Source organism: Aedes aegypti, chromosome 2, assembly GCF_002204515.2.
Source record: "Aedes aegypti strain LVP_AGWG chromosome 2, AaegL5.0 Primary Assembly, whole genome shotgun sequence".
In the NCBI taxonomy this organism is placed as follows: Eukaryota; Metazoa; Arthropoda; class Insecta; order Diptera; family Culicidae; genus Aedes; species Aedes aegypti.
The window spans coordinates 18,395,180-18,539,358 of NC_035108.1; the positions used below are offsets into that span (position 1 = coordinate 18,395,180).

Below are 144,179 nucleotides of genomic sequence, written 5' to 3' on the forward strand. Positions count from 1 at the left end.
GTATTGAGAGTTGTTCTCTCTCGACAATCAAATCTATGCTCAGTCTATGTTGGACAGTGAGCCAGCCGCGTGTAGAAAGTGAGAACGACGACACATATCCATGGGTGGAAAGCGCTTGCTGAGTTGATTGAATACTATAGGTTCCTCATGAATGGGGTGGTTGAAGTTACTTGAAAAAGAGATAATAAGAGTAAAATGAAAAAGAGAATAAAAGAGAACAAACATGACCACTGAGAGAGAGAAAAAGAGATTATACGCGAGGGTCGGTGTGTAATAAGCGACAAGCGCCTATTTTTCCAGCTTTTTGTATAGCAGTAAACATAACGGTCCCAAGCGCCAAGCTGCTCGCAAGTGCTCGGCTTATTTTGAGTCCGCATTGAAGTAACCATAGATTGCCAAGTCAACGTAGTTTTCTCCGGGGAAACTTTCTCGCCGTTTGTTCCGCTGCTTTGTGTGGAGCTTGAAGGGGCACTCTGGTTGCCTATGTCCATCGTTTGAGTCGAAGAATCGTAGACTAGCCGGTCGGTGATAGAGCCTCTCGAGTTCGCTCTCGCGTGTTCTCATTTTTTTCTGATCGGAGTGTTATTTTTTGTATGCTTGTGCTTCTTGGAGTTCAAGTCCAAGATCTGTGCGCGCGGATCGGTGGTTCAGCAGCCAGTGACCAACTTGTGGAGCATCCAGCCAGTCCGGTGCGGAATTCGTTGAACTTTCTCGGTCCTCTCACGAGCTTCACCGTGTTTCCAGGAGCATACCAGGAGGAACAGGGCCTGTGTGGGGTGGCCAATATCGCGCACTGTGTTCCCGTTGTTCGGGGAATTGAAATTGTAATTGATTTTATCTGCCTGCCTCGGAATATCTGGGTTTGAAGTCTACGCGTTAGAAGTTACAAGTGGCGGCGATCTGATTTTTCGTTGGATTTGGGTGGAATATTTGTGCGCTGGTTATTGTGTGTGACCTCGATACTTTTTGCCGCTGCGCATTGCCGTGATTGTAACTTTCTTTTTTTGAGTGCAATATCAATATCCAAGAGTGCTGTGGATTGGTGAAGGGAGTTGCTATTTCGATTTTGTACAGAAGATGTGACGTTTTTTTTAACTGGAAAATCCTAGTTTCTTTTGGTCTTTATCTGTTTCATTACTCTTAGTTTTTCTCTTATCAAATTCAAGTGTACATAAAATTGCAGCGACACTATTCTGATACGACACTTCATGGAATGTTTATACAGGGGTTCTGTTATCAGCATTTGTGTCGGAGAGTGTTGGTGAAAGATAAAAATACAGGCTCGCAATTATCAGCTACCGTTGTTCTGGAAGAAGAAGGCCTTCGATTTGCAAAAGTAGAGTGTGCTTGGCCAAGAAAACGATGAGGTGTTCGGTTTCGTTATCGGGTTGTTGAAAATTTTTACGGATCGAGTGCTAGTGCATTAAATTTTACCGTTTTCTTCGGTGGGAATAAGAAACGCAAAAGGAAGGAGAACAAATCCGGCCGAAAATATCTGTAGAGAGAATTCCAATTAGTGGTTTGTGCTTCAGTTTGTGTGTGTGTGTGGGGTGCATTAGGAAGTAGACCAACTAATCCCGATCTCTTGGGATCAATTAGCGCATCTCTCTATCCGATCATTCTCCGATTCCTCTCTCGCTGGAATCGTCGATCCTGATTCCTTCGATTTCTGATTGTCTGACCAGGCGCGTGTGCGACGCATCCAAACCCAAATGCCTTTGTTCAACAAGAAGAGTGCAAAAATCTCTAACCCATCCCCTCCCATGACGAAAGATCCCCACCACCATCTTTTCTACGAGAATAACAACGGCTTTAACGGCAAGAATCTGGCAGGGAGCACAATGCCCACGGCACCGCACATCGATGACCTTAACGGGAGCCACGAGGCCAACGTGACCAAGCCACAGCTCGTGTTCAACTGCCAGCTGGCCCACGGCAGTCCAACGGGCTTCATCACCGGGTTTGCCAGCGTCAAGGAGCTGTACCAGAAGATCGCCGAATGCTACGACTTTGCGATGGATGAGGTAAGTGGACAATTATTGTTATCTCGGTAGGGGAAACTGGGGAGGCTTGATCCCCTTTGCTAAATGCGGCTGTAACTCTGTAAGAAAATCAAATTTTGATGAAAAATGTTAGGTATTAGAAATTTTGTTTTTCCTTGATCTGACAAAATGTATAAGGCATAGTTGACTAATACAGGGTGTCGACTACCTGGAAAAACCTGGAAAGTCAGGGAATGTCAGGGAATTCGATTTTTGACTTGGAAAGTCAGGGAAAGTCAGGGAATTTCACTACAAGTCAGGGAAAAATATTCATTACTACAACATCAAACAAGTTGATTGAAAAGATGCTTTTATGCATATGAGAGTGAGCGGTACTTTACTAACTATATTTATTCTTAGAATCCAAAATTTTCTGAAATGAAAAGCATCAACAGTGCTCTCTGAACAATTTCTTCAAAGTTGGCGTAGCTTGCTTTATTAATTATTAATTTGCTTATGTATTATTAATTTAGTTCCAAAGTTTGCTAGATCAAATCATTGTCTTTTCTTCAAAATCTCGAAGAAAAAATGGAATCCACTTCATCAAATCATGTCAATCTTTACAAGTTTGCCCAAAATATCCAAGTTAAACTAATAAAACGAAATATAGAAAACAACCAATGAAGATTCTCGTATTTAGGTGAAGATGAAAACCGTATCTCAAAATTTCAAGAGCAGAAATCTGCAAAACAATTTCTGGATGTTTTATCATATCGTTTCTGGAAACAATGAAGATAATACCGCAAAGTTCTCCAATATTGATTTGTCCATTTTGCTATCTATTTCAATTTCAATTATCCAGGGTTTTATGAAAATATTGTGAATTCCAAGCGTTATTTTAGTATTTTATTCAGGAGTTACTTACAGATATGTCCAGTTTGTTTTTAGTTCTGAGAATATACAGGAAATTCTCCAAAAATGATGAAGATCATTATCTAAGATATCTTTGTGAATCCATAAAATCCCTGGAAGCAGAACTTTCAGGAATTTAATTTGAAGGAATCTGCTCGATAATCCTTTGATAGTTTATGTCCGTTCTCGGGTCGCGTTCTATGAGTGTATATGAAGTTCTTACGTTAGCACAAACCCCCGAAAAAAATACTTGGAAAATACTCATTGAATACTCATTCTTAGTGTAGTTAAATCGAGGATTGTTGCAGGCACGACATATTAAAACGAACATCTGATAACTTATTATTAGCGCGTTATTCAATTCCAGAATTTATTTCGTTAAAAAATATTTAGATAAATTTCTGGGAAAAACGGTTGCTTGAATTAAAAAAATCACATCAGAATTCTAAAAATTAATCAACTAATTACCTGTAAAGAATCATGGTGAAAAATTTTAAGAAAAAATGAATACATTTTGAAAAAAGTGTCTATGTGATCCCTAAACATTTTTTTGAAAGTATTTCTGTAATATTCCTATGGATTCTAAATTAATGTTTAGGAAAAAAACATGACTGAAATAAATTCTTCAATAGTTTCCTGTAGGTGAAATCCGGTGAACAATTTCTTCAAAGAGAAGAAACTTCCTTCCATTAGAAAATTCCAGCAAGAAAATTTTCTTTTCTTCAAAGAAAATACGCGACGGAATTCACCTACTGGAGGTGTAATTATAAAATTCTTAAACTAGTTAAAAATCTTTGGTCTAACGTACGAGTTCTTAAAACATAATTCTTTGTGATATTAAAGCCATTGGATAAAACATTTGAGGTGGTTCTGGGAGATATATTAGAGGAGTTTCTGGAGAAAGAAGTATTGGAGTAATACTTGGAAAAATACATTTAAGAATTTCTATTGGAATTTCTGAGAATTTTTTGTTAAATTCCTTGATAACTTTTTCAAAGAAAGTTCTTTGACAATGGCTGTAATTTTACCTGAAAAAGAAGTAGTTCAATTTCAGGAAGAAAGTTCTTCCATTAAAAAAGCATAGTAATAATTTTAATAGTGACGTCTTATGTATGAACAATGGTATATTCAGCTTGAGGAAGGTGTCCAAAATTGTCCTTTATGCCTGAAACTTGTGAAATTATATCTGAGGTAGTTCAATATCCGAATACATCGTTTCCTACAATTTTAAAAGTAACTTTTGCGCTTGAAGATTTCAATATAATCAGTAGATGACTCAGAATTTACTTAGCTTCTACTCAGCTTTTACCGCTTTCTTAATACGAATTATCAAATTTGAAATGTACATACCCAAGTGCTCAATTTTATCATATCAACTTGAATAAAATTATATATAATCTTGAATAAAATTATATATAATATATAATAAAATTATATATAAACTGCAAATAATCTACACGTTCGATCCATATTCTTTTCAAAGTGGATCTATCGTGTCAAATTGCAAGGTGAAATAACGTGTAAACGATAGCAAAGGCTTTTACATACAATTTCAACGTGTTCTATAATTGTGATATCAATCACTAGTACAACTAGTTTGCCTAACATGACAAGGGCTTACATTTGCCATCCAAGCGTGACATGTTATTTTTTAGGAAGCCAGGCGCCCTTAATGAGTGCCTGGAATCAGCAAATGAAGAAATCGCTAATAATTTCTACAGCAAACTTTTCGAGAATTTGTAAATTGACGTGTTTTACTTTTGAATTCGAATTGCTGATAGCGACTGGTTTTACACCATCGATTGTTGTGTTTTACAATGAGTGAAAATTTACGTGAGAAACACATTGATCGAGCTTGTAGAATGTTTTCAGTGTAGTTAAAACTATTGCTCAGTTTATTCATACGACCTAAAACATAAACTCTATCAAACAAACAAATCAACATGGTCTAGAATTTTTCTGGAAAACGACTGGAAGGTCAGGGAAAGTCAGGGAATTTTATTTTCAAAATTGGGTCGACACCCTGTAATACAATTTAGATTCAAATTCAATTTTATTCCATGGCTTATCGTATGAAGCTTTTGAAAATGTTTGGTGATACTTGATCCCCTTTTGAATGCATGTACTGAAGAGTGCTTTCACTTGTTAGAACCGTTGCTTCATGGTCGGATTTGCGGAAGCCAAGGAAGCATTTTTCCCTCACTAAAAGTTAGCCAAGGCAGTCACAAGAAAAGACTTGCGCATATTAAAAAAAATCTTTCATAAGCATAGAATTGAAAAAAGTCGATTTAAAGTATTATTCGATCTCTTTTCATAAATGGACATATCTTGAACACAACTGAATGATCAAATGTGTTTAATTGAGCATAATTTCTACCCACACTCATGAATGACCAGCCCATGGCAATATGCCAAATGGTCTTATCATCATTGAACAAGTACAATTTCTTCTTCTGCATTGCTTTATGGCTCCATCAATTCTCTATTTGATTAGGTAAATCATTTGTTGCAATATATTTTTCGCTCCACACCATTCATTTGATTCAAGATCAAATTCTAAGTGTCCTCCCAAAATTTGAGCTCATTTTGACGAAAAGTCTCAGTTTTCGTCCAAATGAGCTCAAATTTTGGGAGGACACTCAAAAATTTATCTTGAATTAATTGAATGGTGTGGAGCAAAAACTCTAACATCTGTATTCGCTGAAGTCATCAAGGATGAGGAGTTTCAAGCTGAGGCTTCAGATTATACACAACAGTGTATGGCTTTGTATCTTCATCTCTCTTTCGCTCTTTTATAAAATTTAAACAAGGTCAGTAAATTCAAAATTCCATACACACTCAAAACAGTGCAGTATCTCATGTCAATACAAGCTGCTTACATAACATTTCTACTATTTGAGGTAATTTATTAATTTAAAAAAAACAACTAAACCCAATGTTTCCAATAATTTAGGAGACTATAATTTATATAATGGTGGAAACGAGTTCAGTCAATAAAGTACGTTATACTATTGTTGAATGTAATATTTTAAAGAAACCAGACTTAATTTGGATTACCCATGTTTTATTTTTATTTTGCTTTTCCGTTTCCGCTATATGCGACTGTAGAAGCTTTGTCTTGTCAATAAATGAAAGTCGAACAGAACACAACTGTTCTTTCTGTGCGCGAGAAATTATTCCGAATTTGCGATAAGAAAAATACAGTCCACTGATCGATATGGCCTACAACTATAATGGGCTGGTCATATGAACTGTATGTAGAATACTTAATTTAAAACGTCTAATAAATATTTCTTGTTTAGGATGTGTCGAGTTGAAATTAGTCAAGATTAGTATGGCTTAGTTATTTTCCATATTTGAGAATAGGTCAAAAATACAAACATCGACTTAATTCAATTCTTTGCTTATGAAAGATTTTTTAGTATCCCGCACTAATTTTTGACCATTGGGGCTAACTTTTAGTGAAAATCGTAGGCTCACTAATTGAGCCAAACAGCTGATATCATTATGGCTAGATCTGGTCATACATAAAAAACCAAAAGTCAGTTTTAGCGTACTCTGTACATCTTTTTACACAAATGCTTTTAAATTTCCAGCATTGTTGAAATATATTTATTGCAATTTTTTTCAAGTTCAATAACCGTGAATTCGATAAATTTTAGTTGCATGTAAAAAGAGTGACTAATAATCGTGACAAGGTGACCTATAATATTGTAGACAGAGTACTTAAATTTATTTCAACTTGGGGAAAACCACTAGGCACAAGAATTCTGTGCCAATTTTTGGATTTTCATACAAAATAGGCCTGAATCGTATAAATGGGTCGAAAAATGGTGCTCTAAATTTGCGGAGGGTGATTTGAGTTTGACATTTATGCCTACCGATTTTATAGTTAGGTTTTAGTAGGACTTCTTCTTCTTCTTTCTGGCGTTACATCCCCACTGGGACAGAGCCTGCTTCTCAGCTTAGTGTTCGTATGAGCACTTCCACAGTTATTAACTGAGAGCTTACTATGCCAATAACCATTTTTGCATGCGTAATATCGTGTGGCAGGTACGAAGATACTCTATGCCCTGGGAAGTCGAGAAAATTTCCAACCCGAAAAGATCCTCGACTGGTGGGATTCGAACCCACGACCCTCAGCTTGGTCTTGCTGAATAGCTGCGCGTTTACCGCTACGGCTATCTGGGCCCCTTTAGTAGGACATTCTCTTTGATTGTTGATTGTAAATGTCAAATATGTACACAGGATTTGTTTTGCAGCTGTTTTTGTTTTGTTTTTTATGTTGAAATATTTACCTATTTTTTTAAATTTATTTCTATTCATTTTAGACTAGAGGAAAGCATTGACCTTATTATTGGAGATAAAAAAAATCGAGAGAATACAATTTTGTACATCGTTTTTGGCTCGAATACTCTAACTAACATGATCCACAAGCATCACAAAACCTGACTCGGCCGTTATGTTAACATTCTGTAAACTTCATGGAATAAGGGGATATATTAGAATATACATGAGAATTTTTAACCGTATAGTGGTCTGAGATGTTCGAGTAATGATCGTCCATTTATGGGGGACAGTTTTTCTACCTATTGGATGCAGAAAACATTACATTAAAAGTAAAAGGTGTGATAAAAAAATGTTAAACTTCTTTCTTATTTAAGTAACTGCTCAGGCCTTGATTTGGGCTGTTCTTTAAGCGAGAATATCCCCGAACTCCATAAATTCATTTCATGGTCGTCCAAGGCGTGTCTTGTAGAAAAATCTCAAACAAAATCATAAGTATTTGTCCCTGGAACAATTCGTTTGGCACCCAATTCGTTGAAAAGTTCGTAACACTCATTCACGTAAGTCCTCAAAATAACCCATCGAGTATTAGCAGGCACCGGTCCCTTCGATGTAATCATGAAGCCGAAAATGGTAAAAATGGTATTAAAACAGTTTAAGCCTAGAAAATCCGTAATAAAATCTTCAGATTCTTGTTACTTAAATAAATAAGAGATCAATTTTTTGACGTTCTTTTGTATCATTATAAAAAAATCAACATTTAGGGGTCTATTTTATAAGTTGAGTCGATCAAAATGACTCGACTGGAGTCTCTGTCGACCGAAAAAATCGCTCGACTCAGCTCTGTCACTCGAGTTTTTCGACAGTTGTCACTCTATGTGACTGGATTACTATGGCAATCGACGGGTGACATCTGAAATATGCATGCTTGCTTTGATCGACAATGAATACAGACGAGTCACATGAATCTGCTCGATTTACAAAATAGGCCCCTTAGATTTAGTTTAGATTAAACCTTAAAAATTTCATAGTGTAGACCTGAGAAAGACTCGCGAAGAGGAAAAATATCAACGTCATATGCAGCCCAGATTTCGCTGCCACGAAATATCAAATGCAGCCCGTCGTTTTTATGGCTGAAAAAGTGAAAAGTATTGTATTCAAAATAAACTTTTATTAAAATCCTCAGTCAGCGGAGCAGTTTTTCCAAAGATGGTGATAAATCTAATTACAATTGTTATTTCTGATGTCTGCTACATTTGCAGGCAACAACTGATGAACTGAAAAACACATTGAACAACTGATTGGCATGTTTGGAGATATCCAGTTTTTTTTTTTGCAGTTCTTACATTATCCATTAAAATTGAGCCAAAACCCAAAGTTTCGAAATTTTCCATGCTCCTGAACTATTTTTAAAACACGTTTAAGATTTGTAAAGTACCTTTGAACCCTCTTTGGAAAATGTTACTACGTGAGCTGCCATAAGGGACCGTCCATTAATGACGTAACATATATTTACAATTTTATGAACCCCCTCCCCCCTTCGTAACCTATTTTCCCATACCTAATACATGGTTCATCACAACATCGTAGACTACCCCTTTCCTCCTAAATTGCTACGTCATTTATGGATGGTCCCTCATGTAAATTGCAATGTAATTGTATCTCTAGATTGAAATCTTTATTAATCACCAATGGTCCCGGCAAACTTCGTCTTGCCATCAAGTAGGCGGTTATAAAACATCATGGCATCCCCCTTACAAAATGACACATTGTTTTGTCCCTTGTTGAGTGGAACTGTGAAAAACTTACGTCAATCCGTTCATCTGTTCTCCAGTCATTTCGTGACATACACACCCCACTCCATTTTTATTTAAGTATATAGATTTATAACATCAAAATCAAGATATAAAAAACTGTAACTTTTTCATCGCTTAACAGTTCAATTTAAGACAAAATAATATCCTCCATGTCCCTTGCAGATGCTCAAAATTTCATGGTACATAAGCTGCCCATAACTGCATATTTGTAACATTCGACAAAAGTGAGCATTGAGTAAATGGAACATCAAGTGTGCATTTTATGGCAGTATGGGAAGAAACTAAAATTTCTAAAAACTACCACGAACTCAAAAGATTTCAATAAGTTGATCCAAAGTACCGTTTTGATTCATATTACGGACACTTAAGGCCTTAGTGAAGTATAATTCAGCGTAGAGCATACAAAATAAATCATTATGTATGATTTCTCAGCGTTAACGAGCGTCGCCCTTAACTTTTGAATTGTGGGTAAAGAATACGCTTCCGCAACCTCAATAAATTTAAATAAATCGGAATGTGTGGCCTTTTCATAATTCTTGTTCCGGACGCTTCCTCACTTTGCCTCATATTCCGGACACTTTGATTCGAATTCCGGACAGCTTACGGAAATCATTAATACAAAAGTCAAACCATCAGTTGAAGTCGTCAAGCCGCTAAAGAGAGGTCTAAGGCAGTTGGACATTATGAGTTTGTATAGATTTCTATGGAAAAAGCTTACTAAAACGAGCCTCGAAAGTGAGAACTTTTGAAGAGCAAAAATTGAAACATTTCGTGTGAAATGTTTCCCATACAAAGTAGAGTGTCCGGAATTTGAAGCTGTCCGTAATATGATTCAAAACGGTATACATCATTTAATGACTCTCCACGGTATTAACTCGAAATTGTCAAAAATGTCGAATGTGACTGATATGCAGTTATGGACAGTAAGGTAATAGAGCAAAATCTAGAATGCCGTGAAAAGTGTACTGCGATCTGTCAAACTTGGGATGGGCCAAGCATTTAAATTTATTATTTTTTCAACATTTGTTGCAGTCAGAATAGAATCGATTATTAACGTATATTAATTGTAAATAGTCACTCTACGAGAAGAAAACACATTGATAGATTTGATTACTGAGAAAAAGGCATTGAAGATGTGGTGAACAACATTCACATCGATTTTTTCAAAACCACTCCATTTTTATTTAAGTCACACTTAGTTGTTTTTGTACAATTTGTATGGAATGAAAAATTGTTGAAAAACTTTAATTTGATTTTCTCAAAACTTGGTTTTTATCACTTACACCCCTTTGCTTCTTACTACTTCAGAGTGCTTCGTGAAGCCCAAGCGGGACAGTTCGGTTTTGCGTCGTCCGATTGATTTTGCTGACGGATTCGCGCGTGTTTTCGTCGCCGGAGATTTTTTTTTTTTCACCTGTTTTGGAGCGTCTTGCTGGGTACGTATTTGGGAAGGCCCAAGCAAGACGGTTTATTTTCGGGACGCCAAGAAGTTTTGCTGTCAGTGTCAGTTTTGTGTTCAGTCGAGAATGGATTACCAACTGGTGAGTTCGTTTCATGCTTATGATAACACATATTTTCTTGAAAGCGTAACTTTTATGTAATATTAAAACAAACTTTGTATGGTTCGTCACTATATGTGTCGGCATTATGCTTTTTTCTTATACAATTTGAATATACATATATTTTTCTCTTTTTGACATTATTAAAAATTATTTATTAAAAAAATCTTTTGAATTGTTCGACATTGTGAATGTTGACGTATTTTCTAAAACTTCTACCATATCGAGACAAAATGCACAGTAATACTCATATGTAATTTTCAAACAAACTATGTATGGTTCGTCACTACAAGTGTCGGCATTATTCCTGTTTCATATAAGTTAAAATATAAACATGTAATTTTCAGTTTTCGTCATTAATAAAAACGTCTTTTGAATTGTTCGACATTATAGATGTTGACGTATTTTTCCAAAAACTTCTCGAGACAAAAATACAAAACTAGCTTTAAATACAAGTCGTATTCTTCCCCCTTGTCCATGGATCGCATCACCGACCAGAAGTGACTCCCAGATCTTTTCCTCCCTCACTAATAAACACCCTTCCCGTGGTGATTGTGGAGATGCAGAGGTATTCTCGGTCTCTAGAAGCAACAATCATTACACCCTAACATTCCTTCCCCATCCCAACAGACTGTAAGGACTTGGCCGGCGCCGTTATTGATCAATAATATTAGATCTGCTAAAATTGCACTTCGAGAGTAAGCGGAAACTCCCATCCCTTATTCATTTGGATCGTAGTGCAATTCTTACCAGTTCCGATCAATCACAGAGTAGCAACCATTGACATGTACAGTCAGTCTATGCTATGCTATGCTATGCTATGCTTACACCCCTTTGCTTCTTACTACTTCAATTTGATCATTGGCCCTCTAGAATTATTACGCAAGAACTGTTTGTATAACACATTCTGCTTGGGTTCCGGAAAGTGAACTGAACTGTGAAAATTTTATCTAGGATTCCGTCAAATTCTATGAGAAAACAATCAGTCAGAATGATACAAGAGATTATGTTAAAATTGATGGGTGTGTAGGATACAGTACTGGATAGAACGAAGTACGCATTGGTCGTTTTTCATACAAAATGGTTAAGTTTCAAGGTCTGGATCTTGGGTTCTAGTGGTCCGATTGTTCTGAGAATTTCACCATAATTCAGAATGACATGTGTTTCATGCAACTGAAAATTCACAATATATGTTGTTCTCCGGGAACTGGAACCAAATTAGCCAGGACTTCTCTTAAGTTTTTGGACACTGCATTGAAAAAAACGAACGCCTCAACTCAACCGTTTATCCAAAGGTACGAGCAGACGACCAGTCTGGAATAAAACTGTTTTACATTCCGAGAGAATAGGCAGGGATCAAGTCTACCCAGTTTCCCCTACTGATGAGTGTGTTGGAAACTTTTTTTTCTGCTTCTTCTGCTGTATACTGTGCTACAAAATTATCTTATCGTGATGAATGGGTACCTAACAATCACTGTTGTTCAAGATGCCTAATTGTACTATTGGGATTTCTCCTAATACCTTTTATTGTTGTAATTGTACGGTTTCATTCAACTGGAGTACTTTGCCAGTCATATGCTGTATTGCGAGATTATTACGAATGAATTTCGGAGATGATTGAAACTGAGTAATGCTTTGATGAATCATGATTGAAGCCATGTCATTATTTGGGAATTTTATCAGATATTATAGGAACAACTCAAATTCCAAACATGACTCATATTCCAAACACTTGCAAATTTCTTCAATCAATTGATCAATAATATAATAATAATATCCTATGTTTCTAGTCCTCGACATTTAAATATTAAAAATATTAATTCATACCATTGAAATCACCACTTTTCGGAATGAGTTATGTTAGGAATAGGAGACAAACCGATAATCTAAATCGGATCCCATCAAAATACGTAGAATATGTTAGCTAAAATGTATTAAGCACAATTTTTGTTGAGCACCTGAAGATCTATGTACTTATCTATGTACTGAACAAAGTAGTTCACAAAATTCCCAACCTACATTGTTGAAAATTGTACAACATCTTTTTTCACTCCATAAGCATACGTTCCAAATTATTTGCCTATGAACACGACAAAGATCTCGATACCCGAAGGTTCCTTCACAGCTTCACAGCAGTGTCTCATGTGGGGACCTGCATTGCCTTTGGGAGTGTAATTAACGTTGATTCATTGTAACTTTTCGATGCATGTCTTTCGGTGGGATAATGACTTCTTCGGTACCCCGTGAACAACTATGCACCACCACACCGTGCCCAATTTGCCATTTGCATGACCGAATCTGCGGCATCGAAAATTGCACTGGTGATCGAATCAGTTTTGACGAATTAAGGGTGGCAGATGTAATATACAGCTGTTGTGCATGGGAACGTAAAAAGTGTGAACATGGCTATCATTGCACATCATGTAGATAAATTAGGATCGTAATGATTTGTTTAGTCAATTAAGTAGAAAAATAACACAAAAAAAGCTATTTTCTTATTAGACATGTTGAACAATATTGACTCATCAATCCAAATGTGACCAAATTTTCTATGCCGATAGGACCATTCCTCGCGAAAATGCTTAATTTTGCTACATTCTTAACTTATACCTTAAAAATGGTTGTGCTTCTATTCACTATCTTCTATCTTCTATCTTCTATCTTCTACCTACTATTTTCTATCTAAAAAAATACTCTCCGACCCCCAGCTGAATAGTTGCGCGTTTACCGCTACAACTATCTCGGCCCATCCGATGACACGTTTGTACTTTTTTGTGATCGTTTTGTATGAAATGACCTGTATATATTTCGCTCAGTAAATAAAAATATAAATACTTCCAATTCCAACAAATATACTTTTATTATAACACAATTTAACAAAACAAACTACCTATATTCCATCGAATGAATTGATCGCTTTCCACTTGATCAATCAGCTGTAAATTGGCAATCACAGGTACCGTCCATTGAATAGGACTAACGTTGGTCTTCGTCGGAATTTCAGCACAATCTCACTAAACCAGATTGAGCTACACTTTTCTCGCTACCTCCCGAATGTCATCTATGACGCACTTGATCTGTAGTAATTTGGTTCCAAAACTGCAATCAAGCTGTTGTGTGATGTAAATCTCATTGTGGAAAAATGGGAGCAAGTCACGTTTTTCTTGCTCCTCGTGCAAGTCATTTAGGTAGAGTTTCGTAATGGACGATGGTCAATAATTTCCATGCCATGAAACAAGTGCAAATGCCGCGGGTTGACGTTTTGAGTCAATGTGTAATGGACAGCAACATTGCTGCTCGCCGCCCGTTTCCTACACGATAAATAACCGAAAATTGTGCTTCGATTGCACACGCTTACGACGGGACCAACACGAAAAAAAAAACGCACAGCTTTGCGAAACTTCGAAACAAGGTCAACGGTTTTCCATACAAAGGAAGAGCGCGGTAGCGAAAATAGAAACTATCCACCGACTAAAGTGATTGACAGAAAAGCGGTATTAGTGGTGCGAATCAATGACGCGACGAAGCTTGTGCGCTAACAAGCTTAAATTTGTGCAACTCGGAATAAAAAAACAAAGCTAGGTACGTCTGAAACTACAGAGTGACGCAGATCGACAAACTGTTGAACTCGTTCGGTTTACAATGTAAGAAACTCGGGTAAGGTTCAAGGGAACGTCTTTCGGCTGCACATGACTTTTCTCTATTATCTCGATCCTTGACCAGCAACCGTTACTGACTATTTGTCTCAATTAAATGGCACGCGAGCAGCTACAACCTTCGCCACTTACCTGTTGAGGTGTGTAGTTTAGAACAGTCGGTGTAACCTAGTTCAGATGACTGCTTTGACTGCGAGCAACACGTTCGGCTGAACTAATTAGAACGTTTGCACGTCACAACAAGCAAAAAAGTCACTTAGAGTGTGGTGAGGGTATCATACACTCCCGTGCAAAAGTTTGGGGTTACCCAAAAAAATAAAATAACAAAAGTGTTATGTCCATACCTCTGTGATTACACGTCTAATTGAAACTCTCTCATTCAAAAGGCAAGGAGTTGATCTTACTTCGCTAAAAATCGAGGTGTAATCACAAAGATATGGGCAACACACTTTTGCACGGGAGTATAGGCATGATAAATGTCCTTTTTCTTCTCTCTGACGGTACGTTCCACCTGGGTTTTATCCTGCTGCTCAGTTGACTGCTATTTTCATGTAATATATTCCATATTGAATACTTCTATTCCTGGAATTTCAAAGCAAGATCGTTTGTGGTTTTATTGATAAAATACGTCAATTTTTTTCATACAGTTAACTCTCCCTTACTCGATATTCCGTATCTCGATATCGAGTTAGAGATCCATAGTAAAAATTGGTTTTCATGGCTAACTCTATGGACCTTTGGATCGCAGTTGCACTGGTTTTGTGTTCTGTAACTCGATACCTCCCTAACTCGATGGTCCCTTCAATATCGAGTAAGGGAGAGATGACTGTATCTCTAAATCGAGTTAGAGAACCATGGACCAATGCACGAGTTCACTATTTGTCGTTTGTGCAGTGCCGTGTTATTCATGTGACCATGGAAACGAGTGAATTTGACACCGCTCAAACGTCAAATTAGTAAACTCGTGCATTGGTCCATAGTTAAATTTGGTTTTCATAGCTACCTCGATAATCTCTACTTTAGAAGCCGCTTATGGATTATTAGTTGTTAAATCAGGATAATTTGCACTACAATATTCGCTGTGAAATATAACTAGAAAGAACAGCCTTTGATTGAAAGAAGGAAAAAAACACTGATGAATGTGTTAACTCTTTGAAATAGTAGTGAATGATTAAATGTTAATTCGGCCTAACGACCCTTTCCGCCAAACGACCCCTTCGGCCTAACGGTATTCGGCCTAACGACCTGCACCTGAGCTTTTTTTCCCAAAGCACAATTGACCTTGAACATCTCCGAACACGGTCACGAATCACTATAGCTTCGATTACTCAGCAGCACGACAGTTGCGAGTAAAACAGTGCTCTGACGCTCGGGAGCATTTGGTTTTGTTTTCGTTCCAGTTTAGCAGAAATGTTCGCCGTTTTCCATCAATTGTGTGTTGCCCATAAAGGCATAACTGCCCCATATGGAAAAAGGAGGCATTGAGAAAATGGCACTCAAAGTTTTAAGCTAGTCTTCTCATACAAATATTCATAATTTACTGATACATTCCTACATACCATATTCATTGAAAACAACTGCTCAGATAACTCATATTGCTTCTATTGATCAGCGAAAAATATAAACTTGAACGCAATTCCCATTTTGCAGTTGTTATTATGGTTGAAAATTCATATAGAGACTGTTATGCCTTTATTTTTCAATTAAGTGTGTTAATTTTTATATGGATGGTAAAATATACATTGAAATATGGATATTGCGACGAAAAAAGGTGTTGGCCAGAAAATCAATATGGGACAGTTATGCTTTTATGAGCAGAGTGGACTACACCTAAAAAAATATATTCGATTTTTTTATCAAAAATTTTACATACCCTTTTTCACTGCTGAAGATTGCAATCTAAATCCAATCTAAATGGAATCTGCCCCTAGTACTTACCAAGAGGTCCGTGAAGTCATTTTTGAATAAGTGTCGTTTTCCATGATTGATGTATGAATATGACTCTTACTTCCATTGTTTTGCAGAAGAACATTATGAGTAAGATTCATATTATTTATAAAACGGTTTCATTTTATTTTTAAATAGTTTGTATTGCAACGTTTTGTATTATAACGTTTTTTTGGCTACGCGAATACTGATAAAATTCTCAAATAGGATCTTAAAACCTAAATACTTGAGCTAGCGCCAATTTTTAAATATTTTGTATTGATTTAAGGCCTAAAACATTATCTAATGATTTTTGAGTTTTTGTCACACTCCTACTGCCTATGATCACATAGTCGACGTAAGCACCAATATGACCAAACCGCATTTTTTCATTGCTATGCATTCTTATCCTAACAAAGCACTTGTTGGTCTTGCAAACAACGCTTTTTTGTCCAGAAATATTTACATTGCAAGGGAAGAACGGGTTGACATGAATACATACACCGACTAATCCGAACCAACATACGTTTCGTCTAGTGTTTGTTTGGATAGTTTAGCGTATAAACAGATTGTTATGACAGTTACCAGGTGTGTCAATTAATGAATACAACAGTTCAACAAATCAACTGTTTGGTCGCAAAATATGACGTACGACATTTTTGATAACACTACAATGAATGACAACAAATTTTCTTTCTGAAAACTACAATCAAATTTACAGATTATTTTTCACTGAACTTGTTAACAGATGGAAGAATACAGTCGAATTGCATTCCGTTGCCGCTATCTATCAGATTTGCTAATGCGGGCACCTTTATTTTCTAATTTCCTCATAACGTCATCGTTCAGGAGTATTTTTGATCTCAAAATATACAACTTACAATTAATGGAAATTGATAACAAAAACCGAGTTCACTTCCAATCGCAGGCGTTGCAGAATTCGCTCTCATTTGAGAATGAAGCACGATCAAAGCAAGCAAAGAAAAACATCCCATCTGTTGCGGTACACGATCGTCATTGTATCGCAAGGTGTAACAAGTCTGATAAATGGAAGCAGCGAGCGAGAGCCCCAACGAGAGAGCGATGATAAAATCCATTTTTCTCGCTTGTTTACCGTTGGGGATAGGTGTTTTTCTTTACTGGCACGATAAACAATCCACGAACTTCCAATAACAACAGTGTCCCCCAGGCTTGGAGCATGTTTAGAGGGGTTTTATCATGCACTACTATCCCCCCAATCTGATCAAACTTGTAGCAGTATACGATAAACAGTCTCTCATAATGTGCAGCATGTTATGATAGTTACAGAGAGCGATACGTGAGAGATTCTCTCAATTTTCTCAGGATTCAATCCCTGTAAATAGTCAGTAAGTACATATAAAAATTATGTTTCGAAAGTCAGAACTTGTAATCTCCTTATTCTGTTTCTTTATGGCACTACGTTCTAACAGGGACAAAGCCTACTTCTCATATTAAGGTTACTCGAGAACAGAACACGGTGCCCTGACAGACCGTAACTATGCAAAAAAATGTCCATCAAATCTGAGCACAGGGCTCGATTCCTGAGGTCATTCAGCACCTCTGGACCAATATAAAAAAATCCCTTGGTGAAATCTCGAAAAATCTTGATTGGAATATTTGACTAAAAATTTTAATATAATCCTTATTGAAATTTTGCAATTGCACTAAAAAAATCTACAAAAACGCTCAAAAAGTTGGCCAGACTGTTCTCTATTAGTATAAAATAGTTACCGTTGTTATAATTAGAAATTTACAACTGACTTAACTTACCGGAGTGACTGCAGTATGTTTTTTCATAGTCCAATGGTTTAAATCTAGTTTATTGTTGTTTTCTATGTCGACCGATTGAAAGATAAATCAAATAAATAAACAATTAACACAATAATAGTTAGAAGATAAGTCATGTGATTTTTTTTTATAGTCGATAAGAGCTAGTATCAACTGTTTGTTTCAAGTCTGGAATGATTTGATCGCACTGGTACGCTCACTTCAATATCAGAATGAACATACGCGGATGTTTTCTACGGGGCCGCTGACCTTCACCTGAATTATGCAACTTTTTCTTACGGCATTCGCACTAAATGACCAGCTCACTGTAGTTTGCCTATTTTATTCGCTCAAGAGTTTTCGCTCCTGTTCTCAAATAAGTGTGCTTAAAGCCAACAATAAGCGTTTATACAGAGAAAATTGACAATGATGTTTCATTTAGGCATGCTTGCATTCATTGTTGGTCTCTTCGCATTATTATTGAAAACTGAACTACTTTTCGAAACAGTTTTCACTGTTGTACGATAAAGGATTGCGAGGTTTGTATTTTAGAAGTTGTTAACGAAATAACCCAGGTAACATTGGTAGCTGAACAACGATTTATTCAGCTGTAAAGAGGATGTATAAATTGCATTTTAGCTTACTAAGCTTTTATTCAGCTATCATTGGGAATGGATCTATGAAGTCAGTTAAGCTTTTATCAAGCAATAGAGTAGAAATGTCGTTTCCCTTTGCAAGTTGCGGGTCCGTAATCCTTAAAAGAAGATATTCACTACCAGTACACGTGTTTTTACTACACGGGAAACATTATTATCATACTTCACAAGTGTTATATGGCGCTTCAACAAAATCATCGTCTGCAAAATCAAGGAGTATTTGCGACAAAACGCAACGTTGAACAGTAAAATCGGAAACTCATCTCTTTAAGTCCATGTAATTTTACGAAAAATAGGCTCTTCGTCAACAATTCTTACACTTGATTGTATTTGCCAGCTTGATCAGCTTTAAGTTTTATTTTTAAACTTTTGATATTACCTGCAACAGCTAGATTTGCGTTACTGAGTTGTACGCGACCTATAAATAAATACACAGATTGACGATGAATCCCGAAAAAATAACACGAAGTAAATGGTTGCAGGTATATAGAATGGAAGTCCTAGTGATATTGATACCTTGTGATGATGAGTACTAATTGGGGATTTGTTTGAAGTTGTTAAAGACTTTGTTAATCTTCGAACACTTGTGGCAATCATGTTTCCCGTGTAGTTATCATCCTGTTGATGCTAAGAATGTTGAACAGGATATTTTTTACGTAAAGTGCAGCAATAATCGGTGGACAACTGGGCGTAAACATCAAAAGTAGTACCAGATGTACAAAGAAGCAAATTTTATTAAGTAAAATAAATACGGCAGACTTTGGTGGACTGGTCACTTAGTGTGAAAGTCGAAAAATAAGCTGTAAACTAAAGAAATTCAGCATTGAATGTTTCACGTTTATCGAACGTACCATCAAACATACTTAAGCCACTCTGGTATGTTAAGTCAGTTGTTAATGTTACTATAACAACTACAACTATAACAACGGTAACCGTTATATACTAGTTGAGAACAGTTTTGCCAAGTTTTTTGGATGTTGTTGTAGGTTTTTGTTTTTCTGTGCTATTGCAAAATTTTAATGAGGATCATATTGAATTTTTAAGTCAAAAACTTCGAATCAAGATTTCTCAAGATTCCTTCTAAGGATTTTTTTTTAAATTGGCCCAGAGGTGCAGAATGGAATCGAGTGCTGTGCTCAGATTTGATGGACATTTTTTTGCATAATTACGGTCTGTCGGGGCACCGTGCAGAACTAATTTTTACAGATACCAACTGAGATCATTTTTTGCCAATTGACCTGTTTTTTGCATGCACGAATATACTCTATGTCCTGGAAATTCGAGAAAATTTTTATTACCAAATAATCCTTGACTGACGGGACTAGAACCCATGGCCTTCAGCCTGGTCTTGCAGAATAGCTGCGCGTTTACCGTTGCGGCATTTTGGGCTCAAGAACTTGTGATACTAAAACTAGTAATTGATGATGAAAATGAAATCAGCTCCGTAACGCCTCTTGAGCCCTTAAGAGGAAAATAACCATCATCGTTTTACAAATTTTCAAAACCAGTTTTTTTTGCTCAAAATCGAAACAATGTTCATGAAAATCTATCATTGCATTGTCCTTGCTATTTGTAATGCGATGATAGATTTTTATAAGGGTTCATTTAAATTTGAATGAAAAAACTGGTTTTAAATTTTGATGATTGCTGATGATTGGATGATGGATTCTTGAGCCTTAAACAAACAAGTAATTATGATAAGTTTCCGAAATATCGAATGGTTTGATATACTTAGATATTGCTGTTTTAAAGTATGACAAGCAAACCTTGATCAAAGGCGGTAAGACAAAACAATCAAAGGGCTCTTAGCAACCAGGATCTATATCACCGCCATCCTAGCAAAGAAAAGTTCCCTCTGACATCGCTATGCTTGTAAAATATATTTGCGTTTCAAACGCATACAGAAATACATTCCAAAACAGCTTCCGGTATTGAAATACTTTGTTAATGTATTACAAATAAACAATTTCATCGGTTACGCCTTCGAAAGGGCGTAATTTTGACTGACAATTTAAAAAAAATCTACCAGGAGATGTAGAATAATTATATAAACCATCTGGCGTTAAAAGTTTTGATGGCTGTTTTTATTTGATAATTATGGTAAATGAAGGTCAGCGGATTGTTTGTTGAGCATCATAGGTAGTCGCAGCTCCACAAAGGTGGGGAATTAGTGCTGCACTCAATATTCGGGCACCATGGTATTCGGCCGAATATTCGGTAAGATATCAAACGATTTTTGCAGAAACTATTGGGAACCACTGTCCTAACCAACGGAAGAACACAGTAATTTATCGTATTATCATGAAAATTTATTGGCTTTTTTCGGTGACCGCGATACTTATACTCAGAGTGAAAGGGAGTAACGAAAGTTATGAAATGAAAAGATGGTTATTCTACCGCGAGCGACGAGAGAAATGAAAAGAAGTTGAAATAGAAAAGAAGTATTTTTTGCCTGTCTAGTGTTGTAGTGTTGCAACATCTAGCCGTTCAAGACTAGAACGTTGGCAAATATTTGTCGTTTCCATTGTGTTGTTCACTAATATGGCCCTCTGTTAATTTTCAACTTCAACTATTCATTTCTTTCGTCGCTCGCTTGCGATTCCATCCATATCCATCTTTTCATTTCATTACTCTCGTTACTCTCTTTCACTCTGAGTATAGGTATCGTGTTCACCGAAAAAAAGCCAATAAATTTTCATATAATAAAGTCATGCGGTGATTAAACCTTATAAATGTACAAATTTATCGTGTGAATCAGTGTTTACGAAGCAGCGACTTTCTTTGAAACAATCATCCAACGGATCCCGAAGATCAGATATTCTTGAAATCAAAGTTTACGGAAACATGCGATGATATCAGAACAACTCAAAAAATATATTTTGCAGACGCTAGAGTTCTGCATCACTGCCTACTAAGAAATAAGCAGGCTTGGCAGAAACTCTTCTGCGATGCAAAAACAAAAACGACGTTTTTCTGAGGAGTAAATTGAAATCCAAATTCTCGACATAGGAACTCAAACGAAAAGAGTGAGAGTGCAAGAAAATGCGAGGATTTTTTATGGTACTCTTTCTCTCTTGCTGCTATTCTCTCCTTTACTCACACTTTGATAGAACTCTTGAGTGAAAAAACAAAACAGGCCTCGCAGAGTTGTGACGGCGCTCTTTTTTGATGGAATTTTGCTCTGTTCTGTTTTGTGAGGATATTAATGCCAAGAAGAAGAAGAAGAAGATTGCATACTAGTCCTTTGACTATTTTGTTGCTTTTTTCGAGGTCAAATGGCTCATTAGCAGCATATAGGTGCTCGTGTTAAAAAAAACAAATCACTGAAAACATGAGATGAAATTAATAAGAGTTTATTTTACAATTGCGATTTGTGGGCCTCGTGGCCGTATGTTAGTGTCGTCAGGCATTTAAGAGCATCGTATCATGGGGTGTCGGTTCGATTCTCGCTTCAGACACTGAAACTTTTCGTCAGGAATGTTTCTCAGCTGAGCCACTGGAGCATGTCTGTCCGTTGTCTAGTGTTACAGCCTGTGCAGCTAAATGGCTGAAGACGGTGTCCGTATCTTTTTCTTTTTTAATTGAGTGGTAACTTCACATGGTATATACGGTAAATGCTTCTAGAAAAAATGCTGCTAGAAAAAATAATGCTTAGTTGTCCTTAGCCTTGTAGTAACATATACGTTTGTAGCCGCAAAGCAATGCCGTAGGCGTCTGTGTTCGACTCCCAGCCGGTCCCGCATCTTTTCATTGTAGAAATTATGCAATGAAACTGCATAATTTTCATAATTAACTTCCTCGACAAACCCGTTGAAAATTGATCTACCCACATTCGATCAACATCGATCAAGTTAAGAGAATAGATAACAACGGAACACACTCATCTCTTCATCAAACCTTACACATAACTATTCTCGCATAGTAAACTCATCATGCATGGCCGCATGGACGGACGTTGCTAACAAACTTGTTCAAACAATTTTCGCATGACACGCCAAGTGCTTCGCGCAGGGGCTATTTTGGCGCTCGTCAACAGAATTACACACGCGTGCGATATTTACGCCGATCAGCAACACCAAGCAACCAACGAACCAACCGTCCAAAGCCTAGCAAGATGCACCGAGTGGAATTCTCCTCAAACTCAAGTGCAAATACCATTAACTAATGCACTTGTTTGCAGCGTTGGATGGGTATAGGCCAGGGTTTCCCAACTTTGGACATAACCAATGAGGGATTTCAGATGGGATCTTAACTGTGCTTGTTTAAGATGTGATTTGATTTTTTTTTACTAGGTCTCTGTCAGGTTTCTACAGGACTTTTGAGGAGGTTTCCTCTCAATTTGAGATGTAATTGATCTACCCGACACAATGATTTGTTTTGCATATTATTGACTTTTAAGGGTTCGTGAAATGATTGTAGAGATTCAAAAAGTTTGGAACCCACTGGGTATCGGGGCACTGCCCAACCCTCGTCCACGCATTTCAGGAGGATATTGCAAGCCTATGGAGGAAACGCAAACAATGCGGAAAATAAAGCTTATTCATTCCCTTTTTTTGGTTAATGTGTTTGGTGAACGATTTCAGCATTAACCATTTATGTGCATTTTAGCCCCCTTCCGGGTGTTCCCCGGCCTACCATTCCAAGATCAACGATGCTTCCGATGAACAAAGGTTCGACTGGTAAACCACTTTTTATGTTATTATTTGCATTTATGTTTGCCGGGGAGAGCGTAGAAAAATGCTTAGTGGATGCAACTGTGGAACAGGTATCTGAGTTTTTCGCTCCTCAATGCCTCATTCTTTGCAATGGTATGCAGTGAGAGAATCGGATGCACCTTGCCATGTCTTGAATGTGGGGTCGTTGTAGTTTGTAGGCCCGAAGAAAACAGCACTTTTATTGTTATGGTAATTATCTTGAGACGATGATTGATGACCCACCAACGGTTGGGGCCCCAAAGATGAGAATTGTGGGTTGGCCAAGAAGGCTTGGAGCCCATATGAGTTGCACTTGTTTCGAAAAGATTGATGGCTTGGAAATTTCCCATTAAGCACATTCACTTAAAACAGCACTGGAACCGCAAACGAATCCAAATCATATGAAATCCTTATCAGTCGGAAGCAGACAAGTATCGCCGTCTAGCTTTATCGCTGTTAGACACTAGTGACAATCACTCTGTCATTACATATCACCTCGTGCCGAAAGCCACTCATGTGTGACATTTTGAAAGTGCCTTTGTGCAGTGCTATTTATTATCTTGACCTATGGTGCGTAATGATACCTTGCCAAACATGACAAACCGATTCGATCAAAGGGTTTAATCAGACAACATCAATGTGTTGAACATTGTCGTAATTAACCGATCAATGTGACGCTGTTGAAGTTTTGACAAGCTGTCATATTTTATCATAATATTTGATACACGGAAACCTACACTCAACAGCTTGAAATCCAATTACAAAATTTCACAAAAACTTTAATGATACGAATCTTACAAAGAACTTTATTTATGTGCACAAATGAAAACATTTTAAATAAGAAGTTAAGAAACGTTAGTTTGCCGTTTCTTCAGAGCCTATGAAACCGTGAATAGTCAGCAATTGCGTGGAGGCCATCTTTGAATTTCCAGATGTTTCACCTTAAGATGTTCCCTTGTTAAGGCACAAGCTTTAATGCTGCTAGTTTACGAAACATTCATAAGAATGTGCAAAGCGATCGCTCTGTATCCTTAAATATACGGTAAACTTCGCTTAAATGGAGTTTTCAGTGTACTGCTTTTGTAAAATAGATAAAACAGTGCTGCAAATTACCTACAAAGAATCGGTAAGCACGCACTACGCTTAACACAACGATCAATCCTAGTACAGCTGAGAGTGAAATTTTCACTCATTGCTTCGCACGTCTGACCTGCACAACCTGTTCAAAACCACAGCGTAGTGAGTTCAATTTAAAGTGAAACTGTATTATCCGCCACTCGTTCGTGGTCAGAGCTTTAGTGTCTACCAAAAGCGGACATTCCACCGCGCGAAGCAACTTCGCAAGAGCTTCCGTACTACCGTTGATGGCGGAGGCCTCCAAAAGTCCGGCTTCCTTTTCTTGTTGTCTCGGCAATTTATTTTGCTATTTGATTGGAATCACTTATCACATACGGCTGATCTTCGTCCACTGCCTAACACTGGTGCTCATTTTGCTACCAAAGCACGCTCGTTGCATTTGTTCACTTTGGTGGCAGAGGAAAGGAAGCTTCGCGACTACCCGAGCAGAAGACAATTGCTGCAGAATACCAAACTCAGGTATTCTATACCAGATAATTTCCAATACTTACCGCTTCAAAATAGTTATTTAGGCAACAAGTTGCAAAATGATGATTTTTTCAGCACGAGTTGTACATTTATCCAACGAGGTTCGCCGAGTTGGATAAACACAACGAGTGCTGAAAAAATCGAGTTTTGCAACGAGTTGCCTACAACATTTTTTGCTATTTCGAAAAATGCCGTTTCAGCTGGATGAACTCTAAAAGCACTAACAAATATTTCAAGAGAACCCACATGGGCACACATCCATGCGTAGTATCAATTCAGTATTTTTCAATCACGTAGGCTGTGATACAGTAGTACCTACTCATGAATGTCACAAGTTTTCACGCTCCCATCGGTATCAGGTAAGACAGCAAAAAACAGTAGTTGACTACAAATCAGAATCGCCAGCCTGTGTGGGGTCGTCCATAAATCACGTGGTCATTCAGGGAGACAGGGGGACCGGCCAATGATCACGGTCCATACAAATTTTATAATTTTTGTATGGACAAATGACCACGAGGGAGTTGGGGGGGTGGCCTGGAATCCCAAAAATACTGATCAAGTGGTCAGAGGCGCGTCCACGTTCGAAACCATGGGTAGGACAAACGTTGGAAAATATTTTGTGCACATTGAAGCTAAGAAAAATTTTAACCCTATGGAATCTTAGACTGGAAATTTCAAGTTACCGTATTCAAAGGGCTCAAACGCAAAGGGGTGTAAGCGACATTTTGGTCGGTTTTGAGTTGAGGAAATTCTTCTGTTTCCAAGCGTTCTAAAGATATTTTCAAGTGACTTATCCGCTCAATAGACGAAATAATATGATTGTTAGAAAACTGGCTTGTTTTTATTTTTTTGGCTTCCATACAATTTGTATGGAATGAAAAATTTCAGTTAAAGTTCGAAGTAGATTTTCTCACAACAAAGTTTTTTTTCACTGACACCCCTTTGCTTCTAACCCCCTCATTTTCACGCCTATTGCCTGAAAAAAGAGACTTTAAAAGATTCAGAAAGAGGCTGTGAAGAGTCGTAACAGGAATCAAGAAAACAAAACGAAATCTATTAGAAGCCAGGAGTTCAGGCAGTTCCTTCTTGAAGAGTTTGATTCTTCATAGCATCAGAGCAGGCATTTCAAGATCCAAGATCTTTTTGGAATTACGTGATTTTCCCCAGGAATTTCATCTGCAATTTATTAAGATAAAATGTTAAGATGTTACTCCGAAAATTTCCTAAAGAGTTTGACTAGGGAAATTTGTTTTGGATGCCTCAAGAATTCAACCTAGATTTACCCAAAGAAAACCACAGAAACAGAATTTCTTCAGAGACTCCTCAGAATTCCTCCTGAAATTCTTTGTGATTTTTTTCAAGAAAGTCTCTATTCCTCTAAGATTTTATCCAATGATTAATCAACCTTTCTAGGGATTTCCTATAAAACTGTCTTTGAGAGTTAATATAAGATTTCAACTAGATTTCTCTAAAAATACCTTCAGCAATTCCCTCAGAGATTTCTTCTAAGGTTTCTTCAGAAATTCCTCCTTACTTATATTTTCTCCAGAAAAATGCCAATGAATTATTTTTGAAGAATAAATCCGTGAAGAACTTCTAAGGAAATTTCTGCAGTTATCTAATATAAAAATAGTGGAAGTATTAAAGTCACTATTAATCATCAATGATCTCTGAAATAACGCCTGAACTCTTGAGTAAGTTGCAGAGGATTTCCTAGATATTTTGCTAAGATAAACTTAAAAACAAAATCAATCGAATCTCGGGATAGCACTTTGCAGGATTTTCTAAAGGAATTACTCGAAAAACATTGGAAACAATCTCTATAGAAGCTTGTGTAGGAATGATCGGAGGAATTATTGGGAAAATTGGTATAGTATTAGCTGGTGTGAGGGGGCCAGATAGCCGTAGCGGTAAACGCGCAGCTATTCAGCAAGACCAAGCTGAGGGTCGTGGGTTCGAATCCCACCGGTCGAGGATCTTTTCGGGTTGGAAATTTTCTCGACTTCCCAGGGCATAGAGTATCTTCGTACCTGCCACACGATATACGCATGCAAAAATGGTCATTGGCATAGTAAGCTCTCAGTTAATAACTGTGGAAGTGCACATAAGAACACTAAGCTGAGAAGCAGGCTCTGTCCCAGTGGGGACGTAACGCCAGAAAAGAAAGAAGAAGATTAGCTGGTGTGAAAACTTAAATAAACTTTCAAAAGTTGCATGAGAATTTTTGGGAAAACTTTTTTTTAATGTTTGGAAAAACTGCAGGACTAATGGAGAAACCTAAAAGTAGATGGAGTACCGTGTACCTTTTAATTCCGCTCCTAAATGCTTATCTTTGACAGATACGCGTATTTCGACTACCACTTGCAGTCTTCTTCAGTGGCAGTTACTCGTATCCAGGAGCGGAATTAAATGGTACACGGTACTCCATCTACTTTTAGGTTTCTCTATTTGAGATTCTGCTCAGAGGATGCAAACATTCATTAAAGAGTTGCAGGATTAATATTTGGATGAAATGCTGAGGAAGTTTTTAAGTAAATAGATGTTTTTTTTTTTTCGAAGAACCCTTAAGAAATTTTGGATTTCTGTGATAAATTGTGGATGTATTCTTGAAGAAAACCAAATGAACAGAAGAAATTCTTGCAGGCTTTCTTGAAAAAAAACCCAGAGCGATTTTTTTTTCAAAAATTCGAAAATAAACCTTTGAAGATTTCCTCAATTCTGTAGAAACCTGTGGAAATCTTAGAAAGATCTCATAGAAATACAACTAGAGAACTCAGTTGAAGAGATAGTGAAAAACATATCTGGTGAAAATTCAATGATAGGAAATTGCTGGAGGTAGTCGCAAGCATATTCTGAAGAAATTCTTCTAAGCATCCTTTGTTAAATAGAATTTCTGGGAAAATTAGTAGATAAATCTCTAGAACAATTTTGAAAGAGATCCCTGTAAGAGACCTTGGAAAAATCTAAATAAAAACACTATGATAATTCCTGAAGCTATTCTTAGGGGAATCTGAGATAGAATTCATGAAGAGCCTGTTGGACCCTTTATAGTCTCTGAAATTTCTCTGAAGCATAGTTTAATTTATTTTACAAGCTTTCTGCTGATCTTATTTTTTATTATTTTTTTTGCTAAATCGTGGGTAGGACAATCCTTTGAGTGTCCTACCCAGGTGTTTTTGTGCGTAGTACATGTCCTACCTGTCCTACCCACTTCCCGCGCCACTGCAAGTGGTTAATGGACAGCCCCTGTCGGAATCAGATCGCACAACGGATCTAAAATCAGATGCAATTGTGCTTATTCTGCACGGCATGTGAGGCGAGACGAGTCGAATGAGGGACAATTGTCGACTCGCTCCTTAACATTAGTAGCCTCACATCACCCGAGGTGAGAACGACTCGTCTCGACTCACACGCCGCGCAAATAAGCACAAATGACATGAAGAGACTGGGTTGTTCGATTGATGCCTACCAAAACAGTACTGAAAAAAGCTACTTTTCAGCACCGAAAAGAGTGCTGAAAAGTAGCACTTTTCAGCACTGTTTCTTTCAGTAGGAAAAGTAGGCCGTTATGTTGACCAACTTCTCAATGAAAAGTTGATTGATTTGCAACGGAATTGCAAAAAGGTATTTAAGAGCCCTGCATGAGAAGTAAAATACATATTCAAACACCAAACTGATAATTGGATCAGGCATTGCAATACCTAAATAATACATGATGATTTTTTATATTTTTTATAAGGGAAATTTCAATAGGTAGTTCAATAATTCAAGCAGTCATCAAATTGGCCTTTTTGGACACCTACCCACCCCCTTGTAACGCTTTTTGTATGAATATTATTCAATTTTTGTATGGGCCGTAACATCGTTGGGACACCCACCCACCCCTTCTAGCGTTATGAAATTTGTGAATGGGCCCTAGCTTTCCTACACCTCAATGAGGTATTTTTTATTCTTTTGAATAATATTTTCAATACTACACTGAGGTACGGCTACCTGAAATTTTGAACAATACAGAAATATGGTATAATACCAAAATATGCTATAGACAGGTGCTAGTTATGCGTTCCTGCTCGGGCTACCTGTCCTCCACTACCGTTTGTCGTCTCGTCAGCGTGGAGCTTCAAAAAGCGCTATTTTGTAGCTGCAACTTTTCAACCAGCCACTTTCTATCAGGCCATGCAGATCTGACCGGTTTGATATTTTGTCGAGGGATGTTTTCGGAACTAGCTGCTCGTCTATCTTTCGCCTTGCTGAACACTGCAGCAGGGGTTCATGATCTTCATAGACCGAAAGCATCACAAATCAAATTATCGCATTATATGAGAACACAATGGCGCACAAAGTAATGGGCTATTGTGCTGAGATTGCACCTTCTGGACCCTGATGCAGTTTTGACAAATGTTAACAAGATGAAATAGGTTGGGTGGTGCAAGAGACGACGACGTCACTCGACCGACGAAGAAAGGCGAAACTGGTCTACTTGTTTGGTTCCGAGTTGAACGACTCCGGCGGCGATTGAAGTGGTCAATCCAGTTGCAATTTACGATGACAACCCTTCATTGGCATTTCAGCGAAAGTGATTCATTAAGGCCAGGTGAGAAATGTAGATTTGGCAGTTTTATGTAGTGGATCATTTTGTAGGTTGTTCACAATCAGCTATCGCTTCATGTGAGATGTTCCCCAGCGTTTTTCTGAGTTGTATTGAATCCGAAACTGAAACTACCTAAATTCATAATGCATTTTTCATGAATAGCTTTAAAAATTTCTCAAGGATTTTTTTTTCTTTGCTTTCTTTATAGAACTCGGACCTAGTTGATCCATCTCGCTCCCAATTTATCAAGGATTTCATGCACAAATTACTCTAAAAATCATTCTTTCAATATTTCCATGTAGATCTATTGTCAAATCATATTCATTTATTTATTATTATTTATTTATTATTCATTTATTATCATTATCTATTGTCAAAGTTCAGCCTATCTGTAGTTTTTGAACAATTAGTTTTCTCTTAACTATTTCACTAGTTTTCAAAGATTGAAATAATTTCTAGTTCGTTACAGAAAGATGCGATCAAACGGTTTGGAAACTAGCTATCTGAATATGGCTTTAGTGCATTTTTATATTGTTAATACTCAAACCACCCCCGTGAATCACGTATCGTATAAAAATGTGCATCCAAAATCACATATTCCTACGTCAAAAATCAGATTCGCACATGATGCCAAATTAAGCGTTATCAATGTCAACACAAGTTGTATATAAATCCCCAATACGAGTCTTAAATCTATAAATAAGAAATCTGTGTTGACAACGAAACATTTTGTAAATAGGGCAACGTATAATCATGTCAAGTTGTATAAACTGACAGATCATATATCAATCCAGAAAGCATCATATGAAATCGCAAAAATTGCCACCAAAACTTGGTATCTGCCTACGAAGGCCAACAAAGCAAGTATCGCTGTACATGAAACAAGCATTTATATTGGCAAATAATCCCACTTCTGATATGTAACTCTTGGCGATGCAGTGGTAAGGTGTCAGATTTATATTCCAGAGGTCCCGAGTTAGAGACTTGATGCGGACCTTTTTTCATTTTCATCCAAATTTTGTGGCATCGTATATCTGGTCGCAGAAAGTCTGAAAATGTTGTGCCAAGTGAGCATATAGCCTCCACTTTGGTAAGAATATAGCCTTATCATGCATTCTATACGATTGAATTGAATTGAATGATGTATAACAATATTTATACCGACCAAAACGTTGACTGGGACCACAAATGTCGAGACAAAATACAAGAGAACACCAATCGAGTTAATTGTGGAGCCAAAGGCAGATAGTTGCCGGCGAAGGGTTTTTGTTTACGATAATAATCAACCGAAAATTGAGGCTACTGACTCTTATTTTTTATAGCTCGTTATGTACCACTTTCAATCAGTATCGGGTAGCCAAAGGGCGAAGCGCTTTATAAAGCTCTCTTACCATACACAAGAGTCGAGTCAATCCTCATTCAGTCAGCATTTGCTCATGAGTTCAAATTCTGGACAGTATCAAAATGTATCGTTTGTTTGAAATTCAAGCTTAAAATTTAACACGTGCTCAGTACAAGCGTGGAATTAAATTAGGCGCTAACAGTCAGAAATCAGCACAGAAAAAAATTGCGCTTCGCCATTTCTCGTAGCTTATGCTACGTGCCGCATGTGGCATCAAAAGTTTCACTTTTGTTCAACGCCAATCGGTGACGACTAGGGGGAGATTGAATACCCACAGTTTGGTACAGGTGATAAATTTGGTCGAACAAAAAAGAGGCAAAGTCACTAAACCATAGAGCACGACAGCGACCTCCTCAGGCATTGCCACCAAGCTCCGAAAGCATGAACGTCATTCGCCGTTGGCTGACATGCGATGACTGACTGATTGGAGCGCAATGCCCGTCGAGGGGAACCACGCTCTGTTTCACACGAGGAAACCCGCGAATGACCTGGAGGGTAGCGGACATCGAGCCACGCTGATACGTAGCTGGTGGGCGAAAAATACCTTAAAATAAAGTGTAAATGTAGGTATCGTAAAATGGGGTAGCTTTGATAATGCGGAACCCACAACTTTAAGAATGAAATAAGATAATTTCTAAATGATAAACTGAATTTAGTACTATATCATTCAATTCAACTAGTTTGTATCCTTGGACAGATACGCGTATTACGACCGAAACTGTACGGCCATTTTCAGTATCGTGTACTAGACTCGAATACTTGAATAACATTATTTCTGTGAATACAAAGTACAAAATTAGAGAGTATTTAATAGGGGAATGAATCTTCAATTTAGAGTAGTTATTACCAACCTGTTTGAAAATGCGATTTTCTTTGAAGCTTAACTCACATCTCGTGGACACTTAAAATAGACGTCTTTGAAATCGATGCATATGATATCTTGGCGACACACCTTAAAATCATAGTTGTAATCCATCACAGATAATACGAGAATTCGACTATGATCCTATGAAGGAGTTTATTCATGGAGGAGTTAATCTAGTATTCAAATCATCCATTCAAAATGAATCGGTTTCCAATCCAACAACTAAGATCCAGTGTTTGTTTTAAAGAAGCTAGATGCAGAAATAATTAGATTTTCTTCCAAAATACTATCAAACTTACCCCATTCAACGGTACAAACATCGAACCGTAGAGTGTCCAGAGCAACTGCCACCTGCGGTGCAATGTCCGGCACTCTGTTGCTGGTCTGTAGCTACTCGGTAGATGAGGTCGCCAGCAAAACGAAAGTGCTCACCTCGCAACTCGCGAGTCATGCATGGTCATTTTTAACGTTTCGACTTTTCATCCGGTCATCGTGGTTTATGTCAAGGTTACTTCGTGTAGTGATGAGCGAATTTAACGTAAATAGGAAAGTTGGAATTTCCACTGCAGGTCTAATTCAGCTTGGAAGCTTTGTTATAGCTTTAGCTTAGCACCCGGTTTCATAAGGGGATTTGTTGTTAAAGTAAACGCAAATACGAGAGTTTGTATAGAGAAAACTTCATAACAGAGAAGAATTCTCGCATAAGTTAAGGTGACGACCATGAGCGTAGCCAGGATTTACATTTACATTCCTCATACTTGAAAAACGCGACAGTTGAATGCCTCGAAATTTACCGTACTCCGTCAAGTGACATTACTGAACTGTCCAGTAGCCTGGAACCAGAGTTGCCTAATATAAATTATATCAGCTGATAGCTGATGGTTTAAAACTATCAATATCACTTGCGAGCTATCAATATCGATTTGACAACCAACAGCAGTGATGCGACATCTCACTCTAGATCAAAATCATTGCAGAATGAGTGATCACGTGGTCATTATCCATGCAATTAATGTTTTTCAGTGACCAACACATAGTTTCAATCTATCTGCAACACTGTCGAAAATATCGTACTGATAAATTGCCATTTTATCTGCTTAATTTAAAAGCAAAAAAAAAATAGATTCTCGCTTCAGTCCACTTTTTGAATTGCTATGGGAAAACTTTCTTTTGCAAAGAAAAATCGCCAGAGGTCGCCCATTGTCCTCTAGAAAAATTCCGAACGCAGACCTCTTGCAGAAATGCTTGGAGGTATTGAGAATTCAAGTCTAGTTTACTTATACACAGCCAGTACTTGAAAGAATCCTTGAAAATGGTAGAAACGACAACTTCTACCATTTTTCTTGTCAACATTAATATTTGCAGCATATAAGCAATATAATACAAATATTAGAACGGCCAGTCCTACTGTGAAGAGTTTGGTTTTTGAGATGATTCAAGAGTCAACGGTTTTCGAACGATCCAGTTCATGAATAAATTAATCAACGAAAATTTCAATCGTACCAACCGTTTCATATTTAGAAAAAGTATGGAAGCGTTGGGAGTGACGTGACTAAGAAAGCTAGTGTCACTCCATCGATGCTGCCCTTTGGGATGGGACACAGGCATTTCTATCTTTTGCCATGGTAGATAAGCCTAGGCTTAAGCGCTATTGTTTGCTCTCTAAAATGATATCGTATGAACAACAGTATGAAACGGGGACAATCGTACCAGTTGTTTGAATTTCAATTAGTTTGCCGAGGTACCGAAAAAGACCATGTATGAATTCAGCAAATAATTGAAATAACAAAGATTAACAGTTTGAATAACAACTGTTTAGAAGAATATGGTAATGAATGGTTGAAGGATCAATCTCACCAAGTTTGTTGCAATGTCTCCATCAGCTACCGAAGACGAATATACCTGGAGGTATTGGAGAATTCTCACAGAAATAAATGTTGTCATTATTGAAGAGTTTCTTAGCAAAACCATTGGAGGAGTTCCTACTATGAATTCTCATGATCACATGATCACAAAATTCTTGTTACTCCTACAGCTATTTCTTGAGGAGTTCATATACATGTCTTTAGAGAGATCGCTGCGTGAAAACAAGCAATCCTTGAGAAATTGTTTAGCAATTAAAAAAGCCCAACATGATTTCCTTGCAGTAATTTCTGGAACATGTGGAACACAAAAAAATGCATTGAACAGTTTCCACATAATTTTTAAAGAAGAATATATGGAATAATTCATAGTAGTATGCTAATAGTACTTTATATTTGAACACTTAGAAAAATCATGGATAAAATCCTTAAACAATTGTTATTAAGATCTTAGGTGAACGACATGACAAATTTCTTGTTATTGAGATAAAAAGCTTGTTGGGATAATTATTGTAATTTGAAGAGACATTTTTAGCGAAACTCACATAGGTGTCTTTAGAGTAATTTTTGGTTATACTTGCTATAGACTCATATTACACTACTTTCCACTATGGGCCAGAAATCAAAATTTCGCGACAAAAGTCCAAAAACCTTTTTTCAATAAAATGAATTATTGAGATGAATTTCTCATTATTGAGAACATGTGTGATTGTAAACCAACTATCTAATTTGATTTATTACATTATTTCATTGCACTTTATGGGGCTCAATATTGTCTATACTGTAAAACTTGAATTTCATCCTATCCTAAGAAAATTTGGTTTGAGGGGGAAAATGGCAAGAAAAATTATTGTGATTAATTTTTTGGAAAGCAAATTAAATGCATTTTACATGTCTGGTATGAAAATAATGTTAATTTCAAATTGAAGCATTGATTTTACAATGTACCAGTAATATTCACTATATTTTTACTATTTCACCTTAAAAGTTATGGTATTCCACCGTATTCGGCTTGCAACCAGTATGAGGTGGAAGCCTAGATTTCACCCTTTCATGTGCTACCAAACGTTTTTGCATATATATGCGGATGGCCGAGATACATCGGTTTAAGTACATGCGATAATTTAGTTGATTTTTTAACCCCATATTTTTAACTTCGCTGCTGTTCGTACAATCACAAATTAAATAAGTTTGATTGGTATAAAACAACTCAAGCAGTCATAATCCACTACTTTTGAGCAAGTTTCCGTTCATGAGCTAGGTGACATCCAGAAATCTGGGTTGAGTCGGTTGAAAAATTACAAAAAATAATAATTTTGCTAATAATCTTCGAGGCCATGATTTGTATGGTATGATAAGACGGCTGAGATTGTTGTGTGTCTATGTTTTTTTGTTCAAATCGCAGTGGCTTAAATTGAATATAGACATTTAGTAGAAATTTTCTAAAAACTATCATACAAACTCTGCTGGTTATTTTTCAACCAGGATTAAAAAAATGGTATAATATTTTACAAAATTTATAAACATTAAGTAGAAACATCGAAAACTTGCCCGTTTTTAAGTTTGATGGTCCACATAGAGTGAATAGATTTGCCCTTATGGATTATAAAAGAATTAGGTAACCTCCTGTACTATCTTCACAAACTACGTTGGATTATCAGAAAAATATAGTACAAAATAATGAAAGAAAATAATAATAAAAAAGACAGCACCAAATGGCCAGGTCAATGGCCATCAACGAAGAACGTTAAAAAATCGTTTGAATCCTTTTAAATTCCTACCAGAAATATCGGCTATTTAAGCGTAATGTTGTCGGGAGAATGTTACTAGTTTAATCAGATAAACTTTTCATTTGTACATGAAACAATCATCTTATTCCGGCGAAAGGAAATGAATATTTTTAATTCTACTTAAATTATTTCAATTTAAAATCAATCAAACACGAGATCTGGACAAAAATTCACGTTTCTTATATAAGAACTTGCTGCACGTAATCATATAATTAATTTCGTAAGCTTGTGTAAACCAGATGTTCTGATGTTTTAACAAATCAAGTTAGGCCTCCATTACAGCTAAAATATTTCTGAAAATAATAATTTGAAAGTGGTTTTGATTGAAACGCTTCAAACAATTTGAATTGTAACGTTTTAAAACAGCATAGCATCTACAAATATGTAATTCATATTATATTGTTCCATTTTGGACCATGCCTATATAACTCTCTGATGATTGTATGGCTTTTCGATAGGTTATGTACAGTAACAATATTGCGTTAGAAAATTTCAATAGTAAATTAAATACAAATGTAAGGTGAAAAACCAATACATCAAATAAACAGTTGCCAATGCATTCCAAACAACTACCCAACTAACATTTAGTGCAAATGTAAACATTCTCAAGGCCCTCTTTATACGGCTTTATGCTGAGTAAAGGCACTGTACATACGAACGAAAGCTTCTATGCGATCCTTTTACCAACAAATCTGGCGAATCTACTCAGCTACTTTTAAGCTGTGTTGGCAGCTCTTATTCATACCGATCATTGCTCTATCTCGACAGTTATACGACAAGTAGCTGTGTAATATCTTCGGAAGGCGATTTCTCAACCATTTCGCAACTGTTGAATAATTATTATACAGCTTCGCTGTATTATCGATTAAATATTATTTTCAAGCTGTTTCACAGCTTCCGGAATTCATATCATAAGTATCTGAATTTAATGTTCCCAACGTTACCTGCCACCTTGGAACCGAACTCACGATCTCTGCATCCACAAGTCTCGACGCTGTCCTTATTGCCACCACAGTCTATATCGAAAGGCAAAGAAAACACACCGTTTTGTTCTACATCGAAAACGGTTCTCACAATATTTTATAATGATCGTAAAAGATGCCATAGCCGCGCTTACACCACTTGATCAGGCTGTAAAAGGGTGCGAAACGTCAAACGCAATGTTTACATCTAACAAACTGAGTAGATGCGCCACAAGTTGTTTTTCTACAGCATACTGCTGTATGCTGGCTGTATAACTATCGACAAAGCGCTTCTTAAATATGTATTGAGCAGCATAACAAATCATATTGTATAGAAGCAGCCGGATTGATGATGGCGAGTTTTATTCCACATCAATTGGTTGCTATCTTTTACGGTGTTGAGTTACAGCTTAGTGAAAGCAGCAAAAGCGATAACTGACGAAATTTATACAGCTTAGATTTGTAGCTGCAAAACGTTTGCGTTACAGCTGTATCAACGCTAATCGTTCTATTTTTGACAGCTTTCATTTTTTGCTGCGTTCGTTGCTTCAATTCAACTGTTATACAGCACAAAGCAAATAATATTGGCTTATAGCGCTAAAATTGTTAGTTGGGTAACTATGATCACATTTTTCATGCTTTTTTTACTATTCAGAGAAACTTAACAGTGTATCTTCAAAATACTTTGAAATGTTTGAAACATATCTTTGAAAATGTACTATATATTTTGTAAAATGATTTATGAGCGAATATGAAATAATAATGCCTTTATTCACATATTTTCCCAAATACTCATAATCCTTACAAATATTCTCAATTCAATTCAAAATGAATCTTAGTCATCCCAAACACGACATTTGCATGCTTCCTTACTTTTAGATTAATTTTTGTTCATTTTGGAAGTGTTTGGAATTTTGTTGCGAAATTTTGTTCTCTGGCCCATAGTGCTTTCTAGAGGAATACAATATTTAGAAGACTGTAGGGTAGGTTTACCAATTATGGATGCAATATGTCAACAGTAGTGATAAAAATCAAGTTGTAACCGCGTTTCTAAAACGCAAGCATGACTTGTTGGTGTCAATTACTAGTTTAAAGCCTTGAGAATCTGTTGATTTATACAGTTTTAGTACTTAATTGACTTTAAGCTTCTAAAAATGGATTTTAAATAGCGTTGTCTTTGTACCAATTATGGCAATAACGTTCCTAGCATTCGACATAAAAGTGTACCAATTATGGACTATCGAATATTTGCACGAAATGAACTCAAACGCCATGAAGAGCGAATGATAATGCAACGCTAATATGTAATGAAGATATCGTTCATAAAATTTTCCAAAAATTTTGGGTTAAATAGATGTTAAATCAATTTTTTGCAATGGGTTCATTGGAGAAAATTAATTTTCAAAAAAGAAGTCAAAATGTAGTGTAAATGCAAATTATGATACAAAACAGCATTAATGATCTCACATAACCTTTCCAGTGCCAATTTTTTACGAAAAAAGAGAGAAAATTCAAAAATCAAGTGTCGCTGAAAACCCCTCTCTAACATTTTTTTTTTAAATTAGCATCTTCCGCTCGCGAACGTTTTCGAACGTGTGCCATAATTGGTACTTCTACCCTATATATTTTACCTGAATTCTTAAAAAATGATGCCGAAAAACTTTTTGAAATGCTTTTATGAGCATTATTGAAAAAAAAAAAACAGGTGGAAAATGGATGCTCGAGAAATTAAAAAATGTTTCAAAAGATATTCTCAAAGAAATAGCGAGGGGTATACTTAAGAGTTGGTAGAACCCCTGAAGTTATTCATACCGAGTAGTATCGAACTTCTGGGGGTATTACTGAAAATTTATTGAAGAAAACAAAGTTACTAGAAAAATCGTGGTATTACTCAAGAAATATTTTAATGATTCTTCAAGAAAGCACTAGAAAACGTTTCTTGGAGTAGTTGCTTGTATTGGTTCTGAAGGAATACCATTAGCAATACCTGCAAGAATTTCGGAGAGAATTTCTGAAAGAGTTCTTGAGGGTTTTTCTCAAATATTCTCCTATAACTTACCAGAAATATCTTGATGAGTTGGTTGAGGTCACCTAAGCATCAATTTAGATGATAATAATCTCCTACCAATAGGTAGGAGTTCTTGGATGATTTGTTGAATTCCTGTTAAAGTGTTTGTTCTAAATTTTGTCTTTATTTTATATTTATATTATTTTTTACCATATTACATACCGAATCATGTTAATTATTTTACCACTTTTCCTTCGTTAATGGAAACAGTTTCGATTCTGAGCGTATTAAGTAAATGTGGGATTATTACGATATAAAACACTTGTTAGAACGTGGTAAGGTGTACGAGAATGAGCCAGTCTACGTTATTGTAAATTTTGGCGGAATCAACAATAATTGTAGATCTAAACAATCCACCCTCGATTTGTGCATGTATTGATGCAATGCTATGGTAATTCTGAAATGATTTATTGCATTCTTGGCATGCTAATTATAAGATGATTTATTGAGCAATTCTTCACCATTTTATCTTCAGAGTGTAGTTAATGAACAATAAAACAAATGAGTACATAAAGCAAATTCTTGATAAATATCAAGAGAAAATCTTGTAAAGTTTTTTGTTTACTCATGGAGGTATTATGCGGTGAGAACCATTGAGGAACTGTTAGTATACTTCTAATAACATTTTATCAGGAGAAGTAACACTAATAAAGACAACAAAATCTATAAAGAGATCTTTGGTGTTCTTATGACGCCAATCTGTCATGAAACTGGCTACTTTCCTGCACTCAATTAAGCAGTGTTGTAAGTTGTGTAATGAGCATACCCAATGCTAATTCATTATGCATCTATTTTGAGTTGCGCAATGAATCATTACACAATAATTTTAAAAAAGCTCCAAATCAATGGTGAATGCATACAGATGTGATTTCTGATCAGGTATCAGGTATCAGAAGGCCGGCTCCAGAGGCACGTTCCCCGCCATTTGGGGGATTTGTGACATTGTCATATTTGAGCCTATTTCATCATCTACCCGATGGGAGAGGGAAGTGAAGGGGAAGATGGGAGGAAATAGGGGGTCCCTTATGTGGTAGCTAGAGCTGGTTTATTGATTTTCAATTGAAATATTACAGGAATTTAGTTGAGTGTGCATGTTTGGTTTTAGCGTGCATGTTTGATATTAGCGTGCATGTTCTATATGAGCACTTTTTGATTTCAGTGTAACTATTGACAGCTTGAATGAGCGCGAAAACAGCTTCCAGGCTGGTCGTCGAATCGAGACTTCAGTTTAGTGAAGATTGTTGTGGACGACGGTGGTGAAAACGGCTGTTGAATTTTCAGCCGAAGTGGAGAATCGGCTGATGGCCGAAAGCAGTCGGAAAGTGTCCGGATACTACAATGGCGCAGATGGTAGGGTTATTCCAGTTGTTTGACTGGAAAGGTTTGAAATATGTGAAAAAGTTGGTGATGTATGAAAGAAACAGGAAGTTTCCCCAGTAGGCTCCCTGACGGAAGGGCAGCGGAGTAGGCTGGCGGATAAAAATAAATAATAAAAGAGAAAAAAAATCCCAGTAGGCTCACTGAGTAGGCTGGTGGATAGAAATAAACAATAGAAGAAAAAAAAATCCCCAGTAGGCTCCCTGTCGGAAGGGCAGTGGAGTAGGCTGGTGGTTGAAAAAATATGTAAGGAAAATTTCCCCAGTAGGCTCCCTGATAGGAACAGCGGAGTAGGCTGGCGGATAAGAATAAATAATAGAGAAAAATTTTCCCAGTAGGCTCCTGTCGGAAGGGCAGTGGAGTAGGCTGGTGGATGAAAAAAAATCTAAGGAAAATTTCCCCAGTAGGCTCCCTGACAAAAGACAGTCGAGTAGGCTGGCGGATGATGATGATGATGATGATGATGATTGATGAATGATGATGATGATGAGATGATGATGATGATGATGAATGATGATGATGATGATGATGATTGATGATGATGATGATGATGATATGATGATGATGATGATGATGATGATGATGATGATTGATGATGATGATGATGATGATGATGATGATGATGATGATGATGAATGAGATGATGATGATGATGATGATGATGATGATGATGATGATGATGATGAAATGATGATGATGATGATGATGATGATGATGATGATGATGATGGATGATGATGAAATGATGATGGATGATGATGATGATGATGAATGATGATGATGATGAATGATGATGATGATTGATGATGATGATGATGATGATGATGATGAAGATGATGATGATGATGATGATGATGATGAATGATGAATGATGATGATGATGATGATGATGATGATGATGATGATGATGATGATGATGATGATGATGATGATGATGATGATGATGAATGATGATGATGATGATGATGATGATGATGATGATGATGATGATGATGATGATGATGAATGATGATGAGTGAAATGATGATGATGATGATGAATGATGATGGATGATGATGATGATGATGATGATGAGATGATGAGATGATGAATGATGATGATGATGATGATGATGATGATGATGATGATGATGATGATGATGATGATGATGATGATGATGATGATGATGATGATGATGATGATGATGATGATGATGATGATGATGATGATGATGATGATGATGATGATGATGATGATGATGATGATGATGATGATGATGATGATGATGATGATGATGATGATGATGATGATGATGATGATGATGATGATGATGATGATGATGATGATGATGATGATGATGATGATGATGATGATGATGATGATGATGATGATGATGATGATGATGATGATGATGATGATGATGAGATGATGATGATGATGATGATGATGATGATGATGATGATGATGATGATGATGATGATGATGATGATGATGATGATGATGATGATGATGATGATGATGATGATGATGATGATGATGATGATGATGATGATGATGATGATGATGATGATGATGATGATGATGATGATGATGATGATGATGATGATGATGATGATGATGATGATGATGATGATGATGATGGATGATGATGATGATGATGATGATGATGATGATGATGATGATGATGATGATGATGATGATGATGATGATGATGATGATGATGATGATGATGATGATGATGATGATGATGATGATGATGATGATGATGATGATGATGATGATGATGATGATGATGATGATGATGATGATGATGATGATGATGATGATGATGATGATGATGATGATGATGATGATGATGATGATGATGATGATGATGATGATGATGATGATGATGATGATGATGATGATGATGATGATGATGATGATGATGATGATGATGATGATGATGATGATGATGATGATGATGATGATGATGATGATGATGATGATGATGATGATGATGATGATGATGATGATGATGATGATGATGATGATGATGATGATGATGATGATGATTGATGATGATGATGATGATGATGATGATGATGATGATGATGATGATGATGATGATGATGATGATGATGATGATGATGATGATGATGATGATGATGATGATGATGATGATGATGATGATGATGATGATTGAATGATGATGATGATGATGATGAATGATGATGATGATGATGATGATGATGATGATGATGATGATGATGATGATGATGATGATGATGATGATGATGATGATGATGTGATGATGATGATGATGATGATGATGATGATGATGATGATGATGATGATTGATGGATGATGATGATGATGATGATGATGATGATGATGATGATGATTGATGATGATGATGATGATGATGATGATGATGATGATGATATGATGATGATGATGATTGATGATGATGATGATGATGGATGAGATGATGATGATGATGATGGCAGGGCATGTTGCGAGTCTGCCGGACCATAACGCTGTAGTTCGCTACAAATCCACTTGAACAAGAAAACGTGGTGCGAAACGGATTGACCAGATGCAACAGGATCTGGAGAGGCAGTCACGGATCGAGTGAAGCGCTTGATTTGTCCTTTGAAGGAGGTGTCTTCAAGGTTGCCACCGGTCGTGCAATCAAAGACACTCTTTAAAAAGGATGGACTACAGCTCGGATTGAAGAGTCATTGAATACGGAAGTGAAGTCCAGTGTACTTTCGGAAGCAAAATAAAGCTTCCAGATAAATGGAATCGTTTACAAACGCATAGCCGATGCTGCCGAGTACATGGTGATGATGGATTTATTTTTCAGGATTGTCAAGTTAACAGAGTAGAAAAGAAGGCGGATGTGGTAGCTAGAGCTGGTTTATTGATTTTCAATTGAAATATTACAGGAATTTAGTTGAGTGTGCATGTTTGGTTTTAGCGTGCATGTTTGATATTAGCGTGCATGTTCTATATGAGCACTTTTTGATTTCAGTGTAACTATTGACAGCTTGAATGAGCGCGAAAACAGCTTCCAGGCTGGTCGTCGAATCGAGACTTCAGTTTAGTGAAGATTGTTGTGGACGACGGTGGTGAAAACGGCTGTTGAATTTTCAGCCGAAGTGGAGAATCGGCTGATGGCCGAAAGCAGTCGGAAAGTGTCCGGATACTACACCTTAAAAAGGGAATATTGCATAAGCGAAATGAGAGCATGTAGCTCAATACCACAATGTGTTCAAACAGCGCCCTAAAAGGGGCACTGCAAAACGCATGAGCTTAAATAGAGCCTTTAGCTCACTACCAAAACAGAATGTCCTGAAAATTCAGGTTTCTGAAATCAGTTTCACTTAATAAGTGTTTACCAAATATTCGGAATAGCAATTGCGCGAAAACTGGACAGTTACATATCAGGTAATACGAAGTTCCATAATCGGAGTTAGAACTATCATACACAAATGAGTCAGCACGCTGAGTATTTGCCATGTAGTAGTTGAGTCGGCAGTGGCCAGTCAAGGTTTTGACTAAATTTCAAGGCTTTTACAGATTTGTTAAATACTTTGCCACCTTTGGGGATGGTTCAGTGATGTACAATTTTGTTTGACGACATGACTCCAAATTATTCCAGTAGGGGAAGACGGGGTAAGAGCGCCCGCCGGGGTAAGACGGACCATCTTCAGTTTGGCATGAAAATGGCAGTTTTCTTAAAAGTTCACCATGCACTTTCCATAAACACAAGATTTTTGACATTCTAAACCATTTAGCGTGATATTTACATTAAATTTTTCATAACAAATATCAAAAACTAAGTTTCTGCTCGTCAATATTGAATTTGATCTAATTTAAACAGATGCTCACTTAAAGATTTCGGTAGGGATTTTGTTGTAAAAACATAACAAATTGCCCGTCCTTGCTTTAACAGAAATGTGAAAAATGCTTCAGTGAAGTGAAATACGAATTGTAAATATTTAGCTTTGATATAAGGCCATTGTTGTGAAAATTGCGTAAGCGGGGTAAAACCGACCACTGTTGATGGGGTAAGACCGCCACCCCTATTTATACCAAATAAAATGTCTAAACAATTTTGAAAGTTATAACTACGTTATACATTACTAATCGAGTAAAATAAAATCAATTTTGTAAGAAATACAAACCAAATACGCATATTTTTCCAAAATATGGGTGTTTCAAGGTGATGATAAGTACATATCTTTTTTTTTTAATTAATTAACCCTAAAAATAGTTCAATGTCCCCTTTAATCAATGTAGAATTCATAAAACATTATATTTCTTAGAATCACAGAGAACTGATATTTTTTTCACAAAATTGTGCACAAAAATCGAGGTGGTCGCTTTTACCCCGTGTGTGGGCGGTTTTACCCCGTCGCTAAAAATAATAGTGATAAGACATCACTTTTTCAAGCATCAAGAAATATATTATTTTTCACAAATACAATATTTCACAATATTTTTTGATCATGCCTAAGGTTTCAAAAAATGATATGCTGTGTCGAAAATGGATTTATTGTTTCTTGATTTTGACATATGAATTTAATTGCTTAGGCGGGCGGTCTTACCCCGTCTTCCCCTATTGCTTGTGCTGCGTTGCTGCCAAAGAATTTCTGAAGCTTCACATAGGACTTCGAAATTGGAATAGCTGGTTTAGGGCCAATGAAGTCATGCGATGCTCCATCACGAGCTAGCTAATCAGTAAATTCATTTCCAACGATGGAAGAATGGCCAGGTACCCATACAAGGTTACAGAGTTGACTGAATTCGGTTCCTCAATTTGAGTTCGACATGCAATAATAAGCCTCGACCTTGAGTTGGTCGAAGCAAGAGCTTTCATAACAGCCTGACTATCAGACTTTGTCAGACGTACACTTCTTTGTCAGACGTCCACTCTTCCCGAGAAGGGAATTATATGGAAAATTTGAAAAGTGAAAAGCAATTGCGAGATCACTCGGAGCAAGAACAATTGTGTCCCAATTCACCAGAAGTGGAAACATCCAAATCACTAGGATTTCCAATGGACGGAGAGAATCCATGAAATTTGGTCACAACCAATTCCCAGTTTGTGGAGTATAACAATGCAAAGTCTGCGAATTTACATTCATCATCTGGAACAGTAATCCAGGATCCAAGTAATCCAAGATGTGTACTACTTAAGTATTCGATCAGACTGGAGCTTCTCAAATTGATATCTGAGCTGCTCCAGATGATGTGATGAGTATTAGGATCACTGCCCAGAATCCGCAGAAGACCTTTTCTTAGGCAATGTACGACAATTCTTTTGAAATCATCCGTTGGGGATGGTTCGTCATGTGGTAAATACACCGAACGATAGATGTATTTCCTATTGTGGTCACCAACAGAAACATCAATGGTAGTTAAATCAGAAATGAGTGTAGCAAGGACTGCTTTATCAACGAGAACGTATGCACGCGTCATGGCACGCGAGTTCGCCATTTCAAGTTTACTGAAAGTAACAAAAACTGTGTCCACATGGTTACCAAGATATAACTGCCGTTATACGCATAATTGTCCCATGTTACTTTTTTGTGCATTTTGACTTTTTGTCATCAAACAGTTTATTTTTACGTATAGTTTTAGAAAACACTTATGAAAAATTAACTTTGTTCGGAAACTCAATGAAAAGCAAGCCAAGTCAATTTGTCCCATTGTTGAATTTCCACGCATAAATGTCCCACTACTGTATTTCTACGCATAACTGTCACACTATACAATTCGCTGCGCTAATCTTGAACAAAATATTCAGTTGTGAGTTTTGAATTAGCTGGTGTTTGTGAAAATCGTTTTGAACATCTTCTTACGGTGACTTTACATCCCATGTGGAACACAACCTGTTTTATGTGTTTGTATTATCGGGATGCATTCGTCATTCATGCGAGTCTGACGTCAAATTTGATTGAAATTTTCAATTTAATAATATTATTTCCCATCGGTTTTTCAATTTCAATTTCAGTTGAATTTTCAGGGTCAATCACAATTTTTTTCAGTTTTTTTGAACCACCGTCATCGATTAGAAATTCATCGTAATTTTGGATTCATCATGAGGAATACTGAAATAATCCCACTTGAAGAATCAGTAATTACTTTAATTTCAAGTTCATGGCTTGCGACAAATCAACTTCATAATTTAGCAAACCAAGACGAAATAAAAATAGTTCGACCATTTTTGAATGACTTGGCCATATGCTGGGTTGGTCCGAATACCGGTTCACTGGTGGAAGTAGCCATTATATTGGCGAATCTGAAACCTGGCTTGCGACATATCAATTTTCATGAATTTGCAAATTAGGTCTACAGGTGGTTCAAATGTATTTGAATGACTTGACCACATGTCGGATTGTTCTGAATTCCCGGTTTCCTGGGGGAAATGGCCTCTAAACTGTCGGTTCTGATACCTAGCTGGCAACATCAAACTTCATAAATTCACAAATCAAGGCTAAAAAAGGGTAATTCAAAGGTTCCTGGATGACTTGATAACATGCCAGGTTGTTTTGGATACCCTGTTCCCCAGAGGAAGTAGCCAAAAGTCAAAAGAAGAATAGGATGACCTGGCCACATACTGGATTATTCCGCATAGTTGGCTCTTCGGTGCAAGTTGCAAATATGTTGGTGGTTCTAAAACTTAATTTGCGATGTATCAAAAATATCATGATATGTATTGCAAACAAAGTCCAAAGAAATGTCAAATCGTGTGAAGATTTGTGTCGTGAATTTTGAGTTAAATATTTACTCGGCAGAATAACCTTGAATTCGCAGATGAGTTTCTGTCAAGCCTGCAGCTGGAAGAGTCGATTTAGGAATTTATTACATCTTATACCGGGTACCCCCGTTGGTTTGACCACATTTAATCTGAACACTTTTTAATCTGTACCTCGCTAATTTGCACATCGTTCAGGCTAAAAATTGTTCAAACGTCATTTAGCTCATGGAACGGAGTGAAGTGGCATGGAACGCTGTTGAACGAAATGCAGAATCAAAACAAAACAGTGAAAGAGGTAACCAGAAACACGTTTCCAGGGTGACTAGATGTTCAGATTAAAAATGAACCCCGATGGTTTGCATGAGGTACCGTTCAAATTAACGGGGGTGCACGGTAAACTCTCTTATTTACTCATCCACTCTTTCTTTCACTTACTCATACATTTTCTCACTATCACACATACAGAAAACTTTGCTTTTCATCCCAAATTTGGAAACCGTATGGCTCCGTATGGCACATGTCACTTGAGCCTTGATTAGGTGCCTTAACATAGTCTTGAGGATATACATCCTCTACATTCGGTACAATCTGTACGTAAGAACGGTCATCCACAGCAGTATGTTTAGCACATAATTGGTCACTACTCTCAGTGGGACTGTTATGCGTAGAAATTCACCAGAAACCCCGTATTTCTAGGCATAACAGTCCCACTTTGAATTTCGTAGCTAAATTTACTTTATTCCCATAGTACAAACTCTTGACTCTAATAAACACGCTATTCTTCATACTATTGTGAAGATTTCAATTCAATTTACCACACGCCTGGTCAATACGAGGGCTAAATGTGTTAAAATCTTTAAACGCGTTTTTCTCGATTGCATATTTTGGAACATGGGACAATTATGCGTATAACGGCAGATAAATTCTCCTACGAAAGTAAGGTTCTTGAATAAACACCACTTCGACAGTAGCATTTTGCATGGGTATGCAAAGATTAATCGCTGCTGTACATTTATGCTAAAAAAAATGATCAGAGCTACCCTAACCATAACCCAAACTAGGTAGGATTAGGCTTCTTATGAAAAAGATCAGCAGTGGAAAAAAACAGATCGTTATATCTTAAAAGTCGCCAAAGGCGAAAAGCACAGAATACACCGTGTAGAACGCATAATGCGAATTCATAAAAATGAAAATTTAAACTAAATTACAACAGTTTTATAATCTCACCCTTATTTAGCGTCAGGATTGAGACTGAAGAAGGGCAGCCGATTATCTCGGAGAAACAAGGTCACCTGCACTATTGCTCCGAGTAGCATAGGAAGGGCACAATACTGTGGAGCAAGCCCTGAAACCCCACAGGCTCCGTTTTCGGTTAGGTTTCATTTAGACTCCCTTAACCATTCATTCTTAGACACGGTAAGTTTGAAGCTGCATGAATTAGGGGTCACCTGTGAGGTGGACTTTTATCACCGGAACAGGCAGTCCGTAGTGTTAATTCTTAGCCAATTGAAACAATCGCTACCGACACTACGCGGCTATCTAGGCTGCTCGGGAAAATTTAAAAAAAATCCATTTGGATTTTTTGCTTTGAAGCAATGGTGAATGCATTCAGATGTGATTTATGATACCCTCAAATGGTCTTTTACGGAATTGCAAAAAAATTTGCACGCAACTCGTTGCAGATATCATAAGTTAAGTCGCATAAGATCACAGGTTAGTTCGGTAGAAAATGTGCACACTTGCATTGTATGCTATTATTCATCACATAATATATGCATGTATATCGCCTCTACTTTTGTACGTAGAAGGCCTTTTCGCAAAATCTTATAGGTGAAGTTTTGCACATTCAAAGTCTCCAGGTGATTTCGTTATACGTACATTTTGGTTGTCTTAGAAGCCTCGTTGAATAAATGTACGACTTGTGCTGTAAAAATCATCATTCTGCAACTTTTTTCGTAAACTACTATTGAATTTTCTTCGCATAGTAGCCAGATTGTTTCGTCGGTTTTCTTGCCCTCTCTAGCTACGTCCATAGTGAAGACAACCATCAGAGTGGTGTAATCAATTACAAAAGTGGTTACAACGGCACTCATGCTTATAAGATTAAAAGGGCGTCAGAAAGCCTTTCTGTGCCGACATCGTAACAGAAACGTGTAACAGGATTATTTTATTGTCTACCTTCCACTGAACAGACTTCAAGTAAACAAGTTTTCACATTCCACCTATTTTCCCTTGTGAATATTTCGATTGGCTTCATCACGCCTGCAAGCACAACTGTTTGAACGAGCAACAAATAAATTGTGGAAATCCTCAGTTACTGACGGTGTTGAATGTCGTTGTAAGTTAAACGATCTAAATCAAATATACACCGGTAGTACATGAGCCGTACCCGATCCGATGAAATTTCAAACCTTTTCCAACCCATTGCATATTTACATTTGGTCGGTCGGTCATGGGAAAATTGAGATCCCATGATGAAGAAAAAATACGCATGAATGGGCTGAAACTGAAATGAGCTGAGAAACGAACCCGATTGGGGCCAATCGCCTTCGGGTTTGATCACTCGTTACCGAGGAGCATTCAATTAACAGGTGTAAATTTGTGTGCCTATCGAATGGTAGGCTAATGAGCTGCGGTAGCTATGGAGCCGTAGCCATTGCGCGGATCTTGTTCGTGGATTTTAATAGAGAAATGGAGACAACGACTCTCGGTGGGTAGACGCGAACAAAATTTTTACAATCCGCGAGACAATGAATCTTTAACGGTTTATTTTGAACTATATTTTGATTAAGGTGCACATCGGATAATTCATTGTATTATTCCCTATTAGTATCATTTCAAACATTACATTTATTTCTCATTTCTATTTCTTATTTCTGTTTCAACATTGGATATTCTATGTAACTCATTAGTACTATACCAGGGAGGATGCTTCAGAACCTTGTTTAAAATTTTATTTAGAATCCTCTTTAGAACTTTATTACTGCTATTACAACAGATAGTGCTTATTGGTACAGCATACAAAATGGTTGGCCTGAAAATTTGTTCTTAAGACAAAGTTTTGATTTTCCACTAATGATTGGATAGAGACATGTTTTTTTTTATCTAGTATGAGCCTTAGTAACTTAACTTCATCTGACCAACTTATTGTAAACCCTCTCATCGTGACAACATGTCTACTTGATGGTTTCAAATATAGAGTTTTTGGTTTATGTGGGAATATTATAAGTTGAGTGGTACATGAAACAACATGACGAGACTTAAATTGCCAAATTAAGAAATATAAATCTAAAGCAAACAGAACATTACACACCTGAAATCATGATCAACTATACGGCTCCATTTCCAAAAACCAAGACCTCATTAACCAATTGCTCAAACAAACAAAAACTAACCTTCCAATGGTCAGTGCAACCATTCAGATCCCCCCAAATTTTCTCAACTATTTCGCAAGTGATGATCATTCACTACTGTCGGAGTTTGAAGTGTGCATTCGTATTGAAAACATTGCACTAGATCTGTGAGTAGTACATAAAGTAAGATCACATCGCATGCTGCCAAAGCTCAGCAGCTTTCGGCATCGGGAAATGGCTGCAGTGATGCAATTGGCCGTAAGTCATGCTTGAAGCGATCCCCCTCCTGACATGGGGGTTGTAATATTTTGGCTCATTTTTGGACGGTTGAATAACCGAACCCCGCCTGCGGCCACAAGGGAGCCCCATCAGCTCAGTAGCGACGAGAGATTGCATGTGTAGTGCATCGATTTGATTCGCATGCTGCGGCGGATGGTCGTGCAGCTTCGGTACGGTTATGCCCCGAAAAATGCGAATCTACACAGTTCGAACGAAACATGTAAATTTCTGAGACATATAATGCACATAATTGGAGCGTGGAATATAATGGATATTTACATGATATGTCATGTAAACTTCAATTATATGTCATGTAATCCAGCAGGATCCTGTGTGATTACATGACATATAACACATTTTTCCATGATTTCGGACTTAAATTTACATGACGTCATGTTTACATTCCATAAATGAAGTTTACATGACGTGTAATCTTCATTATTTTTAACTGTGCAAGTGGCTATAAAAATATCACTGCGGATCAAGTTTTCGTCTCAAGTTCCAAAGTATCGCTATTTATTAAATTAAGGTCGCTGATTTTTTTCCTTTTTTAAAATGTCATAACACGGTTTTCGAGATATTGATGATTACCAGCTTGTTGGTTGATTTTTTTTCTCTCATTTTACTACAGCAATCAGTGTATAGATACTGCAGAATACCAATCAACGAAGTTTGTAATATTTTCGACACTAAAACGGTATTTTTTCATGATTTGGAAAAGTATTTTATTCAATTTTATTCTATTTTGAAGGTATAAATCCACAAATAAAAAGGATATTTATCTCTATTTTCTTTCTCTTATACTTTTTGAGATATATACCGTTGTGAATGACTCCCATCATCACGCTATATCGCCAGCCAAGTTATCCATAAATTACTTTGTTTTTAGGAGTAGTTAAGGCCCACCCTATTCAAATCTTAATTTATATTTCGCTGCATACGTTTTTTTTACAATTAAATAATGGAATATAAACACTCGCCATTTGCTTCCAATTATTCAGATCGATAACTAACATCGTCATTATGCAATATCCACCGTTGGAAGGATTATTGTATAAGGCTAGTCATTACTTGGGCCATCGAACGCAATGCTCACCATCTGGGTTCAAATCGTAAAAAAACGTGTAATCAAAAGCTTTTAACTAAAGCCGCTCCCAACGATGATGGTTGGCTACCGAGATGCACATCAGTGTGATGATTTGTTTTAGCAACTGTACATTTATTGTAGGAGCGTGTAGCGTGTACATTTGGGAGGTGGGAAAAATCTCGATTCGTTCGCGACTATTGAATGAAGCAACAATTACGATGGAGGTGCATTCCTTCGATGCAGCTCTAGACTGCGGCTTACTGCAAAAGGTTCTCCGAACTACAAGCTCGGTCACGTGAATGATGAGCATGACTCTCTTGATATTGTTTACGAGCTATTTGGCTTTGCTATCAGCACGCCTGGAAGACATCACGTTTTTGGTGTGCAGTATTAAGTATTGTATATGTTCTAGAATCTAGATTTATAAATTTGTTCTAGAGAAAAGAACAACAGTTCGTGTGACAAGCACATTCTGTTCTGAGGTTCTGAGGTACAAAAAAATGGCCAGAATGAAAAAGAAACACGATGAATTGTAATTCGAACCTACCTTTCAAATCATGGTCTCGCTGGAAAAAATGTTGCAACGACTATTTGAGTACAGATTTATAATGTTATGAATCAAAATTGTTTGGTTCGATTCACTCGATTCAAATTTATTAATGAATAAAGATTTTCGTTGATAAAGATTTGATTCGTCGATTTCTTCTCAGTCTCACATTGTATGCAGCCGTCGTATTCTAGGCTGTCCATCACTGTCATTTTATGGTATTTTGGTCCTCTTCATCTCAAGTTTTGTTTTCGTTTGTAAATTGCGGAAACTAAGATGATTACGTAATATAGAAATTAGAAGACCCAATTTGCAGCGGAAACTCGGAAAAAGGGAAATAGCATTACTACATGATAATAATGCCCCTAGGTGAACAAATTTGATTTCATTTATTTAGTTAACATCTAAACAGATAACACTGAATCAACAATTTCACGCCACAATACTCGGTTCATGGACGTATCTCTCCATCCTCGGTTCTGTCCCACGCTCGCCAAATCGATACGCACTTGATCCGCCAACCTAGCTCGCTGCGCCTCACGCCTTCTTGTACCAACCGGATCCGAAGCGAACACCATCTATGCAGGGTTGCTGTCCGGTATTATAGCATCATGCCCTGCCCATCGTATCTTTCCAGCTTTGGCCACCTTCTGGATACTGGGATCGCCTTAGAGTTGGGCGAGCTTGTGATTCATCTTTCGCTGCCACATACCGTTTTCCTACACACCACCAAAGATCGTCCTAAGCACTCGACGTGCTTGCGTGGTCCTCCTCGAGCATCGTCCACGTTTCATGCCCGAAGAGGACTACCGGCTTTATGAGTGTTTTGTACATGGTACATTTGGTGCGGGTGTGAATATTTTTGGGCCGCAGCTTCTTGTGACGGCCATAGATGATGCGCCTCCGTATTTCGCGATTAACGTTATTGTCAGCCGTCAGCAAGGATCCAAGCAGCTATCGTAACACTGCTACCTAGGCGAGCCCTGTCGCGCTCGGCCCCACCAGCTAGCATGGAATTTGTCTTGGACGCATTCACCACCAGTCCAACCTTTGCTGCCTCGCGTTTCAGGCGGGTGTACAGGTCTGCCACCTTTTCAAATGTTCGGCCGACAATGTCCATATCATCCGCGAAGCAAACAAATTTACTGGATCTCGTAAAAATCGCTGTTTAGGCCGGCTCTCCGCATAACACCTTCTAGCGCATTATTGAACAACAGGCACAAAAGTCCAAACGAACTGGAGTGTTCGCCTGAAACCTTGCACACCTTCCATCGTCGCTCTTATCAGTCTCGTAAGCTTCCCGGGAAAGCTGTTCTCGTCCATGATTTTGCATAGCTCTACGCGGTCGATACTGTCGTATGCCGCCTTGAATTCGATGAAAAGGTGATGCGTTGGGACCTGGTATTCACGACATTGTTGGAGGATTCGCCGTACAGTAAAGATCTGGTCCGTTGTCCATCGGCCGTCAACGAAGCTGGCTTGATAACTTCCCACGAACTCGTTTACTGGGATCTGGGTCTCGAAAGTTCTCACAATCTAACTTGTTGTCTTTCTTCCACTCCTCCGGTAGCTGTTCTGTTTCCCAGATTGTGTTTATCAGCCGGTGCAGACAAATGGCCAACCTCTCCGGGCCCATCTTTATGAGTTCAAATCCGATACCATCCTTACCAGCAGCTTTATTGTTCTTGAGCTGGTGAATGGCGCCATTCAGGTGTTTGTTAAAGTGCTGCTTCCACCTTTCGATCACCTTACGCTCGTCTGTCAAAATGCTCCCATCCTTATCCCGGTTTATGGACAAAAGGTCGAAGGACAAAAGGTCGAAAGGACAAAAGGTCGAAAAATATTTGCTTGGTGGGATTTTTTTCCTTCTTTGAAAAAAGATTTTCGACCTTTTGTCCCTCCTTTTTTTTGTTCTTCGACCTTTTGCCCTTTCAACCTTTTGTCTTTCGACCTTTTGTCATAGATTCCCGAGGCGGCCGTTTGTACCGTACGTTGTTAACGACGGAGAGTTTTGGGCAACATAAACAACATAAAATTTTAATTTTCAACTCACATTATTTTACAAACCCAATATCTATGACCACTGTGAAGATGAAGAAGATTCTTCAGTTTATAGTAACAATGCTTATTAAACAAATATTCCTTACGTTTCTCGGTGGCCGTAAGGACGTGGGTTTTCAATTGGCGTAGGGGAACATGGCCAAATACATACTGATGGGCTAAAATGGCCCGACTCATTGGATCATTTCTACAATGTTTCAATTTGTATTATTTGCCAAACGATGTTCAAATATGTGTAACCAAGAGTTGCTGCTACAACCTTTGGACATAAAATCATAGATTTTCTTGTAATTTCTTGGTCAAATTCAAATTTTTTTCACCTTTTTGACTTAATCGTAAGCTTTTCCGATGATTTTAATAATGAATAGGACAAATTTTGAATAAATTCTATAAAAGACTCATTGCATAAATTCCTGTGCAATTTCTTGAAGAATCTTTGGAGACATCTCTAGAAGTCTGCTTAACACTTCAGTCGTCGTGCTGTTGTATTTTGTACAACACTGCTGAAAAAACCTCACTATTTGTTCACAACTGCATAAAGACGTTTCGCATAAGGACGTTTGGCATAATGGGAATTATATGCCTTCTTCAAAATGCTATCTGTTCTTGTAAGAAACAGCATTATGCGAAACGTACGTGTGCGAAACGTCCTTAAGCGAAACTTATTTATGCGGAATGGTTTACCTCCCCCACGGAAGGGTGGTAAGTCATAAAGGAATCAGAGTGTAAGGCCGAATAGCTGAGAGCACAACGTCGTTTGGCAGATTACCATCAGGCAGAATATGTAGTGTCTGAAAGGGCCGTTAGACCAAAAGCGTCAATAGGCTGGAAGGGGTTGTTGGGCTGAAGTAGAGAAGACAGTTATGGCAAACACTGTTGTACTGGATGCAGTTAACCTTCATTTGTTAGGACAAATAGACAATAGGGTTTTGTGATCAAAAAGTTTGTTAGCTTGAAAGGATTAATTGGCTTAGTGTCCAAAAATAATCATCTCACTTTATCATTGGTTGTTTGAATCAGAACTAATGCTGCTACAATGGAGGGGCTTAAAAGTAAAAAGCTGTAAGTAACATTTTGGTCGATTTTAAATCAAGTATACTGAAAAAGTCTACTGGTTTTAAGTAGAATTTTGAAATGATTTTTCAGTTATACTGGCTACATATCTTCGCCCTCCACTTTTTTGAAATGCGGTACTTCATTCTCCAGAAACAAGCAGTTCAGTGCTTTAGAAATAATCAGTTTTACAGCATTATTTTGTAATTTACTTTCTGCATGTTCAGCGAATGGGGGTGGGGGGGGGGTGTCGTTTCGTATAAGTACGTTTCGCAGGATATTTAGCATAATGAGAATTATATGCCTTCTTCGAAATGCTACCTGTTCTTGTATGAAACTGCTTTATGCGAAACGTCCATTATGCCAAACGTCCTTATGCTAAAAGTCTTCATGTGAAATGGGTCACCCCCATCGAATGTGTTATTGATTACCAACGCTCTGGATGATATTTTAGGCTGCTTTGTCTTTGGCTGCATTCTATCTGTGGTTCATTTTTTTTCGAGAGATGCTGTCTTAGTATGTAATTTTGCTTGTCGGGCCACCCCTTACAACATGGGAAAAAAACGATCAGATTGACAGAACAAACATCCACTCCTATCTTTCCTTGACAGATTACTGCCATTGATTGACATTGATTTTGTAGTTATGTGAATGTAAAATGGTTTTTGGTATGCTCGCCGTAATTTTAGGTAAATCTATTTGTTAATCGTTTTCGCATTGTATGAATACTGTTCTATGAAACCTTGTAAGTTTTAGTTTTGATTGCTTTTTGATACATTATTTGTTTGTGCATATGTGTGTGTTTGTGTTTTTGCCTCAATTATCTTAAGCCAGCGGAGATTTAAATGAATCAACACAAAATTTATATAATGTACAGCCGAAAAAATGCTCATCACCAGTGGTGCTAAATATATACAGTGGGATTCCGTTTTTGGCAACATAGTCGAAATTTTCAGTTGCCAAAAACGGAACCATGCCAACATCGGAACCCATTTTTTAATATCATTTTTCAACTATTGGTTTAGAAAATATCATTAGAATGTTATTACATCATCCTTATGAAGCCATATGGCATCGGGACTACGAAACGGTTTACTTCGAAGCAGATATCCGTAGGGTTGGACTATATCATGAATCTATAACCCCATAATGTTGATTGTGACAAACGTCCTACGTAGTTTTTGTCGCTTGAATGTTTTCAATGTTATTTTAGAAGTTTTATGTACACTATTTGTATGTGTGGCTAATTTAAAATCAATAATCGCATTAGTGACCTTTATCCAAAAACTGGACTTTTCCTTAAAACTGTGTGAGAATACAAAAAAAAATTAAATGTTTTACCGTATTCTTACAAAGACGTACTTACAAAACAAAGGCTCTGGGTATTACAAAACTGCATAAGTTTTTTATTTAATGAACATTAAAAATCAGTTTACTTTTAGGCTCTAACGTAAAATGACAAAATTCGATAAGATTAGAATTAATGTATGTTTCTGATAAAGCAAAGCAACTCATAAAGAATGATTGACTGCAGCCAAAAGTGCAAACATAAATAACTATATCTCATGATCCATAAATGCGACACGTAATTTTGTAGAATACACAAACAAGTCTTAATAATTTTTGTTTGGAAAGAGTTTTAATTGAACTTGATATATGTTTTAAATCTACCTTATAAAACCAACGAAAATTTACAGGATTCTGCTTTGAAACCACAACAGCCTGATAGGAATCTTTGGGGGCTCATAAGGAATCTACAGGAACACGCAACACAGGAAATCATATTTTGTACATTTCATTTTATTTATATGCACATATTTGGAAGTAATCTGGAATGTCTACGGTCAATCTCTTATTCTTCATTCGAATGCGTTTTAAGTTTCCACGATCATGAAAATTAATGCTGTAACAATAGATGAATTTGGTTTATTTTAACTTTATTCTTCTGTTTACACTACATTGCATTTTAAATATTTTTTATCAGTGTATGACTCTGAAGCTAAACATCCGCAGGATCTCACCTAGAATTCTTAGATCTCGCTCTAGATCTCGCTTTGGATTTCGTTCCGATATTGTTGAAAATTCTCAAGTGTCTGATGAAAATTCTTCTGGAAACCAATTTTTCAAAACCCACAAAATTTTGCCAGAACTACTCAAAATACCACTTGAAATCCCGCTAGGAAATCACAGGAAGCCTTAAAAGTCTTAAGAGTTTATTAAGATTCACCACCATGTCCACTAGGAATTTGCAGATTTCCTCAAGAATACGTTGAAAATATAGAGAAGTTCCCTAAAACCAAGAATCCCCTAAGGTTTCACCAGGGTACAGTTTGGAATTATTATAAGAACAGTGAGCTAACAAGGTGAGAAGATATTTATGATTGAAACTCTGTGTGAGTCATAGACTTTTTGTTGCTCTTATGTCAGTACTCGTGCTTTATTCAAACAAGCAGTTTCACATCTAAATAAAAGTGGTTTAATTAAGTGTATCACTTACTGCCAGACTCATATGCACTGGTCATTCAGTATGGATGCCTTAGAAATATGGATGTTTTCTAGTTGAGATATTGGTGGAGACTAATGGCCTCATCAAACGTTGAGAATGGATGACCACCATCACCATCCCGAAGTAAATAGGCGCGTACAAGAGCCCTTAGTAGTTAGTGTTGGGGTTTAGGGAAATATCGACTAAAATAGAGCTCTGGAATGTAGTCGGTGTGTAGTTGACTTACTATTCAAATGACCAGTGCAACAGACACAATAAATTTTACAAAAAATTACCAATTTCAATGGTTTTCAAAAATGTTGCCAAAAACGGATCTATTTTGTTGCCAAAATCGGGGGGTGCCAAAAATGGAGCATGCCAAAAACGGAGCATGCTAAAAACGGAATCCCACTGTAATTAAATGATGTTGAATCTTCGCCAACGTTTCCATCCTCATTGTCATCTTTTTTAGTTTTTTTTAAGGCTAAGTAGCCCGTCATTCGTTTTGGCAACAATGATGACTTTTCAGCTTGCATTTCAAAGTGATAAAACTAAATCTTGATAGTTTATATGGACTTGAAAAAGTATCACTGTATGCGCTAACATGCATAAAGTATGCTGATACTTTTTCAGATCTGTCAGTGCAAAACCAACTGATTTTCTTTGCTTCAAAATCGTGAGATGAATTAGCAACAATCATCAACGACGCGTACAAATTTCAATGACGGCCTACTTCGCCTTAAGTCAAGTCCTGTAAAAGATTCCATCAAGAACCGTAGGCAATGCCTTTTTTCTTGTGCGTATAGTAATTGTTATATAAGATTATATTAAATTGAAAATACAGTCAACTATCCCTTATTCGATATTCCTTGCGTTGATATCGAGTTAGGACCGAGTTGGCTACCTCGATGGTCCTTTGGATCGCGTTTGCACTGTTTGTGTTCTATAAATTTCCCTGGTTCCTTCAATATCGTGTTATTGAGAGTGCACTATACATAGATACATTCGACTGTTGAATTTACGACCAAATATGCAAATCAGTATGGACCAAATATGGAATTGTCAATCAGTAGCATACCACTTGGGTGCAACTGCCGGGTTCCGATGTTGTTTTGTGTATAGCTAATTCAAACAAAATAAAAAACTCTCGTAACCAGCGCCTTTTCATCCAACATACCCACATATGTATGTTCACTACAGCACTACGTACCCGATCGCTGGCAGGTGTTTGCCTCGTGGGGTTGAATGATACATTATCTATCTGGGGGATGCTCACTGTACCTAGCTGTGATGTATCGATACCTCACCGCTGCCATGCCGTCTTCCGCCATTGGTGATGATGATGATGATGATCGCGTTCATCGTCGTGTGATGGATTGGTTTTATGGAGGAGAGACTGCATGTAGATAAGCCAGAGGTTCTCAAACTTTTAAAGATCGTGACACATTTACCTATTTGCTGGGTATAATGCGGTGCATCAATATAAAAAAACACTGTATTTGAAGAAGCTACTTATGTATTATTACAAGATATGTTTAGTATTTTTCTTCATTACCTGTAAACGTTCAACACGGTTTTAGCCAAGAAGTATCTCAAAGCTAATAAAAATTCAACTCACCATCTTTCTTTCTTAAAAAAAATCTGGCTTAAGACAAACAAATTTGCGTCAGCAATTTGTTTTATCTCCTTACGAAATTTGAAAAATTTTAATATTTTCAAAGTAAAAATTGTTGGGCAAATTTCAAACTTACTTGTCAAGGTAACGATTGTTTTAGCAATCAGTTAAAAACTACACTCTTAAATACAGATTAAACCGCGCTACAATCAGGCTCTTCACAAATTAATGATGAATGCTTAATTCGTAAAAGTTTTCCATTGCTATGAACAGATTTTCGAACCAGTTGTAAATCAATTTTTGGCGCTCTTGGGATGCTACTTTGGGAAGCACTGAGATAAGCGAATAACTTACGCTCTAGGCTTACAATGATCGTGATGATGATGGTGATGCTGCGCCTGCATAACACTCCTATCTGCTGCCACTTGGGTACGATATTTCGCCAGTAAAGATCGGCCAAGTTGGATGGCGGATGGCAGGCACCGTTAGTTTGTCCGGATCTGCCTCTCGAGCGGTCGTTTTGTAGCCTAACCTTGCCTTGGTGGCATCGAATCGGAATCGTCGGAAAATTTGAGTTTAATTGGCCCGATGTGTATCAGGAAAATGCCAAAGTGAAGTTGGTGTGTGATCTGATGATAATTGGACAGTTTGGACATGTTGGTGAAGATGCCAATCAAATTCCGAAGTTGATTGGTTGAAGATCCCGAAGCCTGCAAGTTAAAGAGAAAATCAGAAAAAATTGGTTTAAAAATTCGTGCTTGCATCATTGCGATAGTGAGTTGAGTGTTAAACATATTTATCAAATATGACTGTACCAACTTTGCACTCGTATGTTGTGTGGGGCCTTCCTGTCATGCTGATCCATACTGAAGGTATCTGGGTTAGATTGCCGTTCGATCCAGGAACATTTCGCAATGAAAAGACCCTGAACTTCCGTTGGTATAGAGTATCATCGCAACTACCACACAATATACGAATGCGAAAATGGAAAATTTGGTGAAGAAAACTCTCAGTTTATTAGTTGGAAATACTCATAATGTAAGTTGAAATGCAAGCTCTATCCCAGTGGGGACGTAATGCCAAGATGGAGAACAAGAATACAGTGCACGTTAATAATCGATGTCCTTGAATGTCGAGAAAATGTTCAACAGGTCTTGAAAGGGTTGGCAGGATAGCCACAGACATGTTGAAATAGTGATTTATATTGAATTATTCAAAAATCAATCATTCGTCATGTAAATTTGAAAATTGACAATGGTTTTTAATACTCAATACTCTATGTGCCTCTTAAATGCCACACGCAATGATTTTAACAGTTATGACTTTGGTGATCAGGTAACATTGGAATCAGATTATCAGTTTATAAATTTTTAGTTTCGTCACTTTGTAATATTAAAGTGAAGATGCATCGAAGCCAAAGCTCGAATTTTCACGAGCACAAATCTAGAGAACCAGACAACCATAAGAGCTGAAAATTTAACTCACTGTTCACCGTCAACGAATGACCTGTGAGTTAAATTTTTAGTGCAAACGGTTGTCTGGTGCTTGTGAAAATTCGAGTTATGGCTTCGATGCATCTTCACATTAATTTAAAATTAGAACATGTTTTGCTGTGCATAAAAAAATACAACTTAAATCACATCAATGAAAAGCCTGATTAAGTACGTCAAAAGCAATGACTTAAAGGTCCATGAACATATATCCAGCGAGGCTCGCCATACCGACGCTCATTTTGTACTCCGATGTCCAAACTACTATGGAAGCGTCTTTAAAATTCGTTACGCAATGTTTGGTCATTTTTAACAATATTTATAATATTTTTTTGCATAGTGAAACTATGTATGAAAAAACCCACGTTCTCAGGTGGGATTTGAACCCAAGACTATTATATGAGAGGTTAGGAGCAATGAAGTGTAAGTGAGAAAAACGATTTTGAAGTTTTTTTTTCGACAATTTTGAATTCCATACAAATTGTACCTTTATGGCTACAGCGTAGCACCCCGCCTTAGCGGGGCGTATTGTAGATCTCCATCTTCGTCGGTCTTGGGCGATACTTCTCCAGTTGCCCCGAACGTTTAGGGTCGCCATGCCGTCTTCCACTGCGTACAGTCAGCGTATTCGTGGTCTTCCACAAATTCGCCTACCTCTACCAGGTTCCCTGCTGATTATTATTCTTCCGGCATTCACACTAAGTGACTGGCCCACTGAAGTATTTCACACGCTTAAAAATAGGTATTTGTATCTTTATATACTTGATACAACTCGTGATTCATGCGTTTGCGCCAAACACCATTTTCGAGTTTTCCATTGAGTATTTTCCGCAACACATTACGCTCGAAAACGCCGAAGGCTTTCCGGTCTGCCTCTTTTAACGTCCAGCCTTTCGTGGCCGTAGAGAGCCACTTAAAGAATTAATGTTTTATACAGGGCTAATTTTGTGTCCGATTGCAAGTTTCAGGACCTAAACTGGTTACATAATCCGTAAAGTTTATATTTGCAGCCGCTACATGTCTTTTCACTTCGTGGAAACTTCATTGTCACATGGAACAAGTTTTCCAAGGTTCAGCAACTTCAAACACATCTCCATCAAACACTACCTCAGCACCAACTCCAATAAACCTGCCTCTATATCTACCTGCAACCATGTCACTTAATACTCGCTGTTTCAAAGATACTATTTCAAAAATCATAAGGTAATAAACAAATCATTACTGTGAAGAACTAATTCATATTGTTAAGTTTTAGAATTTATCTCAAGAACTTTAATTTACTAATTTTTTAGCATCTTCTTTCAAAAATATGAATTTTATTAGAAGCAGTTCTAAAACTGCTTGAACTTTAATCAAAATTAAAAGTTTAGTTAAATTAAAATTTCTATGATTTTTAACAGTGAGTTGAGAGGCACCCTTGTTAAATATTTATGTATCTTTCAAAATTTCACCATGTTCTTCCCGCATTCTGGCGCCCTCTAAAGGCTAGCGCCCTTGGCGGGTGCCAACCTGGCCTACCACACGGTACGGCACTGCTTGTGAATGCGATTATTGTTAGTTCTTGTTGGAAGTAATGCGACAATTAGTATTCATAGTAGGCTATGATAAACTGTATATAGAAAGTAGAAATTATTATTATTATTATTATCTTTATTGAAGAGATTTGAAATTATTTTGGGGATACAAACTGTCATGCTCAAATGCTCCTCCTTCTCAAATTTTCAGGGATTAAATAACTATATATTAGCTATGTTTTGGCATAATTCATTTATTGAATTTCCTCCCTCAAGCTAAATGCTCGTACATTTCTCTTAACACTGCTCATGAGATCTTGGGCTAGGCTTTGCCTATCTTTCTTACACAATTTCTCCCAGTTTTTCTTCAAAGCTTTATCGATTTTGAACGTTTTTCCGCTATTCTTCAACTTCTTCTTCATTATCGCCCAAAACGGGTTTGCCTCCTTCGGTACCACATTAACGCCCTTCGCTTCGTACCAATCCATTACAGGCTTGGCGTAATGGCACGAAGCGATATCCGGCCAGAACAGCGTGGGACCACGGTGAGAGCGGAGGAAGGGCAGCAGGCGCTTCTGCAAGCATTCCTCCCGATAAATCTGTCCGTTTATGGTGCCGGTTGTAACGAACGACTTGCAGATCACCTGCAACAGGTACTTCTTCGCGAATTTGTCCATCTTTCTCTTCCGGAACTTTTCCGGAACCTCCATGCAGGACGTTCTGACAAAAAACTCGAGGCCGGGAATTTGTTTATTGTCCGCGTTGATGTATGTCTCGTCGTCCATGACGAAACAGCCTGACTTGACCAAGCACTCACGGTACAAATTCCGCGCGCGCAATTTGGCCAAGCGTCTGCTCTGGGTATTCCGTTATCGGTTTTTGGCCGCTTCCAGCGCGTCACTCGATAGTCTTCGTCTCCTGGAACATCTTCACACTGTGTGGCCTTTTGCGATCCATCTGTGCGAATAACCAGGATTATCGATCAACGCGCTAAATATTTGCTGGCGTAGCTCTTCGGCCCCAAGCACAATGTGAACAGCAACGCAGTACAACGGCAAAACGGCATGCCCATCTTGATCTACACTTTTCTTATCAATCCACTAAACTTTTCAAATCAATCCACTAAACTAAATCCTTCTCAACATTGACTTGACAGGTAGAGTGTAGCTCAAGATGGGCTTGCCGTTTTGCCGTTGTACCGCGCTGCCGCTCATATTGTGCTTGGGGCTTTCTGGTTTCGAATGTATCTTGAAAACTACTTGACAGATCGCGATAAACACATAAACATAACACTCTGAACTATTATCACCCAAAATTTCATTAATTTTTACTCACGCGATAAAAAGTTACATCCAAAACAAAATGTCGCATTTTTTCCGAGTTCAATCTTTATATGTTCATGGCAGTAGCGCAACCAGGATTTGGTTCTGGGAGGGGTTTTGAAAAGTTGGATGTAAATAAATTTTTGAAAGGACCTTGTTAATAAAAAAATCAAGTTGAAGAAATGAAATATTGTTTTAACACGCATAGCTTCAATGGATTAAACAAGATTACGAACTGAATTGTTCGTTAAATATGTTTTAAATTTTCAAACTTTTCTAAGCACAGCTTTTTCTAATAGAAATCATTGCATAACTGTCACATGTTACAGAATTGACTATCCAGAAAATCGATTCAAGGTCAAAAACGTGTTTTACTTGCATTGTAAAGATTTCATGACCAAATATGTGTTGACACCTGAAAATTTTCCAAACGATCATTAAACTTTTTTTGAATAACTTTCTGTAGTGCGGCTGTGGCTCATGTGCTCATTTTTCGACAGGGGCCTATCCGAGTTTGGTTTTTCCAACAACTTTGTTTGTTGTTAGGAGGCTTGAATCTAATTGATTTATTTGAAATTTTCACTACAGTTGAGAACTAACCTGAACTTCACTCAACAACAAATCTTGATATTTCAAACACTAACTTCTAACTTTCTAAATATCGCAAACTTTTTATTTCGAAAAATAAGGGCATTTTTCTTCAATTTTTATTTAATTTCAAAACAATCATTTTCAACGAAAAAACATTTCTCCTGAAACTTGTTTGACTCACGAACTTTATTAATTTTGCAGAAAGTGTTTTGCTGTCAAAATGTTCTCTTAAAAATAATTGCTAAATCAAAATCTAGCAGTTTCTGTCAAAATTTGAGATTCACTATTAGTTAAAATTTTTAATTCTAACATCTGTGAATTTCTTGCTGAGCAAATTTACAGATCTTCCTTTGCAACAATGTAAATTTCAGGTCAATCGGTGCACCAGAAGCCTAAATTAACGTCTCCAAATTTTTCCATTTCGTAGGAAAAACGTTCAATGCGTAGATTATTCTGCCCAGTGCTGTATTATAGAAGGAACTTGATTTCTGTTCCATAGTTGTAGAATATGTGATGAATTTTAAAAATATACCTGGTAGAAATTGTTCAAAAACTATACTTTGCCTTTAATTTTTTTGGTTCTAGGGGGGGGGGTTTAGCCCCCAAAACCCCCCTTGGTTGCGCCACTGGTTCATGAAGATCTATCAGTACCATATCAAACATGATTTTGGAGTTTTAAATTGTTTTCAAAAACATTTATATTCTTTTACACAAAGTATTTAAGATAAATAGCTTTCATTTACTACAAGTTACATTGATATTGGTGCGCTATTTATAATATCGGTGTGACAATCTCATACGAAATTTATGATACTAAGAAACTTGGTGACTCTAACTTGGTAACTCGAAACTGGCGACGTCTACGTGGTTACGAGTTTCAATTTCAAATCCCAATGTCGAATTCAAGTGCATTTCATAAATGCCGAATTTCAAGGAAATACTTATGTGTTATTTCTCTGTGTGTAAAATATGAAGTTATGTAAAAACTTTACAGATTGAAAGTTGTAATTCTTTACTTTTTTCACTATCTCGCTTATCTTTCATCATTAATTAGGCTTCCATCACGTTTAAGTCTCTCAAGCACATTTTCCGTTTTTCTGTTACAGATTCTATTTTGCACGCTAAATTCCCACAAGGTCGACATGAGTAACCTTCTGGGCGGCCAGATCGGTTTGAACGATTTCATCTTCGCACACAAAAAAGGTCGAGCGAAGGAGGTGGAAATAGTCAAATCGGAAGACGCCCTCGGACTGACCATCACCGACAACGGTGCCGGATATGCGTTCATCAAGCGAATCAAAAGCGGAAGCGTCATCGACCGGATCCAGCACATACAGGTGAGTTGTTCAACATGTTTGTACAATTGGATGTGATTGAATTGTTATCATGTTTGGTTACAGGTTGGCGATCACATTGAAAAGCTGGACGGTATCAACGTGGTTGGAAAGCGACACTACGAGGTGGCCCGCATGCTGAAGGACATCCCCACCGGATCGACCTTTACGATTCGATTGGTCGAACCGATGAAGAGCGGATTCCAGGGCATTGCACCACGCAAAGGTGGCGCCAAACAGTCGAAACCGGGCTACGGCAGCGGAAAGGAGACGCTTAGGTTTAAGGCCAACGGCAATGCCGCCATTGAAGACGAGGTTTGTCACTGGATATCATTTCGTGGATTATGACCCTGGATACTAACTGTCTTTTTAATTATAGCACGACGACGCTACACAATGTGGAATAGATGCCATCAATACACTGCTAGATTCGTTTATGGGAATCAACGACACTGAATTAGCGACACAAGTAAGTACCAGTTCACAGTTACGAACCATCACCCAGGTAATAACGAATTATTCCCCCTCGTAGATCTGGGACTTAGGAAGCAATAAAACCAACTCGATGGACTTTGCCGAGGCGATTGACGCATCCGACCTGGAAGCCTTCGGATTCACCGACGACTTTATCATCGAACTGTGGGGTGCAATCACCGACGCTCGGCAGGGCCGTCACCGAAGATAAATGCTGACTCAACCATCAGGAAACGTAAAAATTAACAAATAGCAACCGCCAAGCCAATCGCTGAAAAAAGCGTTTCTGTACCCCTTTCTCCTTTTTTTCGCAAATAAATCATAAACGTAGAATGGATTTAGTTTCTGAACGTAGAATATTTGTGATCGCTTTCCACAGATGAGTAATGCATGAATTTATTTATAATCAACAGCAACGAAAGCGATAACAAAAATGTCCAAAATCATATATTAATAGCATTTATGTTTGTCAAAATGACCAGATAGGAAGAAACCTGTAAGGATTGTAAAGCATTCCTTCCGGAAGAACCAATACTTATGACGAAATGTGTAGCTAGCTAACGAACAGCAACTCAAGACAAATGAAAAAGACATTCATTTATGTGAAAGTGATAATACGGATAATTTTAACTACTATTAACGTTATTCAGATGAAATTGCAGGAGAAAAAAGTGTACTTACTGATTGTCGTCAGAGCGACCGAAGAAGAAGAAAGAGTTTATGTAGATTTTATTTATCGACTGGAAAAGAACGGAAATCAAGTCATGGATGGAGTTATTTTAGCCGTTTAGAAAAAAAAGAAGATGAAGAAAGTGTCGATATGATTCTTGTACGATTAAGCAATGATCAACGTTTAGAAATACAGAGTTAAGATTACAAAAAACGATTATTTTTTACTCCATTATCATATGTACTTAGCAACCGAAAAATGTTGGTCCGCGATACTGTCAAACTCAATGAACTCATGGAGTATGCATGAAGTAGGGCATAAATTAGAATTATGCTTTATGAACACAATTTTATTAATTTTTGTCTGGTATTTATAATATTATTATAAATCAGTGATCACCAAACTGTAAATGTTTTGTACGGTCCTCGGGAAGATTTTGTAATTAGGGATGATTCAAATATTACGTAACGCAAAATGTCAATTTAAGACCCCCTCCCTCCCCCACGTAACATCTTTTGTATGGAAAATTTAAAATGTTTGTATGAACCGTAACACAACGTTAGACCTCCTCCCTCCCCCTATTGCGTTACGTAATATTTGTACGATCCCTTATCCACGGTCTTCTTTTCTCGTCTGCATGTGTTTACATAAAATGACTTCCGCACCAATGAGCCTCTGTACGTGCCATAAATTCTTTTGTTCTCATGACTTTTACCGTGCGCCGTGTGTTGGTGCTATCTCGCTCTTTCTTACAGGTAACTTGAAAACAGGGCGCACAGTAAAAGTCAAACGTTTTATAGCAAGCATAGTGTAGTATTGTAGAACACCTTCATATATAAATGCCTTGAAATGGCATTGAGTATTCTAGCAACACTGTCAAAGACTATCTTCTATGCGACCGTTACGTTATGGGATTAAACGAGTTTTCTTCATACCAGCAACTGAGACAGACGCGTTCTCTGTTCTAGTCCGAAAGACTCAAATTCTACATTGGCGTCGAGTTGAAACAAAGTTTTATTTCGGTTACGAGCGAACCCTTGAAAAAAGAAGTAAGTTAGGAAAAAATTAAAACGGAAAAGTATTTGCGACGGTCGTTTCTGTTGTGATAGTTTTGTTTTTTTTTCCAAAAGAAGAACTGTGAGTGATTGTTGAGAAGCGGAATTCATAGCAAAGTGTCTTTACGTTGATAAGAAGGATTAATTTGAATGCAAGCCATTAGAAAGTGTTCAAATATCTATTTTTCATGTATTAAAAAAAGTGTTGGTCGTGCAAGTGCCAGAAAACAAAAATATAAGCAAAAAAATCACAAGATTTAATATATTTTCAATATGGCGTCGTTTTCTGGATGTGAAGCGAAAAAAAAAGAGTGAGAGGGAAGATAACCATATCGGCGTTACTAACAACCAACGCCACGGGTTCAAAGTGTGTATGTAAAAATGGAACGATATCATAGCGATAGTTGTGTCAAGCTATTGTGATGTGTATGCGTGAACGGGTGGTAATGGAGAAACAAAAAATGTTGAGAAAGAGATGCTTACCTTGAAAAAAAAAATCCATGCAAAGCATAAACAAATATCATCGGATACTGAAGGTTGGCGTTAATGTGTATTGAACGCAAAATAAAATCATGAGCAAAAAAATATGAAGAGAATAAATTAATGTGCCATATATCTTTTTACGATAAGAGATAAATTTCTGAACTCATTCGCATCCATTTATTGGGAACAGTTAATGTGAAAAGACAGTACTTGTCCGACTTAATTAATTATCTCATGATTTGTTTTGATGATATACAAGGTTAAACATGGAAGACTATAGCATTTTTTATATTATTAGAAAAGGGGTGGTGTCTTTTCAGCAGAGCACAGCCCTTTGATTCGTTGATTTACGTTTAGTGAGTTATAAATGGAGGATGAAGTCATAATCCATGAAAACAATAAAATGGTTCAATAAAAAGAAAAGACAATTTTTGACATCGGTATTTTGTGTTAATCAAGAATGAAACGGGCTGAGAGCCGGATTCAAATTTAAAGTTATACAAACGTGAGAAAATAAGGTGTTAAACAGAACAAAGTACGTAAAGATTGAAATGAGCTGTAAGCTGGATTCTTTCAAGAGAGCTGGTTCTATATGTAAAATGAGCTGTGAGCCAGATTTGTATTGTTTATGAAGGATTGTCTGATTAAAAGGGCTGAATGCCAGATGCATCGTGTAAATACCGTTAAAAAAATGATGAATGAAAGTGAAACGGATGTTCGAACATGGTACCAACCGAGTTCAATTTGCAAGGCATAGAATAACATTAGCAAAAAAAAAAATGTGAAAGTGTGACACGAGCTGTAAGCTGGATGTTATAACATTATTGTTTGAACAGGATGCATTAAGAAGTTGATCTAGGTGAAATGAGCTGTAAGCTGGATTCACAGTATTTAAAAAAGAGTAATTTGGGTTGCAGAAGATTAATTGAATAGAATGCTAGAATAATTTAACCAATGCACAAAAACAAAACACCACAGAAATTGACAAGAAAAAAAAAATAATAAATTAACTTAATTCATGATAATTGATTCATAGGAATGGATTTAGTGCGACCGGTTAAACCGTTCGATGCAAAAGTGGACCAGTCTCAGCTCGCTTCAGAATGGAGAAGGTGGAAGCGTAGCTTGGAGTACTGTTTGGAAGCTCAGGGAGTGATCACTCAGCGAGAAAAGCGAAATCAGCTCCTTCATTTGGGAGGACCGGATCTTCAGGATATTTTTGACAGCCTTCCGGAGGTGAATAGCGTGCCCCATGTCTCACCTGACCCTCCGTTCTATGACGTAGCCATTGAGCAACTGGATGCGCATTTCCAACCGTCTCGTAGGCGTACGTATGAACGCCATATCTTTCGCCAAATTTCACAACAGCAAGGTGAAAGATTCAACGATTTTGTCATGAAACTGCGAGTACAGGCCAATCGATGTGATTTCGACCAGGAAGGAACCTCGGTGTTGGAGAGTATGATCATTGATCAAATAGCGGAGAAATGTACTTCCTCGGCTTTGCGGAAAAAAATCTTAGAAAAAGATCGCCCACTCAGCGAGGTTGTGGCTATTGGTAAAACCATTGAAGAAGTCGAAATGCAATGTAAGGAACTGGCACAACCCAGCGAACGTGAACATCCCACAATTTCTGTGAATAAGGTGCAACAATACAGACCTCGCCAGCAAAATTCATATTCGATGCAACCTGATTGGTCCTTCTACCCATCTAAGGAGCGTGGGCACCAGTTTCCTCGAACTCAGCAGTATGCTTTCCGACGTGACCAGCGATTCAATGCTAAGGGTAACTGGTCTGGACCAACAAACGGCCGTTTCCGCCAACAACATTTTTCAGCTCATCAAAACGATAACGACAACAGACTTTGCTTCGCCTGTGGCCGTCGAGGACACGTAAAAGATAGTCCAAAGTGTGTGGCCAAAAATGCTGAGTGTCTGCAATGCAAACGCATTGGCCATTTTGCCAAATGGTGCACTAAAAGACCATACCAAGGAGCGAATTTCGGATCGAATGGTGGCTTGTCTACGCCACCAGCAAAAAGAATAAAGATGGTACATGAAAGCGATAAGACCAATAAGCCAGAAGAAAACATGGACGAAATTTGTTACGTCATGGGACAGAACGTCTTTCGATTCAAAGTCGGTGGTGTTGAAATTCCTATGGCCATAGATTCCTGAGCAGCAGCGAATCTCATCGATCTGGCTACCTGGACACAACTGGAACAATCAAACGCAAGAGTTAGCTTCCAACCGAAGGTAGATCGGACATTCAAGGCTTATGGAACAGAAAAAGCACTCCAATTGACAGGAATGTTTACAGCCAAAATCGAAGCGGGGGGAAATAGTACCGAAGCAACGTTTTACATCGCAAAGGACGGTCGACAATGTCTACTTGGAGACGACACAGCGAAGAAGCTAAAGGTATTGAAAATTGGATACAACATCGGTGCAGTCAGAGAACACGTGAAGGCCTTTCCCAAAATAAAAGGAGTAGTGGTTGAAATTCCAATAAACAGCAACATACCACCAGTTCAACAACCTTACCGGCGTGTTCCATTCACTTTGGAGAACAAGATCGCACAAAAGCTTGGAAATCTACTCGATCAAGACATTATCGAACGGGTACAACAGCCGTCTGCTTGGGTTTCTCCGGTAGTACCAATCTTGAAGGATTCGGGAGAGATTAGACTCTGCGTTGATATGAGAAGAGCGAACCAAGCAGTACTTCGGGAGACACACCCATTTCCAATCGTAGAGGAGCTTTTCGCAGGAATGAAAGGGGCACAGCGATTTTCTAAGCTAGATATTAAAGAGGCCTACCATCAAGTGGAGATATCGGAGCGATCCAGGGAAATTACTACGTTTATTACGAAGCAGGGATTATTCCGGTAAAGATTCTTTATAAGATATTTTCGATGAAAAAAATGAATAACGAATAAAGAAAAACAAAAACAAAAAAAAAATCTATTTTCTCTCACCAGATACAAAAGATTTATGTTTGGAATATCATGTGCTCCTGAACTTTTCCAAAAAGTTATGGAGTCTATTGTAGCAGGATTGCCAGGAGTTGTTGTATATTTGGATGATTTGTTAGTCACAGGAAACAGTCAAGAAGAACACGATGAGAGACTGAAACGCTTGCTCGATCGTCTAGCTTCTTTCGGGATTTTGCTAAATAACGACAAGTGCATCTACAACGCAACTCGCTTAGAATTCTTAGGATATGAATTATCACCCGAAGGCGTACGTCCAAAAGAAAGTCGGATTGCAGCCATACAATCTTTTCGAGAACCTAAAAATATATCAGAGCTCCGCAGCTTTTTGGGACTAGTGACCTATGTGGGTCGGTTTATACCAAATCTTGCCGAAAAAACTGACACGATCAGAAGTTTACTGCGTTCGGGAGAGCGTTTCGTCTAAAATGAAAACCATCAACGATGTTTTGAAGAAATCAAACAGGCAGTTTGTAATTCGAGTTGTCTAGGCTATTACAATCCTAAAGATCTCTGTATTGTGATCGCAGATGCAAGTCCAACTGGTCTTGGAGCAGTGCTTTTGCAGCAAGATGAGTACAAACGCATACGGGTCATTGCGTTCGCTAGTAAGACATTGACGGATTTGGAGAGAAAGTATTGCCAAACAGAACGAGAAGCTTTAGGACTCGTTTGGGCTGTGGATAAATTCCAGTTATATCTTTTAGGAACTCGGTTCAAACTAGTAACCGACTGTAAACCTCTGTTATATTTGTTCAAAGAACGAGCAAAGCCATGTGCAAGAATTGAGCGGTGGGTGTTGCGACTACAATGCTATCGTTATGAAGTAGAGTATAAACCCGGATCAGAAAACTTAGCTGACGCTATCTCTAGGCTGGCCAAGTCAACTCCCACGGAATTTGACGTAGCAAGTGAAGCGTGCATATACCAAATAGCTATGGCAGATATACCGGATGCAGTTACTATGCAAGAAGTAGAAACTGAATCTACAAAGGACGACGAAATTCAAAGTGTTTTTCGGAGTTTGGATACAGGGATTTGGGAAGGCAGCTCACGACAATTTAAACCATTCAATACGGAACTGTGTAAAGTTGGACACCTACTACTACGTGGCGATAGATTGGTTATACCTAATAATCTCAGGGCAAGAACTTTGAAAGTTGCCCACGAGTCACACCCCGGAATCGAGATTATGAAAAGGCGGTTAAGATTAAAGGTCTGGTGGCCACATTTAGATAAGGATGTAGAAAAATACGTGAGACAGTGCAAAGCCTGCACATTAGTTTCAGCGCTCGATCCACCTATGCCTATTCATTGCACTAAGATGCCAGATCGAGCTTGGGTAGACTTAGCAGCGGATTATCTAGGCCCTCTACCATCCGGTCACAGCCTTCTGGTAATCATTGACTATTTCAGCCGATTCACCGAGATTATTGTCATGAAGCAGACAACCGCAACCCTAACCGTTCGAGCATTGCACGAAACATTTTGCCGTTTCGGGTTTCCAGAATCACTGAAAACAGATAATGGACCACAATTCATCAGCTCAGAGTTCCAGCGGTTTTGTAGTCAATTTGGAATCGATCACAGAAAGACCACTCCGTATTGGCCTCAAGCAAACGGGGAAGTTGAACGTATGAACCGCACAATTGTGAAGCGTTTGAAAATCAGCCAGGAGACGGATGGGTCTGATTGGCAATGGGATTTGAGAATGTTCGCGCTCATGCAAAATTCAACCCCACATTCAACCACCGGAGTGGCACCCTCGATTCTTATGTTTGGACGAGTCCTAAAAGATAAAATTCCGGGAATGATAATTAAGGGAGACAAAATTGTGGAAGAAATCCGAGATCGCGACACCGAGAAGAAACACAAAGGAGCAGAATATGCAGATGCAAAACGATCAGCAGGTTACTGCAGCCTAGAAGTTGGAGATTCTGTAGTGGCCAAACGCATCCAGAAGGATAATAAACTGTCAACAAATTTCCATCCAGAGGAATTGATAGTGATTGGTAAGACAGGATCAGATGTGACTTTAAAATCACAGGACTCCGGACGTATTTTTCATAGAAACATTTCCCACTTAAAAAAGTTACATACAGGTGAAGTATAAGTAAATAGAGGATAGTTAGAAATATAAAAATCTGAAATAATAATTATTTTCAGGTAATGGATACACGACCAATATAGAACCAAACCCGATGGATGGCGAGGTTAGCCAAGGTTGTCCTAAGGTTTCAGATGATACAAGCGAGAGCATTAACCTACGGCCACGACGAGCAGTGAAACGACCGGCACATTTAAATGACTATAAGATTAATGAATTTTCTTTATTTTAAAGTAAGAGAGGGATGTAGTATTGTAGAACACCTTCATATATAAATGCCTTGAAATGGCATTGAGTATTCTAGCAACACTGTCAAAGACTATCTTCTATGCGACCGTTACGTTATGGGATTAAACGAGTTTTCTTCATACCAGCAACTGAGACAGACGCGTTCTCTGTTCTAGTCCGAAAGACTCAAATTCTACACATAGGCTCATAGACTTATCCATTGGTGTACTAAAATCATTCGGTCTGAGAATTGTGAGGAGCATAAGGGAGCGTGCCCCGCTCAAGTGTCACCAAGGGTGGTACTGGCAGCTTTTTATTGCTACTCAAACGTGTCGCTGGTTCTAAAATGTAAACAACCATACAAAATATCGACCAAACAATGGTGAAGGCGTACCGTCGATGGGGGTGACAATGGGTCTGGGGGGTGAGATTGGGTCAAAACGGAAAAATATGATTTATGAAATATTTCAGCTAATAACGGTGATATTAATAAAAGTAAATAATTCATATGTTAGGGAACATATTATTACATTTAATTCATCACAATTTACATTTTTAGAAATAGTTGTTTTTGTTTACTATATCAATAAACTTGTATGTTGAAATTAGATAACATTTACAACATTAAATTTCTCCTGTGCAAAGTATTACGCATGTACCTTAACCTCAACCGTTATATTAGTAGAAGGTTTAAAGTCTTTTCATTACATTTCACACGTATTTTCCGGAATCTATTTGATTTTTCAACAAAAATTTTATTTTTTTAGGTACGGTGTCTGAAACATCAAAAATGGGGGTGAGATTGGGTCAAGCAAGAACGACAGTAAATGAAATTGCAAGTCCCCTTTTTTGACATTTTACGGAGCTGGTAGTTCTCTTTTTCATTAAGATGTGTTTATTCTTTCTAAATGCAGCATCTCTGAAACATCAAACTAGTCTACTTGAGGATTCCGTACATTGAATAACAATGCAACGCATTTTCACAACTTCTCAATCCAGCAACTGTGTTTCGTGCGCAGCAACATCGTAAAATTTTATCAAATGGATTGTTTTTTTTAATTAATTATTCATCAGTGTTTTCATATTATACAAACATCTCCTGAAAGTACAAATGAGTTGGAACACTGAAATATCGTGATTATGACGTCAACATCTGCCTGAAATGTATTGATCGTGGAATGTCGCTCCGAAATTTAACTATTTGCGAAGAATTAAAATAATCACTGCTTCACTACACCTTTGGGGAAACTGAATAGGCTTCATGGCAATGGGGATGAGACTTTGAGACAATTCGAGGGAAAACAAATAGAAAATTTATGTAAACTTAACGATGAATGTTGTGTTTACATATTTTTTCTCATAGGTCTTCAACTTTTTGGTATAATCGTTCTTTTAAGTCATACTTGTGCAACATTTTAGATATCTTTTCATCTTGTTTGCATTGTATTTCATCAATATTCTTCAGCTGTGAATGGTTTTGCAACCATATTATCAAAAACGAGTTATTTCAATTACAGTGACCCAATGTCACCCCCTCTATGGGGTGAAATTGGGTAATTTTTCATTCACTTGTGGTGCCGCTGTGAATAAATATTTTTCTTTAATGTTTTGAACAGTTGTTAATGTACCATCAAAGTACATACACAGCAAATTTGAAGTTTTTTTTTTTTTTTTTTATTTGGCTTTACATCAATTATCTTGATAAAGCCTCGCCAACAATATTTCGCCAATTCCCTCGGTTCATGGCCGCTTCTCTCCATCCTCGACTGTGACCCACGCTCTCCAGGTCCTGGTGTACCTGGTCCATCCACCTAGCTCGCTGCGCCCCACGCCTTCTTGTTCCGACCGGATTCGTGGCGAACACCATCTTTACAGGGTTGTTGTCCGGCATTCTTGCAACATGCCCTGCCCAGCGTATCCTTCCAGCTTTAGCTACCTTCACGATACTGGCTTCGCCGTAGAGTTGAGCGAGCTCGTGGTTCATCCTTCGCCGCCACACGCCGTTCTCCTGCACGCCGCCGAAGATCGTCCTTAGCACTCGGCGTTCGAAAACCCCAAGAGCTTGCAAGTCCTCCTCGAGCATAGTCCACGCCTCATGCCCATAGAGGACTACCGGTCTTATGAGCGTTTTGTACATCGTGCATTTGGTGCGGGGGTGAATCTTTCTTGACCGCAGTTTCTTCTGGAGCCCATAGTAAGCACGACTTCCGCTGATGATGCGCCTTCGTATTTCCCGACTAACATTGTTGTCAGCCGTCAACAAGGATCCGAGGTAGACGAACTCGTCCACCACCTCGAAGGTATCCCCGTCTATCGTAACACTGCTTCCTAGGCGGGCCCTGTCGCGCTCAGTTCCGCCAACCAGCATGTACTTTGTTTTCGACGCATTCACCATTAGCCCGACTCTTGTTGCTTCGCGTTTCAGGCGGGTGAACAAATCTGCCACCGTTTCAAATTTTCTCCCAATAATATCCATGTCGTCCGCGAAGCAAACAAATTGTCCGGATCTCGTGAAAATCGTGCCTCGACTGTTAAGTCCGGCTCTCCGCATGACACCTTCAAGCGCAATATTGAACAACAGGCACGAAAGTCCGTCGCCCTGTCGTAGTCCCCGCCGAGACTCGAACGAACTGGAGTGTTCGCCCGAGATCTTCACGCAGTTTTGCACACCGTCCATCGTTGCTCTGATCAATCTTGTGAGCTTCCCGGGAAAGCTGTTCTCGTCCATGATTTTCCATAGCTCTATGCGGTCGATACTATCGTATGCCGCCTTGAAATCGATGAACAAATGGTGCGTAGGGACCTGGTACTCACGGCATTTCTGGAGGATTTGCCGCACGGAAAAGATCTGGTCCGTTGTCGAGCGGCCGTCGATGAAACCTGCTTGATAACTTCCCACGAACTCGTTTGCTATAGGTGATAGACGACGGAAGATAATCTGGGATAGCACTTTATAGGCGGCGTTTAGGATGGTGATTGCACGATAATTTTCACACTCCAGTTTGTCGCCCTTTTTGTAGATAGGGCATATAACGCCTTGCTTCCACTCCTCCGGTAGCTGTTCCGTTTCCCAGATTCTGACTATCAGCCGATGCAGACAAGCGGCCAACCTGTCCGGGCCCATCTTGATGAGTTCGGCTCCGATACCATCCTTGCCAGCGGCTTTGTTGTTCTTGAGCTGTTGAATGGCATCCTTAACTTCCCCCATTGTGGGAGCTGGTTGATTTCCGCTGTCCGCTGTGCTGACGTAGCCATCGCCTTCGCTGTCCTGACCTTCTGTGCCTGTGTTCTCTGCGCCATTCAGGTGTTCATCGTAGTGCTGCTTCCACCTTTCGATCACCTCGCGTCCGTCCGTCAAGATGCTCCCATCCTTATCCCGGCACATCTCAGCTCGCGGCACGAAGCCTTTGCGGGATGTGTTGAGCTTCTGATAGAACTTCCGCGTTTCTTGAGAACGGTACAGCAACTCCATCTCTTGGCATTCCACCTCTTCCAGGCAGCGCTTTTTGTCCCGGAATAGGCGGGTTTGCTGTTTCCGCTTCAGTCTGTATCGTTCCACGTTTTGCCGCGTACCATGATGCAGCATTGCAGCCCGCGCTGCATTCTTCTCCTCTAAAACCTCCTGGCACTCCTCGTCGAACCAATCGTTTCTTGAGCTCCGTTCCACATATCCGACAACGCTTTCGGCAGCGTCGTTAATGGCTGCTTTGACTGTCCTCCAGCAGTCCTCAAGAGGGGCCCTATCGAGCTCGCCCTCATCCGGCAACGCTGCCTCAAGATGCTGCGCGTACGCATTGGCGACATCCGGTTGTTTCAGCCGCTCGAGATTGTACCGGGGCGGGCGTCGGTACCGTACATTGTTGATGACGGATAGTTTTGGGCGCAGTTTCACCATCACCAGGTAGTGGTCGGAGTCAATGTTAGCGCCACGATAGGTTCTGACGTCGGTTATGTCGGAGAAGTGCCGTCCATCGATCAAAACGTGGTCGATTTGCGATTCTGTCTGCTGAGGTGATCTCCAGGTGTACCAATACGGGAGGCTGTGCTGGAAATAGGTGCTACGAATGGCCATGTTCTTGGAGGCGGCAAAATCTATCAGTCGTAGGCCGTTCTCGTTCGTCAGCCGGTGGGCGCTGAACTTTCCAATCGTCGGTCTGAACTCCTCCTCCTGGCCAACCTGAGCGTTCAAATCTCCTATGATGATCTTGACGTCGTGGCTTGGGCAGCGGTCGTACTCGCGTTCGAGCTGCGCGTAAAATGCGTCCTTGTCATCATCAGTGCTTCCGGAGTGTGGGCTATGCACGTTGATTATGCTGAAGTTAAAGAATCGGCCTTTGATTCTTAACTTGCACATTCGTTCATTGATCGGCCACCACCCGATCACGCGCCTTTGCATATCACCCATCACTATAAAAGCTGTTCCCAGCTCGCGTGTGTTGCCGCAGCTCTGGTAAATGGTATGATTACCTCTAAACGTTCGCACCAATGCTCCTGTCCAGCACACCTCCTGCAGCGCTACAATGTCGAAACCGCGGGTCTTCAGTACATCGGAGAGTATGCGAGTACTTCCAATGAAGTTGAGAGATTTGCAGTTCCACGTACCGAGTTTCCAATCGCTAGTCCATTTTCGTCGCTGTGGTCTTTGCCGATTGTTCCGGTCCGTATTCTCTCGTTGACGTTCCTGTGCTGATGTGTTTTTACGGTTGGCTTGCAGGGCCTGACACCAACCCCCTAGATTTCCGGAGGACCATTCCCCCTAAATGTTCGGAGGGCCATACCCAACTAACAATTCAGAGCCACAAACAAGCATGCATGTTTAATTATTGTTCAATAATGGTAATGGCAGCTGAATAAAAAATTTGCTCTATAAAGAGCTGAGAAGGTGCTTTTTTAACACAAACTTAGATCAATGTTCAACGTTATGCATTAGAATGAACAAAAGTTGAATCGCCACTTATTAAACGTTTCCAAAGATTCTCATTCGACTAGTCAAGATTGTTCTACAAATGAGCTGAACAAAACATGTTTCCCCCAATTAAAAAGCCACTATTACACTAAACAAATGTATATGTATAAAAGGATATTCAGAAGACGAACTAACGTTTTACTTGCGTCGCACTTCAGCTATTCCCACATGTTTAACATAAGCATGAATAAGAGCTGAATAAGTATCTTATAAAATCTTAATTCAGCTTCAGTATATTATAAGAACAGTTGATCCAATAGAGGCCAAAATGACGATTGACAAACACATTGTTCAGCATCAAATGAGCCTTGTAAAAGCGATCACACTATAGCTAAATTTCATTAAATGGACAAAATATCCGAAATTCGTGTTGAGTTCCGAATGCATTTCAAAGCTAAATAAATTATGCTTTCTTAAAACTTTTGAAATAGCTGTTTAGAAAATAAACATGGTCAGTCTCCAGAAATGCAGAATTATTGTGAAAAACAAAAATAAACATTTAAGCTAAGTATTCCGAGTAGGAGCAAAGTACTGACAAACAAAGCGTGATATTGACTTGATTGACATAAGAGATAAAATATCTGAAGACAATATCAAAATTTTGTTCCTGGCACTTCTAAACCTATGAAAAATTTGATGTACGCAGATCTAATGAATAGCTCGCAGCTATTGGTAAAATCTTGCAGAATCTAAATATGACATGCCAATTTTGTTCTAGTAGTTTATTTTAGATATCATTTCCAGATATTTTATATCATTTATCTATCAAGTTATTATCACTTTCTGCTATCCATATTATAATCAGCTATTGCTAAGCTTTTTTCGCCTGCTCGGGATGTTTTTCCGTACAAGAAATATGGAAATTTCTTTGACAGAATTGATTAAATAAATTTCTATAGCCAGCTACATTTGAAATGACATTTCTTCACAACTAAATAAATACTGCGCTCTAAGAAAAATGATTTACTTGGCCATTTCCGAAAATAAAAATCGCATCAAGATATTCGAATATTTTTCTATTCAGGTGGGTTCTGAGGACTAACCCTTCAAATGATTCAAATATATTCATACAGAGAACTGTTACTTCAATGCATATGTAATAGGTTTATGAACAATACAAATAAAAAAATAATCAAACTATAATTTATAAAATTATTTAAGTTAATTAATCAGTTTTGAACAAACTAAAACTTATTATGAAATAAGAATAATTATTTCAGACTGTTTTTACTTTGTGTAAATAAACATTATTTTGACCAACATCGATATAAATTTTCTCACTGTGCGCTAAAAATAGCCGACTGAACTCAGCTTGGATCAGCACTAAACAGCAGCTGAATAATATGCTTGTTCAGTTGTAGATTAGCGTACCATGTGTTGATTAGACGTTGTCGAATAGAAGCTCGAACATGGTCAATATTCAGCTATGAGAAGTTTATATTTTGCACTGGACGGTACAATCATCAAATCTAGGATGGCGCAGATGGCAAGGCATACCGCTGACGATTGGAAGGTCTCGAGTTCGAATCCAGGTTACAGGCGATTTTTAAATAAGAATGTAATACTATCATAATAATAGTTACACTACATTTATAAAGTGCATAGAAAAATATTTTTTTGTTTTTATTAGTCTTCAATTATTTTTAGACCAGCCGTATAAAAGCTGAACTAAATGCTTGTAAAACGTTTTAAAAGCTGAAAAATAAAGTTGGTATTCAACGACATGCTTTAAAGTTTCTCCAAATTTGTGTGAACAATGCTTTAACAAAGGTTGGCCATGGAAATTATTAAAATGCTATAAAACATGATGCTGGATAAAACTGCCATAATGGTGTTTGTTAAATGAGTGAATGTTAGTTGGGTAGTGCGCAGTTTAGCTTAGAGTCCTTCTCTGGCACACGGACGATGATCAGCCGCCCCTGACATGGGGAACAGACGCTGTTGTGAGCCGCTCCTAACGTGGAGTACAGACGCTCCAGGTTTGCAGAAGCAAACCCCCCCTTCCCTGTCAGCATACGACCAAAGTTCCCACCGGGGGTTGGTTACCCGATCTTCCCCAAGGTTACTCGTACCCCGGCCAGTACCACGAGGAGGTAGGGATAGGAGTTGCTGGGCAAGAGGCTAAGGACCGCACAAAGGGGTCTATTTTATTCCTGCAGGTACGCGAGGTACCAATGGTACGCCATGCCCAGCCATTTACCGCGCCAAATTTGAAGTTTCTTCTTCTTCTTCTTTCTGGCGTTACGTCCCTACTGGGACAGAGCCTGCTTCTCAGCTTAGTGTTCTTATGAGCACTTCCACAGTTATTAACTGAGAGCTTACCATGCCAATGACCATTTTTGCATGCGTAATATCGTGTGGCAGGTACGATGATACTCTATGCCCTGGGAAGTCGAGAAAATTTCCAACCCGAAAAGATCCTCGACCGGTGGGATTCGAACCCACGACCCTCAGCTTGGTCTTGCTGAATAGCTGCGCGTTTACCGCTACGGCTATCTGGGCCCCATAAAATTTGAAGTTTATTGGAGTCAAATTGCGATAGTTATTCAATAAATAATTCGAACACATCCCTTTTTGACCCATTGTCACCCCCAACGACGGTAATCAAATTTCTCGGAAACATCCATTTTGTGAATTTAGCAGAATTTTCTAAACAAAATGCTAACAGCGTTCTGCTGTAACACGTAGCAAATAACTGCTTTCAAGCAATTTCTTTCAAGCGCATTGATTACTTGTAGTTTTGCGAACAATGATTTTTACTTTTCCGCGTTAAGCCTTAAAACTGGTTCTGGACTTAGGTTGGCGGTTTTTCATTTTACTTCCATTTGACAGCCGCCCTCCATGGTCTTATCCACTGGTGTACTAAACTGACTCGGTCGAAGAATTTTGACACTAGAGCGGGTCCAGATCACGTGGGGATCATACGGGAGCGTGCCCTGCTCAAGTGTCATAATTCTCAGACCGAGTAAATTTAGTACACCGGTGGATTAGATCATCCTTGAGTGTCACAATGGTCTAATCCATCAGTGTAATAAATTCACTCGGTCTGAGAATTGTGACACTTGAGCAGGGCACGCTCCCGTATGATCCCCACGTGATCTGGACCCGCTCTAGTGTCAAAATTCTACGACCGAGTCAGTTTAGTACATCAGTGGATAAGACCATTCTCAGACCAAGTGAATTTAGTACACCGATGGAGTAGACCATATCCAGTGAACGAATTTTCACCGGATGAACAATGCGTGGATGAATATGCAACAAAATCGTTATTTTTTGTAAACATCGGCCGCTGTAAAGTTTTTCTTCTCGCTGGAAGTTGCAGCGTGACGTCATCGTAAATTAGTTCATATGCCTATTTTATTGAAACGTAGACCTCTGGTGGTGAGTATGTGAAAAAAGTGTTCTAATTCGCATAGAAATAAAGCTGCGAGCACAAAATTTCATACTTTTCGATTTAATTCGATACCATTAGTAGGGGTATTCACTTAAAGCTGCGTAAACTTTGTATTTGCGTAATAGATTAATGAATTATTTCAAATGAAATATTCCTGTTCTGACTCAGAGCATTGACAGATCAGATTGAAATAATCTAGTTATCCATGACAACCCATCAAAAACGTCAGACATTTCGTAGATTTTTTTTGTAAGAGCTCACTATAATAAATATTTGTTGGTTTAGTTTAAAAACCGTTTATCAACGTGCCTCGTTCCTTGACCATTGCTGAAAATCGAAAACTTTGTTAAATATTAGATAAATGAAGAGTATTATTCCTGATACTCTTGTGGTGGTTGGTTAGGAGTCATGCACAAATTATATTGCTGTGTGCGTTTGAAATGCAAATATCAAATGCGGGAACACCAAACGCGGTAAGATATTTTACATGAAATGAGATGTCAAAGATAGATTTTTCTTGCTAGGGCGGCGGTGATTTATATAATCGTTGCTAGGTGTCCTTTGATTGTTTTGTGTTACCACGTTTGAAGGACGTTTAGCTAAGATTTGCATCTCAAATGCAAACAGCAATAACATGCTCTAAGGGGAGGAGGGGGAGGTCAAGTCATGTATGATGAATTTTTCGGAGGACTCATACAAAAATCGTGACGAAGATGGGAAGGAAGGGGATTCGAAAAAAATGATATTTAGCATGACATAATTTGTGTACCATCCTTTATAACCCACTGAAACCAATTGATGTGAAACGATGCTGGTATCTTTCAACTGGGTTGGGAATTTACCATTAGACTTTATTACCACGCATACAGAAACTTAGATACGGCATATTGGTATCATTGATATTGGATGGTAGCTCTACAGGTTACTAAAAATGAGCAGTACATCTTGGCTGTAATGAAAAAATGGATGAAACTTCTCACTACTTATTCTTGATAGAGCTCCCACCGGGATCAGCTCAAGCACTGATCGCTCTCTGGTAATTTCCTGCGAAACTATTGGATAAACCAACTACAATTATAGCTCCAGGCGTCTCATATGCCTCGACATACAATATAGTTAAGATATTGACATGAGAATACCAATTTGTTAACTTTTCTTAAGGCTAAGTAGCCCGTCATTCGTTTTGGCATTTTGAAACTTGCAATTTCAAAGTGATAAAACTCAGAAATCTTAAGTAATATTGATTCAAAAAAGTATCACTACTTGCGCTTACATGCAGTAAGAATGCTGATACTTTTTCAGCTACGTAAGTGCAAAACTAAGTGATTTTCTTTAATTTGCAATCGTGAGACGAATTAGCTACAATCAAGATTATTATAATGACAGGTTTACCGATCTCATCAGTCAGTGGGTGCGCGGTGTGATTAGCTGCGGGGAAGGCGGAAGTGACAGTTGGCGAGTTGGCTAGCTGGCGGGTTTGTGTACTCAACCGTTTCTATGGGGTTGTTAGGAAATGTTTATTCCAACAAACATAAACACAGTGAAGTGAAAATTTTCTCCAGCATTTTGTCGCGAATCAAATTTTTGTCTTTAATGTAGTATTCCGGTGTTTTGTGTCGAAGAGAAGCAGATTATTTGAAAAATTGGTTAACAATTGCATGTAATGCATGTAAATGTGGAAATTTCGAATAATGCAGCGGGTGAAAGCCACCCACCATCGATGACCATGAAAGAGCGGATGCGCCACGGTGTCGCCGTCTGACGATGACGGTTGTATTCTTGTAACTTTATCTCGTAAGTTAAGTCATTCTACTATCAGTGCATTACACAGTGAAGTAAATTCAGATACTTTGCCGCGTATACCACACAGATGTGGGTGTAAAAGAAACATTCTATACCTACTTTGTCACGCCATGCATCTGATATCCATACAACGAAAACAAACTCGCCAGCTGTCACTTGACATTTCAAAATGGCGGAATGGGAAATCTGACACATTGGGCTACCTCCCTTCTAGATACCTTGGCTACAATCATCAATGCCCAGTATAAATTTCAATGACGGCCTACTTCGCCTTAAATTCTCGTTTTCGTAAATGGAGCGGTGTTTGTTTTTTCAATGATGACAAACGGCAATAAAAAACGCCTTCTTGGATTGTTAGACTGCCAAACTCCATCAAGTTGAAATGTTTCGTGCACAATTAACACATGCGCTTTCTTTTGGGGCATCAAAGTGACCCACAAAATCAGTTTTGTGACGGATCATTTTGCAAAATATCTAATCGCGCCCGATAACTTTACTGCGTTAAGCTAAGTATGCTGTTTCGCTCAAGAAAAGTAAAGAAATTCCTTGACTGAAAGGGTCAAGAAATTTCCTACAGAGAGCCCCCTTTGAAGTGACATTTCTTTTCAACTGCGTACTGCGATCAGAAAAAAGTGATTTTCTTGACCATTTCTTGGGAGAAATTTTCCACGCATCGAGATAGGCGATTCCTTTTCTTGTCAGTAGCAAACCGGCCTTTAAGCGATAAAAACATGTTATCCAAAAAATAAATGTACTATTATCTGTTTATGAAACAGCATTTCCCACAAAACAAAACACTAATAAGTCATTTAATCTTTTCACCGAACGAATTGGTGCGCTGTTTAGTTTATTTGGTGCTAAAACTAAGCGCTTTTATTAAATTTATTTTCATTGCGAGAAGAAAAAAATAGACTCGCTCTTATTTCATTTTATTCCATTCTTTGTTTTGCACCCGTCAACAACGAAACAAATTTCCGATCCCCCATAGTGAAAAATCGTGCCGGCAGCGGTGGATGGCCCCATTATTTACGCTGCAAGTAGGTACGTGAAAATTGCATTGATGGATATTGTGTCCCAAATTGTTTCAGAATCCTACCAAGAATTCTATGGAACCCCACTTGTAGAACTTGAAAAAAAAAAATTCAATATGTTTATGTTTAAGATATTGTTTTCTATAGTATATTACTTCAGAGGTGCCCTTGATAAATATATATTACCAACAAACTTAAATTAAATTACTGGGGTCGGTAAAATTTTACTGGATTAACTACTACCGAAAAAGTCAGTAAAATGAAAACTGTCGCCACGCGTAATTGAAAAGCAAATTTCACCATGTTTTTTTTTCGGTAGTTCCAAAACCCAGTTATTTTTACTGAACAGATTGAGTGTGAAGTGCATCAGGCATTTTGGCGCCCCCTGAATGCTGGCGTCTTTGGCGGATGCCAACCAGGCCAATGGCACGCTACGGTACTGCCTAATGGAATCAATCCTGTTTCACTGAAATTTATTCACTATTTCTTGAAGGTATGCTTGAAGGAGTTTCAAGAGAAATTTCAGATAACATTTTCTAAAACAATTTCTGTAATGTGAGTGGAAGATATTTTTGACAAGCTGAAAAATTTTCAAAGGAATTAAGAAGGGGTTCTGTAAAGAAAACTCATGTTAATATGTAGTAGTAGACAACAGTGGTAAATTGAAGTGGCAGTAGAATAAGAACGCGTCATCAACTGTAATTGATGTCGGATTTCTGCTTTCTGTCGGCCAACACCCTGTGTATATCGACTCAGCATATTTTCGTGCTTCAGGGAGGCTGTTATCTCTAAAAATTATCCACTGTTGTGAAAAATATCATCGAAGTCAATTCTGCCTCGGCGAAACAACGATATAGAGTTCGACAGCAAGCAACAAGAAGCAAATCATCACGGGAAGGGCGTTTATTTGCGAGGTAGGAAAAATATCTTTGGTCGGTGATGCGAAAAAACAAATCTTACATAAAGCTAGCTTTGCATTTTTGTTTCGTGGTGGAAACATATTGGTAGAAGATTAAAAGAGTTCGTCGACATTCTTAAGGTTATTTTTAGTATTGACAAAAATAAGAAATTTATGAGAATATTTAAGTTATAGTTAACAGGAATATGGGTTTATGTCAACACTTGTAGTGACGAACCATCCATAGTTTGTTTGAAATGCCCACCACCTCACGTCCATACAAAAATTTCAGAATTGGGATGGACCGTGATAATTGACCAAACCCCCTCCTCCCATAAATGACCACGTGCTTTCCATGTTGTGTTTATATCCAGAAAAGAGGATAGAAGAAACATGAAACTTGAAACATACCTCCACTAAAGGAACAGTGTTCCTATTATTGGTGCAAGGTTTTTTGCAGGGAAATTTCAAATGAATCGTGATTTTTATACATTTGAGATCTATCGAATGATACATTAAAATCATATATTTCATGGTTTTATCCCCATGTTTTAGCAGTTTTCCTTAAGGTGCACCACTAATGGAATTGAATTTGAACGTCTTGGCCTGACAAGCGCCCGATGGGTATGCAACCATTATCACTACAGCATTTTCGTCTCGATGTATTTGAATACACTTCAAAAATTTGCTATTCGTTAGTTTTACCGACCTAAGAGGAAAATTTCTACTCAACCGGTGACCCAAAACGATAAGTTTTTCAAACTCCCAATGGAAGGTTTGTAAAACTTATACCTTAACTAAAACAGTTGAAATCAGAATATAGGAGAGCATTCAAAACATGAAGTTAGTTTCTTTCTGATGGGAAGTTATGTACTTTAACAGAAAAGTAATCGCCTATCTGGATGCGTGGGAAATTTTTCGCAGGAAATGTTCAGGTAAAGTTTTTTCCTTTGATCGTAGTACGCAGTTGAAAAGAAATGTCAATGGATCATTGAAGGTAGTTTTTGTCAGTGCTCACCGCATCAAAACAAAGGCGCCACTATATATGAGATTTAGCATTGTGACAGCATTGCTGTTCTGTCAAACACACAAGGCTACGGTGGCGCTATCTATGCTTTCCATAGCGGCCGTTTTGGTTATTTTAATGATCCATTCAAATGGAGCTCACTGTAGGAAATTTCTTGACCATTTCTTGTACAGAAATTTTTACTTTTCTTGTGCGGAGCAGCATACCTAGCTTGACTTAAGGCTAGTTTGCTACTGACAAGAAAAGGAATCGCCTATCTCGATGCGTGGAAAATTTCTTCCCAGAAATGGTTCAGAAAATCACATTTTTCTGATCGCAGTACGCTGTTGAGAAGAAACGTCATTTCAAAGGGGACTCTCTGTAGTGAATTTCTTGACTCATTCAGTTAAGGAATATCTTTACTTTTCATGAGTGAAGCAGCATACTTAGCTTTAGAATCTAAACTCGGTTAACATTGGCGTAGCTAGGATTTTTTTCTGGAGGGGGCCTAGGGGGGGCCTAGCAAATACTTGTTTTACAGAAGTAATGTCGGTCGCAATAATCACGATTTTCACAAATTTGGTAGTTTTTACAGATTGTATCGATTTCATTCATTTATAATTTTGTCTCATTTCGTGGCATATCAGTAATATTTGTAAATTTCAATTATCGCTACGAAAAAGATTCATTCTTGTTGTAATCAGTCAAAAATCTTTAAAGAATTCTAGCAAAAAGCTCACATGGATTGTCTTTTGTGTTTCTCCTTTGATTATTTCAGGAATTAATTCATGTGCTATGAAGAGTTTCCTCTGAGAGTTCCTACGGGAATTTATTCATGAATTATGTTCAAACTTTTCAGTGCCTTTTTCAAGAACTCCTTTACTAGTTTTCATTGAGTTCGTCCTGGGAGAATCATTCTCAGACTTTTTGATCTCATCAGAAAATTTCTCGAAGAATCTCTATCGAACTGCATAAAAAATCGTTTGAAGAATTCTTTTCTTTTAATACTTTCTCCTCGAAGGTCCTCTAGGTACACATTACATATAAATTCCAATTGTTAGTTTAAAGTATCCTCCTGTGTTCATAAATAATTTGTTTAGGATTTCTAAGGATTTCTCCAAAATATAGAACAAAAATATATAGGATTCTCACCAAAAATGACTTCACAATCAACAAGCAAGGATTCATTCCACGAATTCTTCAGAGAGTTCGCCAACAGTTTTTCCAACTTTGCTTTTAAATTTCTTTCTAAGGTTTCTCTATAGAATTGTTTGAAAAAATCGTAGCAAAGTTATCCAGACATCCTGCAAAAATATTAATTGACTCTTCCAGGTGTTACTTTAAGGATTCCTAGCAATAGTCCACAAAAATTTCCTGAGTAATTTTAAAGAATTCAATTGGGAAATTTTATTCATGATTGCTCAGAGAAACTCTCCGCAATAAATCTGTATTTTTTCACAGATAATTATTTTTTTGATTTATCTAAAATCAAGGTGCAAGTGCAACATCTCTTCCGTGAAAATATACAAAAATTTCCGAGTAATTTGTACAGACATTTATTAGAGAATTATATTATTGTTTCTTGTACATGCTTCTGAAAAATTACCAAAGATTCATCTTAGCATTTTCTAGAGCTTTTTTTTTTTCATAAAACCGCACTAACGATTCATTTGGGATTTTAATTGAACATTTTTTTCACCAGATTCACTAAACACTTGCAATTCATTCTTAATCTTAAAAAAAAAATCTCCAGAAGTATTCTTTCAGGTTCTAGAAATAACTCATTTTTTGCGAATATAAATCTCAGGAATCTTCCATAATAAAAGACATATAAAAATTTAAACACTCTCCATTTTTTGGGTCCAAAACTTAATATTTTTTAGAAATTACTTTATAAAATCCTCTATGAATCACCCCATATCAGATTTCTAAAGTAACGAAAGGTTTTAAATAACCTTGTTGGTAAGTTATTGAATAATTGCAGCTTAAACATAATTCGGAAAACATCACTGAATTCCTGTCGTAAAATTTAAGAATTTCTGAAACATGTTAACAATGTACCTCACAGAAAAGCTTAAGTGGTTCTTGTAGGATTTACTACATAAAATCATGTTATTTTTCGACGTCTTTTATAATCGAAAATGATCCATGTTAAAACGTATGAAATTTTTACTAAAAGTATTTGTAACTAGAATCTTATAAAATATTTAGTATGAACTCTGAAGATTCATGATACTATGGTGAACATATTGATGTAGAACCCATTTTTTCCTACCACTAGAAATTCCACCTGGCACCTGTGCTACCATGGGAAAGAGAGGGTTAAATCTTAGTGGAAACTTCTGCATTACTTTGAAATTTTGTTGAGGAATTCCTGATGGATTTCAGGAATTAGAAACCATACGCATAAGAATTCTGTAATTTTTCACAATTTGTATAATTAGATTTAGATTCTTTAAAACGTTGTTTTTTGGAGTATGGAAAGATTTGTACGAGGTTCCTCAAAGCGGTTTGCGAAGGAAGAAATAACATTAAAATGTTGAAGCAAGTCGAACAATAGGTGGGCAATGGTACAATGAAAGATAATATATAATATCTTCTCTACAGGTAAATTACAGGATAGTAAAATATTCTCTAATGAATTAACAAATAAAACAAATTTCTCAAGGTCCATCAGCATCTTCTTTATCCTTAAAAGCTATCCTTCCTTGATTTCTGGTTTTCCAGAATTCTGCCAGAAAACCTCTAGAAATTACGCTTTCGTATCGCACAAAAATTCAAACCAAGAACCAATTTCTAACGAAGTGTTTTAAGGAAAATCAGTAAAAATTTCTTTATGAATATCTCAATAAATTTTCCCCTTCCCAGTTATTTTGCTACCGACTCCTCTACCGTTATGCTTATTTCGAAAGCAAAATTTTCCTAGGGGTTTTCAACAAATTTCCTCTAAAAGTTCGAGGGTATGAGACATTTTGAAAACATTTTTTATTACAATTCTTGAATGATCCGGGGATTGGATTCAAAATTTCTTAAAAAGAAAACATAGAAAACTTTTTGACGCAATTTGTGAAATATTTTAGAAATATTTCTTAAGGACTTTTAATGAAATTTGCGGAAGAATTTGTAATAAAATTTTTGGGAAAACTATTTAAAGCAATTCAAAGAAGAATTTCTAATAGAACTTTCAGCTAAATACCTCTGAATTAGATTTAACAGAATTAATGATTTTTTGGAGGAATTGCGAGCGAAAACTGAATTTTTGAAAGATAAAGTAACATTTTTAAGGTAAATCCGGGAACATTTTCCAAAATCAATTTGATAATAAAAAGTTGACATAGGAGTGGATGTCCACCAGGATAAATTCGCTTTGAAAGTATGAACAAGTCCCACAATATTATTTGACTAATTTCGAAAATATTTGCAAAAGTTCTGAAGCCCCGCTTAAATATTCCTTGAGGTATTTGATTAAACTAAAATTTTATAATGCATATTGGAAAGCTTTTTGAAAAATTGTGCTACAAATTTGTTGAATATTAATCAAAACATTTTGGAAATAATAATCTTTCTTGAAAAATTATTGTTCACGCAATAAATTCATTCATGCAAAACTACTTAAAAAATTGAAGCAAAATCAAAGAGAGCAAAGGTCACTATGGACGATTTTGTTACATTTTTTTTCACGCCATGTTAAATTTCTACCATTCATTTGAAGAAATTCCATTTTTTTATACCACGATATTTTTGGTAATGGATATGCCAGAAAAGTTGTGTTTACCGCATACAACATGAAGCTAGTTCTAACAGTAACCAATCAATCGACAGCCAGACGGATAAGCTTTCGGTTGTCGCGTGATTCACCAAAGTCAGAACCATCACGCTGATGCTGTATAAGACAAGCGAGGTTTTCTCGCTATAGTGTTCTACAACATAAAATAACGTAACCACTGAAGAAATTTTTGTTAATAACAAGAGTCATGTACCTAGATTGATTCAGAAGATTTTGCTACAAGTTAAATTGTTTGCGTTTGTTTTTTTTGTTTGTTTTTTTTTTTAATTTTACTATCATCAAAAATTCTGGGGAGGCCTGGATGGTTCTGGAGGGGGCCAGGCCCCCCTGCCCCCCCCCCTGCCCCCCCCCCTGTTCCTACGCCAATGTCAGTTAATCTCTATGGGTATTTCCCATTGCACAATGGTCCAGCGAGCAAATTCACACGGGAAAATGCATTTTGAGCTTTAGAATGAAACTTAAAGCGAAGTATGCACTTCAACAGAAAAGTAATCGCCTATCTCCATGCGTGGAAAATTTCTTGCAAGAAATGGTCAAGAAAAGCATTTTTCTTTGATCGCAGTACGCAGTTGAAAAGAAATGTCATTTCAAATGGAGCTCACTGTAGAAAATTTCTTGACCATTTCTTCCACAGAAATTTTTACTTTTTTTGGGTGGAACAGCATACTTAGCTTAAGACGATAACTATCTTAAAAAAATTGTAAGGGGTCATGCACAAACAATGTCACGCTCCAATGGTGGAAAGGGGTCAAGCCAAGCGTGACATGAAATACAATGTTTTCGAAGGTCTCCTACAAACTGAGTGATTAAGGGGGGCTTTGTCAAGGAAGTTAACATCTATCGTGACATAACTTGTATACCATAAGGTCCTTTGTTCAATGTTTTTATAGGGTGCTCCACATTATCATAGAAATGAAATAGCCAACATCCTTATTTGTAGAAATAATGGTGTAAATTATGGGTTCCCAAACATTCCAGGTAGACGACCCTCCTAGATGTCAAGTTCATTTTTCACGACCAACTAAATAAAAACTGAAGAACAATGCTATAGACTTCAATTTTTCTTATTACGATTGAGGATTTTTTATTGTAATTTTGGGCAACTAAAATGCTTAACCCTCGTTGGCCATTGGCTTCATAAGGATTTTTTGAGAGACAAAAAAACTGAAATGTTTGAAACTTACTGGAAAATGTTCCAATATTCTTTGTTTCATCGTGTGTGAAATGTGTTTATATAATATAAAAAAATACTGATGTGTTAATCTTGCATTTCTAAGAAATGATTTTGAAAAAGAGAGTTTTTTACTATGAAAAATTGAATAACTTCTGTTAGTAAATTGATTACCTACAATCTTTTTGCATGAAAATCTGTTTGTTCTCGAATTCTAAAAGACGCCTCCACTACTTGCCTTAAGATTCCATTAATTTCTTCTAAACATTCTTTCTAGAGCTCTAAATCCATCTTTGCTCATAAATCTGCTTTCTGGACCATAGTGCATTGGATCATGAGAATTAAGTGTTCACAAAAATTTGGTGATTCTATGGTCAGGACGTACCATACACATTTTTTAAGGCTTACACATACTGTGTGTCATATGGGGAGGAGATAGGGAGGTCACAAATTTCAATTGGCGTGACGAAATTAAGTGACTTTTTTAAAACCTGGAAATATTTTTTCATTGTTTGTTGAGTGAGACCAGCTGTTACAATATTCGTTCTTTGATCTAAGTTTTAAATCTTTTTTATAACGCAATGAAGCAAACATTACCTAAGTTTTATGAAAAACACAGTCAGATGAAGGCTAATATAGCAACCAAGTTAAATAAGCAAATAACCTTATGATGATTACATCACGGTACGAACTATTGGTCAATCGAATCAACCAGCGACTGCATTGACAATCCAAACCGTTTCCAATTTATCATCTGGGGGGCGGTCCAGATCGAAGACTGAACCCCATACCCCCTGACCGTCAACTCGCTATGCATTCGATCAAGCAAACATCTAATCTAACTATTACCCACACATTACACAAATCGCCACGGCTCAGGACCGTCTGTGCTAGGAAAAATCAAATTGCAGAAAACTTAAATAAAAAGCTTTCTAATATACGACTCAGGCACGTGACATAACTTCTTCGTCTTCTTCTAGCATCTAGCTAGACTTAGCACCAGTGCTGGCGAATGCACCGAAAGCAAGCAAGAAGTCGCCACTCTTTACGCCGCCGTAGTAAGGTAACTTGAGAGTGCTTGAAGTATTGAGACGCTGCCAACAGGAGTAGCTCGGGTCAATCATGGCCAAAATTATTTTCTGCTATTAAGGCTGATACAAATATTAATTTTCTTTTATGTCCGAGACCACTTGGAAGGTACGAAGGGAGGGGGGGGGGGATAAAAATAAATAAGGAACAAAAAAATAAATATGAAAATAGTTATTTTTTCAAATTTTTATTTTTAACGATAGTTGATAAACTTTTTCCAATCGTCATCTGGATCATTATTTTACCTGATTCTAACTCTAAAAATAAAAAAAAACCTAACTGATGCTAAAAATATGATGAATATTTTTTTTCTCCCCTTCAAAATTTTCGGTGACATAAAAGAAAACTAATATTTGTATCAGCCTAATGGCCTTCTTATGCTCTGTAACTGACTTAAAAACGATTTAAGCTCAACAAGGATTAATTTCGAACCGTTGCTTTGCACCTATCCATCTATAGGGCGCTTACAGCAAACAAAAGTGTGCCCAACGGCTTCATTTGATTTGCTGGGTAACAGTTTGAAACGGAAAAGACGTTAAGATGTTAAGATATTATTTATAATAATTTTTAGGAAATTTTAATCGAATAAACACATTCTGAATTGATAATTGATAATTGATTGGGGGTTCAAGATCCCAATGCGAAAAATCGATATTTTTTAAAATGATCAATATTTCAACCATGATGATAATAAATCTTCGAGCTGTTTAGTAGAATACAAGTAGATGAAAAAACCGAATTTAGTACTATACCATTTAATTCCACTAGAGTTTGTATCCTTTGACAGATACGCGTATTTCGACCTCAACTACGGCCTTACAGTTGAGGTCGGAATACGCGTATCTGTCAAAGGATACAAACTCTAGTGAAACTAAATTCGTTTTTTAAATATTTTAACGTTCAACGCTCCGTCATCGTAATCATCGTCATCATCGAAATGCATCATCGAATGCAGTTTTTCGGTTCAAAACTAAAAAAAAATCGATGAAAATGTGTTCACTGTGTTTCGGTTGGAGAATAGAATACAGCGAACACATTTTCTGGTAAATTTTCTTGATTTTGTACAAAAAAAAAAACTGCTTTTGAAAATTCCGAAATCAATGACGGAGACGGATCCTGCCACCTTAAGGGCGCAACATTGTGGAAGAGTCTTATGCTGTAGCTAGTAGATAATATTTTTAAGTTTCACACTGCAACCGAAACATTGAGGGATCGTGCCGTATAAGGCAATATTGAAATTGTTTTATTCAATATCGCCTTCAATAAACGATAAAACTCTATTTTTTTTAAGGGAAAAATGTGAAAAATCAATTATATTGTTCATAAACATAAAGTGCAGCAAACAAATGATATAAAATTTAAAAAATTATTGAACTAATTACCGAACAACAGTTTTTAAATAAATTTAACGGAATAAGTTGAAAACATCACTGAAAATTTTAGTTCTTTGCTATTTTATTACTTTTGTCATATTTGACGTCTTCTCAATGTAACCACAACATGCTGCATACTATTGACTATGTTTTAAAAACTATTGTATGATTTCAAATTTGTAATTCAGCCGCGAATTTGTTCTAGTTACCCTTCTGTGCTCTGCCCTGTTGAAATCGTAGGACAATATGTGCCGTGGAGCATTTATTTATTAAGAGGTGAGCATGCTGGCAGTCTAAAACCGCGTCAGACTGTAATGGCAATGTAACATAGCCGCTGATGCCGATTAAATTCCACTGCTCCTCTTGGTTACACGTCGACCATAGAAGGGAATAGATGACAACCTGCCGTCGAGAGGACAGTGAGTTTTGCGTCATAAAATGTGATTCAAGCGTGACCACCATTAACTGAACGTGGAGAAAATTTTCCCACTGTCCCCATCCTAGCCATTGCGGTAGGTTTCTAGAAGCATACAGTAATGGGGGTACCTGTCTATTTAGGGTTCGATTTCAGCATTATGGGCGGGCATGCGTTGGACAACTCTTAGAGGTAAAACCCACAAACATTCTTTTTCTGTTGGAAAAACAAGTTACAGTCGAAGCTTGTTTTAACGACATCGCAAGGGACCGTTGTAATAGAGAAATGTCATTATAGAGAATAGCGATAACATTGAAATATTTTTCAAGGGACCGAAAAATGTCGCTATAGAGAGCTTTTGTCGCTATAAAAGTGGTCGTTATAACGAGCTTCGACTGTATTTCAACTGAACAGGTGGCTGTCCGATGATGTATAATTTACGACAATCCAACGAATTAAAGGGTGATTCGTAGGGGGAATGTGGATTGTGGTTCGATGTGGATTATAAAGTTGTTTGTAAAAGCAATATGGTAATTCTACGAAGCTTACCCTACACCGTGAAACTACTTATGTAGTCAATCCTCCTTTCGTAGGTTACAGATGTAGGGTTGAAGCACAGGTGTTGGCCAGCCTAAGGGAAAATATGTTAGAAAATGTATGAAATATTAAAACTGAGCATGAACCTTATGCATACTCGCATTGAAAATTGGATCACAAGAACCAGTTTCAACCACTTTTTTAACATTGGTCCCTAAATTGACCAATCACATGGATTTCTCACGCGAGTTGCCAAATTAGGATGTCCCTGGCCAAATTAGGTGTATAGAAGTTTGAACAATACGAAAAAAAATACCGGATTTCGTCGAAAAATTGAGAAATCAGGGTCTAATCATGATCAAGATAAACTATTAGAAGAATAGCAAATTAGTTTGGAGAGTAATGTCTGCGTAGAACATCACATTCTAGAAATATACACGTCTTTTTTTTAAAGTTGAGATGTATGAAAATCGTGCCTGGGGTACGAGTAACCGTAGGGGAGATCGGGTAAACAACGCCGGTCGTATGCTGACGGGGAAGGGGGGCTCCACTCCACTCTTCTGAGGGTGCAGCTTATCAGAGCGTCTGCTCTCCATGTTAGGGACGACTCAAAACAGCGTCTGTTCTCCATGTTAGGAGCGTGAACATCGTCCTAGTGCCAGCGTGGGTCTCTAAACAGAGCTGTGCACGATGATCCTTCGGCGAGACAGGGGGTTGGTGCAGGCCTTACAAGCCAGCCGTAATAATCATCAGTACTGGAAGCATACAATGTGAATTCGTACCGGGAAATTCGGCATCGAAATCGGACTAACGATTGGGAACTTGGATCATGGAACTGGAAGTCTCTCAATTTCTTGGGAAGTACCCGCATTCTTTCCGAATTATTGAGGGTCCGCAAGTTCGATATCGCATCGTAGCGCTCCAGGAGGTTTGTTGGAAAGGGTCGACGGTACATACGTATAGGGATGGTTAAACCATCTACCAAAGCTGCGGCAACAGACATGAGCTGGGCACAGCTTTTATCGTGATGGGCGAAATGCAGAGGTGCGTGATTGGGTGGTGGCCAATCGATAACAGAATGTGGAAGCTGAGGATCAAAGGCCGTTTCTTCAATATCAGCATAATCAATGTGCACAGCCCTCACCTAGCAAGTGACGATGACGATGAGGACGCTTTCTACGCGCAGCTGGAACGTGAATACGACAGGTGTCCAAGCCATGATGCCAAATTCGTTATCGGAGATCTCAATGCTCAGGATGGCCAGGAGGAGGAATTTAGACCGATTATAGGGAAGTTCAGCGCTCACCAGCTTACGAACGAAAACGGCCTTAGACTGATTGATTTCGCCGCCTCCAAAAACATGACCATACTTAGTACCTACTTCCAGCACAGCCATATCGGTACACCTGGAGATTATCCCAACAGACTGAATCGCAAATCGACCACGTTTTGATTGATGGAAGACACTTCTCGGACATTATCAACGTCAGAACCTATGGCGGCATCGATTCGGATCACTACCTTGTGACGGTTAAAGTGCGCCAAAGACTTTCCGTTGTGAATAACATTCGGTACCGACGCCCGCCACGGTACAATCTGGAACGACTCGAGCTAACCGAAGTCGCAACTGATTACGTGCAAAGCCTTGAAGCAGCGTTGCCGAAAGAGGGAGAGCTCACCGAAGCCCCTCTTGAGGACTGTTGGAGTAGTCTCAAAGCAGCCATTAACAACGCAGCGGAAGGTGCCATTGGGTTCGTGGAAGGAAATTGACGGAACAGTTGGTTCGACGAGGTGTGTCAGACGATTTTGGACGAGAAGAATGCAACGCGGGCGATTACGCTGCAGCAAGGCACCCGTCAAAATGCGGAACGATACAAAGAGAAGCAAAGACAGCAAACCCATCTATTCCGAGATAAAAAGCGCCGCCTGGAAGAGTTGGACTGCAATGAGATGCAGCAGCTGTATCGTTCCCAAGAAACACGTAAGTTCTACAAGAAACTCAATGCATCCCGCAAAGGCTTTGAAAGGAGGTATCTTGACGGACGAACGTGAGGTGATTGAAAGGTGGAAGCATCACTACGATGAACACCTAAACGGCGCAGAGGAGGAAGACCAAGACAGCAGGAGGAATGGCTTCAGTACGGCGGATGAGGGAGACGCGTCAACTCCCACAATAGGTGAAATTGAGGATGCTATCAAACAGCTCAAGAACAACAAAGCAGCTGGAAAGGATGGTATTGGAGCGGAACTTATTAAAATGGGCCCTCACAGGTTGGCCACTTGTCTGCACCGATTGATAGACAGGGTCTGGGATACAGAAAAGCTACCACTCCTCCGGAAGGAGGGAATAATATACCCAATATACAAAAAGGGTGACAAGTTAGAATGTGAGAACTATCGAGCTTTCACCATTCTTAACGCAGCCTATAAAGTGCTTTCCCAGATCATCTTCTGCCGTCTATCGCCACTGGCAAGCAGATTTGTGGGAAGTTATCAAACCGCTTTGTGGACGGGCGATCGACGACAGACCAAATCTTTATGTTGCGGCAGATCCTTCAAAAGTGTCACGAATATCAAGTCCCTATGCACCACCTATTCATCGATTCCAAAGCGGTCTATGATACCATCGACCGCAAAGAGCTATGGAAGGTTATGGACGAGAATGATTTTTCCGGGAAATTGACTAGACTGATCAAGGCAACGATGGATAGCGTCGTTATCGGACCCGTTTGAAACACGCTAAGGTCTTCGATAAGGCGATAGTCTTTCCTGCCTCCTGTTCAATATTACGCTAGGTGTTATGAAACGGGCGGGCTTCAACATGCGAAACACGATCTTCAATAAATCCAGCCAGTTCATCTGTTTTGCTGACGACGTGAACATTGTCGGAAGAACGTTCCAGGTGGTTTCTGCACAGTATATCAGGCTGAAATGTGAAGCAGATCGGGTTGGATTGGAGGAAAAAACGTCGAAGTCGAAATATATGCTGGCTGGAGGAACCGAGCGCGATAAAGCTCGCATTAGCAGACGCGTGATGATCGACGGGGATGAGTTCGAGGTGGTGGACGAATTTGTCTACCTCAGATCATTGATAACGTCAGATAACAACTGCAGCAGAGACATTCGAAGACGTATCATTGACTGAAGTCGTGCTTACTACGGACTCCCACAAGACCTTGCGGTCTGGTAAACTTCACTTCCGTACTAAGTGTACCATGTACAAGACGCTGAGGACATGCAAGCGCTAAGAGTTTTTGAACGACGTGTGCTTAGGACGACCTTCGGCGGAGTATGTGAGAACGGCGTATGGAGGAGAAGAATGAACCACGAGCTTGCGCAACTCTACGGTCAACCCAGTATCCAGAATGTTGTCAAAGCTGGAAGGGTACGATGGGCGGGACACGTTGTGAGAATGCCGGACAACAATCCCGCAAAAATGGTGTTCACCTCAAATCCGGCCGGTACAGCCATGGATCGAGTTAGTTGGCGTAACATTGTGGCGCAGGTCATGTCTTGAAGGACGTACAGCCAGCAAAAGTAAAGTTAGTATGTATGAAAATCGATAAAAATTTAACGTATTGTCTTAAATTTGAACTAAAATAATAATGATTTAAAATATGGACACCAGAAACTCGCTTCGTACCTCGACCCGAGATGTGCAGAGTTAACAATGGGAGCATCTTGAAGAACGAACGTGAGGTAATTGAAAGGTGGATGCAGCACTTCGATGAACTCCTGAATAGTTCTAAGAGCACATGCAAAAAATGTCTATGTCAGTTTCGCGTATGACAGGAATCAATGAGCCTCCACTATGAGATAGATTAATAGTGCCATTCTACAGTATAAGAACAATAAGCAGTTGGTATTGTTGATATCCTAACTGAACTCATCAAGATGGACCCAGATAAGCTGGCCATTAGGGCGATTCAATAATGAAAAATGTTTGAAAATCCAATCTCCCATGTCTTTCTAAACATCCTTACCATAAAAATAGTGGTCTGTGAAATTTTCAACTTTCTAGTTGGTGATTAAAGGTGGCCCAATGACGATGTAGGTTTATATGTTGGAATGTTGGAAAATGTTCCAAACACGTTAGAACTGTAATTTTAGTACAAACTTACCATCTCCTAATGAAAACTCATTCCTCAAACCATAATAAAGAAATTTGATGATGATTGCTCTATTCAATTCGAAGGATAAGAGAAAAGATATTCATGAGTTTGTTTGCTATTATTTAGCTTTAGGGATTTCAAGCCCTGCAAACATCTACAAAAGTCCCAAACAAAATAAACTCAAAAGGGATTTAGTTCTTCAGCAACATTCTTCAATAAGGCTAGAAGATTGAATTTTTACTATGAGATGATAAGTTTGCACTTACATTACAGTATCAACGTGTTTCGAGCATTTTTCCAAACTTCTCCATAGTATTTTCCATATAAACCTACATCGTCTTTGGGCCACCCTTTAATCACCACATAGAAAGCTGACATTTTCACAGGACAATATTTTTATGATAAGGATGGTTAGCAAGATATGGAAGAATTGATTTTCAAACTTTGTCTGCTCCGGCTGATAGTCACGAATTGGGAAACGAAACAGGAGGAGTTGAAGGAGAGGGCTAGAGCTTTACGGCAAAGGCTTAAAAAAATACCAGTGAATACCAGGATTGAGATTGAAATTGAGATTGAGGTTGAGATTGAGATTCAGATTGAAACTATCACTGAATGGTATAATGAATTCCTCTCCATTTATTTTTTTTTTCAGTATCAATCGCATTACAGTATATTCTTTCAATTTGATAAAGGATAACGACAATTCTCTAGTGAAATCGTCAATAAATCTTGGCAAAACCTTGTACAACGCAATCCGTAGAGCAAAGCTTTGCTCTCAGAAAGCAAATTGATAAGTTTAATTAGCTCGTATTGAAGTTGCTATCCTTCTCTTGAACAACCCGGAAAAAGTCTGAAATACATATTCCAAGTCCTTGACCTACGTAAATAAATTGATTTTTAATCATTACTCTCACAATACGCATTGATTGAATTCAACGAAACGGCAGACCCAAAGCGGATAACAACTCCACCGACAATCGGAAAGCCTTCACTTTTGCCATTGGACTTGATAAAAGGGTGATTCGCCTTCGCTTGGTGACCAAAAAAATCGAAACTACGAATAATGATGGTGTATGCGATTGTCAGTTTTTTGACGTCGTCGCGTTGACCGGCATCCACGGGGACAACCGAGTGACTCTCGTATCCATCATACAAACGAAATTCGATGGAAAAAATCCACCTCATACGTATGCCTCCGTTTTGTGTGCTGCACTGCGTTGCACGCAGAATGTTAAGTCGAACCATCAAAAAAATAGTAAACAATAATTGTCTATGCAATGGGAGTACACACAATCAAAATGCACTTGGATAGTCATTCACTCTAATAACTCACTGACCGAAACAGCAAAACAACAAACGTTGGGGACCTCTGCGGAAGGTCGAGGAAATGTTGCCTAATAGCATAGTAATATCAACGACGATTGATGATTACCGATTCAGGGTGGTCTTTGCGTTGGCTGGAAGTGGAAGTTGGGTCGTCCGCACGTGCTACACGTTCAGTTGTTTGAGGGATTACAGGTATTCAGTGGAAGTGCCAGTGACCGCCAATTGTACAAATCGACGAATGTTTCTGCGCATCCATGGCTTCTAGTTGTGGACTCGGTCGAAGAACAACTACTGTGTCCATCTACAATTGCAACTGATGCAATGCTGAATTTGAAAATCAGACATGCTGCACACAAGTATAGAATCTTTTAGAATAAATAATTTACAAATTGGACTCATGCAGTCGTAGCGGTGAATGCACAGTAATCTAGCAAGATAATGTCGTGGGTGACGAGTTCTAATCACCAACGAATTACAATTTCGCCGGTCAAGGTTTGCCACAAAAACAAAATTTATACTCATACAATAATTTCATCTTGATGAACTTCCTTGATTTTACTTGTAATCCATAAACTCTACAGTCAAATCTTCATGAGTCGATATCTGAAGGGACCATCGACTCATCGAAATATCGAGTCATGGTACACACTTTTTGTTAGAAACTGCTAGGAGGGACGATCATAGTAACCATGATTTTTAGTTTTTACAGTCGTCTCTCCACATCTCGATATCGAAGGGACCATCGAGATAGGGAGAGATCGAGACATAGAACAAATTTTTAACGAATACTAGATTTAAAATCACTCCGTTACCAGGAGAATTAAAAACAAACAGATGTCATTTCGTCTTCAAAAATTGTTCTGAATCTCTAAAATCAGGTCTAGTAACCTTTGATAATAGGCATATCGACATACGGAGAGAAAGTTTGGAACGAAAATCACATCGAGATAGGGAGGTATCGAGATAAGGAGGATATCGAGATACAGAGCGTAAAAATGTATGCAGAATGAAGGGACCGAAAAAATCATCGACATAGGGAGAGATATCGAGATGTAGGACATCGAGATGTGGAGAGTCGACTGTAATATGATTCCATGAGTCTAAATCGAGTATTGGTACATCGACTCATTGACGTTATCTTTGTATGTATTCTTTGATACAGTATTGAAAATAAAAATATTTTATTAAACTCAAAAGGTTTTTCTTAATGAATTTTCTGGCAGCACTACCAGGAATTCTTCGGAAGATTCGTCTTAAAGGATATCTATACACTTTCTACGGAAACTTTTCCAAGGGTTCATGAAATCTTTCCATAAAATTTGTGAACATGATCTCCAGGGTTTAACAAGTACCTTAGAGTAAGGTGGGGCAAAAGTTCGACCTTAGTGATATAATCAAAGTTTCCAGGAAAACAATAGCAGTTTAAACAAAACAAATACCATACAGTGATCCTTCAACATATTGGCTATAATTTTGCTGAACAAACTTGTGTCCAAATATTTACCCATTTTTAGTTATAACAGTTTCAAAATTTATTGTCTTATTCGAACTTTTGCCCCACCCTCTGGGGCAAGAGTTCAAATCTAGTGTGGGGCGAAAGTTCGCTGGCTAAAACACTATAAATTGATCCTTTTATGACAGGCATACTTACACCAGCCGTAAACTTAAGTTTTCCGAAAAATACACACTAAATTTTCATCAAAAAATTGCCCAAAACAGGGTCAATTGTAATATACCCAAAAATAGCAGTTTTTCGCAAAACTAAGTGGAAATGTAAAATGTTGGGGACAGTTTTCACACGATCAGACAAATTTAACTAAATTTGAAGATAATATGTGGATTTTAGGCAATTTGAAAATTTTTCCGTGATTTTATACATGGGTCGAACTTTTGCCCCACTATGGGCCAAAAATTGTTTTCAAGCATTTATGCAAAATCTAATACACGTCAAAGCAACCATATAATAGGCCTAGACACGCCCTTACATAAAATATTGAAAAAGATTTTATCTTCAATTTGTTCCATGCAACGAAAGTTTGACCTAAAATTACAATATTCACGTCGAAAAACAACAAATAGTCATAACTTTTCCAAATCTCAATCGATTTTTATGATATTTGGAGTAAAAGTCCCTTATTTGAATAGCATTCGAATCACAATGACATTTATAAGATTTGTTTTGAATTGAGCTAGAAATCTTAAAAAGAAACTCTTACCCCACTCGAACTTTTGCCTCACTTTACTCTACTCAAAATTCGATAAGAAACCATCAGAGAATTCTGTAATTTCTTTAGCTAATTCCCTAGTTTCAAAGAAAAACTCAATCCTAGATGATGCAAAATTTTAAAACCGTTCTAAGAATTTGCGAGAATCTTGATAAGAATAAAATAAAAATCTTGTTGATTTTAAGTTCGAACCTTGCGCTAGGTTTTGCAAAAAAAAAATATTAATTGACGCTTATATTGAGCTGTTCGGTAATCCAATCCGCATGGTTATTTAATTAATTAGCTCATTGAGCGTGGTATAGATGGACAAATTATGGGTGAAATTATGAAAAAATCCACGTGCCCGGCTGGGATTTGAAACCAGGACTCTTGTATGCTAGACGAGCGCATTACCAACTAAGCTACCGAGCCACTTGGTGACCCAATAACTGAGTTTGTTACAAGTTTAGAATTCAAATCCCTACAGACCACGCGGACCCCTTTCATAACCCATATCTATCCATCTCATTTTACTACACACGCGGAAAGAGCGAGTGCGATTTATTTAGTTGTTGTGTGTAGTAAAATGAGATGGATGGATATGGGTTATGAAAGAGGTCCGCGTGGTCTGTAGGGATTTGAATTCTAAACATGTAACGAACTCAGTTATTGGGTCACCAAGTGGCTCGGTAGCTTAGTTGGTAAAGCGCTCGTCTAGCATACAAGAGTCCTAGGCTCAAATCCCAGCCGAGCACGTGGATTTTTTTTCATAATTTCACCCATAATTTGTCCATCTTTACCACGCGTAATGAGTTAATTAATTTAAATAAAATATATTTTTAGGGATCTAAAAAATATATTCATTATAAGCCTAGTAGTTTGTGAGGCTCCAGGACAGGATTCGGTGATAACCATGGTTATGTGGAATCTTGGCCAACATTTTGAAATATTGCAGTAAGGATTGATTCACAATCAAATCACTGTTGATTTACATTTAACTCAGTTGAATTGCTACTCTCAATGTGAGCAGACGTGATTCTACTATACACCCGAACTTCTTATCTTTATTTCAAGTAATTACCGCAAATATCCTTAAAAGTCGGCGCTGGTGCGCCTGCCGGTTGATGCACCGTCGCGTTAAACCTAGTAACAGACGGTGTAATCAAAATGACTTCGTGTGAAATCCGGGAAAACACGTTTCGGATCGATTTCTCGAACATACCCAGGAAACCGTCCTTCAAGGAAGTGCATAGCTTCGTCGCGCGCGAACTCGGTCTCTCAAAAGAGAGCCTACTACGTATCCAAATAAGCCATGTGTATGGATGTGCGTTTGTACAAACGGTGGATACCGCTACTGCTGAACAAGTAGTAAAACTACATGACAATAAACATGAATACGAGTGTAACAAAAAGAAGTATCGTCTCCGTATTCTGATGGAAGATGGGTGTATACAAGTTAAACTTCACGATCTCTCTGCTGATGTAAGTGATGAGCAGATAACACATCACATGTCACAGTATGCCGATGTGGTGTCAATACAAGAGCTTGTACGGAGTGATGACTATGAATTCAGCGGGCTGTTTAGAGGAATCCGTCTCGTCCGAATGGTATTGAAACAACAAATCAAATCCTACATAAACATCGGACCAGAAAGTACCTACCTGACTTACTCTGGACAGCGTGCAACATGCCGGCATTGCGGAGAATATGTCCACACCGGCATTCCTTGCATTCAAAATAAAAAGCTTTTAGTGCAAAAAGCCAGTGTGAATGAGCGACTAAGGTCTGCTAAAACAACCTCGTACTCCGATGTTGTCCGGAAAGCTCCGGTCCGTTCCTCTTCGACCAACAGCAACACGCAGCGTGCCGAAAAACCGGCAACGAAAAACCAAAGTCATAATTCAGAGAGCCTTACCGTCGTAGAAACTTCGACCACCAAGCCGGCTGAAAAAGATTCTGCAAATCCACAGCTGGACATTTCTTCCTTCGGTAGTCGAGAATCTTCTTCCTCTTCGCAGAAAATCGGACCAACCAACGCATCTAAGCTGATCGACCAACAAACACAAGCAATGGATTTCTCACTGGATTCCGATCTCCCACTCTTCAGGGTTCCAAATAGGATTGGATCGAAGGAGACTATAACCGGCGGCAAACACAAAAGAGATGACGATAGCGGTACTGATGGATCATCTGTGTCACAAACTAGAGAATCGCGACCACGTACTAGGAACTCCTTCCTGAAGACACCACGATCAGAAGAACAATGAATTTTTTCTCATATAATATAGCTTCTATTAATACCAATAAAATATCCAACACCACTAAATTAAACGCACTGCAGTCTTTCGTAAGTCTACACGATTTAGATATAATACTCTTACAAGAAGCTGAGAACGATCAACTAGCTATTCCTGGCTACACTCTTATTAGTAACGTAGACCATACTAAACGAGGTAAAGCGATTGCTCTAAAAGCTCATATTCGTTTCTCGCATGTGGAGAGAAGTTTAGACACGAGACTTATAACAGTTCGTATAAACGACTCTATTACTCTGTGTAATGTATATGCTCCCTCGGGCACGCAGTGTCGGAATCAGCGTGAGTATCTGTTCAGCAATTCTCTTCCACACTATCTACGACAATCCACCGAATACTTAGGGTAAATGATGGCTTCGGCACCCTGAGGGTATTTTCGGCAGCACTAACTTATCGTCCTTGTTTAAATTTATCTATGGAACAAGAGTTAACTTCAATGTACTCAACATATTCCTTGAACTATAATCTTCCATGTAAATCACATCTTTCACAAAAATATTATACAACATGGGTTTTATCAATAAATCAAATAAATGCTTACGAAATTATCGTCATTCGTGAGCTGCCGAATAAAACAACACAAGAACAGCTTACAAAAACTCACCACTTTAAAAGGTCCAATTCTCAGCTCCAATGCCAATTTTTTCACACAAGCTACGCACCGATCACTTATGCACTATTGAACTTTTGATTTGTACATAAAGCACTCGAAAATACTTTATTTTTATGCTTTAAATCACAAATTGAAATTAATGCACTTTGATTTCCTCGGCAATCAGTTTTTATTACTGGACTAGGTTGCCAGAAAACCATATTCATTTGCTGTGTATTTATTATTCACGATTTAAATTCACCAAAAAAATAGAACACAACTAATCAATTTATTGGAATTAGTCAACAAAGCATGCATTGGTAACAATTGAGCCTTTTAATACTTTCTTATTAGTAGATTGTAGGGCATAATCTTCAATATACTGAGAAACATATAAAATATACGTCTTTTAATAGTTGAACTATTTTGGCAACACTCCTGTTGTTCTACAGGCAATCAGAGGATGATGTTTTTGTGTCAAGTCATAAGTGAATTGATTTGCAAAGGGCCTATTTTGATTTTCTCATACACTGAGAATAATAGGAACGCAAATCAATTGTAACGACTTTTTAATGATCCGCCTGGAGATTCCATAGGAATCCCGCAGAAAGCATTTTTAGTACTATACTATCAGCATTTTTAGTACTATCTCTCAAGAAAGGGGGAGATTGCTACGCTCGCGTTACGGAATTTATGGCTCCACTCGAAATTCTCCGGTACCCCAAATTCAGGTAGCATAACGGATTGAGTATGAGTGCTTGCTAGGTGAGATGGCTCACCCCCAAACGATATGGATCGTAATAGGGATCGCGGCGCCTACTCTTGAGAGAAAAAGAGAATCCCCGGATCGTGGTTTCACGTGGCGGTTTATGATTGGCCACTTTTTGTCTGCATCAGGATCATCCGATGCATCGCACGATAATCCGTTGAGCCGCGAATTGATGGTTGAACCTAGATGAGGTAGTTTTTGGGTGGAAGCCCTCAATCAGTTTTGTGAAGTCGAGCGAGCTAGACTGAAGTGATTGGAAGTTTGGTAGTGCCTTGAAGTTATTGTGGCTTATTATATCTTAGGTGATCCGTAGTTAAACCTATTCAGTGGATTTAGTTTCCCATATTTAGGTGAGAAGATAATTTCTCTGGCCAGATAATATCTCATAAAATAAAATTGTGTAGTTTGCAGAACACAGGATATCAGCGTACATATACGAAAATTAGCCTCTTTAAATTGTGTGCTTAGTAAAAAAAAAAAAGCTGTGGTAAGCAAAATAGCGATTAAACATGATTGGTGTAAATCCTAATATCGTTGTCGGGTAGCTTTCCCTTCAACGAAGGGTTTTTTCTTTAGTTCCCAAAAACCATCAAGTGCTACGCGTATAAGCCTCACCACCAAGCGCCTCGGGCCGCATGCGCCTCAGCCAGCAACGCTACGTGCTATTCCCATTGCCCACGTGTATACGCCTTCCGACGCCTTCGTCACGCTGACGATCCTCGCTCACCCGAGCTTTCGTCCTTCGGCGCCAGGGTACGCTCAAGTGGAACGATTGGCGCGCAAGCCCCTAGTGGACGCCGTTTTCCAGCCTGCTGTGGTGCAACAGCGACTGCAGTCGCTCTTGACTGGAACAGATTCGTCGCATCACACGGTTCACGCACGAGGAGAGCCAACGCAACATTTGGTCGTATCAAAAGCTGGCGCGTGACACCGCCGGCAAGCAAACTTGTTGCATCCAGTGCGGCTTATCCATCGCACGACCAACGCCGGTGCGACACAGTTGAATTCATCGCCAGCACACAATTTGTTAAAAAACCGTAAGTTTAAAATTAGATCCTTTGAGCTCAAGGTAGGGCCCTCCCACACAAAATTGTAAACTAATTGTAAAATCACCCTATAGGCATGAATAGAGTATCGCTTCCTTTACTTAATTGATTGTAGCTTACACTTGTTTCAATTTAGAGTTTTTATTCGGAGATCCTTTTTTCATTTCAAAATTCGTAGGTGCTTCGGTTGGGGTTGTCGGATAAGACCGAGTGTTTGAGCCACTAGTAAAACTCGCCCTTGGACAGAGTCTCATAGCCGGACCTGTGAAAAGCGTCAGCAGTCTCCCTAACCCGGGAGTGGCGCTTAAACTGCTGTACGTTGTGTGCACAACATTAGCGTTACACAATTTTACTGGCAAAGTTTGGATTTTGATCCGAATGGATCGAACAATATTCATAAACTAGAAAAAAATCGTGGAACATTGAAAACAAATGTGCAAGTACCGTCGTTGGGGGTGAAATTTGGCCAAAAATGCGTAAGTCCTCATTTATTTTTGAACAAATTTCGCAATTTGACTTGATGTGTTCGGCTAAAAAAAAAATGTTTTCTCAATGCAAAAATATATTTCACGGTAGCCTCAGGCAGGAATCAGAATTATAAGATAGACGATGATACTATCATCTATCTGATAGACAACTGATACTACCAGTTCAGCCAGATGATACTATCACTTCTTTTCCATCCTGATAGTATCACTGAGAGAATAGTTCCTATCAGAGATAGAGGATAGAGTGATAGTATCCCTATCCCAAAAAATTCTTATGATGATACTATCAGTACAACATCTCTCAAATAACAATGATAGAGGTTCTATCTTTATCAATTGATAAAAATAGAATAAAAATTTTTGGACGATGGGTATAGAAAATTAATTAAATTCCATATTTAGCAATCCAGTGTGGCGGGTTCAGGAGTGTAAGAATTGTTGGAAACCCATGCAATATGGTTATTTTTGGAACGGGCACGATGAGGATATGACGAAAATCGATATCCGACGCCATTTTGAAATCCAAGATGGCGGCCTCCGGATTAGTAAAATAATTGAAAACCCATACAATATGGGCATTTTCGGAACGGGCGCGACTAGGGGATGACGAAAATCGATGCTCGACGCCATTTCGAAATCCAAGATGGCGGCATCTGGTCAAGGAAAATTGTTGAACCCCATGCAATATGGGTATCTTCGGAACGGGCACGACGAGGGGATGATGAACATCGATATCCGACGCCATTTTGAAATCCAAGATGGCGGCATCTGGTCAAGGAAAATAGTTCAAAACCCATGCAATATGGGTATTTTTGAAACGGGCGCGACGAGGGGATGACGAAAATCGATATCCGACGCCATTTTGAAATCCAAGATGACGGCCTCCGGATTAGTAAAATCATTGAAAACCCATGCAATATGGGCATTTTCGGAACGGGTGTGACGAGGGGACGACGAAAATCGATGCTCGACGCCATTTTGAAATCTAAGATGGCGGCATCTGGTCAAGGAAAATTGTTGAAAACCCATTCAATATGGGTATTTTCGGAACGGGCGCGACTAGGGGATGACAAAAATCGATATCCGACGCCATTTTGAAATCCAAGATGGCGGCCTCCGGTTTGGTAAAATTATTGAAAACCCATGCAATATTGGTATTTTTGGGACGGGCGCGACGAGGGGATCATGAAAATCGACGCTATTTTGAAATCCAAGATAATGGCCTCCGGATTAGAAAAATCATACCTCGATATAACGTAACCTCTTTATAACGTAACTCAATATAACATGAACAAAAACATAATTTATGAATGATTCATGATTTCCGTCATCCCCTCATCGTGCCCTTTCCAAAAATACCCATATTGAATGGGTCTCAATGATTTTACTAAACCGGAGGCTGCCATCTTGGATTTCAAAATGGCGTCGGACATCGATTTCCGTCATCTTCTTGTCGCACCCGTTCCGAAAATATCCATATTGCATTGGTTTTCAACGATTTTCCTTAACCGGAGGCCGCTATCTTGAATTTCAAAATGGCGTCGGACATCAATTTTTGTCAGCCCCTCATCGTGCTCGTACAGAAAATACAGGTCGGACTCGATTATCCGGAGTATCGATTTTTATTTCACTCCGGATAATCGAATCCTCCGGATAATCGAATCACTAAGAAAAAAATTGAAATCTTCGATAAAAAAAACATAAATATTATCTTTCTTTGTTGTTTTATTTATATGATGTGGCGGCGTAGCCAGAAATTATTTCTAGGAACAGTAGGGGCCTTTACAAGAAAAAAAAAAACTTTTTGACCACCATACACAAAAACCACTTTTTCAAACCCCCCTGTTCTTAAATACGTTCAAAACTGCAAAACCATTGATGTTGTATGTTGCAATACCAAATTATCTCAGATTTATGCATAAAAATTGAAAAAAACAAGAACATCAAAAATCAAATTCCGGATAATTGAGTCTAAAATTCCGGATAATCGGATCCCGGATAATCGAGTCCCCGGATAATCGAGTCTCCGGATAATCGAGTCCGACCTGTACCCATATTGCATGGGTTTTCAATGAATTTACCAAACCGGAGCCCGTCATCTTAGATTTCAAAATGGCGTCGTACATCGATTTCCGTCATCCCCTCGTCGCGCCCGTTTCGAAAATATCCATGAGAGCATACCTTGATTTATTTTTATTGGCTTTTTCCCATTATGCGCAAGATTTTGGTTTCAGTATTTGTATCAATGATAGGATAGATAGGGATAGCTATAGAATTTTGCAAATAGTATATTTTTCCCCAAAGATAGATGATAAAGATATGCTTGATCCAACAGTGATAAAAAATGCTGATAGTAACTCCATCCGTCTATCAATTGATAGAGAAAATATTGTCTATCTTCTATTCATCAGTAGATGACGACACTGAAGACGGCCTTACAGTTGAGGTCGAAATACGCGTATCTGTCAAAGGATACAAACTCTAGTGGAATTAAATGGTATAGTACTAAATTCGGTTTTTTCATCTACTTATAGGTATTCTACTAAACAGCTCGAAGATTTATTATCATTCTATTCATCATTTTTTAAGAAGTGATAGTATCCCTATCACTACCCATAGTGATAGTATCATTTGATAGTATCAAAAGATAGACGTTATAATGGTAAATGAGAGGGATAAATTTGAAGCCTGTTACCTGGATTCGAACCAAGAACCTTGTGATAGATTTGCTTGGTGGGAAATTTTTCCTTCTTTGAAAAAAGATTTTCGAGCTTTTGTCTCCCCTAGTTTGTTCTTCGACCTTTTGTCCTTTCGACCTTTTATCCTTTTGACCTTTTGTCTTTCGACACTTGATGTGGGGTGATTCTAAAACGATAAATAAAGCTTTCGTATTGCAATCGTTCCATTTTTCTTAAGGCAAAATGTATGAATTTCTATAGTCCAGACCGCCGCATGTAGAATTGATACGCAAAAAGAACAAATCAAGAGAACCGTGTTCGACCATTCCCCCCTCCGCAACGGTCCTTGTATGAAAAAGTAAATTTTGTGTTTGAGCCGCAATGTTTGAGGGAGAGGGAGCCCCCTAGAGCGTTACGTAATTTGTGGACGGCGCCTTAGTCTGCACAAATTTAGTGGCGTTGTGTATTCAATATGACTCTCAGATATTCTATTTATAACTGCAATGCTGTTCTCAGTGTAGTCTGTATTTTTGTGCATTGGCCCTTTCAACGAGTAGAATGTAATGAGTGACGTTCAATTTCAGGCATTGTCAACAAATACGAAAAGTTACCAATACATAACCTAGTTTTTGTACATTTTTGGATTGCCGAAGAGAACAATTTTGTTGCCGACAATAGTAATTGCATTGCCGATAAAAGAACAAGTGCCTCGTGACTTTGGTGAGAAAAAATAGACGATTTAGAGAACAAAATAGTGTTTTGTGCATAATAATTAATAAATTAAGTGTGCTCAAGTGTAGTTCAGGTGTCTCCTGTTAATTGTTGTGCTTTGTTGTTGTGTATAATTGCCTTCCTAACAGTTCAACTGCTTAGGCTGCCGACAATACGTAAGTTCCCCTAGTTGTCGGCGGAGACTTCAACTCTGTGATAGAACCAAGCGATGCGACAGGAGAGAGTAACTACAGCGGAGCTCTTCGTAACACTTTACAACAACTACAAATGATCGATATTTGGAACCCGTTGAGCAGAGGTCGAAGAGGGTACATGTATATTCGCCACAATACTGCTTCAAGAATTGACCGTTTGTATGTCAGCAGTAATCTCCGGAGCCAGCTTCGTGTAGCTGATGTGCATATGTATTCATTTACGGATGGCACTAACTGTGAGATTGTGCCTTCCGCAGCTCGGCAGGGGTTTTGGTCTATCAGGCCGCACATACTATCAGCAGACAATCTGGAGGAATTTGAGCTCAAGTGGATGTATTGGACCAGGCAAAGGAGGAATTATAATTCGGTGGATCCACTTCACAAAACCTAAGATACGGTCATTCTTTCGTTGGAAATCGCGTGAAAAATTCGTGGATTTTCAACATCAGCAGCAGATTTTGTATGTCCAGCTGAGAGAGGCTTATGATGCGTACTACGGGAACCCAGCGATGATTGCGACTATCAACAGTCTAAAAAGTGAAATGTTACTACTACAACGCAGATTCTCAGAAACGTTTTTCCGGATCAACGAAGATCACTTCAGAGGAGAACCTCTCTCGGCTTTCCAGCTTGGGGAGAGAAAACGCAAGAAAACCACGATTGAAAGCTTAATAACGAATAACAACGAAACTCTCAACGAACCTGAAAGCATACAGCAGCATGTGGTGGGGTACTATCGGACTCTATTCTCGCAAAGTGAAATTGATGAAGAGAGTCGGTATGATTGCGATAGGGTGGTCCTAGAAGACAGTAATATAAACCAGGAATGTATGGATGCAATCTCCACAGAGGAAATATTTATTGCTTTAAAGTCGAGTTCATCAAGAAAATCTCCTGGAGCTGATGGTATTCCTGTTGAATTCTACGTCAAAACCTTCGACATAATTCATCGTCATCTCAATCTTATCATGAATGAGGCAATTAACGGCAACTTTCCTCCCGAATACGTAGAGGGAATTATTGTTCTTGTAAAAAAGAAAGGAAACGACAGAACGATTAAAGGTTATCGTCCTATATCACTGCTTAATTGTGATTACAAGCTTCTTTCGCGCGTAATCAAAACTCGTCTGGACCGCATTTTACAAGTACATTCCATTCTGAGTCCAGCGCAAAAATGCTCCAATGTGAAAAAAATATCTTCCAGGCCACACTGTCAATTAAGGACAGGATTGCTTACTATAAGAGAACTAGGAGATGCGGAAAAATAATTAGCTTCGACTTAGATCACGCGTTTGATCGTGTTGACAGACGATTCTTGTTTTGGACGATGGGTTAGCTTGGCCTGAACCCCAGATTGATAGATCTGTTGAAGACAATTGGAGCCTCGAGGTTACGCTTTCGCTTCGCAAGCGGAAAGTCATGGGTTCGATTCCCAATCCCCCCACACAAAAACTCCGTCCAGCCACCAGAAGACGCCGCACGAAGGACCGTGTATTGGGGAAGAACACCTCCATCCTTCGTCAGTATCGGATGATGACTGAGACAACCTGACCCTCTTTGTAGGCTGTTTCCTCACACGACACTTAAACATGGCAAAATGAACCACCGCACACCAATGGACTTCGATATGAATATGGATTGGACCAACGACAGCACTCTCCTCTACCTGCTCGGTATGAGAGAAATAGCAATAAGAACTATAAATAGATTCTGTATATATGATATTCGGCATAGTAGTGGCCAAGTGCACGGAGTGCCTAACAAATAAAAATAAGGAAAAAAAATTGGAAAGCTTTCCACTTTGAAAATGATGATAAATGGATATTTATCCCCATCCTTTTTTTTCCTACTTATATTTGTTAGGCACTCTGTGCACTTGGCCACTACTATGCCGAGTATCATATATACAGAATCTATTTATAGTTCTTATTGCTATTTCTCTCATACCGATCAGGTAGAGGAGAGTGCTGTCGTTGGTTCAATACATATCCATATCGAAGTCCATTGGTGTGCGGTGGTTCATTTTACCATGTTTAAGTGTCGTGTGAGGCAACAGCCTACAAAGAGGGTCAGGTTGTCTCAGTCACCATCCGATACTGGCGAAGGATGAATGTGTTCTTCCCCAATACACGGCCCTTCGTGCGGCGTCTTCTGGTGGCTGGACGGAGTTTTTGTGTGGAGGGATTGGGAATCGAACCCATGACCTTCCGCTTGCGAAGCGAAAGCGTAACCGAGAGGCTACGGGACCCCCCCTATCCCCATCCTTCCTTATCGTAAGATCAGCTCAACATGGTGATCCTTATGGTGATCCTTTATCAATGCATCTTTTTGTGATGTACTTACACCCCCTCATCTCCCATCTTCAACATATCTGCAATGGACCCGACGATATGGTAACCGCCTATGCTGATGATATAACTGTCGTCACTTCATGTCCACAAAAAATCGAAAGTGTGAGAAACGCCTTCAATCTCTTTGAGCGACGAGCAGGAGCAATGTTAAATCTGCAAAAAAAACGTTCTCAGTTGACATCGGCCAGGTATCTCCAAGGAATTGTATATGTACTCGTTGATTGGCTGAACACAGACAACAAAGTGAAGATTTTAGGTATACACTCAACGCAGAGCATGTGTGAAAACTACACAGAATGAGACAAACAATGCAGGACTCTCTGGCTGAGTGAAAATTCTGTGTAAGTCGCACTCATGCTATGTGTAACCGATGTGTTGGCCATTGGCTGTGCGCGGATCGATGGAAATGGAACTGTCAGTCATCTCCCGCGCGGCAGCAAACAGTTGGCCGTTGGTAAGATGGGGAGTTTTCAGGGATTTTTTCCAGCGAATAGCCGGAAGATGGTCGCAAATGAGAAAGTTTTCCCCCATTTGCTTCCGCTTCGGCTATTCGAATGAAAAAATCTCTGAAAAACTTTAAAATCGGAATGTTTTTTTAATGTTTCCAGAAGCAAAACAAACATGGAAGCGAATTCCGCATTCCAAGCGTTCCACCTCTGTGCGCATTTCACTCATTCGGTTTGTTTACTACCGTTTGCACAAAACTGTGTACAGCCTCCCCAGGTAACATTTTGAAGCTGATGAAACGCTTTTATAACTAATTCTATTCAGCCTTTGTTTGAACAAAAGCTGTTCATAGCCTTCATACACTGTTGTTCAGCTGTTAAACATCTGATTCTGGCGATTTTATTCAGCCTTAAGCTTAATTGAAGCTTTATGGAAGGCTGAATAAAAATTCATCATGCGCTTATTCCACCCCTTTTCAATAACGATAATTCTATTTTTAGAACAGATGGCAGCCTTCGAAAGCTTAACAATCGCTTATTCATCCATTATTCAACAGTAAACCAAAAAATGTTAAAATATTTACAGGTTCATAGTAATGGATTTTATCAACGCAACTTACAATTTCAAACACATAAGGGAGATGTGTGCTGAAATTTTTAGAAATGAAGATTAGTAAATATTAACAATTGAGAATTGAACTGGAATCCACTGATTTATAACCACTTACCTTGACATCTGCTCCACATGAGACTGTGAGCATTATCAAAAGCAAGAGAATAACTTATTGACTTGTCTAAATAAGGGCTATGTTAAAGGTTGCATTGAGGCTGGAGAAGCGATATCAGTGCTATGCAAAAACACTTAAGTTAGTGTTTTGTGAGTTGTGATTTTTGTTTTAAATTTCTCGATTCTCGATAGTTTTCAATTACTGCTGTTTAATTGTTGTTAACGAAAGTTGGTAATGATTATGATTCCGTACAATTAAATGAAAATGTGACGAAGAAATCTTTGTGAGCGAGAGTTTTGCTCTATCTTGTTGTTACCAAGCTCATGGATGCTGAATTCAGGTGTTTTTTTTCGATAAACGCTAGGCCCGTATGTGTTTAGGGCATGTCCGCTTTTGGATGTGAAAATTTGTTGTTCGGTGAGTTCGATGAAACAGTTTTTTAATAATTAATTTAGTGTTTTACCCAAACGTTGGTGTGTATATTTTTGTCAACACACAGCTGGACAATTTTTCGACAATGGCTGTTGATTTGATTAAAGCTTTAAATAACCTTTAATCAATATCAACCAGGATGGCTGAACAAAAGATAAAATTGTAGATGGAAAATAGCTTGTTCAACTTGATATTCAGCTTTGAGTATAATGCTGAATAAGAGTGTTTAATAAGCTTTTCTTCAAATTATTGTTCAGCTGTCACGGTGTTCAGCCTTGTACACCATTAATCAGCCATTGTTCAGCAAATACTCTTGCTGTTCAGCTTTAATTGTTACTTGGGTCCTTAGCACAGAATCTGTGCTGCATGAAGAGAGGCCGATTTTGTGTACTCGGCACTCATTTCTGAGCGGATGAAGTTTAACATGTATTCTACGCAAACTCTGTTCGTCTCATGTCCAAGTTAAATTGGGACTCTCTCGTTTCCCATTTTGCACATCAACTATGGAATCATCGCACGCGAGCACTAACACTGCACCAAAAAATTTCACTGTTGAATACGCATGTGTCTTCGAGAATCTGGTTTGTATCATCAATAATGACTCCAAACAACGTACACATTGCAAAAATGACTTCACTAATGGGAAGCTTGGGGGGTCCGTAGCCTTGAGGTTACGCTTTCGCTTCATAAGCGGAAGGTCATGGATTCAATTCCCAGCCCCTCTAAAAAAAACCCGTCCAGCCACCAGAAGCCGCCGCACGGAGGACCGTGCATAGGGGAGCACATCCATCCTCCGTCAGTATCAGATGGTGACTGAGACAAATTGACCCACTTCGCAGGCAGCTAGCCTCAAACGACTCAGGAACACGGCAAAACGAACCACCGCAAGAGCAATGGACTATGGCTTATGGAAATCGATTGGACCAACAGCAGAGCACTCTCCTACCTGCTTGGTGTGAGAGTAAAAGAGCAGAAGAGAGTGAAAGCAGATGTAAATATAGATTAGTTATAAATAGAACTGTATCGGTAAGAAAGATACAGATAAAACTGATTCCGGCACAGTAGTGGCCACGAGCACGGAGTGCCTTAATAAAAAAAAAAAAAAAGAAAGGCTTCATCTAGAGTGGGTATAGCACGGAAGTACCATTACATCAGTTATCACTTCCCACTGAAGAGGGAGGATTAAAACTTCAGTTACCCGTATTCAAGTGTAAATCGTTACTGATTAATAGACACTTGCCAGAAAGTCAAGATCAACAGCACTTTTCAACATTATACAGCCGTGAAAATCCACCAAATCGTCAAGCTCTGCCGACAAATTGTCCTTGTGTGAAACTTAACATGTCTGCAGTATGCCTCAATCAATACTTTGTGTCGAAATCCGACCGGCCAAAAGTGGTACAAGAAGACCCGAATTGCAACTGGAAAGCAGTGTGGAGGAATATATCGGATCGTCGACTAAGCTCTTATGAGTTATGTGTTTTTTCACCATGCATCAAGATCTGCTGTTTAGGATGCAACGAATCGACTCACCTTCGTGCCAGAACTGCAACGCATCAAGGGAAGACCTGGAGCATAAATTCTCAAGCTGTGTTCGAGTCTCGACATCGTGGGCGGTGTTACAGCAGTTGTTGCACCTCATTGTACCTAATAGAGTTTTCTCTTTCACAAATCTACTTCAGCCTGTACTGCAAGGCATAAGACGACAAAAAAATGTAAACTTCTAAAAACGTTTATTCAATATGTAATATTTGTTAACAACAACGATAATGTTATCGACATCGATGCGTTAGACACTGAAGTTTGAAAAATTGCAAATCTTTTAAAAATACATGACAAAATAAACCATTAAAAAAAAACAAATACTTTTTCTACGATTTCGATAAATTACGACAATTTCTGACAACTTTTATTCTAGCACTCTTTTTAAAGCATTTCTTGCCATTCAAATCATTGGAAGAAGTCGTGGTGGGAGGAATTCAAATAACGATCTGCAAGCCATCGATAACCACGTGTGTTGCGTCGTTTATAAGAATATAAATTGATTTACTTGCTATTGACCAACGCTATAATGAAAAGAAGATTATCATTTATTTATCCAAACCATCAGGATATTTATCCATTTATTTTTGCTTCGAACTCATTAATTACGCGTTTAGTTACCAAATGCATTTAAATAGAGCGTTTTGATAAATTATGCAAGAATTTGTCAGAGAATTTAGCATCAGATCGTTTCGAGATTTCAGAACGTCATTTGATAAATCTACCAGCAATGCTTTCGAATTTTATCGCAAGATTTTTCATCATCATCATTTATTGGTATTACATTGTTATTACAATAAAACCGCGTCAACAATTCCACGCCATATAACTCGATTTGCAGCTGCCTCTTTCAACCCTCGGCTGCGGCCCACACTTGCCAGATCTTGCAGCACTTGGTCAGCCCACCGTGCCCGCTGTCCTGCTCCTGTTGTTGTCCAGCATTCTTACAACATATCCCGCCCAACGCATTCCTTCAGGATGGTTCGCCGTAGAGTACAGCGAGCTCGTGGTTCATCCTTCGCCGCCACACACCGTTCTCCTGCACACCGCCAAATATCGTCCTAAGCAACCGACGTTCGAAGACTCCGAGTGCTTGCAGGTCCTCCTCGAGCATCGTCCACGTTTCGTGCCCTTAAAGGACCACCGGTCTAATCAGCGTTTTGTGCATGGTACATTTGGTACGGGGACGAATCTATTTTGACCGAAGGTTCTTCTGGAGCCCATAATGGGCACGACTTCCATCTTCCACCTCAAAGGTATCCCCGTAAAGCGTAACGCTGTTTCCTAGGCGAGCCCTGTCACTTTCGGTTCTGCCATCAGCATGTACTTTGTTTTAGACGCATTCACCACCAGTCCGACCCTTGTTGCTTCACATTTCAGCCGGGTGTACATTTTTGCCACAGTTTCAGATATTCTTCTGATTATATCCATGTCTTCAGCAAATCAAACAATTTGAATGGACCTTGTGAAAATCGTGCCTCGGCTGTTAAACCCGACTCTCCACATCACTCCCTCTAGCTCAATGTTGAACAACAGGTATGAAATTCCATCACCTTGTCGTAGTCCTCGGCGGGATCCAAACGAACTGGAGTCCATCGTCGCTCTAATCAGTCTTATAAGCTTTCCAGGAAAACTGTTCTCGTCCATGATTCTCCATAGCTCTATGCGGTCGATACTGTCGTATGCCGTTTTAAAATCAATGAACAGGTGATGCATAGGAACCTGGTATCCCCGGCATTTTTGGAGGATTTGCCGTACTGTAAAGATCTGGTCCGACGTCGAGCGGCCGTCCACGAAACCGACTTGATAACTTTCCAGGAACTCATTTGCTATTGGTGATAGACGACGGAAGATGATCTGGGATAATACTTTGTAGGCGGCATTTAAAATAGTGATCGCTCGATAGTTCTCACATTTTAGCTTGTCGCCCTTTTTGAAATTAGGGCTTATAACTCCTTGCTTCCACTTCTCCGGTAGCTGTTCTGTCTCCCACAATCAACCTTCTTGTCTTCTGACAATCAACCGATGCAGACAAGTGAGAAACTCCTCCATGCCGCACCTAACGGCATTCCTTAACATCACCCAAAGTAGGAGCTGGATGGTTGCTGTTGTGCAACATTCCGACGTAGTCATTTCTTGCGCTGCGTTGAACCTCTGCGCCGTTCAAGTGTTCATCGTAGTGCTCTTCCGCGTTTCGATCATCTCGCATCCGTCCGACAGGATTACTGCCCACGCTGCGTTCTTCTCCTCCAGAATCATTCTACACTCCTTGTCGAACCAATCGTTTCGTCGACTCCGTTCAACATACCCAACAATGTTCTCACCTGCGACGTTGATGGCTGCTTTTATTGTACTCCAGCAGTCCTCGAGAGGGGTTTCGGCCAGCGAATCCTCTTCCGGTTACGTTTGTTCGAGATGCTGGTCGTATGCTGTAGTGACATTCGGCTGTTTCAGTCGCTCAAGGTCATACCGAGGCGGGCGTCGGTACCGTAGGTTGTTAACGACGGACAAAACGTGGTCGATTTGCGATTCTGTTTGCTGTGGTGATCTCTAGGTGTATCGGTACGGAAGGCTTTCTTGAAATAGGTGCTACGAATAGCCATATTCTTGGAGGTGGCGAAATTGATCAGTTGAAGGTCGTTCCCGTTCGGCAGCCGGTGGACGCTGACTAGACTGGACTGAGCATTTAGATCTCCTATGATGATCTTAATGTCGTGGCTTGGGCAGCGATCGTATTCACGTTCAAGTTGTGCGTAAAAGGCATCTTTATCATCATCAGTGCTTGCGGAGTGTGGGCTATGCTCGTTGATTATGCAAATGTTGAAGAATCGGCCCTTGATCCTCAACCTACACATTCTCTCACTGATCGGCCACCACCCGATCACGCGTTTTTACATGTCGTCCATCACGATGAAAGCTGTTCCCAGCTCGTGTGTGTTGCCGCAGCTCTGATAGATGGTATCGTTACCTCTAAACGTTCGCACTATTGATCTCTTCCAACAAACCTCCTGCAGCGCTACGATTCCGAACTTGCGGTCCTTCAATGCATCGGGTGCTTCAGGTGAAGTTGAGGGACAGTTCTACGTACCTAGTATCCAATCGTTAGTCCTTTTTCGTTGCATTGATCAATGCCGATTGTTTCAGTCCGTATTATTCAGTTGACGTTGCTATGCTTGTTATTTTTTACGGTTGACTTGCAAGGCCTGACACCAACCCTTTAGATTTCCGGAGGAACATTCCTTCTCAATGTTCGGAGGACCATAGTGCGCAGTTTAGCTTAGAGTCCTTATCTGGCACTCGGACGATGCTAAGTCACCCCTGATGTTACATGAGAATACAATGAGCAATTCTCGCTGAAACCAGGCCGCCATCGGCAGCCATCGTTAGAATTCCAATTTTATGTCACTGATCGCTAGTTTTCGATAAAACTTAAGGGTGGTCCTTTCTGATTTCTCAAATTGGTGGACCCTTCGTACGCCAGCTAGCTGAACAGTTTGCGAAAAAGCCCATTTTTTGGTAAATCTTGGGTATTTCCTCACGCGATATGTTTCATATTTCGCTTGAAACACATAGCAAACTTAGTGGCATCGTATAGAAAAAGGATATAGCTTTCATTTAAACTTGAAAAAAAATTAGCGGCCATTTTGAATTTAGCCGCCATTTTGAATTTTGCTAGAAAAATCGTTTTTCCACCATTAGCGCACTGCTAGTTTTGAATTCTGAGATCACCATCAGAAAGCTGAGGAAAAATTGCGTAAGATAGGCTACAGAAACTAGGTGAGCAATTGTATTTACCCTATCAAATGAACGATTTTCTAAATCATGTTATACGATTTTGACGTATATGGCGAGAGCAATCAATGCAAACATTATTTTTTGTACTCCAAAAACAAGTTTTCAACCGTTGGTGTTTTATTCGAGTCGAGTAAAGAATAAGAATATTATTTTGAGTGATAAAATCTGGCGGCCATCTTGGATTTTGACGCCATCTTGATTTTAAGTAGAATAATGAATTTTTCACCTTGAATACACTCAGCATGTCGAATTTAGAGGCTACCAATAAAAAAGAGGTTACGTAAACTCTTCTTCCTATTATTCTTCATTTTCCGTTACGTCCCTACCGGAACCGAGCCTGATACTCAGGTTTATTAGTAAGAAATACAGGTTATTTAACAGGAATTTTCTTTTATAATGCGATTTTGTACAACAGGATAATTCTTCGACATATCTTTGAATTCAGTTATAATGAATAAATAAATTCAATAAATGAAATCATCCAAAAACATTGATTGCATCAAACAAACATTTTTTTTACCACATGCATTGTTGTTCATTGAATGAAGCTTATGGATTCCGCGTCGGGACATTAGTAAGTCTTGTGGGTAATATCTGTAGTTTTAACGCAAAACATTGACAAAAGTGCATTTATTTAGAATGTTAATCTTAAATTTTTGAAGCAAAAAACATCCTTGATTTTCCGAGCCATAAAGTATCGTTTTAGTACCGCCCAACATGCATGTGAAAAATAGCGAAATTTAAAGATAAGAAGCAGGTTTTGTTCTAATGTGGACGTAATGCCGAAACGTAGGTGTATCGTTTCGAGGTTGGAAAATCTGGCGGCCATTTTGGATTTCGACGCCATCTTGGTTTTTAGCAGTTGAAAGATTTTGTACCATCTCAGCGCTCATCATGTTGAATTATGAGGCCTACGTTAAAAAACCAATCAGATTCTATTCTTCTTATCTTATCTCAGCTGTTCAACTGATTGTTTATTTCTATCAATGGTCTTAGACCAAATAAATGAAAGAATTATGGCTATTTTTTTAAGATATGCAGAAGAATCGTTCAGGTAGCAAATAAGCGTTAAAAAATCCTATTTGATAATTTGTTTTCAAAGCTAGTGAAGTTAAGTGCTGGCTCTGTTCCAGTAGGAAAGTAACGTCAAGAAAAAGATGAACAAGAAGAACATGTAACATGTGTAACGGTAGCACTAAAATTCAACATGTTGAGTGCTAACAAGGTGAAAACTCATTCTACTACATAAAACCAAGGGTTAAAGTCCCTCTCAAACAACAACAACTTAAAACCAAGATGGCGTCAAAATCCAAGATGGCCGCCAGATTTTTTCTCTCAAAATAATACTCCTATTCTTCATCTATCTCAAATAATACACCAACGATTGAAGACTTGTTTCTTTGGTGTATAAAATATAATGTGTGCATTGATTGCACTCGCCATATTCGTCAAAATAGTAGAGCATGATTTAGAAAATCGTTCATATCATAGGGTAAATACCATTGCTCACCTAGTTTCTGTAGCCTATCTTACGCAATTTTTCCTCAGCTTTCTGATGGTGATCTCAGAATTCAAAACTAGCGGTGCGCTAATGGTGAAAAAACGATTTTTCTAACAAAATTCAAAATGGCGGCTAAATTTAAAATGGCCGCTAAAATTTTTTCAAGTTTAAATGAAAGCTATATCCTTTCTCTGTACGATGCCACTAAGTTTGCTATGTGTTACAAGCGAAATATGAGACATATCACGTAAGATTTATCAAAAAATGGGCTTTTTCGCAAACTGTTCAGCTAGCTGGCGTACGAGGGGTCCTTCAATTTGAGAAAACAGAAAGGACCACCCTTAAGTTTTATCGAAAACTAGCTATCAGTGACATAAAATTGGAATTCTAACGATGGGTACAGATGGCGGCTTGGTTTCAGCGAGAATTGCTCAATATTCAAACCCCTGTTCACTTGTCAAAGTGATGTTGTACTAGATGCATGTTGTACTAAACTCATGTTGTACTAGATTCTCTATATTTGCCCATCGCTCTTGTTCTCAACACCTGACATGGGAAACAGACGCTGTAATGTGCCGCACCTAACATTAAGTAAGGTAACTGGGGGTGAAACGCGCCCTCTAAGGAAGGAAGTGTTTTTAGCTGTGAAGAACATAATTATATGCCTTTTTTATTCATTATCTCATAGACAAACATGTTTTTTTTTTTTCAAATAGTTAAAACAGCCATCTATTCTCTTTTTTCTGGAGGTAATAAATCAATTTTTATAAAATGCTTGCTTATGTGCATTTTTATTTTTTGCGAGCCACCTGATCTCGGCGTTAGTCGTTCACGCGCACGCATGCTTGCAAATATGGTGCATACATAAGGGCGTTTGATCAGATGTTATTGTTCGATTATAGTAAACATGCTGATTCGATTTGTAGGATTCAATTTGGGTCGTAACTACAGTTTGGCAATACGTTTGTTTGAATTTGAATTCAAACGGCTGTTTTGGTGTTATGAAATAGTAGTGGCCGTTTTGCCCCACGAGTTGATGAAAGTTTAAGTCCTTCAATACGCTTTTTAAGAATAAATTCAATACTTTTTTCGCATGGAATACGAATTTTGGGAGTGCACAAGTCGTTTCTCGGTGATAGTTTCAAGAGTTTTGTTGTTAATCGGCCTGAAAAATGGCCTAGAAAATAACACAAAATTACAACAAAAACAGCGAAAAACGTTTTTTAGAGTTTTTTTTACGATTTTTGCCAGGAAAACACTTTAAAATATATATAGAAAAGCATTTTAATACATTTTCCTTTATCTCAGGTGAAAAACAACGTCCCAAAGCACGTCGTTCGTTCAAGACAAGGGTGACCCCCCTTCCCTGTCAGCTTACGACCAAAGTTCCCACCGGGGTTGGTTACCCGAACTTCCCTAAGGTTTTTTTTCTGTTCTGAACATAAACCACTGCGACCAATATTTGATCTATTGTAATATATCCCGTGTCCTTTGTGTAGTGCATGTCGTTTTACTTTGTCACTATCAAGAAGTGATAAAGCATTCGGTTTTCTTACAGTTGTAATTTTTAATTTGATCACAGGAAAGGATTCTAACTGAAAGGTTCCTACCCTTCGAAGAGTGTGGTGCATGCACTCTCCACAGGCGCTCCTCTTTATCAGGCAAAATCGGATCCCTCGATAAAGCCAAGAAATTACACCGATATTGACCATGCATCAGAATCCTAGTCCTTACTTCTTCAAACTAGAGAACAAAATAAATGAAAGATTAGAAAACAAATTGTTGAATTCGATTCATTTTTTTCCTTGTCTCAAGATCATTCTCGGCAACTGGGAAAACCGAGGCTTGTCACTTTCAACAAGGTTTAAAATGTAACAAGGGCTAAAAGTGTTCCTTTGATTACTATAACATCGTGTTCTCTTCGTTTGAAGCAGTCAGGACTAGGGTTCACCGGTAGATCTTAACCCCATAACGCACCACGAAAAGGTGATCTACCCGTGTTATGGGTTTTCCCTAAGGTTACTCGTACCCAGGACAGTACCACGAGGAGGTAGGGATAGGGGTTGCTGGGCAAGAGGCTAAGGACTACACGAAGGAGCCTATTTTATTCCTGCAGGTACGTGAAGCAGCACCAACGGTACGCCTTGCCAAGCATTTGCCGACCAATCCTTCTTTGGATTTTTTTTTTTTTTTTTAATTTCTTTATTAGTATCATTCCAAACATTACATTCATTATTTCTTATATCTAGGTGTTCTGTGTTATTAGACAACACTATCATCCTAATTTGGTAAAACAAATCTAAGATTTTATTAACATTTTGTTAATAACATATTACATTTCATTTGCCGTAGCAGTTCAGATTTTGTACAGGTGAGTTGATTTCACCTGCTTATAAGAGAAAAAAAACACTTTGAATATACTTAACCTAACTTAACCTAAACATATAACGCATTAATCGTGGCAATAGAATATTGTAACGATTTTTGCCTGAAATTATTGATTATTTTATTTGACATTTGTTCCAATGTTTCAACATTGGATATTCTATGTAACTCATTGGTACTATACTAGGGAGGAAGCCTCAGAATCATTTTCAAAATTTTATTTTGAATTCTCTGCAGAGCTTTCTTCCTAGTATTACAACAGCTAATCCATATTGGTACAGCATACAACATGGCTGGCCTGAAAATTTGTTTGAATATCAAAAGCTTGTTCTTAAGACAAAGTTTTGATTTTCTGTTAATAAGGGGATAGAGACATTTTACATATTTGTTACATTTGGCTTGAATGCCCTCAATGTGATTTTTGAAAGTTAATTCTTATCAAGCATGAGCCCTAGATACTTAACTTCATCTGACCAATTTATTGGAACCCCTCTCATCGTGACAACATGTCTACTTGAAGGTTTCAAATAAAGAGCTTTTGGTTTATGTGGGAATATTATTAGTTGAGTTTTGGAAGCATTAGGAGAAATCTTCCATTTATGCAAGTATGAAGAAAAAATATCCAAACTTTTTTGCAATCGACTACAAATGACACGCATGCTTCGTCCTTTGGCGGAGAGGCCTGTGTCATCCGCAAACAAAGATTTTTGACATCCCTGAGGTAACTCAGGTAAGTCAGATGTGAAAATATTGTATAATATTGGTCCCAAAATGCTGCCAGCTCTTACAGGAAGTCTTTCAAATCTGGAGTTCTGATAATTAACCTGAAGTGTACGATTTGACAGATAACTTTGAATTATTCTAACAATGTATGTTGGAAAATTAAAGTTTTTCAATTTTACAATCAAACCTTCATGCCAAACACTGTCGAATGCTTTTTCTATGTCTAGAAGAGCAAGACCAGTAGAATAGCCTACAGATTTGTTGGAACGGATCAAATTTGTTACACGTAAAAGTTGATGAGTGGTCGAATGTCCATGACGGAATCCGAGCTGTTCATTGGCAAAAATTGAATTTTCGTTGATGTGGGCCATCATTCTGTTCAAAATAACCTTTTCAAAAAGTTTACTGATGGAGGAAAGCAAACTGATTGGACGATAGCTAGAAGCTTCTGCAGGATTTTTGTCTGGTTTTAAAATTGGTACAACCTTAGCATTTTTCCAATTGCAATGAAAATATGCTAATTGAAAACATTTGTTAAATATATCAACTAAAAATGATAAGCTACTTTCTGGAAGTTTCTTGATGAGGATGTAGAAAATTCCATCATCGCCAGGAGCTTTCATATTTTTGAATTTTTTAATAATAGTTCTCACTTCTTCCAAATCAGTCTCCCAGGCATTTTCGAAAACGTTCTCTTGATTGAGAATATTTTCGAACTCCTGAGTAACTTGATTTTCAATTGGACTAGTAATTCCTAAATTAAAATTGTGCGCACTTTCAAACTGCATAGCAAGTTTTTGAGCTTTTTCGCAATTGGCTTCTGAGCTTTTTCGCAATTGGCTTCTGAGCTTTTTTCAAGGCTTTAGATAATTTCCAAAAGGGCTTAGAGCCAGGGTCCAATTGAGAAATTTCATTTTCAAAATTTTTGTTTCTTAAATCTGCAAAACGTTTCTTGATTTCTTTCTGCAAATCCTGCCATATAGTTTTCATAGCAGGATCACGAGTGCGCTAAAATTGCCTTCTCCTCACGTTTTTAAGACGGATCAAGAGTTTAAGATCATCGTCTATAATCACGGATTCAAATTTTACTTCACATTTTGGAATTGCAATGTTCCTGGCTTCAACAATGGAATTTGTTAAAGTTTCAAGAGCATTGTCGATATCAATTTTAGTTTCTAAAGAAATGTTAACATCAAGATTAGAGTCAACATACGTTTTTTTTTTTCGGCTCGTAAATAATTGAAAGTGGAGCTGATAGGATTGAGAATCGCTTCATGCGATATTTGAAATGTAACAGGCACATGATCAGAATCAAAATCAGCATGAGTAACTAATTGGCTACAAAGATGACTAGAGTCGGTTAAGACCAAGTCAATCGTAGATGGATTTCTAGAAGAGGAAAAACATGTGGGGCTATCAGGGTATTGAATTGAGAAATATCCTGAAGAGCACTCATCAAATAAAATTCTGCCGTTGGAATTACTTTGAGAATTATTCCATGACCGATGTTTGGCATTAAAGTCACCAATGACAAAAATTTTTGACTTATTGCGAGTCAATTTTCGCAAGTCAGTTTGGAGCAAATTAACTTGCTGTCCAGAGCATTGAAAAGGCAAATAGGCAGCTATGACAGTATATTTACCAAACTGTGTTTCAACAGAAACACCTAAAGTTTCAAAAACTTTAGTTTCAAATGACGAAAACAGTTGATGTTTTATACGCCTATGAATGATGATTGCAACTCCCCCACATGCCCCATCAAGTCGATCATTACGATAAACAAAAAAATTAGGATCTTTTTTTTAGTTTGGATCCAGGTTTTAAATAAGTTTCGGTAATAACTGCTATATGCACATTATTAGTTGTAAGAAAATTAAACAGCTCGTCCTCTTTACCATTCAGAGAACGAGCATTCCAATTTAAAATATTTAAATTATTATTTGGATCCATTAGAAAAACGGATATTATCTTTCATCTGCCTGGCACGAGCCTCAACGACTCTTTTGCGTGAAGGGCATTCCCAAAAGTTAGCTTTGTGAGGACCCTTGCAATTGGCGCATTCAAACTTTCTGGTATCTTCTTTCACAGGACAGTCGTCCTTAGCGTGAGAAGAACCTCCGCAAATCATGCATTTAGCATCCATGCGACAATTTTTTGTACCATGACCCCACTTTTGGCACCGACGGCACTGAGTGGGGTTCTGGTAATTTCCTCCAGGTTTCTGGAAATGTTCCCACGTCACACGGACTTCGAACATAATTTTAGCTTTTTCTAAAGCTTTAATATTATTTAGTTCTTTTTTGTTGAAGTGAACTAAATAATATTCTTGAGAAAGCCCTTTCCGAACAATGCCAGATTGGGTTCTCTTTTTCATAATGATTACTTGGACTGGGGAAAATCCAAGTAAATCATTTATTCCATTTTTGATCTCTTCAGGTGACTTATAGTCACTTGAGAGACCTTTCAAGACAACTTTGAACAAACGATCAGTTTTGTCGTCATAAGTAAAAAATTTGTGCTTCTTCTCTTCAAGATGTCTGAGAAGAAGTTCACGATCTTTAAGAGTTTCCGGCAAAACGCGACAGTCTCCTTTCTTTGCGATTTGGAAGGAAACCTTGATTCCCCTAATAGAGTTCAAGATCTCCTGCATAAATCCCCCAAATTCGGAACAACTGACCACGATAGGCGGCACTCTTTGCTTCCTCACTTGAATCAAAGAGCCTGGGCTAGAGGCTGCTTCGATTTGGTGTTCGGAAAATTTGTCTAGAGCATCGAACTGATTGCTCATTTCGATACAATTATTCATTTCACCCTTGGAAGAAACTTCGCATTCCGGGGAAGCGTCCTTTCTTCCATTCTTGCCACGTGTAGTGACAGTTTTAAAACCCACTTTTTTGGAAGGAAGTAGTGAATTCAGAGATTCACCCTTCCTTTTGTTAGTTGTTGATACCATGTTTAGTTAATAAACGAGAAAGACGTGACCTCCGAGAGGTTTTTTCCCTAGACGGATTACCACCGCTAGCTTTCGCCAACGGGTCCAACGAAAAATCGAAGGCACGGGTCCAAACAAGGATCGTAAAGGGATCAATAGTAGAAAAAATAGTACTGAAAAGTACTGTTTAAGTAGCACTGAAAAGTACCGTTTTTAATTTTAGCACTGAAAAGTACTGTTTGTGTAGCACTGAAAAGTACTGTTTTATTGCTTTAGGTAGTTTTTAAGAAAACTTCCAAGAGCAGAGAGAATTCGTGTACGCACAGCACGAAGGTACGATGCGCACTGATTTTCATGGAATTATTGAATAATCTCCAAGAGCATGTTTATTCCAAAATCTTCGCAAATAATCTGCAAATAATCTGTAAATTCTTGAAAGAATTCCTACCATAGACACATATAAAATACATACATAGGTCTATAGAAAATTATCCATTATGAAAATCAATAACTACTATCGTGTCCAACATTGACAAGGACTGCTCTCAGAATCACCAAGAAGCAAGCAACCAAGCTGAGACGACCTCCGAAGGTCCTAGACAACAATGCAGGTCATCGGCCTTGACGTGTCAAATATTAGTAACAATCTTCACGAGTGGCAATCCCGCACCGCGCGGGCTAACACATTAACGTTTCGCATAGGCAAAGCCAAGTGATGATGATGACGATGATGGTGGTTCGAGTCGAGGGCCAAAGCGATTTTCACCTTCAGTGTTAGAGGCGGCAATTATCATCATCGCTTTGAGCTGCGGGAGTTCACCGTGCGGAGTGCGTATCCCAAACGTGGCTCTTTTCTACATACCTATCTTCGAGCAAGTGCAATGCCGTCAGCTGGCTCACAATGTAGGAGTTTGGCATTAGAGCATCCGTGTCTCGTCAATTTGATTGCAAGAGAGCACGGCACTAACAGCTGTCAATCAATTATCCACCCATGTGGCCAAATAGTCAATTGTCTTTGATTGTAGGCACAGTGACTTTGCTATTTGCTGCTAGGATTGCTCTTTCCGAGCAGATCTTTACGAAGCCATATGTTATTAAGTTGTCGCAAGAATACGTGACTACTTTGAGTGCGTCGAGTAGAGTGCATGTAGAAATGGAAAGATGATATTTGAATGGACTATTATGGGGCTATTTAGGATTGTCGATGAAATGCGTACCCGCCCTTGGTAAATTTCGAAATTTGTGTTGTAAGAAGTGGTTTAAATTAATACAGCAGTTCGTGGGTGCCAACAGTAACTCTTACATTGAAAGCCAATCGGCTGCTTTCAACTTGGAAGTACCTACCTTACTAGATTGAAGCTTTAAAAACGAAAGCCAAAAACTCAACACATTGAAGAACAAGAATTCATGGTACCGTTATGATTAAAATGGCCCATGGCCCCCGAGAACTCACATTTTAGGTTCCCCTACAAATCACGACAAATAATTTTCATAATAGAAGATTTAGGAAGTACATATTAGGAATGAGCTTCGAATAATTTCAGATCGAGGTGATTCCAAATTTAAAGAGAATCGAAACAGTAGTCGAGATTTGCACAAAATAAACTGAAGCCAAAACATTCAGATTTGAGAAAAAGCTTGGAAAAAGGCCCCCATATAAACTAGCCCCAGTGCCCCCTACATTTTAAATCCTTCCAATTTTCAATAAGGATACCCCTTGAAAATCTTATCACAAATGAATTATGCCTACCTAAAGGCCTCACTTACCCTGAATTTTATTTTCCCTCGAGGTACCTACCCGAGTAGCACACATGTTATAATTGAGGCAGAATAACTCTTATATGACCAGATCTGGCTATATAAGAGTTATTCTGCCTCCATTATAACATGTGTGCTACTAGGGTAAAACATGTTCTACATACATAAGTACCGTAAAACGGGGTAACTTTGATAATGCGGGTAACTTTGATAGTGCGAGACCCCCAACATAGTAAATGAAATATCGAAGTTTCTGTCAATCAGTTAAGGAAAACGAATGCAAAAATAAAGAATATTAGTATGACACTTCATGTCAAAGCTATTTTCGTTGAAATCAAGTGCATTTGAGGATTTATATGCAAATATTAAAAATTCACAAGATTTTAGCATTTTTGCAACGCTTACAAACAATCTGTTCTACGACCACTATTTGATAAAGTCATGATGAGTTCGTCACTTACCCATGACAGCCTTATTATAGTAGAACATGAATTCGGTCTCAAATCTCTTAGCGAAAACCATTTTTACAAACTGGGACCATTTTTGTAATCTAAGTCAGAAATTTCCATATAGCGTTAAACGCCTAGAGGTATGCAACGCCCTATAAATGTTCCGTTATTCATTCAATCTTGTTCGATTTATACTCCATTATCAAAGTTACCCCAAAACAGAAAACCGACTTCCGATTATATGAAAAAATATATATCCATTCAGAATAAATCTTTTGGCAATCTATCAAGTGCAATCGATAGCTAGGATGTTAGTACTTGTTTTAAAAATATAAAATATAATTCTTTGATACAGAATGCATAAATATTGAAGTTCTCTTCGAAAAAACTATCAAAGTTACCCCGTTTTACGGTACAAAGATAAACTTTTCACAATTACATAGAGCTCTCCGTCTGCACACGTCACAGAAAGAACTCTGCTTCACACCCCCGCACGATCTCCGTAAGCTTTGCTTCGATCAAAATCGTTTTTCATCAATTTACGTCGCTGTATTTTGATTGAATAACACCTTCTCAGCAGCAAAGCGGTGGACCATATCTTTCAGCACCGTCCATTGCAATGCCACCGGTTTTTCAGGTGGCGCCTGCAGCTTACTTGCTGAAGCTATATCTGATCTAAACACTTAACGGTTGTGACTTGAGAGGTTAGGTTTTAAACATATAAATCACTTATTAGATCACCTTGCATCACCTGGCAAAGGGGCTCATTTCGTCAATTATCTCAAGCATGTGGGGTGTACACGGGTTGGTACTTACCATTGAATCAGAAATCTGTCACAAAGTAACCCGGTCAGTAAAGGAGTGTACGAAAATAGAACCTGCCCCTTCGACCAGGAAAGCATGGAAAGCTGCCAGCAGCAGCGCATGCTGTGGTGTAGATATGCAAAATCATGCCTTTTGAATAGAGAACAAGGTGGGAGTAGCATACTTTTTAGATCTACGTTGTCGGTTACGTAACGTTTGTGAAATTCCTTTCTCCAAGAAGTGTCTGCGGGCAAGAATTATGATCGCTTCGTCGGTCATTTCAATAATTGAGATTATGTAAAGTGGTTTGGTACCGTTACGTATTACTAAGGAGTTCCAGGGGCTGTATTCCGTCAAAGTATAAGAAAATAGAAATGCTGTGAAGAGCTTTATACCATAACAGTTTATATCATGATCTATAAATAAACAAAACACCGCCATGTTTCACACAAAGAAAAATAAATTGCACCATATTTTTCATTAAATTAAACCATCACATCGAAAATCTAAGTGCCGTAAATGGGGGTGACAATAGGTCAGAGGAGTGAGATTGGATCAAAACATTATTTGAAATGTCTTTGCAAACATTCTAAATACTGATGAACAATTTTGATGGTGTATTCTTTGCCGATGTCAAATAATTCATAATTAATTGATACATTGAATAGGCTGCAATGAGCATGGTCAGAAAATAAACAGATCGAGCTTGTAAATTCTTTACATAATTCGGTAGCGGAGAATTTGCTGTCAAAATAAATCGATAAATAACAGCCTTTGGGCAACACATTTCACGGTGGCATTGGAAGAAGACAAAAACAATAAATCAAATCAGTAATTCCAATAAACCAACCAAACAGAGCGTCAGATGATGAGAGACAGTTTTCCGCGCATTTTTTGAGATCATCACAAATAAAAACAAAGTTTCGTAGTCACTGTTTTTTGTTATGGAAGGTTTTGCTACTCAAGGCACCGCGTGCGCAAGTAACTGACCTACCAGACGACTTGCTGCCCCCTTTTTGGGAATTTATTTTTTCAACATTGTGCTCTGCTCAGCTGAGTCCAATTGCCCAACGAGGGAAAACACGTGCGCGCCGTGCCTACAAAGTAGGGTTACCGTGTTGTGTCTCAGCAGAAAGAGTACATTTTTTGACTCTGTGAAAGCGCACTAAAAAGTATAGATACTTAGCCTACACTGAAAAAAAAAATACAGTTTTCACTCATGTTTCAATTTTCTCGTTTTGGCCAGCTTTGTTCTTCTTTATTCTAAAGTCATTAGACGCATTAATCATATCGACGTCTAAAATTTTTGGAAAAGTGTAAATATTAAATAATTACGATTTTTTCTTACCCAAAAAATGCAAATAAATATAAAATTTATAATCACAGCCACTTTTCCTACATTTTAATCACAGTTAAGTTCGTCTAGAAGACACTTTTCTCAACTTTTCATTATATTTTTCATAAATTTCAACCTTGAAGTACAATAATTTTACAAACAATTAGGAAACCTGAATAACTAAGAAGATCCAATCTTCAAATCTTGAATCTTAACTGAACTTCAAGCATTGTATTCATTTTAAAGTTGTTAAGGTACACCTTAAGCCTTAGGGGGTGCGAACTGGACATCATCAAGCAGCCAGGCTGCTGACAAGCTTACATTTTCATCGAAATGATCCGATTATGCCTAGAAGTGTGCGGTCATTATTTCATCACGCTAAAATATGTTATACCTTTTTTGTGTCGCAGAAACAATCAACTATTGAAGAAACGTTTTACTAGCTCTTATTGATGCGTAATATTTTCAGAAATTTTGATACATATATTTATACTATCTGTTTCAGCTGATTCATTGGATTTATTGCCCTCATCAAATTGCAGAAAGTTAATGTAAAGCATTTTAAGTGTGCGTCTTGAAAACGGTTTCCTGCGATACATAACAATTGAGTCCCTGAGGAAGGTCCCAAACGGACCGAAAAGTTGGACAAAATAAAATAACAGTTCTTAATTTTGTCAAGACTGAAAAGCCAATCTAACATCAACAAGGAACTACAGTCGAACTACCAACGATCCTGCGATACAAGCTAACAAACAACGGTTAGCACTGGTGGACAAATGTGTGTTCAAATTGAATGATCAAAATGTTCGAGACCGCACCTCTCAGCTTAAGTCTAATCTACTGCCGAAAAAGAATCGCTAAAGAAATTTCTCGTCGATTTTTGCAGCAATTTTCCATGCATCAAGATAGGCTGAGAAATTACTTTTCAGCAGCAAATCAGGCTTTAAGCGCCAAGCCTAAAGTTATAAAGCCCTTCGGTTATTGAAAGTGCAATGGTAGATTGCCTTTTCGAATTCCAGCTAACAACGCCACCACTCTTCTGGAACGCGTAGCCATGGAAATCCGTCTGGTCCTCGTATACGTCGGCTTTCAGTGCTTCGTACCACTTAAGTACCGTAATCCGGGGGCAAATTCACTATTTTACAACTTTTTGTTGTGTGATCTTTCGGAATTCACATATTGTCAATTAAATTTCGACAAAATCAGTACTCCTGTTATCTTCATCAGTTTGTGTAATCGACTTTTCATGAAGTAATATTTAACATATCATAAAAATAGATTCAATATCGAAAAATCGAAATGACACACTGGGGCGAAATTGATCACCATATAAAAAGCAAGATGTAAGAACAAAAAATTTCATTATCTACTAAATTCGGATCTCCTGAATCTAAAAATGATGTCAAAATTCTTACAACTCGAGTATTTGACCATATTATCGCAAAATTAAACTTTGAAAATCTGCAAAATGCGCCTGAATTTGCCCCCGGATTACGGTACCGAAGTATCAGACCATTGACCATTGCACGGTGACGTCATCAGAAAATCTCTCCTGTCAAATCTTAATTTTCTGGCAGGGGGGGGGGGCAGATTAAAACATACAGTCGATACTTCACAAATTAAATCAAAATGGCAGTTATACAACACTCATACTTCGGGTACATCAACGAAAATTTCGGACCTGTCAAAGTTGACAGGTACTGGCACCATTGTTTTCAAGATTTGTTAAAGAGCGAAAGAGAGAGAATTTCGCCGTGAAATGCCTAATACAATGCCTTTTGTAGCCTGCAAACCTTTCTAGATGTTCTATCGTCCCAGATCTGTCTGGTTTGAATTGCCCTGAAGAAAAGCGGTCACCGTCAAGGTATCTAGAAGGGAGGTAGTTCAATGTGTCACAAAAATGAATTCGCCATTTTGAAATACCAGGTGACATCTGATGGGTTTGTATTGGTTTGAAGATACTAACCTAAGACATGCCTCCAAACATTTTTCATAATCACATCCCATCTCTTTTCGTCTTTAGCTTCTCCTCACTTCAGTTAATCCTCACAATCAATAAAATACAGTTAAACCTCCATGAGTCGATATCGACTCATGGAACCATACTAAATTTAAAATTTCTTGGTTACTATGATGATCCCCTCAAGCAGCATTCCAAGTCATTTTTGTTCCAATACTCGATATTTCCATGAGTCGATGGTCCCTTCAGATATCGACTCATGGAGGTTTGACTGTACTTGTATTTTACATCTTCAGACATACGAAGAAGGTAAGCGTTATGTAGGGAATATCCATAAATGGGTTAATTATATGTCATTTTAGTGTTTATTCTTGGCGTGTGCAGAAAAATGAAATAGTTTATTATTCATTAGAGCCATCATATTTCGATAAGTGTGTAAAAATAAACTCAGCTTGAAAAGCTCACTGCAATAGCATTAGCTTCTGCTGAGTCAGTTTTGAAACGAATTTGCGTAAGAACGGATGTGTTTTCGGTGTTTTCTTGTGCTGCTCAGACCGGAATTTACGACAATGGCTACTCAGAAATGCGGGATAAGTTTTTACTTGTCCAAATCGGACGACACAGCAAATAAAAAAAATACTTTACGGGTAGGTTTTGTTTTATGTGATAAACAATCCCATAGAAATGATACTTGCAAACATACTCGCCAGCTAGCCAGTTCACCGGTTGTTACATCCACTTCCCCTGTAGCTGACTACACCTCGCATCCACTGACTGCTTAGATTGATGATCCTTCCTTCATGAAATCTTGTTCATCGCATCCATTTTATGAACCACCATATTCAACTTCGCCGTCAATGCAAGGATGTAACGCCGACACAATGGCGAGTGTCAAGCCAAACTTTGCGGGAAGGATGGTTATCAAGCACCACAAAGACCAAAAGTAATCCGCTTTACAAACGACTTAGTCATCTCCTGTGAACGAACTTATGCTTCCGCACCAGACGAAGAATACCGAAGAACTCGCATCGCTATACCCTCACCTAACGGGTCTGCCGATCGAATCATACCACAGCGTTCAGCCACGTACCCTGATTGGCCTTGAAACCAGCATCTCAGCCTTGCTCTCTAGTGCCGCGAAGGTAAACCGAACGATCCCGTCGCTATCAAGACACGTCTAGAATAGAGCGTTTGTGCAGGAAGATCAACAGATGTAACCAGTCCAGTGCACTCCTTTTATCACATCGATTATAGCGATTCTCTCTTCGTCAAGGATCAACGAGCACAGTCCTTACCTTAGTCGCTAACTATGTTCACAGGAGAACGCTATGAAGCTGGTTTACTTTTGCGACACGATGCCGTTCGCCTGATGGACAGTCTAGCGATGGCCTAGTGACGTTTACAGTGCCTTAAAAACGCATGATGAAGGAGGAATATTGGCTAAACGCTGGAGGAGCCAATGTCCGACTACTTGAAGAAGGACTCACGGTGTCTTTGTGGAGTAACTTTATTACAAAAAAATAGGTAAGTCTGAAATTTCGAACTAAAAACAATTAGACTTTGCTCTTTCATTTGCGACCAAAATCAAAATAATCGGTCGGGGGGTCCAGAACATTTTTTTTTATTTTGTGTGAAGTATTCATGGATATGTGTTTTTGTACCGACACACATTGCGTTGAACATAGATACGGGACAAACTGCAAGATCAAACCATTTGAACACCTTGGCTTGGAAGGTAAAGTTGTTCTTGCTCAAAAGAGCTGTAATAAGCATATATGACATATGATATACGCATAATTGCAAAACTGTCTCAAACGTCATTTTAGTTATTGTCCACGAAAAACCTTGAAAATCGTACTTAAATTGGTCATAATGATGTAAGAAGTTATTAGGAAATATTTTTAATGGGTAAAGATGCTTCGATATCAAACCTCGAATTTTCAAGAGCTTGTTTGTAGATTTGTATCTTGAGAACCTGACAACCTTTTGCGTTGAACATTTTATTGATTAGTCGCCACCAGCGAGTGACCAGTGAGTTACCGGTTGTCTGCTTCTCTAGACTTGTGCTTTTGAAAATTCGAGGTTTGGCTTCTATGTATATTCACCCATAAAACCATTGATAACCGAGTGTGTAGCTCGTTGTTATTAAGCAGATAAACAGACCAAAATAAAAACTGTCACCGCTGGGAGACAGAGGAGGATCTTCTCTTCGTCGTTGCATTGTGAAATAAAGTGTAAATCCATTCGTTTGCTCAGTAATAACAAGCTATGGCTTTTAGAACGAGATTACAAATTATGCGAGATTTCTCTATTTATTCGTAGGGGATGGTACACAAATTATGTCACGCTAAATTTCATTTTTTTCGACCCCCCCCCCCTTTGTCACACTTTCTGTATGAGTCCTCCGATAATTTTGTAAGGCTTGTCACGCATGGCTTAACCACCTCCCCCCCCTTGGAGCGTGACGTAATTTGTGCATGACCCCTAGATAAAAAAGTGACTTATCCGCCTTTCAAACAACACAATTTCACTTATTCGAATTAACTAGTAGAGGGCTTCGCATGTGATAAACCTTGTTATAAGGCATGTTATATACTTGCCCCAAAGTGCTGAAAAATACGCTAATTTGGATGGTATTTGAGAAGTTTCAAATCTTATATTTTTTATGTTATTTTCTTAATGGCATAGTGCTTATGAAAAGATCAGAAACTAACATCATGAGGCTATAATGGGTTTGGGATGTTTGTACTTTTTTTGCAGTACCATAACCCCATATTAACCCCTCTACCGGCAGCTTCATTTTTTAAAAATATTCAAATCGCGATAACTTTTTTGTTTCTCAATATTTTTGAAAAAAATTCCACAACTTCTCAAAAAACTCTCTTTCTTTCAGAATCTGTATCGGTTTTGAGCATTGGTCATCTATATTCGGAGATATTCCAAAATTCCTTGGGGGACCGATGCATAGCCATAACTCTCGTAATTATCTCTGGCTACAGATTTTTTCTCATATTCGATTATTCGCTTTTCAAAACTAAACTTTGATGAAAGTCTATTGTGAAGAAATTAAACAAATCGATGTAACTGTTTTTGAGCAATGAGCTTTAATGTTTTTGGTACCACTCTAGCCGTAACGAGATTTTGAAAACTTCTTAAAACATCATATTGAAATTTTATATGGGAAGTGTCGGTCCCCCAAGGAACACCGAAATATTTTTAAAACCAGTTGACCAATGGTCAATACCGACATAGATGCCAAAAGTAGAAGAGTTTTTTGAGAAGTTGTGAAAAAATGGTGGAAAAATATAGAGAAACAAAAAAGTTATCGCGATTCAAATATATTTGTGTGCTGAAAAAATGAAGCTGCCGGTAGAGGGGTTAAGCTAAATAATACCAAACAAACTCATGAATATCTCTTCTGCTAACTGTCGAATTGTATTTCTCTCTTCAGCTAATTTCTTTATTATGGTTTGAAGAATGAGCTTTTACAATGGGATAATAAGTATGTACCTACATTACAGTACAAGCGTGTTTGGAACATACCTCAAAATTTCTTCATAGTAATTTCCGTATAAACCTACATTGTCTTTGGGCCACCTTAAATTACCACCTAGAAAGCTGCGAATTTCACAGAACACTATTTTTATAGAAAGGATAGTAAGGAACATGTGTGAGATTGAATTCTCAAACATTTTTTAATTTTGAACCGCCCTAATGTACATAAACACATAGATAGGCAAATTCAAACATATGTGCAAGTCTCTCAAAATCAAACAAAAAAAAAATACTCTGGACCCCCCGACCGATTATTTTGGTTTTAGCAGCAAATGAACGCGAGAAACCTAGACTTTATTGTGGAGAAGTTTCAGACTTACCTATTTTTTTGTAATAAACTTGTTCTACGAAACACACCGTGGACTACATACGAAGGCTATCTGACTAAAAATTGCGGCAGCCATCCTAGCTCGTTTGGTACCTCCCAGTGACAAACGGGAAATGTTCCACCAGGTTCGGATCCGGCCAGAAGACCAGCAGTGCCAGCGGTTTTCCTGGAAGGACAATGATGGAAAAGTTGCGGTCTACGTGACGTGCGTCATTATATTTGGCATCGTCCTCAACATCAACTACAACATGCAGCTCTGGCTCGTCCTGTTTGTTGCTGCTTCCAACAAAAATGGAGTCATTACTAAGCAGCCCTTCTTCACCTTCAACGTCATGATCCTGACTGAACTCCGACAGTACAATGATATCCCGTCCGATGAAAACCCTTTTTGAGCCGGATTAAAAACGCCGCATCTCTTGGGGCAACCCGGGAAGCCAACCAAAATGCACGGAATGGACCTTTTTTTTTGTCCTTGGGTACATACGCCATCACTTTCAACCAAACACTCAGAGATGGGATAGATCTGGCTTGTTGCCGTAAAACATTCCCAGCGGTGTTGCCGGACTGCCCTTCTTCGGAGATCGGTTCGCTAGGTACACTGCCGTGGATGCAGCCTCTGCCCAAAAACGTTTATCGAGCCCTGAAGCTGCCAACAAACAACATGCCTTCTCCTCAATCGTACTATTCATCCTCTCCGATGACCCGTTCTGCTGCGGGTTGTACGGTACCGTCCCAGTAAACCACCTATCGTATAAGAACGTTCGCCCGAAATCACACATACTAACTTCAAAATTCAGAATCGCACAATATGCCAAATTAAAATGAATAAATGGTAACAAAATTTGTATATAATTCTCCACGACTCATTATCGGCAAACTGTGTTGACAACAAACTATGCCGTAAATAGTATAATCTAGAATCGCGTCAAGCTGTATGAACTGACAGATCATATATCAATCTAAATTAGCATCAGTTGAAATCGCAATAACTCAGCAAAACTCTGTCATGAAGCAGTTGATGGTGTAGTGGTATGGCATAAGATTGGGGATTTAAAGGTATTGTGTTAGAGAGTGGATAAAGACTTTTTTATTTTCATCTAAATTTTGTGGCATCAACTTTGACCATGAAAAGTAGGAAGAATTCGTGCGAAGTGCGTATATGGCCTCCACTTTGGTATGTATATAGACTTTTCATGCATTTTATACGAGTGAATTGATTCATATAAAATGATGTATAGCTGTCTTCCGCTCTTCTTCAAGTAACTAAAATTCCTTACCTAACTACTCCTGTCCCCGTTTGGTTTTCCACGTGGGCATTGATATGCACTGAGCGCATCTGCCTTGGATTTCAGAAAATATGCAAATGTCATCGTGGTAGCGTCGTCGATGAACGTATTGGATCTTGCTCCCGCCATGTGATTCGAATTCCATTGGTCCACACAGATCCGAGTAGTTTAGCTCTAGCACTACCTTCCCTCGAACATCACTTGACTTGAAAGGAATCTTTCAATGCTTTCCTGCCACCATCGTATTCAACCGCTTCATACAGTCGACGTTGAAATGCGCCAGGTTTAGCGGGGCCCAGATAGCCGTAGCGGTAAACGCGCAGCTATTCAGCATGATCATGCTAAGGGTCGTGGGTTCGAACCCCGCTGGTCGAGGATCTTTTCGTAAAGGAAATTTTCTCGATTCCCAGGGCATAGAGTATCTTCGCACCTACCACACGATATACATATGCAAAAATGGTCAATCGACAAAGAAAGCTCTCAGTTAATAACTGTGGAAGTGCTCATAAGAACATAAGAACATCTGAGAAGCAGGCTTTGTCCCAGTTGGGATGTAACGCCAGAAAGAAGAAGGTTTAGCGACATACGATTTATTTTGTGTAGAGAGATCCAACTTGGACGCGTACATCACCTCACACGCTTTGTCAGTGAACGTAACACGATATCCTTTATTGCAGAGTTTGTGCGTTCACGGACAGCAGGTTGATCGTAAGGTCTGGAACACATATTTAGCATGTAAGAGATATCGAAATCGGTGTTTTTTTTATCTTCCACGTCAGCATGTAGCTTCATGCTTCCAACTGCTACCACGGGAATCTTTTGAGCATAGGTCACCTAAATTGATGTGGATGTCTTCTTAGTGTTGTGTCTACCTATCTTAGGAGTTTTTCTATCCTGGTGCCTCTTACTTGTTCGTACCTACACACCAAAATTTTATTGCTGTAAACCAGCAAATTTTTGCTGATTTTTTTTGTGCTGTAAATTCAGCAATCGATCCAGCAAAATGAAATTTGCTGGATCTTTCAGCAAAGCGAATTCGCATAAAAATGACAGCTGTTTTGCTGATCATCCAGCAAATTGTTTTTCATTTTGCTGAATGATCAGTAATTGGGAATCTGCAAATTTGTGCTGCTTTCCAGCAATCGAAAATTTACCCCGTTTGTAAAAATAGTTGATTTTTATGACCCTCACAAATTGTAAGACAATAGGTTTTTACATATTTAATACACTTTTATTTCAATAAAATAATCTAACACTTCAAACAAATAAAAGAAAACTCATATTGTGCGATTTGAGGAAGGTGGTAGAGCCGTAACCTTTCGCCTTTCCAATTTTGTCGCCATCCTGTAATACAATCACAAATTAAAATTAAGCAATAATTACATGTTTTGTACTTACTGGATATTACTCAGAGTTGGATTATCCATATAGGAAAACACAAACATTTTGAAAAATCACAAATATTTATATATTGATTTTATCGACAGCTCAAGACAGTCGAGTTTCACGCGTGAAAAATATTTGATTTGTTTGCGAAGTTTTCGTTTGACAGATTACTGATGTAAGTTCAGCAATTTTGTTTACTGATTTACGGCAATTTTTTTAATTTGTCAAATAAATTACTGTAAATCAGCAAATCTGAAAACGTTGACATTTATCCAGCAAGTGATATTGCTGAATTTCAGCAAACAAATCAAAAAGTGCTGTATATCAGCAAAACTATGCATTGCTGAAATGGTTTCAGCAAATGGTATTGCTGAAACATGGATAGAAAATTTGGTGTGTACGGGACTTCTGTGCTATATATACTGGCTGCCATGGGCGCAGAAGGGAGAGACTTCCGTGACTGTATACTGATTAACATATTATCTTATTCTTTATTTGCCGGATATAAAACTTAGGAGCCACGAAAGCCGCTTGGAAGCCCCGCTTCAGAGTCCAGGATCCAGTCATCCATTTGTTGCACCGGCTTGTGTAACGCTAGCAATGTCGCCTGCTTACGACGAACTGAACCCCGACTGCTTTGGATTTTTGCTGACATTCCGATCAGAGTTGCTCGCTGTCACTATCATCGCTTAAAATTTGCTGATTTGTACAGGTCGACTGCGATACAATTCGGAGCAATCTACATCATATCAATATCATGCTGTCTACTCCATCACAAGTGCATTGATGGCGATAGACTATGGACATCACTGATGGATTAAGTTTAGCCTTAAATTAAGCAGTTAAAATGGCAATTTATCAGTACGATATTTTTGACAGTGTTGCAGATAGGGTGAAACTATTTGTTGGTCACTGAAAAACAGTAATAGCATGGATAATTACCACGTGATCACTCATTCCGCAGTGATTATGATCTAGAGTGCGATGTCGCATCACTGCTGTTGGTTGTCAAATCAAAGTGATATTGATAGCTGGTAAGTGATAGTGATAGTTTTAGACCATCAGCCATCAGCTGATATGATTGATATGAAGCAACTCTGAATTCCGATGCAAAATGCCCTAGCTTCTCGCACTTGAAACACCGCTGGCTGGACTTGTACTTCTGGCCGCTGTTCTTCTTCTTGTTGCGTACCAGCAACGCTTTGATCGATTCATCGCATCCTGCATCTTGATCACGGGTCACATCTTGCATCCTACCTCGCTCTCATATCGTCTTGGCAACGCCATCAGCGAAAGCCACTCGTCGTCCAACTTGAATTCGATTTCTTGGAGCTTGTGGCTAGTGAACATTATCTCGTTCACGTACTCCTGCATCGACGAACAATCTTCAAACTCCAACTGAGTCAACTTGCGAAGCAAATTAATTTTCCTAATTCTTTCGCACTCCTGGAAAGCTGTCTTCAGGCTTCTTATGCTTCTATCGCCGTTTTCACCTTCTGAACCAAGCTGTGATTGTGAGGTTCAATGCTGAGGCGTGAGGGCTCGCTTCGAAAGATCCACACCCACCTGGGTGCCCTCCGGAGGATCCACTGTCCATCACGTTCCTTTGAGGATCATCACCATACGCATGGCAAACGATCGTCATTGGCCCGTCATTTTAATTTTGGAAGGAACTGAGTGGAATGACATACCACCTGGAAATCGCAGAACGCCATCCGTTTGTCCACCTCCGTGCTGAATGTCTCCACTTCTGCCAATTTGATTTCCGGAATCGTTTCCACGTGTTACAACACTACAGTTTCCATTTCCAGCTGAATTTCCTTTTCCGATTTTGGAACGTCTCACTCCGCAAATTTTCTCTTGATTTTCAACTCAAATCTTGAAGTGAAAAAATGTTGAGGTGAAAAAAAAACTACTTTCGGCTTGTGGATTGGCCGTTACCTGGGAGGAAGAAACCAATACGAGTTCTGTACGTCACATTGAACCGAGATTCTGCTGTCACGAACTGTCACTGTTAACCCGGATCTTAAACAATGGACAAACCTGATAAAAACGCTTAATTGATTAAAACATTTTTTTTGCATTTCATCAAAATTGACAACAATCGGTTGAAAATCAATTCCTGCACATCCGGAAGCTATGTCACGATAGCACTATTCATATTAAGTGAAATTAAAGTATTGAAAAACGCATGTTTTCATTCTTTTGCTATAAAAAATGAAAATTGAATGCATAGGAAATTGTAACCTGTCGTGACGCTTAAGGCACCGCGGGGCAAGTGGGAACGAAAAAAACGATAGTTCAATCAAATTGTTCAATAACATTTTCAAATGTCAATATTTTTCAAATCCAACAACACAATCATGTTTTGGCAACATATATGCTGGTGGGTGCATGAAACTAATCGAATAATTTCGAAATTATGAAAACCTTGGAAGAAAGTTTTAGAATGTGCCAATGGACGCAGTTACCTCACTAAGCGGGGCAAGTGATACACATCCAGTTTCATGCGTCAATCCACATCAGTAAGTCAACTATTACAATAATAGGATTGATAAGTCATAGATTTTTAATTTTAAGTACATATTTGATGTACATAAGGAATCAACCATTAAATACGTTACATTTTAGGAAGAAACCCTTTATTTAATAGTATGTCACCTCACATATAATATTAACTGAAAATTTCTCAATAAAAGCGTAAAGAGGAATTAAATCTGTTCAAAATATATCATTTATTAGTTGTTAATTAAAATGTAGCACACAAACAATCAATAATTGACGAAATTATAAATATGTTTTGATATTATTTATATGCATGGCAGAAAACCACCTTATGGATGGAATTGTTTTCCATCACTACTTAATTTGGTAAAAATAATAAAAAAAAAGTTCAAATAACATAGAAAAGTAATCGTTCTCATGAAGCATTTCAAATTTCAGCTGTGTGTTTGTTCAATTTTGAAGTCGTATTTCAAAAATAAAAAAATAATTAAAAAATAAAGAATAATAACACTTTTTCTCTCCCTCTTATGCAATTACGTAATTTGAGGTTGATCTTTTTTGATAAAAATCATTTGTTTGAATGTTTTAGTGCTACTTTCTAGCAAAATGTATGGAAAGTGTACGAAAAGTTTTGATTCTGGTTTTTGTTTTGATAGGTCCCACTTACCCCAGGTACAAATACATTTTGGGGTAATATAGACCATCGAAAATTTCATATGAAATGAAAACAAAATACTGGTTTATCGTTAGTAGCTTGTAATAATACTAAAAATTATAGCTT

The 144,179-nt window shown here is 38.4% G+C and overlaps 1 protein-coding gene across 7 annotated transcripts; it reads left to right on the top strand.

Moving 5' to 3' along the window:
- Positions 1-298: 298 nt before the first annotated feature.
- Positions 299-66,616, top strand: LOC5576629 (PDZ domain-containing protein GIPC3). 7 transcript variants are annotated; one of them, XM_021840072.1, is made up of 6 exons: positions 299-824; positions 1,145-2,024; positions 65,032-65,262; positions 65,326-65,574; positions 65,639-65,728; positions 65,792-66,616. In XM_021840072.1, exons 2-6 carry the CDS (start codon positions 1,713-1,715, stop codon positions 65,942-65,944), a joined length of 1,035 nt encoding a protein of 344 aa, XP_021695764.1. In that variant the 5' UTR covers positions 299-824; positions 1,145-1,712; the 3' UTR covers positions 65,945-66,616. The 7 variants fall into 7 exon arrangements, with proteins under 7 accessions (XP_021695764.1, XP_021695763.1, XP_021695765.1 ...); XM_021840071.1 differs by having other exon boundaries at positions 1,167-2,024; XM_021840073.1 differs by having other exon boundaries at positions 1,184-2,024.
- The last annotated feature ends 77,563 nt before the right edge of the window (positions 66,617-144,179 follow it).

Coding starts and splice junctions, on each gene's coding strand:
- LOC5576629 (XM_021840072.1), top strand. CDS start 1,713: ATGCCTTTGTTCAACAAGAAGAGTGCAAAAATCTCTAACCCATCCCCT. Junction 65,263..65,325: donor ACCGGATCCAGCACATACAG/GTGAGTTGTTCA, acceptor GTTTGGTTACAG/GTTGGCGATCACATTGAAAA. Junction 65,729..65,791: donor ACACTGAATTAGCGACACAA/GTAAGTACCAGT, acceptor TCCCCCTCGTAG/ATCTGGGACTTAGGAAGCAA.